Raw genomic sequence first — 141,681 nt, forward strand, 5'->3', positions numbered from 1 at the left:
GGTTTAAGTTTATTAGATTGATCAGTATTGCTGAACTATGAAACATTTTTTTTTTTGCATACAGGTATAACAGAATAGCTTTAGTGTAGTTGTTGTTTTAAACTTGAGTATGAACTTATACAAAATGCAGCAAGATATTTAAAAAACAGTTGTGTTGATTAAAAAACACTGTATTGGATTCAGCGGAGCACCCAGTTATTAGTGTTGGGGGCAGTTAGCTTCACAGCGCTGTGTATTTACACTCTGTGGATGGAGCAGCTCGTTAAGATGGCAGCAGGTTTAAGCCTTGGGTGAGCTGCAGAAGCTTTTTAGATTTAAAATGAGGCCGTGTCATCCGTAACTTCTCAGGATCGACCCGGTGACCCATCGATGGCGAGGGTTTGGGGGCGGGGCGCGCACCTTTCTACAGGTTTATCTGTTTAAAAACACCGAGCTAAGAAACATTTCACGAGAATATCAGAATAAATGTATCAGACCTACTTTGAACTGTAACAGTTTCTAGTTTCTGTGAGTTTTACTTCATGTTGTGACGCGTCACATCTTAGATTGTGTTTCTTTGTGTTGTGTAGTGAGTCAGCCTTGTTTAGTATTGTGGTCAGATTTGTGTTTTCCTGTTGTGAGTTCAGGTTTTGTAAATGTTTCAAGAAAGAAATCAAATATTTAACTTCCTGCATCGGCCCCTTCGCTCATCCTCACCTCTTCATCATGTCCTTGTCTCCTCCTCCTCCACAGTTCTCCCTGACGTGCAGGGCGTCGTAGGTGAGCGTGTACTCGGTCTCGTCATTGTAGTCGGGTCCCAGCAGCGTTCGCGCCCAGATGCCCATATCGTACGGCGGCAGCGTCCCACCAAACTCGGACGGCAAACACTCGGGATGGATGAGCTGGTGGAGCGAGTTCAGGTTGTTGCCGTGGAGGAAGATCTGAGGACAGTGAGCGAGAAGGTTAACCTCGTAACGTCTGACATTAGTGCCAGAATAACAGGCGCAGGAACTCCAGCTCACCCTCTTCCTGGTCTTGTCTTTGAGGAACGGCTTGATGATGGTGTACATGGCGTGAATGTACCAGGGCTGATTCACAAAATGGATTCCTCCGAAGCGAGCCGGGAAACTGTCCTGAGGAAAGGAGAGCAGAGCAGGTCGTTTCACATCGTCTTCAATGTGAACCTCGCAGACAGAGAAGAGGATGGGGGGCGGGGCTACCTGGAGGCCTTCTATGGCCAGTTTGAGGATGTTGGGCGTGAGCTTGGACGCCTGTTTGAAGGAGAAGTTGCTCCAGTCGATGATGAGGATGAAGCCATTGATCTGGAGCTCCGGGTTTTCTATCAGGACCTCCAGAGAGAGCAGGATGGCCCGCAGGATGTCAGTGAAGGAGTTCCTGTCAGAGGGAGGCGTGGGTGTTAATCAGCAGCTGATCGATGGCTGCGGAGAGCGTGACGGCCCTTTAACCACAGCTCCGAGCTCTATTTTAGTCGGAGCAGTGACTCATGATTCGCCTCTTTGTGTTTTGGATCAATGCGGTGACGGCTGAGCGCGTGTGGGTGCGCACGTACATCACGGCGAGTCTGGGCCTCGCTTTGAAGCAAAGATTTACAGTCTGAAGTCACTGCTTTTATTTTGAAAACCAAAACGGTCTACCTGCAGAGAGAGGCTGCAGACGTGAGCTTTTTTCATCGCGTTTGCACCTTCGAAACAAAACTTTGACATCAGCTTCTGTCAGGTTTGACGGTCAGTGTGAAGCTGTGTTTCATTTCGATTCAGTTTCAGCGCCGGCGTGCTGAGCACGGTCGGATCTTTACCTCATACTGCAGAGCACTTCACGCTGCACCGAAGGTAAAGCCCAACATTCAACAATCAGGTGATTTATACAAATCGATGTAATGAATATTTAATGCAGTGCTGGAACGGCGCTGTCCGTCACTTTGTACCTGACGGCTACTCGCTACCAAGTCACATGTCAACAGCATGCTGCTCTCTCATTGGTGGTTGCTTCAATTGCTCTCTTGGAAGCTGGCAAAAGCTTCTCTACAGGTCGCTGGTGTTTTTCCAAATGTGTTTGAAAAGAATATATTTATCAATGTGTGTGTGTGTGTGTGTGTGTGTGAGTGTGTGAGTGTGTGTGTGAGTGTGTGTGTGTGTGTGTGTGTGAGTGTGTGTGTGAGTGTGTGTGTGTGTGTGTGTGTGTGTGTGTGTGTGTGTGTGTGTGTGTGTTTCACCTGCTCTGGTCCCAGTTGGAAGCAAACAGGATGAGGATTTTCCGGCCGTGCTGATCCGGAGTCTCCAGCACGCCCGGGAATCCGTCCGTCAGCGCTCGCTTAATGCCCGGGTCATCCACCTGACAACAAACGCGCACACGTGTTAGAGCAGCCAAGCGTCGGTGTTTCACTTCAGCAACATTCCCATCGTACATATCACAGACCAAAGCAGCCCCCACATGCTGGGAATCGGCTCCCTTATTCTTTTTTACAGTTAGGAGTTAGGAGCAGCTGCTGCAGACTTCCTGGTGTCACAAACTGTTTCAACTGCAGGAATAAGACCAAGAACGCCTCTCTCAGCTCATCAGCGTGTGAATATTTCTCTGTGGACATGAGGAGTGACCGTCAGAGATGTGGGAAGGATGCAACACGGAATATTTCCCTGAACAGCACCAACGCATCCAAACCAAAGGACACCGATTCCTCTGCAGGGGTTACAGTTTCCCCCGGTCAGGGACAACACAGCAGACACGACTCCTGAAAAAGACAGTTGATGGCTTGTTGTTGAAAACACAGAATCGGACCTTGAAGCTCTGGAACATGTCGAGGTTCTGCTGTCTGAACTGGAAGTACTGGGCCAGCAGCCTGAAGGTTTCCATCTGGTCGAACTTTCTGGCTCGGAGGAAGCGAAGGATGAAGTCGTCGTCCGTCCGCAGGAAACCGATGTCTGGCCTCGTCACGATCATGTCCCGAACCTTTAGACAGGAAGTCAGACAAACATCACAAAAGACGGGTTTAATAAAACAGACTCGTTACGCATCCATAAAAGGCAGCAGAGACACTGATCACATGACTTAAAGGACGTTTGTTTATGTCAGTGAATTATATTCATTCATCGTCGTCATGCTTCATTCATCCTTTGACTTGTTTTTGGTCACAAAGTGTCAAACTTCAGTCATAAATTTGACGTTTTTTAAGTCCTCATAAAACGTCTTGAGCTTAGAAACATTTGAATTTCCTCTAATCTGATTCATCAGGTAAAATCAGAACAAAATTAGATGTTGAACTGTTTGAATCGTGGTGGGATAAAGTGAATCTCATCACGCGTTCAAGTACACCGTGTGCTACAGCTTATGCAGTTTAAGGTAATAAACGTTTATCTAAAGTTTTCTTCAGTTATAGACCGATGGACAGATGTCACACCTCCTCCTGCAACCTAAGCCGTGTGTTTTTCTTCTGTCCAAGTTTGAACACATTGTGATTTCTTTTCCGTACTTTCAGGGTTTTTGGAATTCAGATCCAAGAAGACCCTCTGACTGCCATATTTGGAGTTCCACAGACCCTCTTAATATGACTCCCCAGCAAACTGAGATCTTGGCTTGGCTGTATTTGACTTCTTTGGAAATCGCCTCCATCTGCATCAAAATGCCTTAATGGTGTCCAGACATCCTCGAGGGCGGAGACGATCTCACTCACAGTGACGGGTAGTTCTGCAAAATGCATCCACAAGTGGACACTGTTTGTGGAATATCTCAGATCTTTTCTCTAGTAGTTAGAACGATGCAGTTTACCCACCTGCGACTAGATTGAAAAGAATTTGAAATTTACTCTTTTTTAAGGCACAGGATTTAAGCCCCCCCCTTCTTTTATTTTTATTTATTTATTTATTTATTTATTATTTATTTATTATCATAAAAGGTAGGCACTCATCAACAAATACACGTAGATTACTTAATTTGATAGACTATTCATACAGTAAAAACCTAGAAACTACAATATTCTCTTTAGACGCAGAAAAAGCATTTGACAGAGTTAACTGGAAATTTCTATTTGCAACTTTACACAAATTTGGTTTTGGATCCTCTTTCATAAACTGGTTAAAAATATTATATAATTCCCCAACAGCTTGTGTTAGAACAAATGACCAGACATCCTCCAGCTTCTCTCTCCTGAGGGGCACCAGGCAGGGATGCCCACTCTCCCCTTCACTATTTGCAATTTTTATTGAACCACTAGCAGCAGCAATTAGACAGAATTCAGTAATTAAGGGCATAAAATGCAAGAACGTGGAACATAAAATCAGCCTTTATGCGGATGATGTGTTACTCTTTCTCCAAAATTCACAAACCAATATCTCTGGGGTGATTGAATTGATAAACTCTTTTGCAAGAATATCAGATTACTCAATTAACTGGTCAAAATCTACAGTCCTACCGATTAATTGCTCCCTCCATAATTCCTCTTCTACACCACTGCAATCGGGAAATATAAAATATTTAGGTATTAATGTTTCTCCCAAGCTTGCAGATCTAACTAAATTAAACCATATCCCACTTTTAAAGAAGGTAGAAGATGATCTGGCTAGATGGAAATGTCTACCCATATCACTCATGGGAAGGATTGCCGCTATAAAAATGATGGTCTTACCAAAAATAAATTATTTATTCTCAATGATCCCAACTAAACCGCCACAAGATTGGTTCAGATCTCTAGATTCATGTATGTCCAAATTCCTTTGGAAAAATAAACCCCCACATATAAGCTTAAAAACACTACAAAAGACCAAGGATAAAGGAGGACTAGAACTGCCTAACTTTCAGCACTACTTCTTAGCCAACAGGCTTCAGTTTATCTCAGGATGGCTAAAACATACCCTCTTAGATGAACCTTGGCTAGATGTAGAACAAGCACTCTGCAATAATCTAGAGATCTCAGACCTACCATTTATCAGCTCAAACATCCAACGACATGAATGCTTTAAAAGCATCAACATCAGCTCTTCTCTGACAGCATGGTGGGAGTTTCTGAAATTGACGGCGTCTTCATTAATCCCATGCAAACGTACACCTATCTGGAACAACCCTGACATATTACAAAACAATAATATGATAAACTTTTCAGATTGGAGTGATAAAGGAATCAAATATTTAGAACATATACTAGAAGGAACAGAATTTATTTCATTTGACGGACTAGTTACAAAATATGGGATCAACAAGAAAAGATTTTTAGAATATCAACAAATTAAATCCATAGTAAAAAAGAAATTTAAACCGGGTCAAGTTGAACTACAAACACCACCAAGTGTGGTTCAATTTCTTACTCTTAAAACCCCCAAATTACTATCCAAAATATACAGAATGCTTTCTAAAACAGATGAATCAATATCACTTCCTATTGCAAAATGGGAAGCGGATTTATCAGTTAACTTAGACCTAAACTTCTGGTCTCAGATTTGCTTAAAAACCTTTCATCTAATTAAAAATCCCAGTCTTCAATTAATTCAATACAAAATATTACATAGAGTGCACTGTACAGGTCATCGGATGTTCAAGATGGGCTTTACGTCTACCAACAACTGCTCACACTGCCAAACCAATTCACCGGACAATTATATCCACGCTCTTTGGTTCTGTCCACCAGTGCAAAAGTTTTGGCGCGAGATATGTGAAGACTTATCAAAGTGTCTGAATGTAACATTCCAACTTCCCCCTTAGTGTGTTTGTTGGGCAGCTTAGATAATGTCACTTCAGAAAAGAATATCGCCCATATGGTTTTCACTGCCCTATGCATAGCCAAGAAAACAGTCCTCATGAACTGGAAAAATAAAAATAATCTTAATTCTAACCAATATAGAAATTATCTATTAGATTACATTAGTCTTGATACAGCCTCTGCCACCACATCAGATCAATTGCTCTGGGCTCCTTTGATCAGCTCCATCACCTAGTGGGGGTGGGGGGTCATAGTTTGGTCCCGCCTTCACTGTTGTGATTGGTGTGGGGGTAGGGACAGGCTTAGGGCGTCGGGGGGTTCCCCGGAGGCATCTTCCGTGGGGGGCTCAACCCGGGGTAGCGGTCATGTCCGGTTAGGGGCTCTGTTGGCTCTCAGGTGACTGTTTCCTCGCGGCTGTGTGCAGCGGGGCTAGGGGAGGGTCTGTGCTGACGGACGTGGGTTACTGACCTGGTAGCCTGGCTGCCCCTGGGTGGGTCCGGGATGGGCGTGAGGTTCTGGGGGCGCTCCGTCTCTGGGCTGGGGCCCGGGCCGGGCCTCGGGGGCTTTGGTCCTGGTTGGTGTGTTGCCGGGGTTGTGGGCGGGTGGGTGCATGGGGGCCCACCCCTGGAGCAGGGTGCCGCCGGTGCATCGAGCCACCTGGGGGGCTCTTCAACTGGTGGGGGAGATTGTCACACCTTGCAGGAGCTTTCCTCTCTTCAGGAACTCTCTGCAGGAGGGGGAGATACAGGAGAGGTGGAGCAAGATCTCAGCCTGGGTGTTTATTGTCTTATGTAGTCTGGAAGATGAGTGGATGGTGGGGTGGGTGCAGTTTTCTCTGTGGTGGGGTTGGGTGGACTGTCCCGGGCTCTGTGGGGCCGGGAGGCGCTGCTGCACTGGGCCCCGGTCTGGATGGGCCTGGGCCCCCTTTCCCTGGCGGGTCGCGGAGTGTGGGAGTGCCTACTGGGGTCAGCAGGGGAGCTGGCCCCAGGGAGGGGTCACCTGCCCCTCCCTTCCTTCCCTCCCCATCTCCAGCTGCCTCCCTCTTCCCGCTCCACCACAACCACCCACACATGCAGGGCCTTGGAGTAGGGGTATGTCACCAGGGTGCAGAGGAGGCTACCCCCCCCCCCCCTCTGTCCCCTTCTGGCTGCCTCTGCCTCAATTTTATCCCACAACTTAGACATTCACATTATTCACACTCTCATTACACATACATATAGGATCTTGGGGGTGGGCACGATAACGGAATCCAAAGTACCATCAGGGTGTACACCTCACCCCTGGCATCGTTGCCCACCTCTCAATTTTAAATACACGTAGACATTGAGGGCTAGCAGGAGGGACCATGCGCTTACCTGCTGCTCTCTGGCAGGTAGCTCCATGCCCTCCTGGGTTTTAAATGCACCTTAGAACACACATGCATCAACACTACAATGAGCGGGTGGAGGGAGGTTTGGAGTCTTCTCTCACCCCCGTTCTCTGCGACCTGCTGGAGCGGGGGGGCTAGGAGGAGTTGGCCGTCCGACTGCGGTCTGGAGTGTGGAGCCTTCCTGCTGCTGCGGAGTCGGGGCGGTCTGCCTCTCCCCACCGCAGGGAAAAGGGAAACACCACCTGGGTCTGGGTGCAGTTCCCCCCTCCAGGGGCAAGGGTACCTAGACCCGGTTTGTAGAGTACGCTTGGGGAGTGTGATCGTGTGTACAGCGTCTCTTTATGTCTGTCTCCACGTTGGTTGAGTGTGGAGTAAGTGCATATGAGAGCATGAGGGTGGGAATGGATGTTTGTGTCTGTGTGTGCCTGTATGTCTGTGTCTATATGTCAGGTTGGGTGTCAGACGCCACCTCTCTGGGGACACCTCAGGCCCTCCAAGGTTTGGAGGCCTATCTCCACCCACCACCACTTCCCCTGCCGGTGGCGGACTCCCTCAGGTGTCGGTGCGTTGGTGGTTCTTTGTGTCTGGGGATGGGCGTCCAGGTACACACCGGCTCACTCCTTGGCGGCCGCTTATCGGGGCCTGGAGCCTGGGGCTCGCTCAGGCCACTTCGGAGGTGGGGTGCCCCCGGCCTCTCGGCCTGGGGCTCGGTCACTCAGGCACGGCTGGCTGCCGGCGGAGCTCACGGGCGCGTCACTGCAACTCCCCCTGGCTTCTGCTCCGCGGCTGCTGAGTGAGCCCTCATCTGGGACTCTCCTCAGCTCTTTCTGGGACAGTGGCGCAGCTGCCCCTCTGTTGGTCTTCCTTGGTCTCTTGTGTTCTGGGGGCCTCTGGATGTCTGGAGTTTTGATCTCCTCCATACCTGCTTCATGCCCTGGAGGACGGGGCTGTGGCCCCCCCACACCCTCTAGCAGATTATTACATGAAGGAACCTTTTAAAAAACAAAAAACAAGCGCGTCCATGCTCACAGGTGTACACACGGGTGATCACACCCACAAACTACACCCTTTTTGGCTCCTACCTCAAAGCACACTGTGTTCTGTTGATCTTATGTGCTGCACAATAATGTTTAACATTTAGTATTTACTGTCATATTCCCATATATCATTGTGATGTTGTTTATTCTATTACTCTTGTTCTCTTCTGCTTGTTTTCTTTTTTCTTTCTCAGCAGGTGATCCAGGTGATTGATATATGCATTTTTTTTCTCTGCCCGTTCTGTTGGTTTTTGTCTTTTGCCCTTCTCCCCCGTCCCTCTTCTCAGCTGTTTCTCTTTCCCTCTTTCTTTCTCCCCTTCTTTCCCCCAGTCAAGTCTGTCCCGTATTCAGCAAGTGAAAATAAAATAAACAATAAAAGGTGAATCAAATGGACCATTACGGCAAGGCTGGGATGGTCAGTTTGGTAAAGTAAATCCGTTGGGCATCTTTGTTTGCCTTTAGACAACAATTCTGATGCAAAAGAGCCAAACGGGACAGGCAAAAAAAAAAAAAAAAATTTTTTTTTTTTTTTTATTGTTTAATTTTAATTTTTGTTTTTTGTAATTACATTTTTTTAATTTTAATTTATTTAATTTATTTTTAAAATATTTTTTCTTCATTTTTTTCTTCTCAATTTTCTGTTCGTGTGTTGTTATGATGTTTTTTGTATTTGAATTTGTCTTTTGTTTAACAAGAAAAGGTAAAAATGATTGGGAAAGAAATGTTTGAGAAAGTAAGATGCATACAATGTACACAAGTTTGTAGAATCTCTTGATAAAAAATAATAATTTATCTGTGAAGGAAAACTGAAAGAAAATGAAGTGCAATGTCTGTTTCCATCCATCAGCTAGTTTTACGTGAGTAATAGCAGCTGATGTGTGAAGAGGTGACGGTGCAGATTCTCCCGTCACAGGTTTAGCCTGACGAGAAACATCTGTACTGTCTACTGTCAGCAGTGGCCCCACACCACCGAAGAAGAAGCTATCAGCAGAGTTTAGTTTTGCCTCCCAACCACCGAGTGTTGTTGACACGTCATAAAGTGCAACCAAAGCAATCAGGAGGTTTTGCGTGCAGCGAGAACAGAGAAACCTTGTGCATCTACTTGGAGCTGGTTGGGGAAAACTCTTCCCTAGCAACCAGTGGCTGCTGGGGGTCACCAGCTGGTCTCTACGCCCGTGTGACTGATGGAGGAGTGTGGTGGAAGTGATTTGCAGATACAGCATCACCTGAGCTTCGTCTGACTCTGCAGACCTGCCTGATCTGACTCAGCTGTGTGGTGCAGCCGTGTACCTGCTGGATGTCCTGGTGCAGGGTGTCCGGGTTCTCGTTCAGCTCCAGTCGAGCTTTCTCCGTCGTCTCCGAGCTCAGGCCGGCGTGTAGGTGAGACATCATGGGGTCTCCCTCTGGATCTACTCCCGATGCCCAAAACGGTTTGCCTCCCTCTGACACGGTGTCCGAGCACTTCCTCCAGTCCAGTTTTAAAGAGTAACACCTGCAGGACGGTTAGTTGCCCTTTGTATCAGTAACACAATCGTATTTGCTGTGCGTTTGTGACGCGTGATGTCAGATTTCAGCTAAAGGACGAGGAACTCTTTGATCCTTTCCTGTGAGACAATCATGTGTATGTTGCACAATCTGCTGCTGCAGCTTATAGAGGGACAATCATCACCGCTGTCTTCTTTTACATCGTCGGCTCTCGGGAGGCTGAACGTCCTCAAAGTCCAGAAAGTCCTCTAACCTTTGGGCAGAAAAAGAAAACACCAGCTTTTGGATTTTGCTGCTGTTCCCGTCCTAATTCTCCTTCCTGTCGACATCCCGCCTCCTCCTGCTCTCCATCGTGGCTCTTTCAGGTTTCATCCGGTCATGTCGCTGAATCTCTGCTCTGTCATGGCGAAGCCACTTGCGACGAAAGGTCCTGCTGTTCTGCACTCGGTAAAGATGAACGGGTCAGTCGGGCCTCCTCAGCCTGGGAGAGGGGACAGATGGAGAGGACATGAAATCATCAACGAGTGAAGTCACTGAAGATCAGAGTTCTGCACACAACGAGGGCTTGTTCCTCCACCACCTCCTACACACAGGCGGTGGAGGCTTCAGTGTGTCTAAACTAGAGCTCAGACATAGTGAAAATGGTACCAAACACATGGATGCACAGAGATAAAAAGTCAGGCCAAAGCTGAAAGCTGTATTTCTTCTGGTGGCCAGCAGAGGGCGACTCCTGGATGCAGAGAGACTTGCGGTGCTACAGAAGTCAACGAGGAAACACCCTTCACTGCCTGCTCTGTGAGATCATGGCTCAAGTTTCAGGTCTTACCGGATAAATGTGGGTTTACTGTGGGCTGCAGTGGGCTTACCCACAGATAAGTGTTTGACCAGCCCACACACCCCCACAGTTCACCCATCCCCACCCACTGTGGGCCTGCACGGGCATGTTTGCTGGTCAGAGCTACAGATATGTGAAAGTGGACATGCACAGCTGCTCCTGCTGTTCTATAATCAGTAAAAATATCAGCTACGTTTCTTATTGCAGAAATAAAAATACGGCCCAGGGGCCGTAACCGGGCCACCAAAGGGTCCAACCCGGTCCCCTGTAAGGAGGGAATCCATGCAGGATGTGGAAGAGCTTAAGCTAACTCGACAGGCAAAGACGCCGCCATGATGCGCCGCCATGATGCGCCGTCGCTGCCGAAGGAAAGCTCCTTTTTTAAATTACACATCAAACATGAACTTCCTGTTTGTTCACTGCAGACGAGCCTTTAAAAAACTGAAACAATCAAGAGTTTTATATCAGAGAAATTCAGCATTTTATTGGAAAGATGTAATTTTTCAGCTTTCATTCAGTATTTTATGGGCTCGTTTGTCTCTACTGCAGCATTTATTATTATTATCTGATAATTCTTTGTCTCGATGATTTTTTAATATTTTTACAAAATATGTTTCTGATTTTAATTTTTTTTTATTTTCTTGATTCTTTTGGTGTATTTAGCTTCTATTTTGAATTTCATGCTTTAATATTATTATTATTATTATTACCTCGGACTCAGTTCCTTTAAGTGCAGTTTTTATTTATTTATTACAAGTTTTTATTTTATTTATTTTATTTTTTTAATTCTTATTTTTATTGTAGCGTCTTTATCTCGACATATTTTTTAGATTTTTATTTCATGCAGTTTCTTTGTCTCCAAATGTCTCCACATTTTTGTAAAAATTATTTTTATTATTATTTTTATTACAGTTTGGTTTTCTGTATTTTTTTTTTATCGTCTTAATTTTCTTCTTTTCTCACTGTTTCCTATTTTGCGCCCTGTTCTTTTCGGTGCTCCTCTGTCTTTATTTCTAATTTCACGGAGGGGGTTGCTGCCTGCAGACGACCCTGTGCTCTGGCCCGTAGACCCTCCACCCCCCTCTCCACCCAGCTGTCTCCATCTGCCGCGGCATTAATCGCGTCAGGCGCGCAGTCTGTGGTCCTAGCATGAAGGCAGGAGCTGCCAGAGGCTACTGGAACATCTGGCACATCTGCAGCAGTTTCCTGATGTTTGAGGCTCGTGCTCAGGCTCAAAGTGACCCTCCGCGTGCTCGGGCTGCAGGTGGAAACCTGAAACATCCCAGAGGACGCGCTCACCCGCATTTTAAAGGGAATTACTCACAGAGCTTCCGGCAGAGCTGCTGCTGGTTCAATCCCGGCCGTCCTGACTGGCCCGACGGCCCTCCGGCGGTGGTGCTGATGCTGAGGACGGAGGAGGAGGAGGAGGCCATCGGACAAAAGAGATCTCCGTTAGAGCCCAACCGGAAACAAACCGACATGAAATCAAACGGCTCTGAGAGGATGAAGCGCGTGCTCGTGCATCATGAGGAGGAAGAGGAGTAGGAGGAGGTGCGTTTCCACTTTGTGCTCCGACAGAAGACGTCAGGATGCTCCCACACTGTCACTCCTCAGTCATGAACAGCACCGCTTCCGGTCAGCACTTTCAAAATAAAACTCACTGACCCTGAAGTGAAGCGTTTCAAACCTGCGCTGATGACCTTCATCTGTGAACCCTCTAATCTGGCCCCGCCCCCTAACTCTCAACGTCAGAATATTAGGTTAGGCCAAACTGGCCATTGTGTGCATCATGTGGGCTGACTGACTCCTCAGTGTCACATTTGACATGCGAGTCTTTGGTGTTCGGCTCATTGCTGCAGCCTCTGGTGGACATCACAGGAACTGCAGTTTGTGCTATTTTCCGGTTCCAGAGGAATTAGCTGAAGAGGACCCGTGCTTTGGGCAGTCAGCTTAGCTTAGCATGTTGTTGCTGATGACACCAGCTAAACGGCTTGAACCTTCTTTTTTTCTCTGATTGTGGAGGTGCTTCATTTAGCCGTTGGTTTTGTTTGGCCAATTAGCTCAGCTGGTTAGCGCATCGTGGGTTTAAGCCCCATACTGGCATCAGAGCTTCAAATTCTTCAAAGGTGGAATTACTCACATGAGGGCTTCAGTGCTGCTCTAAACAACTATATTACAGGCATCTGATATATCAAAATGAGTATTATTTGCAGGCAACACAAATAGTTTTTGTTCTGGGGGGATCTAAAGCAGCTGCTGGATACAGTTACTTCAGAAATGTACAAAATTTTAAAAAATGGTTTAACAGGAACAAAATATCTCTAAATCTCAGTAAAACTAAAATCGTCTTATTTGGGAATTCCCTTAGAAATGCACAAGTGCAGATTCATGTAGATGGTGTGGAAATTGAAGGAGTACTTGAACATAAGTTTCTTGGTGTGATTATAGATGATAAATTAAACTGGAAGTCTCATATAAATCATATACATAACAAAATTTCAAGAAGTGTCTCAATCTTGAGTAAAACACATTCTGGACCACAAACACTCCACATTATTGTTCCCTGATTGCACCGTGTTTGCATTACTGTGCAGAGGTTTACTTGTTCGCTATCATCAGTCTTTATATTACAAAGAAGGGCCGTAAGGATAATCCATCAAACTGCTGACAGAGATCATACAAATCCACTATTCTTAAAATCAACAATTCTAACATTCACAGATCTGGTTCATTTTCTCACTGCACACATTATGTATAAAGCAATAAACGACCTGCTTCCTGACAATATTCTAAAACTGTTTTCTAAAAGGGAACGGGGACACAATTTGAGGGGGAATTAAATTTAACATCCTCGTATCCGTACAACTTTAAAAAGTTTCTGCATCTCTGTGTGTGGAGTGAAGCTGTGCAACAGACTAAGTAAAGATATGAAGCAAAGTCCGAGCACGGCGCAGTTTAAACAGCGGTTTAAGGATGTGGTTTTTGCAGCGTACAGGGAGGAGGCGGAGATCTTGTCCAATATTTTCATGTGTGTGCGGGTGCACGGGTATGTTGGTGTGGGTGTATATATCTGTAGGTTGTGTATCCTTTGAGGTTACTGGGGTTACTGAAAATGTGTGTAAGTGTGTATGTGTATATACGTATGTATGGATAGATAGAAAGACAGATACACATATAATTAATACATTTAAAAAAAATACACGTAACATATAATGTGATTGTAAGGAGGTATTTCTGCAGTCTGTTGATTACTAGACAGTGGACAGGGGGTGGGATTAAATAAGCTCGTGCTTCTTCCTGCTGCTTTTTGAACATGAAAGTTATTCGTAGTTGTTTTTGCTCGTTTTCCTTTTGTTTTGCTTTGTTTGTTTGTGTCTTCTTAATTCTATGTTGTTGTACTTTTTCAACGTGTTCAAAATAAAGATTCAATCAATCAATTATCTTTATTGTAGCGCTGTGACTGTTAGAGAATGTATTTGTACACCAGATGTTGAACTTCTATCTGTGTCACTGCGCCCTTTTTATCTCCCCCGTGAGTTTCCACAACTTTTTATAACCGTAGTTTACATTCACCCGAAGGCTCACCCCGCCTCCACTTGCAGCATCATTTCAGACGTAGTGCAGAAGCTGCAGGCGCTTTCTCCTGATGCACCAAACTTTATAATGGGGGACTTTAACCATGTCTCCCTTAAATCAACTTTGGGCAATCTGTATCAATATGTATCCTGTCCTACCAGACGGGATAAAATGTTGGACCTTTGTTACGGATCGGTGAAGAATGCTTATAAATCCCTCCCGCTTCCTCCTCTGGGATCTTCTGACCATAACTGTGCGCATCTTCTGCCCATCTACAAAACTGTCTTAAAACGAGAGAAGACAAAGACTAAGGATGTTGACATATGGTCAGAAGAATCTGTGCTTACCTTGCAGGAATGTTTTAAGTGTACAGATTGGGAAGGTTTTATTCAGTCTTGTGGAGATGATCTTGACGCTTTGGTGGATGTTACTAGCTCTTATGCAGTATTTTGTAAAGACATGATTACACCCCGTAAGCGTGTTAAAGATTTACGCTAACAATAAGCCATGGGTCACTAAAAGTGTCAAATCCTGTTTAAGGAAAAAGAGACAGGCCTTTAAAGAGGGGGCTGTTACTGATTTTCAGACAGCCACCAAGGAAATGAAAATCGAGATCTTGAAAGCAAAACAGACAAAAACCTTCTTGAAAGCAAATTTGCTGCAAAAAATTTTGGGTCTGCCTGGACTTGTATGAAAACCATAGCAGGGTTTCAAAATCCCCAGAGCAGCAGTCAGGTCATTTTAGATGGTTTTAATTCAGACAGAGATTTTGCAAATGCTTTAAACATGTTTTATGCTCGTTTTAGTTCTTCTGATTTCAGCGAGGATATTTCTGAACTGAAACAGAAACTGAGAGATACTCAGCACTTTATCATTGAACTCAGCGATGTTAAAAAGGCCTTTCATACAGTCAATGTGAACAAGAGCCAGGGTCCTGATAATATTAGTGGCCGCCTAATTAAATCTTGTGCTGATGAACTCAGTCCTATATTTCAGGTTATTTTTAACAAATCCTTGCAAACACAACATGTGCCCTCTCTTTGCAAAGAAGCAGTCGTGGTTCCTGTCCCTAAATCTAGTCGTCCAAAAATTCTAAACGACTTCAGGCCTGTTGCCTCACTTCAGTTGTCATGAAAGTCTTTGAAAAAATCATCAGAAATGTGATTATGAAAGAGACTGAAGGTCAGCTGGATCCAATGCAGTTTGCATACAGGCCCAACAGAGGAGGACGCACTTTTGACTAAATCTGATTCTTAAACATGTAGAGAGTAAAGGGACTTTTGCAAGACTTCTTTTCATTGATTTTTCTTCGGCTTTTAATACAACACAGCCCCATATTTTAATTAAAAGACTTTTAGAACAGTTTGAAATCAGGAAAAACCTGGTGGGCTGGATTTTAGATTTTCTAACTGACAGGTCACAAAGAGTGAGAATAAATGGGGTTCTGTCTGACCCAGTGTTCTCCTCCACAGGTTCTCCTCAAGGCTGCGTCTTATCGCCCTTATTATTCACTCTCTATACAAACATGTGTCAGGGCAGACATGAAAACAGGGCCATCATTAAATATGCAGATGACTCTGTTATTGTCAGCTTACTGAAAGAGGGTGAAACCAGCCACGGTCCAGTCATTGATGACTTTGTTCAGTGGTGGGAGGAGTCTTATCTCCAGCTGAACATATCTAAAACAAAAGACATGGTTGTTGATTTTAGGAAACAACAAAATGGGCACGGAGTCACTTTAATTAAAGGTCAGAAAATAGAGCAAGTACAATCATATAAATATCTTGGGACCATAATCAATGAAAAACTGAACTTTGATCAAAATTGCAAATCAGTTTGTAAAAAGTGTCACCAGCACCTTTATTGCCTTAGGAAACTTGTTCATTTCCACATTGACCAAAAAATGTTAACTTTGTTTTATCGTTCTTTTATTGAGTCTGTTTTATCCTTTTGTTTGGTGGCATGGTTCGGTCAGACCTCTGTCACAGAGAAAAACTCTCTGAATCAGATAGTGAGATGGTCCAGTCGTCTGATAGGTGAGCCACAGTCTTGTTTAGCCTCCCTGTACTCTGAGCAGGTACAGAGGATGGCTTTATCAATCCTTAATAATGGTTCCCATCCTCTAAGGGGTGAATTTCAGCTTCTTCCCTCAGGACGGAGGTTTCTATTTCCGAGATGCAGGACAAAGCGTTATAAAAATAGCTTTGTCCCTGTTGCTGTCACTGAATTAAATAAGAACTGTTTTTGATTCGAAATATCAAAACTACTATATATGTGCCACAGTGAGGTTTATATATTTACTAGGTATGTGTGTTTTTAAAGGGATGTCAAATGCTGTCATTTTTCTGTAAAGCAAATTTACCTTGCCTTTGGGTATAAATAAAGTTACCTTGACCTTGACCTTGACCTTCCTGCAACAAATAAAAACGATTATTTTATCCAATTTTCTGATTGTTTCATTTTTTGCTTTTATTTTTAAGTCCCACTTGGGCGGCTTCCGGTTTGGTTAATGTAAACACCGCGTGACTTTACACACCTGTGACAGCGAAGCGCGTTCGCGAGTCAACCTGTGCTGACAGATTGTAGGTCGTGCGCGCAGCCGCACAGTCTGAACGCGCATGCGGAACGCGCAGAGATGATGAAGCTTTCAAATACGTCATTTTTTAAAATTTTATTTCACATCGAAAATTTCACCTTTCACACCACACACGTGCTAATATATCATTTTCAATATAAATATTAATAATCTTTGTAACTGATTTAGCTGCTTGATTGTTAACATGTTTTATTATATTCTAAAAAGTTTCATCTTTAATCGTCTTTTTACTGATTTCTTTTTAATACGCGGTTCATTCAGGGGGCGCTGATGCGTTTCCAGCCCAGCTGAGAGATGGAATCTGTCCAGGGTGTCCCGGGTCTGCTCCGGGCACACGTCCGGGCACCAGTTTACCCAGTTTGCCTGGGACAAGATTACTGGGTTGGATGTGATATCTGCTAGCTGATGGTAAACGGTGGTTACATTTCTGGCTATTGAGGCTAAATCATTTATTTGTCTTTTATTTTATTTTCATATAATAAATGAAAAAGAAAATAACATATTAAAAGTAGAAAATGATACATCACTGGAAAGAAGCTTGATTTGTGTTACTTTTTAAATAAATTGATGCTCATGCGTTTTTTTTTTTTCAGATTTTGTGACTTTTTGACCTCCAGGCGATTTTAAATCAATGGAGTGGAAGAAAACAACTAAACATTGAGATTAAAGATGCAGACATTTGGATTTCAGAAGATTTTAGTTCTGGAAACGTATTAATTTAAAAGTGGGAGGGCTTTTATTGTGAAGGCGGGCAGTAGTGTCTTAGTTGAACAGTGACGTTCTTCCTGTCGTGCTAAGGGTCAACTGTTCTGTGAAGCTCCTCTGTGCGGCCTCTTCTGCCTCCTTACAGCCGTTGGTTTATTAAAAAATCTTCTGTTTCCGGCTCGTAAATTATTTCTGTCGCGGTTCCGGAAGTGTCCAGCACAGTTTGGCTCAGGTGTCACAGCGCGTGGAGGTTTTTATTCACCTTACTTTCTGGAAGTTTCAAAGCTAACGTTAGCTCAGCAGCTAGCCATCATTCACCCCCCGCGGAGAGAATCGATCTATAATCATCATCATCATCATGGATCAATCAGGAGTCACAGCGCAGACACCGAAGGTAGGTCCCTCCTCTGCCCGGCTCTCCTGCCGCGGTTATCGGTTAGACTTCGGGGAGCGGCCGCGGCTGCTGTTAGCCGCTCCCAGTGCTACCATGGCGGCTGTTTCCTTTAAAGGCTCTGGTTGCAGATAACCCGGGAGGCACCGGGTTAGCACCGAGCTGTGTGTTATTTTAGATAACAGCCTGTCAGCTGGTGGTTAAAGCAGGAGATGAGCTCACCGATGCTTCAGCTCAGACCACAGGCTGGCCGGTTTGACCCGGACTGGACCGGGCCAAGACAGCCTCTGTGATGACACACCTCTAGATTCCACCTGTTTATCCCGGAAACGTTTCGTGAGCCAAAGGTTTAGCTTCACATCGAGTCCGGGAGAGTTTCAGCTGTAACATCAGTTTTCCTTCGTCACAGAGAAATCAGCTGCCTGTGGGCTTGAACTATAACAGAAGTGACGCTACAGAGGGAGCTGCGGAGGCGCAGACTGTCCTGTAATCAGAAAACAGTGTTTGTTTTACTGTCAGTAAACAGGAAGTGTAGTTATCGGTCTATAACATAATTACTGTGCTGTAGTGGCTCGTGAGGGGGTCTGAGTCAGTGAGGAAAACGGTGAAACTTCAGGAAATCCAGTTAAAAGTCCTCCATAATTTCCAAAGTCCGGTGGACCAGAGTGGAGCCTCTGCCGGGCCATTTGTGGACTCCGGGCCTTATATTTAACACTCCTGCCCCAGACTGTAAATAATAACCAGCTGTGCTTCAGACATGTCTGAACATGTTCTTCTGTGCCTGGTGACTCAGGCCCACCTGTAGCTCCTGACTCACCTGTTCATGCAGCACCGAGGCTCGACTGAAGGCGGACTGGAGGAAATAAGAAACATCCATCTGTGAAAAACCAACATTTAAAAAACACTAAACTCTCGACTCCGTTTCCACCAGTTTAAACTTCAGCTCATTGGCTAAAATAAGCTCTGACTGCACCAGTATTTGAATTTTATTAGCTGATAATCAAGAAAAAGTTTTTATGATGACAGATTTTTCTTATCTTCTGTTTTTCTTTCTGATAATTTGTCAGTTTGGGGGACGTCCGTAGAGTAAATCAGGACATTTTGGGGGATTTTTGGACTATTTTTTGACCAAATAATCAATAACAAAGATTCCAGAAAACAATCCAGAAACTGTTGGTATCAGGAGAGAAATGATGTCATACAGTCCCGTGTTGGACTGCACACGCTTCACAAAAAGGGAGTGTGATATAAAATAATATATGTATATGATGCAAAAGATAAAAGCTCACCATAAACACATAAAATAATAAAATGTGTAAAACAGAAGTAAAAACAATAAATATCCATTTAAATCTGTGGAACATTAAAGAATGTGTGTGAATATAAACAGTGAATTAGTATAAAACTGAAGATCAAAGAAACCTGAGGTAATCGTAATGTCAGTAACATGATCCAAGTACTCTGATTACTCATGTGGGGCGTTCTCTGGAGGTCCTTCAGTCATTTCATGTGTCTATTCCTTGTCACTGTCAGAGCCCGTGGGGTTCGGCGGCCCCGGCGGCTCCAGCCTGCTCTCTCGCTGAGGTGATGAGCGAACAGCTGGCGAAGCAGCTGGACGAGGAGAATGCCGTCTTCCCGGCGCTCTCTGAGTAAGAGTTCCCGTTGAAGCTTCTGAGGGTTAAAAGTTTCCGTCCTGTTAACGTCAAACGTTCCTGTCGTCAGTAAATCAAGAGCTTTAAAAGGTTCTCAGGTGGTAACGCGTCTGTCTCTCAGTCCTGCAGCCGAGCTGCTGCCCGACGAAGCCCCCGACACCACCAGCGACCTGATGCTCGCCCAGATGCTGCAGATGCAGTTCGACCGCGAGTTCGACGACCAGCTGCGGCGCGAGGAGAAGAAGTTCAACGGGGACAGCAAAGGTGATTCAGAAAGCTTCGGGTTATGTGAAGCAGTTGAAGTTCTGAAGGCGCCACGGTCGGCGTGTCTGTGAACGGCGGTTAATAAAGTTTAATTCAAAGTGTGACACGTTTCTGTTTTAGTGTCCATCTCCTTCGAGAACTACCGCATGGTTCATCCGTACGACGACAGCGACAGCTCCGGGGACGAGGTCGACTGGCAGGACACGAGACACGACCCCTACAGAGCCGGTAGGACGCCTGCAGGGGAGGACAAAATCACAGCAACACGTCAGAGCGCCAAACGGCGGCCTGACGCGTCAGTCGCTGAGCTTCTTTACACTCTGTCTCAACTTCACCATCATCCTTTTCTGTGTGTGTGTGTGTGTGTGTGTGTGTGTGTGTGTGTGTGTGTGTGTGTGTGTGTGTGTGTGTGTGTGTGTGTGTGTGTGTGTCGTCTCAGACAAACCTCAGACCACACCGAGGAAAGGCTTCACGGGGAAGGGGAAGAACATCACCACCAAACATGACGAAGTGACCTGCGGCCGCAAGAACACGGCACGCATGGACAACGTAAGATGGCCGAGCTCGCTTTGCTTAGATATCTGATTTGTAGATCGTTGTCTGAAAACAAAAAGAGTTCTCGTGTCGCTCAGATGAAGCCTGCGCGGCTTTCAAAGCTTCGTTTTGGCCTCAGCAGCACGGCAGGTTGAAGTGGGACGCTGTAGCTGCTGGGCAGCTCCGGGTGGAGCAGGTGGAGAACAGAGTGTGTGCGTCTCTAACACAGCAGGTATCAGCCGCACCGCCGTTTTCATTGCGTGCTGTTCTCCCTCGTCCAGTTTGCCCCGGAGGTCCACGTCGGTGACGGCCTGGGGATGGACCTGAAGCTGTCCAATCAGGTGTTTAACTCCCTGAAGCGGCACTGCTACAGCGAGCAGAGACGCAGCGCCAGGCTGCACGAGAAGAAGGAGCACTCCACCGCCGTACGTATGGAAACGCCCTCCGCCCGCTGCAGGATGCTGAAGCTCTCTGACTCCTCCTCCTCTCTCCTCAGGAGCAAGCCGTGGACCCTCGCACTCGCCTGCTGATGTACAAGATGGTGAACGCCGGCGTGCTGGAAAACATCAACGGCTGCATCAGCACCGGGAAGGAGTCTGTGGTGTTCCACGCCGACGGAGGGAGGTGAGCGGGAAAATCAGCCGCGAGGTTACAAATGCTTTGAGACGGGAAACGCACACCTGCCCACAGGTGGTGTTTGATTTACTGTGTGTGTGTGTGTGCGCGCGCGCGCGTGTGTGTGTGTGCGCGTGTGTGTGCGTGTGTGTGCGTGTGTGTGTGCGTCAGCCTGGAGGAGCAGCCCGTCCCAGACGAGGTGGTGCTGAAGGTGTTTAAAACGACGCTGAACGAGTTCAAGAACAGAGACCGCTACATCAAAGACGACTACCGCTTCAAGGACCGCTTCAGCAAACTGAACCCACGCAAGATCATCCGTCTGTGGGCCGAGAAGGAGATGCACAACCTGGGCAGGTGAGTGGAGTCCACGGGGGGGCGGCGGGAGCCGCTCCGTGACCTAAACCCCGGCTGTGTGCTTTCAGGATGAAGAAGGCCGAGATCCCGTGCCCGGAGGTGGTCCTGCTGAAGAAACACATCCTGGTGATGTCGTTCATCGGCAAAGACCACGTCCCCGCCCCCAAACTCAAAGACGCCATGCTGAACTCAGAGGACCTGAAGAACGCCTACTACCAAGTCCTCCACGTACGTACGCCCACAGGAAGTCCGCTTCTTTGTTTTCATTCCTTTCTCCTGCAGACGTCTCTGTCAGGATTAAATTCAGTTTCATTTTGAGTCTGAGAAGAAGACGTCTGACAGCGGCTTCTCGCCGTCTTCCCGTGCAGGTGATGCAGCAGCTGTATCAGGAGTGCAACCTGGTCCACGCCGACCTCAGCGAATACAACATGCTGTGGCACGAAGGGAAGGTACAGCTCAAAGTCAAAGTCAACTTTATTTGTCGATTCTGCCACATGTACAGGACATACAGAGAATAGAAACGACGTTACTCTCAAACCCTAGATAAATAGCAAATGAACATTTAAATATAAGAGTGATTAAAAAATGCAGGTAAAATAATTAAAAAGTAAAAATTTAAATAAATACAATTTTACATATAACAAGAAAGCTATACAATATAATGGGTAAATGACATTGGGTGTAAACCAGGCAGAGTAGTGCAAATAGGCAAATAGTGCAAATGGAGATTTAGTAATGTACGGTAAGAGAAAGTGTAACAACAGAGTCTTATGAGGTAATGGCAGTCCAATGCTCCACAAAGTGACTGGTAACTGGTGCAGGCCAGTGAGTGAGTCAGAGAGTGTGTGTGTGTGTGTGTGTGTGTGTGTGTGTGTGTGTGTGTGTGTGTGTGTGTGTGTGTGTGACAGAGTTCAGTGAGACCGTGGAGGAGAGAGGGGAGAGGGGGCAGAATCGGGAGGGAGTTAAGCTGCCCTGCTTTTACCTGTCCTCCTCCCCCTCTTACCTTCTGTGATGTCATCAGTCACCCTCGCTCTCATTGCAGGTGTGGCTGATTGACGTGAGTCAGTCCGTGGAGCCCACCCACCCCCACGGTCTGGAGTTCCTCTTCAGAGACTGCAGGAACGTTTCCACGGTAAGCCCGTCTCCTCTCTGCTGGATCAGGAAATTTAAACCTGACTCACGATTTCACTCGTTTTTATTTAAATCGTTTGTCGCTCCAGTTCTTCCAGAAGAGAGGCGTGAGCGAGGCCATGAGCACCTATGACCTTTTCAACGCCGTGACCGGCCTGAACATCCCCGTGGGCGCCGAGGACGAGGCCGAGTTCATGGCAGAGGTAACGCAGATGTTGCAGGTTGATGATCCTCAGTTATCAGGGTTGTCTGATGTTTTGGTGCCGGTTAAATTCTCGTGGGGTCGTTAAATTAGAGAAAAAGTTCAACACTGTGGTTAAGAAGCAGCTGGAGTCACGCGGCGTCTCTCTGCTCGACAGATCGTGGCGCTGGAGAAGAGGAACGAAGACCACATCCAGAAACGAGGCAAGAAAACCTTCCCGGTGACCTCGGAGGACGGCGGCCCCCCTTTAGAGCCCGACGCCGATGACTAACGCCCGCACAGCTCGCAGATTCTTCATGATCCCGCCGTGTTTTTAGACAAATCCGAAAAAGAGATGAACGGAGGACGAGGACGACGCCTCGGCACCTCCAACCCACCACCCTACTCGCTGCTTCCTGTAAACGGGAAGAGTGAGGGGGCGGGGTTAACGTTTAACCACATTGGACGTTAAAGTCAGAGCGTCAGACGATCAGAGGCGGTTTCCTGAGGCTCGGGTCTTCCTGCTAAGATTGTCCCACGCTGCTCGCAGTGTGTGTTTTTGTAAACGCTTCGTAGATTAAAACCCGACTTCAGGGGGAAACGAGCTGCTGCGTCACCGAGGCGCTCTTATTACCATCACGCTGCAGGAAAACAGATTTACCCTCAAAAACTTTAGAAAGAAGTAGAAATCAGCTGAAACCTCACTGTTGTAAAATCAAATGAATTTATTTTTCTTCTAGTAAAAACATTAAAGCTCCTGTTTTCCTGTGTTCAGGAGGCATGGAGGGTTGGGTCAAAGCAGGAAGTTCAAGAGTGAGAATGAAACGTTATGAACAGGTCTGCTGATTTCAGATGTTTACAGTGGAGGAGAGCAGGTGTGCCTGCAGAAAGCCCTGCTGTCTGCTGCTAGCTTCAACAGTAATGTCGGGTTTTCAACAGGATGTTGGTCTCATGGTGCAAATTCAGAATAAAACACAAACATGGAAAATTCTTCTTGTTGGCTTTTATTTTGTAAGAACATAATCCTTATCTGTGAGAACTCAGGAGCTCCAAGGGAAGTAAACACTAACCAGCACATGATCTGTCACATGACTTTGTGTGAGGGGGACTTCCTGTGTAAACTGATGGCCTTCAGAATAAAATGTTTTTTGCCCTCCAGTTTGACCTTACTTTGGAGGGATGCTAATAAATCAAGAACATCCACGTTAACTGTCCTAAAGCAGGACTAGTCCTGTAGTGAACATTAAAAGTGTGACGAAACATAAACGGGCTGATAAGCTGATCACATCTCTCGTAAACAGGTGTTCAACGGGTGCTTTCCTTTTTTATCTGATTATTATGATTCCTGCTCCAAACACGGGATCTTGTTTGGGAGATGGTCAAATATTCCTGCTGGTGTTCCATGTCAGCTGCATCCATCTTCAGGCACCCATCCACATCCAGGAGGAGGCGTCCTGGTCACATGCTGAACCACCTTGGTTTGCACCTTGTAATGTGGAGTACCGTTTCCTGTCTCTCAGGCGGAGTCCACGCACTCTTTGGAAGAAGATCGCTTCTGCTGGTGCCCACAGCTGTTGGTAAGAGATGAGGTCAGGTTGGTAAATCTGCTTCACAGATGCTGCTCCGCTCTCCCCTCACTCGTGCAGAAGACACTGAACAACTTTAACTTTGTGAAAAACGGCCTCAGACATTTCTGATCTTGTCTCTCGCACCCGATTGCTGAGCACCCCTGTGCGAGCTGGGGGAAAGTAATTTCCTTCTTTATGATCCGCTTGTTTGATTTGCCCAAAACTTGGACATCGGATGATGAAGATGAAGCTGTCAGGCAGGAGGAAAACAGGAAGAGGTTCACTGATGTAGAGAAAGAGGACGCACAGAGGGTTGATTCTAGGGAAAGAGTGACACGGAGGCTGATGATCTGCTGTGGTCACTCTTACAGGGAGCAACTGAAAAAAGATGAAGGAGAATAAAAATATCTCCTAACATATAAAGTGATACACTAAAAATAATAAGCACCAGTATTGTTGACTGTGCAGTGACCTGCAAGAGGCAGTAGCTCAACTCCCACAACAACGCCACTGCTGGAAGCCTCCTCCGTTTTATACAGAGCCTCAGAGGATATGAACATCTAACAATAAAACTCCTGCTTTTATTGTGAAGGCTGCAGTGGAAGTCGTGTCTCTGGCCGGTTGCTTCGCTCTTCTTCCGCGATCAGAGGCCGGAGTCTGGAGGCAGAACCGAGCGGAAACCTGCGAAATAAAGCGGCGGCCAGGTGCGAAGGATGGCCGAGGAGCATTACCTGGAGCTGAGCGAGAACCCCGTGCAGTTCGAACATGCCTCGAGCGTCAACAACGTCTTCTTCGACGAGGCCAACAAGCAGGTGAGCTAACGGCTAACAGCTAACAGCTAGCAAAACTTCTGCCGGCGGATTTAAATGAATAAGTTCAAAAGCTGGAACATTTCCGGTAAAATGTGACAGTGGAGTTTATTTAAAACATATTTAATAATTGATTATTTTATTTAGGATGTTAACTGGCTTAAATTAAGCTCTGACTATGAAAAATAAGAAGTAACCCGGAGGACTTCACTCACTGTCAGCTGCTATCAAACTGCGATTAATCTGAACCACGATCAGCTGACGTGAAATTCTCCCAAACATGCTTCATTTTGTTTGGTTCGTTTTTACAGGTGTGGCCTCTTCTTCGCCATATTTGAGTGATAGAGGACATTTTCATCTCTTGTGTCAGTAAAAGTTGCTCAGACTTACACCGCTCTGGTGTTTGCGTGTTATATTAAACACACCTGTGTGCAGCTGTCCGACATCTGTTTTCTTTCTCCAGGTGTTCGCAGTGCGTTCAGGTGGAGCCACCGGGGTGGTGGTTAAAGGTCCTGATGACAAGAGCAGCGTCGCCTTCAGGTTCGTGGATTTAAAGCTAAAGCACGTCCGTGTTTTTAATCTTTATTTGTACCTGTCGCCACATGAGGGTAAACCTTCACAGCTCTGGGTTATTCTTGGTGGTTGAAGCCGGGCCTGGAGATGCTAATGAAGGCGTTGCACACAGCTGGGTATGCTTTGGAAGGTGTTCTTCAACTCAAACCCACGCTTCCCTGTGACCCCCCCCCCTCCTTTATGTGTGCAAGTTCCATCTAAAGTGGGTTTAGGTTATCTCCCCAATGCCTGACGACGCTCTGAAAGTTGAATAACTTGTCCCAGATACTGAAACTCTCGGCTTCATGCTGCTGCTGGGTCTTTAAAGCCTTCAGGTCAGAGGTCAGAGTGACTGGAGAGGCGAAACTGGAGCGATGCGTTCACTGGCAGTGTTTAGATCAGTAAAACGGGAATGCTTATGTAAACTGTGTGTTTGACTCGTCAGGATGGACGATAAAGGAGAAGTAAAATGCATCAAGTTTTCCATCGGTAACAAGATCCTGGCTGTGCAGAGAACCTCCAAGTCTGTGGTGAGTTCAGGGACACTCAGACATGGTCTTAATAGGCGCAGAGGAGCGGCGGGGCTCCTGCCTTATTTCGCCTCATTGTGGTCTCGTTTCTAAAATCCTGCACACTTATTTGATAAAACTGTGCCTCTGCCTCTAGTGGAGAATTTATGATACAAACCTTTTTATTTGTAAATGTTGAATTTTTTTGTTGGAAGTTCAGTTTTTATTGTAAATGTTTGTTATTTTTTTCCTTCTGGTCATGCAGGTCACGCATGCTTGGTTAGCGATGGTTTCAAATGTGACGTTTCTGTTTTGAATGTTTCTGATCCGGGCGAACGCTGTTTTTGTGTTGGCAGGATTTCATCAACTTCATCCCCGACTACCCGCACACAGAGTTCAGTCAGGAGTGTAAGGTACGCTGCAGTTCCTGCTGTTTGCAGGCCGTCTGCTGACGGACGAACTGGGCTCATGATGTTTGTGTCGCTCCGCAGACGAAGAACGCCAGCATTTTAGGTTTCTGTTGGACCAACTGGAACGAGGTCGTCTTCATAACCGACCAGGGAATCGAGTTTTACCAGGTAACCCGAACAGCTCGCCCACAGAGAGCTGTGCTGAGTGTTCGGCTCTGCGTGGTCATGTGACTCAAATCTTCATACAATGTCCTCTGATTGGAGAGTTCAAAGGAACAATTCAGTGTTTGACCTGTTGAAACGTCTCATCTCCATGTGTGCGTTCTACAAGGACAAACAGGAAGTGACATCAGTTTGATGCCTGGCACTTTGGTTCTCGTCATTTAAGACGATAAACGTGAAAAGTGTCTGTGTGTGCCTCAGGCTCACCTGAGCTTTACCTGTTCAGCTGTGATGTCATGACCTCCTGTGTGCTCAGGTGTTTCCAGACAAGCGCAGCCTGAAGCTGCTGAAGAGTCAGAGCATCAACGTGAACTGGTACCAGTACTGCCCCGAGACCGCCGTCATCCTGCTGTCCACCACCGTGCAGGGGAACATCCTGCAGCCCTTCGCCTTCAGGGTGAGGCGGATACTCACGTCGCTATAGCAACACAAAGCTCGTCATTTTGATTTCAGTGTGCGTGCGTTCATTGGTCGGTTTAGAGGCCGTTTCTGTGCAGCAGCACATCCACATCGCTTCATTGTGCATCCTGAATGGATCATTTCTAGAGTGGGCGTGGCTTCACCTGCAGTCGAGGTCAGCTGATGTGAGGAAACTTTGTTTTGCTGTTCCAGAACGGGACCATGTCCAAGATGTCCAAGTTTGAGATCGAGCTGCCGGTTGTCCCCAAACCCGCCAAACTCAGCCTGTCAGAGAGAGACATCGCCATGGCAACCATGTAATTCACAGGCTGGGTTATTTTCTTTTGTTTGTGCTGCACTTAAAAAAACAACAACAATGACTTAACTATGTGTTTGCAGCTATGGTCAGCTGTACGTGATGTACCTGAAGCATCACTCGAGGACGGCCAACAGTCCCAGTGCAGAGGTGGTGCTGTACCACCTGTCCAGGTAAACGCTCTGCAGCGTCTGCTGATTGCTGGCCTGGAGCTTTAAAACGCGCTGACGCTTTAAATCCAGGCTCTCGTGTTCCCTCTGTGTGGCTCAGGGAAGGTTCCTGTAAGAAGAGTCACGTGCTGAAGCTGAACACGACGGGCAAGTTCGCTCTGAACATCGTCGACAACCTGGTGGTGGTTCATCACCAGAGCTCGCAGGTTAGAGCCCCGTCCTTCCTCTGAGGCGCCGGGCACGGTGGAGCTGATGATCTCAGGTGTTTTTGTTAAACCGGCTTCATGCTCTGTCATTCAGACCTCGCTGATCTTCGACATCAAGCTGAAGGAGCCCGACTGTGCCCTGAACATCCACCAGCCCGTCCTGCCCGCCAGGTCCATCCACCCCTACAGGATCCCGCTGTCAGGTACGCACGAAAGCTACCAATGAATCAAGATGTGATCAAACTGCAAACGTTCAGCTTTGAATAGATGAAATGAGTTAGTTGAACAGGAAATATGTGATTAACAGCAGAGGAGTTACAGGCACCCGTGAGAAGAGCACAGAATCGAACCTGCGCCTTTAAGTAGCTGTGAAACAGAAGTGAAGCTGAGAGGAGCAAAGCATCGAAAGCGTGAGGTTGGCACCGACTGCAGACCTCTGCTGTTTATCGACGATGCTGCTTAGTTAGTCGTGAAGGTGACGCGCTGCTGTGAAGCTGTGCTTCTTCTTCACCGTCCTCTCGTCTTCCCCGCAGGGCCGGCGGCCGTTCCTTCGCAGCCTCCGGTGCCGTGTCAGCTCTGTATCCTTTCCTCACAGTAAATGTTTGATTCGCTGCCAGTCTCAGGCGTTTCTTTTCCTCAGCGTCACTCCAGACTCCTCCTCCTGGAGCGTCTTCCAGCCAGACATCATCATCAGCGCCAGCGAAGGTGAGCAAACGCAAACGCACGATGGAGAAAATACACTTAATGCTACGTTCAGGGTGAATCCATGGTGGGGTTGAAGTTCGGTCCAGGCGTCTCCTGCAGTAGAGCAGCCCTGATGGAAATCCTGTTTTATCTGAGCCCGACGTCAGAGACGTTTCATTTTCTCGCACATAAGTCAAACAACAATTCTGTGAACGGACTAAAAATGATTGTTCCACCATCCACAGCATCATTTCTGCTGTTTCAGGTTACCTGTGGTACCTGCAGGTGAAGCTGCCGCCCACAGTCAACCTGCTGCAGGACAAAGGCAAACTGATGGACTTCCTGTTACGGCGCAGAGAGTGCAAGATGGTCATCCTGTCGGTCTGCTCGCAGAGTGTGTATCTAACCGCCGCTCGTCTTTACTCTGATCAGAAATCGAAGCTGATGATGAGACGGCGCTCTGGTTATGAAGAAAACCAGAGCGACTCACCTGAGGATCCAGCTGCTCCTCTGGGTCGACGTTTCTGCTTCGATGCTCCGTAAAACATAAAATAAGCTGTGAGCCAGGACTGAGGGGATGTAGAAACCAGTGAAACCAGTAACACCAGGCACAATCTGAGGCAGCAGCTCGACCTGTAGTTCGCACATTCATGCTGTTATTTCCTCTGAACGGCGAGCTGTGCCACGAGCCAAAGTCCCACTCTTCTGTCTGTGTTGCAGTTCTGGAGGTCGGCGAGAAGGGAAGTCTTCCTGTTGTGGCGACCGTGTTTGACAAACTCAACCAGGTGTACAAAGATTACCTGGAGGCGGAGCAGAGCTACACTCAGGTGAGGCACCCACGGAGCTTCCTGCTCCCTAAAGTCACCTGATCTGATTTCTAACAGGGTTTGTTTTTTTTTTTCCCCGTTTGCAGGCGATGGAGTCCGGACCGAGCCGAGGAAGCGCCGCCCAGAAGCGTCCGGTCAGAACTCAGGCCGTCATCGACCAGTCGGACATGTACACGCACGTCCTGTCCTCGTTCACGGAGAGGAAGGTACGCCGCACGGGCTCCTGTGAGTTTCCACCCAAACGTTTTCAAACCAGGTGATGTGATGAACTTCCTGCTCTGTGCCCGCAGGGCGTCTCCCACAAGTTCATCATCGCCGTGCTGATGGAGTACATCCGCTCTCTGAACCAGTTCCAGATCACCGTCCAGGTAACTCAGCAGAGCCACGCGAGCAGGCTGGGATTGTTACTGGTCCTGGTAACACCTGTAATGGTTTTTTCCAGCATTACCTGTACGAGCTGGTGATCAAGACGCTGGTGCAACACAACCTGTTCTACATGCTGCACCAGTTCCTGCAGTACCACGTCCTCAGCGACTCCAAACCTCTGGTGAGTTCAAACCAGGAGCTCATCCTGAGACGCCGAGTCTGCGGGTCTGTCGACGCCCCTCATCTCCCGTTGAGCCCGAGCAGAGCTCGTCTTCCTCGACGTGCTGGTTACGTCCATCGTTTCAGTGTCTCATTGTTGAATTGTGTCCTCTCAGGCGTGTTTGCTGCTGTCTCTGGAGAGCACGTACCCACCCGCACACCAGCTGTCCCTGGACATGCTGAAGGTACCAAACAAGCTTAAAAACCTTCACGTGGTCATTTCATTGGTTCATCGCTGTAAACTTCCTGTTTGCGTTCACAGCGTCTGTCCACGGCCAACGACGAGATCATCGAGGTTCTGCTGTCGAAGCAGCAGGTTCTGGGCGCGCTCAGATTCATCCGCAGCGTCGGTGCGTTGATCCTGAGGCGTTTCCTCCCTCACACACACGAATGTGTTTAACGCAAACTCGCCCTGACGTGTTTCTCCCGGCGCAGGTGGCCACGACAACGCGTCTGCGCGGAAGTTCCTGGACGCGGCGCAGCAGACCGGAGACCAGATGCTGTTCTACACGGTGTTTAGGTCGTTCCAGCAGAGAAACCAGCGACTCAGGGGAAGCCCCGCCTTCAACCCAGGTGAGCACTGCGAGGAGCACGTGGCTCACTTCAAGCAGCTGTTTGGGGAGCAGGCGTTGATGAAGCCCTCCACCGTGTGAGCCCGGTCTCCGTGGCGAGGAGACGACTCGACGGGACGCAAATCATCGCGTACGTTCACGTGCACACGAGTGTCCTGCTGCAGGAAACCGTGAGAGTGACGCCACAGAGCATCCTAGCATGCCGCCCCCAGGGTTAAGAAAAGGTGGTGTTACTGTGGCCCGATCCCTGCTGCTCCACCTTAAATGTTAACAGGATGTGTTAATTTATGATGATTGCTTTTGCTAAAATCTTCCTCCTCTGCGGCTCTAACACCTTCATGCGGTCGGGTTTACCTGCACAGGTGATCCTGATATCGCTCTGATATCAGCTGTTGTGGGAGGGGCCAGAGCCTGCACCGCTGTGTGTTTGTGGGGTGAATGTGAGGTGTATATTCTGTAAGATAAAGATGAATTATTGTGCATGAACAGGTTTTAATGTCATGAAATCCAACATGTCTGTGTGCAGCTAATAAAGGTTTAACTGAAAATCCGTTGTCAGTTCCATCCATGTCCTCACACACACCTCAGCCACTGAAGGACTTTTCTCTAACGTTCAGCAGCTTTGGGTTCATGACTGCAGCCTGGAGTCGAACCTCCAACCAGCAGAGCTGCTCTGAGCTACACCTGTCAGCACGAGGATCACACAGCGTCCCGGTTTCCATTTTCAGTTCTTGTACCAGAACATTTTTAACTGATAGGCGAAAATTTCAAATGTTTGGCTCCAACCATCGACGTGTATGAAGGAGAGTTTGGGTTTAGTCTGGACATCTCGTTAAAATCTGATGGCATTATGAACAAAGCACCATCAGACTGTCGCGTGCAGTAACATCTGGAAAGAGTCTGATCGTCAGTTCAGTTTTTTTCTTTTGCACTGCAGTCCATCATCAGCCCCCCAGAGCCCGAACCTCAGCGTGACTGAAGCAGTGTGGCGCCATCGACAGACGGCTGAAAGCTAAAGAAAAGCTTTGAATGTCCTTTAAGGCTGGAGAGCTGCTCCTGAAAGAAAGCTGCCTCAGAGTTCAGGCTGCGGACTTCTTGAGAAGTCTCTCTACTCCGTTTTTGTCTCATATGCTGTGGCTTCACGTATGTTTGCAGATGCTTCAGTAAACGGCTCCTTCCATTTCCCAGGCAAAGAAATGTGGCGTGGGCCGAGACCTTCGCCTAAGGTGTGGCTGCATGTGCAAGGAAACTTTAAAAGTTTGTTTCGTCAGATTTGGTCGATGATTCTGTACATGCCAGATTCAGATGTTAAAGTTATTGATCTCTAATCATTCAGATTGACACTTCAGTGTCATCACCCAGATATATCCATAGATTCATGGCAAAACGTGCTTCTACAGGGACTCTGGTCCTTCAAGATGCAGAAAAGAGTACCAACTCTACGTCCTCTGCTGTACTTTTACTCAACACTGAAGTATGTCTATCAGACGACAAATAAAACTTTAGGAATCTGATAGAAACCCTCCTATCCCACAAAAATACTACACTACAGCGTTAAAGAACACAATGCAATGTAGTGTAAATATGAACTGAATAAGATCAGATGTTTTCTACAATAACTAGACTGGAATTTGTTTTTTTTACATAACATTTGCCTCCTAAAACTGTCATTTAAACACTTGTGACAAAAAAGCCGTGGACGGTCTTTGATTCACACACCTTTCCTTGATATATTCTTTATTGCTTTCTCTTATTGGGTTGAATACAGAACAGGTTTACATCTCTTGACTTTGTGAAACACTGTCATGTTTGAGAGGACAGACGAGGAAACCACCACAGAGGAAAAGAAATCAACGTTTTTCAGACGATTGTGTCTTAATGCTTTCTGATTGAGGTCCAGCATTTGTGCGAGTGTGTTTAGAAATCTCCTCTCTGACGTTCCCTTTGACCTCTGACCGGGACGCAACATTACACAGGAGGGCGAAACCGAACCAGAGGAGGACTTCAACCAAATATCTGTGTGTGGAAGGAGGGGGGGGGGTCTGTCTTTTAATCCAACCACACATTTGTTTTTGACGAGTTCACAGTCAAGTGCTAAATGTAGTGATTGACAGTTCTGACTCATTAAAAAGAAAAAAAAAGAGAGACAACGTAATCAGGACAAGTTGCAACTCAGGAAATAAGAACATGAAGCATTTTGAATATGGATTCGTGAAAGACCCTGAGAGCGAGGTTATATATAATTTCATATATGTGTGTGTGTGTGTGTGTGTGTGTGTGTGTGTGTGTGTGTGTGTGTGTGTGTGTAGCACAAGAAGTGATGAGAAAAGAGAAATCATCCATAATTGAACAAATTAGATTAACATGCAAAAAAACAAAAACCTAACCTAAAAGTCACCCTTTAACTGAACACAATGGATTTTCACAGTTTTATACGCATTTATATATCATAGAGAAAAAAATAAGAAACAAAAACTAACAACACAATAAAACCAATAGACCCAAACAATCTGTTCTCAACTCATATACAGGAGATCTACATAAAGCTTTTTGGATTCAGAGGGATTCTTATTGCTAGTCCGATTCGCACCCCGGCCCGCTGCACCTATGGTGAGCCGGTTAGTCCACGACACAAACCATCAGTTTCTCAAAACAGTTCTGCAGCATAAATGTGATACTCTTAATACATGGCTTCTTCTCAAGTCATTGTAGAAACTAAACACACACACACACACACACACACACACACACACTCGCCTGGGCTCCAAATAAATACATTTAAAAACAGTCCACGTGCATTCGAATGGAAGTCCAGTATTCATATGGCCGTGCGCGCACACACACACACGTAATCCAGAGGGAGCACAGAGGGAGCTAACAAAACAGGAAACAGTTCAGAGAGAAAGGGAGGATTTCCTCCCGGCCACGAAACTTATTAACTCAACTGTGATTAACATCATGGTTAACTTTACTCGCTTTGACTAGAGTGGCAAAGTTGCAAAAAAAAAAAAAAAAAATCACCAATCTATCTTAGGAACAAATTCATTTAAAAAACATTACTGAAGTAAATCTATGGAAATGCTGATACATTCTATTAAACTCTGAGGAAATGCTTCAATTATGGAAAATTTTAAGCCGCTGACAAACTATTTAGACGACGCTATCTTTATTTAAAAAAAAAAAAAAAAAGACCGGGTGTTAGCATTTTAGCTAACTTTTAGCTAGTTTCTTCCATAATCTGCTCCATAGTTTGTTTGTTTTTTAAATTTATTAAACATGATTCAAATGCGTTAATCAATCGATGCTGACTAAGCTAAAAATAAACAAGCTAGTAAGCTAGCTAGCATGATGGATTATTGTTAGCCACTAGCCTACAAGCTTTAATAATTTTTTTCAATTTTGAGCAACAACATAACTGCTAAGGCACTAAAACAGGAGGAAAAGCCAAACAAACGCTTTTGATCATCTTCGTATTTTCCAAATCAAAATGATCTAAATGCAAATGTATAAATTTTAGTTGTAGTTTTCACAGCTTTAGATGAGATGTTAGCTGCTGAAAATAACGGAGGAATGAATGCTGTATTGGGACTCGCTCTGCTTTGAAAGAAACTAATATTTAATTTTTATTCATTAACAGCTCAAAAAGGGAAATTCTACATTTTTATCGTACTTTAGCTTTCTAAATTTCATTAAACGTTTGTGAGGCCCAAATGATTTGATGTATTGACAAAAATATAAACATTACAGAATGGAGGAAACTGACTCCCTTTCTCTCTTGATTGTGTTACGACAGTCCATGCTAATATTACTAATAGTATTAATAGTAGTAGTAGTTTTGGAAGTTGTTAGTGCCACTTAACGGCAGCTACAAGTCAGCTCAGTTGTGGTTGTTCAATATATCTCGAGTAAATGGCTGACTGCTGCTGGCCTACAGTTCCGTTATGAGCCGCTGAGGTTTGATTTGCTTATGAGGTTGCTTGATATTTAAAAAAAAAAAAAAAGAAAGAAAAAAGAATCTGTACAAGATTATTAAGTATTATCAATCTTTACATGAAAAAGAAAACATATACATGCTATCAGGATCAATAGCCCTGATGTTATGGGTTCGTTTGGATAGGCTGGTCCAGGGGTGACGTTAGCCCTTTTATTTGTGTGTGTTTGTGCAGCGGGTAATACAGTTCGGGAACACAAAATAGTGTCGTGATTTCACCCCCACTCCAACCGACCCATCCGCCCATCCCTCTCACCCCTTCATTTAGCTCCTCTTTCAACGTACAGCTAAAGGGATCATTTTGAAAATGAACTGATTGTCTATAATGCCAAATTCTTAACCACAAATCCACCTTAGGGCTGGGCGATAAAACAGCAACAGAGGTTATCACAGTATGAAAAATTTAACAAAAGCTCAATAATGGTTTTGCGAATGCTGGAAGGGCAAAGATATCCTCAGAAAGGTAACTCTGCTTCAGTAGTTTGGAAATGACATTTGGCAATTTATAATCTGGAGAATGAACAGATCAGCTAACATCAGGCATTATTTTTTCTTCAAATAGCAGAAAGTAATTACAGTCCCAAACTAGTGTTGTTAGTAGACGCAGACCCTCAATTCCATACGACTTATCCAGCAGCAAACGTCAACATTTTCAAGCACCGGGCCTTTAAACTTCAAATAAATAATGCACTGATTTATATTAAAGTAACTATGTATGGAAGCTTGTTTCCTTCAGGAAAAAAAAAAAATAATAAAATAATAAAACAAAAGTAATCGCCAGGTAAAAGGTGTGTCAAAATTTTAACAGTTCAGTTTAGATATTTCAAAAATTGAATAGTACTATTGAGTATCTTGATTTTTAAGGTTACTGCTCAGTAAAAGCAGAGATATCAAGACATGAAATTTTGAGTTGGTAAGTTTAACTTTCAAGTTACTTTTCAGGATCTTGAAATTTCAAGATACATAACTTGAAACGTCGACCTATGGAAAACAAATACATTTCCCCCCGAATTGCAGGAACAAGCTTTCACAATAACAACTATCAACTGATATTTATTTATTTGTTTTTTAAATTGTGCTCAGATTCTTAGCCTCATCGCCCAGCCCTAACCAACTCTCACTACATAGTTTCCAAAACACAAGCAAAGTACATGTCAAATAGAAACTGAACGTTTTCAGTTGTTCTCTTTGTATCAGCACAGATGAACACAAAAGAGGTACAAGTCCTCATGTACTTTCAGAAGAAAAGGTGGGGGTAAAATGGGACAAGCCGTGCTAAACAAGTCCAGGGCCAACTCAAGAAACACGGATAATACTGTAAGAGGACTAGCTAGGCTGACACTTAGCTAGAAATCCTGCTAACTAGCTTAGTCATGTTTGGTCTTATCTAATCCGGTCAGTTAATATTAGTTAAGATATGTTTTTACCCAGTAGGTAGGTGATGTCCCAGGATCCAATTAGCAAAACCCAACCTTGTAATCAGAGCTAGCTAGAGCTAACTAACCAAACCAAAACATTAACAGAGTAAACACAAGTCTGGGCAGGCTGGTTAATTCTAGCTAGCCTGTAGCATTTTTAGCCTGTGGGCGATATGTTGGAACCCAATAAGAAAACCTAAGCTTATATTAGAGATAAGAAGGGCCAACTAACCATACCAAGTTATTTAACCAAGTTAATCCGTTGCTAGCTTTGTTATAGTCAGTTATTGCCATCTAATACTACCTTTTTACTATTTTGATATCTTAGGGTTTTTATCATCTTGCCTGCTCTGGTCAGTTTTTCCAAACTAACTAACATTTTCTAATGTCTAATTGCTCCCGAAGAAAAGCTGATGCCAATGTAGGTAAAATACCGCTAGCTAGCATCATACCGGTTTTTAACCGTGGTATTAACAAATTCCTTGCCATTTCTATGTTCTACTAAATTAGCTTCTATTTGGGTTAGTGTGCATGCCGTGTTTGAAGCTACACTAATGAGTTAGCCCTGGCTTGCTTTGATTTGGCCCACAGTAGAAACCTGGCCTGCAGAGCATTAGCCCAGCTTAGGAAGACATAGGATTTAAAGGGTTGCCTACAGAGCTGCTCGTCGGTTGCTTTAATGGTTGCAGTTAAAAAGCAGAAGTTGAGGTAAACTGAACCTAAGTCAGGTATTAGCGGCGTTACACATTAGCACGCTGGAGGCCCTGTAATAAACCCTATAAGAATACTAGGGGGTGACGATGAGAGACAGGTGGGAGTCGCGCACACTCACACTCACACCCATACACAAACACAAAACCTTTTGATTTGTTCAGTTACATATATATAAAAAAAATCCACGAAAATGAATTCCCATCCCTACACCTAAATGTCACTGGTAATCGCACACATGCAGAAAAACAGAAAATACTCGAGCATCACGTGCCTCATGTTTAACTCTCTGTACACACATGGAATCAACTGAGAATGATTATGAGTGAGAAATTATGAGCACACACACAGGCCGACTCACAGGGTGGCTTCAGGGATCAATAGTGTGATGGGTTTAAAAAAAACAAAACAGGAAGAAGAAACACGGAGAACACAAACACTATTTTCTGCCCTTTCAAGAGTTCCTCTTCACACAGAAATGCGACTTTGAGAAGTTCGTGAATGTTTTCTTGTGTTTTGCCGAGCCGGCCAAGAGTCGGAACAACGGCGAGGCGTTTTCCAGTTACAAAAACAAAACAGAAAAAAAGCTACCTCGGTCACACGGTGGCAGGCGGCCGCCAGTTGACGGTGGTGGTCTTTGTGGTGAATCTGGGCCGCTTCGGCAGCCGTGCAGCTGTCGCCTCGCTCTTCAGTTTTATCCAAAACATATCAAAAATATCGACTGGTCAAACCGGACAAGCGGTTGGTGAATTTCTAATTTAGGAAATCCGAAACGTTGTGAAAGCATATTGTTCAGACACGTGTGTCGCGACGTCCAGCTCTTAATTTAAATACCGAAGAAGAATGGCAGATGCCATGTCTCAGTCTCTGTCTGTCTCTTGGCGTCTCCAAAGTTGATCATTTCTCTAAGAAAAATCTAGAACAATAATAAATCGTAACTTTATTCTTTTTATTGCTGAAATATAGATTCCCCCGCACAAAAAAATCTTATGTAAATCATTGTCATCATAAAAAGCTATAAAAATTAGATCCATTCTCCGTAATAATGCAGATAAAGATATAGCAAAAACATCTTTTAGGACTAGTAGTAAGGCACTTCAAGAAAACGAGGATTTCGTCTCTCTATCAAAAAGGGTTTCAGGGCTGGTTTTTGCATCGTCATCAAAGGTGTAGCGTCTCTCCGACCGTATGGCACTGCGGTGTTGTGGTTAGGGGTTCGCCCTCACTCCACGCCCACCAGAGGAGGCTCTCCGTTGGGCAGGATGTGTTCCAGAGGGGGCTTGGCGTGGATCTCCAGCAGCCCCTGGATAAAGCCCTGGGTGGGGGTGGCTGCTGCCGCTTCCCCTGGCGGGCAGTTGGTGGAGGAGTGAGAGGGGTCTTTGGAGGCGTTTGGGTCAGATGTCAATTCGGCGCTAGTAGTTGTCTTTGTGTCAGTAGCTTGGCGGCTGGGAGTCGAGTCGACGGCGGTCGCAGGATCCGAGTCCCCACCGGACTCTGTTGGTTTCGAAGGGCTCTGTTCCTCCCCCTCGTCCATCACGTCCTCCTCCTCCAGCTCCTTCATCCCGGCTGCGGCGCTCCCGCACTCACTCTCGTTCTCTGAGGGCGGGCAGGTGGAGGTCGGGGTCGGGGTGCAGGAGTCACCATCCTCGCTGCCGGCGTCGTCGTTGGCGCCAGAGGAGCCGTCAGCACCGCGGGTTTTCAGGTGGATCCTTTGGTGCCGGACCAGGCTGTGCTTCAGGGTGAAGGTCCTCTCACAGGTCTGACACTGATAAGGACGCTCACCTGGAGGCAGGACGAGCGAGGAGTCAGAGCGAGGAAGACAGTACAGGTAACAACAACAAAGACAGTCATAAATGTATAACCACAAAAAGACCACAACATTCACAGCCACAGGTGACCTGTGTGACCTCAGGTGTGTCGTACCTGTGTGTGACCTCAGGTGTGTGACCTCAGGCGTGTCGTACCTGCGTGTGACCTCAGGTGTGTGACCTCAGGTGTGTCGTACCTGTGTGTGACCTCAGGTGTGTCGTACCTGTGTGTGACCTCAGGTGTGTGACCTCAGGTGTGTGACCTCAGGTGTGTGACCTCAGGTGTGTCGTACCTGCGTGTGACCTCAGGTGTGTGACCTCAGGTGTGTTGTACCTGTGTGTGACCTCAGGTGTGTCGTACCTGTGTGTGACCTCAGGTGTGTCGTACCTGTGTGTGACCTCAGGTGTGTGACCTCAGGTGTGTCGTACCTGCGTGTGACCTCAGGTGTGTCGTACCTGTGTGTGACCTCAGGTGTGTCGTACCTGTGTGTGACCTCAGGTGTGTGACCTCAGGTGTGTGACCTCAGGTGTGTCGTACCTGTGTGTGACCTCAGGTGTGTGACCTCAGGTGTGTGGTACCTGTGTGTGACCTCAGGTGTGTGACCTCAGGTGTGTCGTACCTGTGTGTGACCTCATGTGCCGGGTCAGGTCCTGCAGAGACCAGAACCTCTTGGAGCACACGTTGCAGATCTTCTTCCTCTTGTCCACGCGTCCTCCGGATGACTCGCCGCCCTCCAGGCTCTTTGGTTCTGATGCCTCTTCGTCGCTCCTCTCCTCCTTCTCCTTCTCCTCTTCCTCCGACTCGCCACTGTCGCCTCCTTCACTGTCGCCTCCCTTTGCTCCTTCCTCTGTCTCCATCTCTGTCTCCTTCTCCTCATCGCCGGGTTTGCTCTCCGGCGCCGCCTCTTCCTCCTCCTCCTTTGCCGGAGTGGCTTCCTCCGCTGTTGGTAGAGGTGGAGTCGGCGTATCCTCTGAGAGGTGTGCCCTCTCGTGGCGAGCGAGCGTGGTGGCGTAGCGGAAACTCTTCTTGCACACTCGGCAGACATGTTTGTAGTCCGGCTGCTGTTTTGCAGCGAGGCTGTAGGACGAGGAAGACGAGGAGGAAGCGGGCGTGTCCTTCTCCTCTTCTGGGCTCTCGGGCGCTACTTGGGGAGTGGAGGTAGCAGGTCCACATGAAGATGAAGATGAAGATGAAGAGGAGGAGGAGCAGGAGGGCTGAGAGGACTGCTCCTCCTGGGCAGAGCCTGAAGATGACGTGTTGAGTTTGAAGTCAATGAGCTTCTTGCCAAAGTTCAGGTCCAGACTCTTGTTGCTGTGGCAGTCGTCATCGTCGGTGCTCTCCACCTGGAGGAGGGTTTTAACATTTATGACATCATCACATGACATGTGAGGCGTCTTTTTTTTTTTTTATTGACCTTTTTTGAAAAGAACAGGCTGCTGAAGGTGCTGCAGCACCCTCTGGTGGACGGTTGAAGGTTTGAATGACCACAAAAACAAAATTAAATATAGCGTCGATCTTACATCCTGTGAGCCGAATGTGTGTGTAATCTGCAGTTTACGTATATTTTACTCCATAATTTTGCTTTACAGAGAAATACTGTTTGTATCTCAGTGCTGGGCTTTTTAAAGACCTGTTCCCACAGCTATGTTACCTTGCTGCTGTTTGGAGGCTGTTTGCCCTGTGCTGCTCGGGTCTCCTGCGCCCCCTGCTGGTCCGGCTGCTGTGTGGTTTCCGTCTCCTGCTGCTCGGCAGGTCCGGGAGTCGGGCTGAAACCTGCAGCACAAAAACAGCTTCAGGCGATGATTTAAAGGGTGCCTAACATCTTCAGACATCAGCAGACTCCAGGAACAGGGCAGTTCTGCAGTTTGACTCTGGCACTAAGGTGAAGCCCTGGATTACTTCAGCTCCACTTCCTGCCACATGACACCAAATCTTTCCTTCACGACTCGTTATTAAAATGTTACCTTGGCTTGGTTTGTGGGTGGGGCTTTCATGGTTGCCTTCACAGTGGGTGGTGCTATCAGCGGTGGGGGCGGCGCCTGAGTCTGTAGATGAAGCGGTATTGCTGAGGTTTTGTGCTTCTGGTGCCATCTGCTCCGTCTCTGATTGGCTCTCTGTGGGAGACAGTCAACAATCAGTGCTCTGAACTCATCTTGTGTTGGTTGCCGCGGGAGACGCGTCTGTGGATGTAACGGTGATAAAAACTGGTTGTTCTCTGACCGGCGCTCTCATGCGAGCCTTCGTCGCCGCCTTTCTTCACGAGGGCGCCGTTGCGTCGCAGCGTCCTGTGGGTCACGCCGTGCTTCCTCAGCAGGTGGCGCTCACAGTTGGATTTGGTGGAGAAGAAGGCGTCGCAGCGCGGACACGGGAATGGCTTCTGACCTGGGTGAAGACCAAACGAGAACCAGGTTTCCATGGAGTCAGGCACTGGGGCGGTGCTCAACACCAGTTTCGTGTGTGTGTGTCGTGGTCATTACCAGTGTGTGTCAGCATGTGTCTCTGCAGCGAGCTCGCCCACGGGAACACTCGGGGGCAGAAGGGGCAGGTCAGCTTCTGGACAGAGTTGGAGTAAGCGTTCTTCTTTCCTTTGGGCTGATTCACTGCCGCCGGCTTCGCCTCCTCCTTAGCTCCGCCCTCCTTCTCCTCCCCTCCTGTTGCTTTGTCACCATCTGCTCACAGAAAGAGTTTGAATTAAATCAAGGGAAAAATTCAACCTGCTAACAGATACGTTTATTATCGATGACTAAAACAAATGAACATTTAAATATTTTTATTTGGGTTCATTTGTAGTTTTTATTTTTTTGACTGTAAGTTTTGGTTGCAGGAGTTTCCTGGACACAGTTTCCTGCCCCCACCTCTCTTTCCTGCCAGGTCAGCAGCGCCTGTCTGCAGGTAGTTGCTGAACTTGTTGGCGTCTGTGTTGGCGAGCATCTTTTCCACGCTGGCAAACTCGCCGCTCGACTCCAGGTCGATGCCGCCGACGGCCTTCTCCTTCAGGCCGAGGCCGGCTGCCTTCTTCCTGGGCCTCCTCCTGTTGGAGAGAAGGTGGAGTCAGCGGGAGCGCTGAACATAGCAGCAATGTGAATAAAGTTATTTGAAATGGCGCCCACAAACCTGGAGGGTCCGTCGGAGGCGTCGTCGCTCTGTCCCTCCAGGCCGGCCGAGGCTGCGGGGGCGTCTGTGGCGGAATCGGCCTGAGAGGAAGCGACGCCGGCAGCGTCGCGCTTCAGCAGGTCTGGGGCGGCGGACACAGAGCTGATGATCTGAGCGATGGAGGCCAGCGGCGGCAGCTCTTTGAGGGTGCCGGAGGGTGAAGAGGTGGCGGGTTTGGGGAGCAGTGGTTTGAGGCGCTGGGCTCGCGCCGCGTTGGGGAGAGAGGTGGGGGAGGAAGTGGAGCCCGGGGGCAGCTGGTAGCAGCCGAGCTGGGGGTGGGGGTGAAGCGGGGAGGGGCCGCTCGCCATCTTCTCGTCCTTGGACAAAGCCTGCTGCTGCTCGACGATGCTGCTGCCGCTCTGCTCCGTCTTTATCTCCCTCAGCTCGCCGCCGCTCGCCGCCTCCCTTCGCTGTCTCTTGCTGGGGATGGACAGGTCGATAGGCTGGTCCAGGTCGGCGCAGTCGAAGGGGGGGGCGACGCTCTCCAGTTTGACCCCAGGTGACCCCGTCTGGCTGCCAGCGCCAGCGCCGCGGCCCTTGGCGGAGAAGTCGAGCGGCTGGTCCAGTTCTGCAGGATACGTGACGTTCGCCAGTTCCTCCACCTTCACGACCGGGATCGGAGGCTGGCTGATGCCGTTCAGCGCCAACGGTGTGGTGCGGGCAGTGGCGAGGGCGGTGGCGGGCAGCAGGGTGGCGATGTGCTCCTCGATCTCGCGCTCTTGCACCTCAGGGTGCTGCTTCAGCAGGTGGTGGATGCAGTTGCGTTTGGCTAGGAAGGCAGCGCCGCAACGTCGGCACTCGAACGGTTTCCTCTGGCAGCCGTTGTGCGTGCGCAGGTGGATCTGCAGCGCCCGGTACGTTTTCAGGTCCTCGCCGCAGAACCGGCACAAGGTCTCGGCTCCGGTGCAGCCCGTCTCTGCGTCCTGGGTGGAGGTGGTGCCTGTAGTGGTGATGGCGGCTGCGATGTTCGCCGTGGTTGTCGAGGTGACGTACTTGATGTTTTTCTCGATGTCCTTCCTCGAGGTCTTGGCGTGCTTCTTCCTGAGGTGGCGCTCGCAGTTGGCCTTGACAGTGAACGGATAATGGCAGACGCGGCAGACGTAGGGGCGCTCTCCGCTGTGCGTGCGCAGGTGACGGATGAGCGTGGCTTTATCAGGAGCTACATAGTCGCAGATGTTGCACTGGTGGGGCAGGATGCCGAGGTGGAAGCGCATGTGTGCCTGCAGCACGCCGGAGAAAGTGAACACCTGGTCGCAGAAACGGCACGGGAACGAGCCCGAGTTGTTGCCGCCTTTGGTTCCTGGCTTTCTTCCGCTAAGTCCCACCTCCTCGTGTACAGCTGTAGTAGCAGCAGGCGGCGAGTCAGACAGGGGGGTGTGGGCCTCATTCATGCACTCCGCGTCCATCTGCCCGCCGTTCCCGGCTGAGGACGAGGAGGGCGTTTTGAAGAGCGAAGGCGTGGGAGGTGGCAGGCTGGGGCTGATGCAGCCCAGTGAGGCCTGCTGGGAGCTCTGCAGCGGCGGAGGAGTCGTCGTTGTGAGGCTGGAGCGAGGGCTGATGGGAGGTTTGGGTTTCAGTGGCGGCATCGCCTTCTGACCCTGAACTTGACCTGCAGGAGGAGAAACAGTCGGTGAGCGTCGGGATAAATCTACTTTCAGAGGCTTGAGTAATAAACCGGCTCCAGCCAGCACCCACCGTTAGCACCGCTGAATCCTGGAGCTTTGGCCAGAGGTGGGAGTCCTATCTGATTTGGTGTGGTAGTCGCCACTTTCAGGATCTGCTGGATATCTGCCAGCTCCATAATCCCAGTACCGCCTGCCTCTCCGGGCTTGACGCCTGACGAAGCGGCGCTGGCTGCGGTTGCGGTCCCGTCGGGTTGCAGGAGGAAGCCGGTGGGGAAGGGCTGCAGGGACAGCAGGCTGAAGGCGTCTCTCTGGGAGAGGCCCTGCAAGGCCGAACCCGGGGCCTCCAGCAGGGGGATGCTGAGGGCCGTCAGACCGCTCACGCTGAGCCCCAGAGTCAATCCCAGACCTCCAGACAGGTAGCCTGAAGCCGGCTCCTGGGGGAGGCTGGAGGACGGAGGCTCCACGTGTATCACCTTGATGCTGTCCAGGTGGGCCTGATGGATCTCGTCATCCGTGGGACCAGCGTTCACCTGAGGGACACAGAGAGGAAACATGTGCTGGGTTAAAAGATCACACGCACACTTTTTTAAAAATCAGTCTTTTAAAGACCGCAGAACAAAAAAACAAAAACTTCTTTGTAAAAACATTTGTACTAGTTGGGTTAACATTCGTAAAGTTGACGCACAAGTTCAGCCAGGAAGTCATGGCCCTGCTTTCCCACGCTATTAATCTCAACGCTGACATCATCACTCTCGTCCAATCCTCTTCTCCCATCAGCCTCTGCTTGGCGTGGTTCTGCTCTCTGTTTTTCTCCCTTTAAGACTCTTTTGTGGGACCCACCTCATCCAGAGCTCTATTCAAGCCACCGCCAGCATTTGGACTCCTGTTCTAAATCCCATCACATCCTGTCACCAATCCTGATCTGTCTGCATTTTGTTCTTTGGCACTGAAGTATGCTTATTTCAGTTTGTGCTTTTAATTTGAAAGGTCCACGTGTGTGCCATGTTTTTACTTCCAAACATACCTTAGAAACGTGCTGAAGACCCAGCCCTTCCAGGAAGTTGGACTGCTCTGCAGGCAGGGCTTCTTGGTCTGCGTCCTGCTGGTCGTTCTCAACCTCGTTCTCTGCAGAACCTTCTCCTTCCTCCTTCGCCTTCTCTGCGGTATCCTCCGCGCTGGTGGTGGCGCGTTTGTCGGGGTGAGAGTTGGTTTTATGGAGGTCCAGGGCTGAGCGAAGGGGGAACGCCTTGTCGCAGGACTCACAGACGAACCGGTGGAACTTACTGATGCATCGTCTGAGATTCGTCTCACACCAGACCTGGACGGGAAGAAAAACGGCGTTAAAACTCTGAATCCCGACATTTCGATCCAGGAAGCGATCCACGGGAACACGGTGACGGATGAACACCTGTGCAATGTGAGGAAACTTCTTGCAGGAGAAGTCAATGAAGGCCAAGTCATTGAAGCCGGTGGGGATAGAGGGGTTGCTCTGGATGAAAGGGCGGCCGCTGGGGTCCTGGGGGAGGAGCTTATGAACCCCCGCATTGTGACGCAGCAAACCACGGTGGGTTCGGAAAGAAAGGCAGCAGAGATCACACCTGCAAACACAAACACAGAAGAAAATGCTGCCTGAATGTGAGGCAATAATTCAAGACAGACTTGAATCAGAAAAAACTTCAAATAATCCAAAATATTTGGTCACTGAAAAACAAGAAAGCTCCTCCCACACATGTTAGCAGGAATCTGGTTTTTCTCTGTGAACTTCAAACAATCATCAGATTGACTAACGACTGGAAATATCCTGTTAGTCATCCGCTCGGAGGGTTTAAATAGTGAGTTTGTTTGTTTTAAGAAGATGGAGAGGAGAAGTCCTCGATGTTTGCCCAGAAGAAGGAAAAAATGTTTTCATTGTCCTTCATTTTTGCATTTTGAAAAACCTCTGAACTCCCGCCACCAGGAGGCGACATCTCTCCTTTTTGTTTGTGGGGACCAGCAGGCTGACAAAGAGGAGGTGATGACATCATTTCGTGCCTTCCTGACTCTTGTTTTTCCAGTTTGAAGGCGCTCACTCACGAAGCTCGTGCTAAAGTTTGTGTGAAACTTTGAAGCCAGCAGAGAGGATGTGATCTTTGAGCTGATTCGTGCTCGTCCGTCACCTTTTCACGGAGGACTACAGACACAGCTTGATACGTGGAAATCACACCGCTGGTTATTCAGCAGGTTAAAGACACACACGTGCAGGAAGACAAGTGTGTGTGTGTGTGTGTGTGTGTGTGTGTCTGTGTGTGTGTGTGTGTGTGTCTGTGTGTGTGTGTGTGTCTGTGTCTGTGTGTGTGTGATAACCCGGTGTTGGTCCGGCTCTCGTTAAGCGCTGAGAGAACAGCTGCCCAGTGTCTGCCGCAGTCACACACTCTTATCACATCGTGTGTGTGTGTGTGTGTGTGTGTGTGTGTGTGTGTAATCCCCTCAGTTACGCTGTCAGAGGATGGTGGGGGTCTGCACCATATGTGGAGCAGCACTTGTTGAACTCCATCAGTCAGACCTGCACCTCCGCCCTCATCCATCCGAGCGTCTGTGTAACAATCAGCCCACTGGTGAAACATCGATCACTGTGCTGCTGACTGTCATCGTTTTAGTTTTAAGCAAAACAACTCCAGTGTTTCCTGACCCTTCAAAGTAATCACGTAAAAAGTCTTTAGAGGTCTTTATGTTTTTATTACATGAAAACATTGCAGCGCTGAGGTGACGGCGTTCAACAAGCACGAATCATGTTTACGAACTACAGACTGCGTCTCGCTTCGTGTTGTGACAAACCTCCTTTTTTAGAAACTTTAGATGGTTAGTCGTTTCTTCATCGATCGATCGAACAAAGAGACCAAAACCATGGCCTGAAACAGGAAGCTGGAGCAACACGGTGCCTCCTGTGTCTGCGCTTGTGCCTCTACAAGCTCACTTTCATCTGATTGGTCAGCTTGAGGAAGCCTGCTGAGGGGCAGCTGCCACTGCTCGCGTGCTGTGTGAGCATGCCTGAGACGAGGCTGAGAGCGGCCTGAGCGTTCGACCTGACAGCAGTGACTCCCAAATCGAGGGGTGCAGACCCCCAAGTGGGCGGCGGCACTACTGCAGCTACAAACTGATCTTAAACTATTACAGACAAACCGTGTTGTTACTCCTGAACATGATGCAGGAGGCCACGCCTTTGTCACAGACACAGTCTGTAATCACCGACCTGCAGCCGAGGCGGTGATGTGACGGCTGCTCGTCGTCTCGGAGGTTTCACATTCCCTCACGCACTTCAACACCTAAACACCACCTTTTTGTCTTCGTCTGGTTTTAATGTGACCGAACATCCACCCATCATCCTGGGTGAGGTGAATTACGCTCCATCCTCCTCCATCCCTGCAGGGTACTCGATCCTCTTACCGGCTGATTAGGGAGGATTTACAGCTAAATATTCTCCTTCCTCCATAACAAGCTCAGCGCTGCCTGCTCGCCTCCTCCTCTCCCTCATCACAAACATTCTGTGCTTCCTTTCTTGTTTCCTTACAGCTCTCCATCCTTCCTTTAACCTTTCTTTCTGTCTCATATCCATCCTCCTTTCCTTCTCTGCTCCTTTCTTTCCTTTCCTTCCTTTATTCTTCTTTTTCTTCTCTTCATGTCCTGCTTTTATATTTCTTTGTATCCTTCCTTCTCTTTTCCTTGTCTCCTTTCCTACCTATCTGTCTGTCCATCCTTACGTCCTGTTCTTTCTTCCTCTTTTGAACTTTATTAGTATTTTATAGTTTTCCCCATTTCCTACTTCAGTTCTGCCTTTTCCCATAGTTCCTCATCAGCTTTCCTTCCTTCCTTCACTGCGTCCTTCCCTGTCTTTTAGTGCCACTCTTGGATGTTTCTTCTTCTTTACTTTGCTTTTCATCCTTTTTTCATCTCTTTCTTGTCTCCTCGTGTCCTTCACCTTGCTTTATTTCTTTACATTGATTCCTAATTTTCTCTTTCTTCTTTTCCTCCATGTTAAACTTTGTCGCTGTTGTGTTGCCATAGTGACAGATGTTCCTGGTACATCCTCCTTTTTCACTTCTCTCTCTCTTTTCCCCAGTGTTTCTCTGCCTCCCTCGTCCCCTCTCCCAGCCGACCATCGTCCAGATTCATGAACAAACTCTTAATTTGAAAGGTCGGATAAGTACAGAGTGTCTGAGAGTAAAGTTAAAAAGTAACCAAGTAAATGTACTCGATGAAAGGAAATGAGGATAGGACAAAAGGGGAGGAATCAAGGAGAGAAGCCAGAAGGGCAAAACCATTTTAAAAGAGGAGACAAGAAAAGGAAGTAGGAAGAGAGGGGAAGGAGAGGAAACGAGCAGAGGAAAGGTGAAGAAGAAAGATGGAGGGGTTAAGGCGGTACCTGAGGGCGGTGTCAGGGTGGGTGTCCATGTGCGCGTCCAGATCCAGTCTGGAGCTGCAGGTTTTGAAGCAAATGGGACAGGGAAGAAGCTCCTCCTCTGAGCCGCGGCCCGCCACTGCCTCGTCTGCCGTCGCGTCCTCCGCCACCTCGACACACAACAACTTGTTATCTCCCTTAACCGAACAAACCCCACCCCTTCCTGATGGCCGACGCTCCCGTTGGTGTTTTTACCTTCTTGTGGGGCGGCTCCTCTCCGTTCTCCTCCTCGAGGCCCTGCCTCCTCTTCACGGATGGACGGCGGCGTTTGGTGGGAGAGGGGGGGCTGATGGGGAGCAGGCCGCTGGCTGGGTCCTTCTCGTGAATCTTCATGTGTCTGAAACAAGAAACGAAGGTAGGTGGCGTTTACCTGCATGCCATCAAAAGACCTGCGGAGTCATCGTTAATTTAACGAGGAACGCCGGGAATTCTGGGAAAGCCTGACGAGAGCTGATACCAGTCAGTGGTCTGGGAGTGTGTGGGGATACAGGAGGGGGCGGAGCTACAGCAGCCAGCGAGACAGTGCGTGAAAGTGTGCGTGCGTTTGTAAAGGTCATCAAGGTCACAAGATACAGCAGTGAAGAGGTAAGGAGGAGAGGAAAGGAAATGTGAGCAGGAAAGGAAGTAAGGACAGATGAGAGGAAATAAGGAAAAGAAAATAAAGCAGAAAAAAAAGGAAGAAACAGCAGAAAAAATCTTTAGGAAGGAAAGGAGACGAAAGGAGGTGACATCAGGAGGAGACGAGGAGGTGCTGTGAGGTAATGAGTGTTTAGGACACACAGGCAGGTGTGGGGCTGAGGAGCCCGCATCTATAAATAGGTGTCAGGCAGCGAGCTGGACGCCCATAAGAGGTCCTCACACTCAGTCAGCAGATCTGAGAGCAGCTGACAGGAAGCTGCTCATTAACCTATCAGAGGAGAGGAGAGAGGAGGCGGCCAACCAGAGAGCAAAGTCTGCTCAAACCGCACTGTGGCCCTGCAGCCGGCCAATCAGAGCGCAGGAAACCTGCCCAGTCAGCTGACACACAATCCTTATCACCCAGTGTGTGTGTGTGTGTGTGTTGCAAACAGCTGCTGAAGTCCACATATCAACACACACACCAGAAACAGAACAAGGAGAGAAGGAGAGGAAACAAGTAATGAAAGAAGCACCGGGGGAGGAGCAACGGGAGCAAACAAGGAAGGGAAGAAGAGGTGATAACAAGGAATCAAGGAGAAAAGCTAGGAAACAGAAAAGGAGATAAGGAAATGAAACAAGGAAAAAAAAGAGCAAAAACAAGAAAGAAAACAGAAACAGAGGAAACCTGAAAACGAGGAAGGAGGAAACAGGAAAGTAAATAGGAAGAGAGCAAACTCCTCCTCCTCAGGTCGTCTCCCTACAAACTGGAGTGAAGCAGCTTCAGAGACAAAATGGACTCTGTTTCCTCCTCTCTGCTCGTGTGAAGCAGGAAAATCTCTGAGAGGATGCTCCGCTCCTCCTCCTCCTCCTCCGCTCAGTTTGCATTGTAAATCAGCGCCTCATCCGTCTCTCCGCGCTGCTCTTTGTGCTCGCTTTCCCGGGCTCGGAGACTCGACAAACCGGCCCGTCGAGTTTCCGTAAAGGTGGATTTTGTGAGTCATAGAAAACCCCGCGTGCCTGAAGGGAGCACGTGTTTTTGTCTTCTGTTAGACTTCAGGAAACATCGAGTGTGAGCGGTGATGGAGAAACTGGAGCGACAGCTGATTCCTCTCATCGCATTAGTTCAAAACAAAAACACTCAAACAAGAACAAAGTCTGCGCCCGTAAACACTCACACATGACTGCAGCTTTATGCTACAACAAAGCTCTTTCATCCAACTGCTGCCTGTCTGCAGACACGCGCTCCTCCGCCTCAGCTCAGGCGCTTAAAGACATTTCTGCTGCTTTAAAACTCAGAGCAGCTCAAAAACAACGCGAGCACAGGCAGAGCCAGCAAAACTGAAGCAGACATGATGACACAGGGAAAAACGGCTGCGACACCCAGCAGATCTGAGAGCTTCTGTCGGCCTACAGTCATTCCTTCCTGCCCACAGCTCCTCATACCATCGCTGAGAGCGAGGACGCAGAGACAGGCCGACATCTGTCAGGCTCAAAGCAACAGGCTGAACAACAATCCTCCAGCACGCACCGCAGAGCCTCGGCTAACGGCTCAGCGCAGAGCTCCAATTACTCTTCAAAGTCCAAACAACGCGGCTCACATGGAACAAAAGTTGATTCTTTTCAAAGTAAAGTCTGTAAAAACTTACAAAAACTTACTAGGCTGCTTTAAAGGCGCAGCTTTTCAAAATAAAACGCAGTAACAGTGTTCCCATGTAAAACATGTCTAGTTATTGTTATTACAAATTATTATTACAAATCAGCTAATACATGTTCAATGCAGCGTGCCATCCCTGACTTCTCTCTTTCTTGTAAAGTTTCAAAATAAAAGCCCAATCAGGTAAAAATAGCCTCAGCTAGAGGCTAGCTAAAAATAACTCAACAAATATAAGCCTGAAGAACAGGAAGGATGCTTTGGAAAATGTGCGAATGACGATTATTATTAAAAAATAAAAAAGTATCTGAAATACTCCATTTCAAAATAAAATGCACATCGACCTTATAAATATTAGCATCTGCACTTTTACACTTCCTCTTGTAACGTCTGGTTTGGTGTTTGTTCTGATGCAGACTCTGGCTAACGAACACACACACACACACACACACACACACACACACACACACACACACACACACAGACCTACGCCCAGTCATTTATTTATCAGTGATGTCCAGCCTTCACCATCAGACCAAACAACCTAACTGTAGCCTGCGTGTGTGTGTGTGTGTTTATATTGGGGTTGGGTTGTTAAAAGTCATCTTCCAACTTCCTGTGTAACCCCCGCCCCCTCTCCCCCACACACACACACACACACACACACACACACACTAGGAGTTTGGTGGTGTTCTCCCATGACGGTTGGCTGGTGATCATGTTAAACTCCAACTTCCTCCCCCAGAGTTTGTATGGTGTGTGTGTGTGTGTGTTAAGCAGTGACACTGACATAGATTTTTTAAACTCTTAAAGTGTGGGCATATATGAGGTCGATGTAATCCAGATGTTTGCCTCTGCATGTTAACTCGAATGAGGTGCTCGTCTCCGATTGGCTGGCAGGTAGCAGGACGTGTGTGTGTGCGCTCTGATCACCTGTGCATGTTGCCGTTGGTGGTGAAGGTCTGGCCGCAGACGTTGCATTTGTAGGGCCGCTCGCCGCTGTGGACCAGCATGTGTCTGTCGAGCGACGAGGCCGAGCTCAGGCATTTCCCGCAGATGCTGCAGGAGTGATCCGTCGCTCCGGCGTCGGCGTTGTGCTGCGGGACGTAAGGCACGCTCAGAGTTACCTCATTTTTATGAGCGGTCACAGAGCAGACGTGTATAATGTTTGACAGTGTGGACGCGCCCCTTCAAAATAAGAGTCTCATCACACAATAGTGGTACCCCAGTAAAAAACTAAAGTCCTAAAGAATAAAATAATAATAAAACGCACATGTAGACACCGTGTGACCATTTATTTATATAGCAGCTGCTGTTTTGCGTCTGCTGAACTCACCTTCAAAATAAGAGCCTCCTGGCTGTATAGTAGCCTGATTTTCTAATGTCACTAGACATGTGTTGGATTTAAGTAGAAGTAAAATCCTGCAGTAACCTGGTAACAGACTGTTGGCAGGATATTGGCGAGGCCATCAAAGATCTTAAACATGCTATCCTTTCAAAATAAAATACACATCTAGGAATACACGGGAAGCAGACATACTTTATTCTGAAAAGTTATTATTTGGATTTTACTTATTTGGGCTTGGACACATCAGCCTGACTTTAAGGAAAAGAATGCTTTGTAATATGTTGAATTTTCAAGATAAAAGCCCCAAAAGTTACCTGTTTGAAAAGCATAATGCTATTGAGTAAAATAATGCTTTGAAATATGTTCATAACAGAGGCTGCCCTTTCAAAATAAAATTCTAATCTATACCCTGCTTATAAATCGAGCGGCAGCAGCTTTGACACACAGAAGGTTTCTCCTGAACATCTTCAGTTATTTCTTTAGCATCACGTCACAGCGGGGTGTGTTTACCTGTCTAATGTGCATGGTCAGCTGGTGCTGCGTTTGACAGTTCTTGTCACACAGTGGACAACAATAAGATGAGCTGTCGTCTTTGGTGTCCTGAAGGAAAGGAAAACAAAGATCAAAGGTCATCCAATCATGAAGCTACAAACTGTCACATGACCCGCGCAGCACTTAGACTCACACCTGACTGGTTTCTTCTTCTTCTGTTATATTTAAAACATGCTACCACAAAAACCAGGCTGAAATAACCAAATCACAGTGATCACCACAGTCAAAACATTACAGCGCGTGGGTCACATGACGGCGCCGGCTGGACCAGGCTTCACCCCGTGGAGCATGTTTGTGGCTTGACAGCTGTGTCCAGATGTGGGCTGAAGTGGCCCAAGTTTGACCCGATGACCTAATGTCAGCCGATGCCTCACATCCAGCTGCAACACCAACCGAGCGGCTGCAGAGCTGCACACACACAAATCTGTCTTTCTATCATCGTGGGGACCCGTGCTAATATAATGATTTAGGGGGACTCATGTTATCGGGATTCATTCACAGACAGACGGCCCTAAAACAAAAGGCCTTGATGACCTGTTTGAAGGTGCATCAAATTGTGAAGACCCGAGGCAGACGGCTAAATGTCCTCACAGTCAGGCCTCGTCTGCTCATCATTCTGGGAGGAAACGTTGAGAAAACAATCTCTACAAATTACTGCGCGCGCACACACACACACACACACACACACCCTCCACTCAGAGGCAGCGCTTTCCTTTTCCTGCTGAACCACAGGAAGTTCTGACGCGGCGTGGAATGCCAGCGAGCGTGATGGGAGAGGAGAAACAAACCACAGTGACGAGGCAGAAAAACATGAAAAGGAGGGAAGAGGAGAAGCTGCACGTCCTGCTGTGGGCAGCAAAGGCGGAGGCCGGGCCAAAGCGGCGCGGTCGAGGTGTCGCGTACCTGGTTGCGTCGTGCGTTGCGACCGGGAGGGGCTCGCATGGCTGCCGTGAGGGACTTGCTCGGTGAAGGGCTTCAAACGGAGAAGAAGACAAAACATTTCACACATAAATAAAAAGTTTCAAGAGAAACAAAACAGACTCAACAGCTTCCTTTTGAAGAAGGTGTTTGGTTTGTTCCTGCTTTACAAAATGAGTCCCAGAGGAAAGAATTTGGTGAATTATGTGCAGAATCTGTTTAATAAGCAAGCGGCTTCGTTCTGTTTGGTTTCCATCCTGATGGGGTTTATTCCTCCAGAGGAGGTGGGGCTGTTGTCATGTTTCCTGCTGTGCTTCAGTGATTTTAATCCCGCCCGGAGCGTATGCGAGTAATTACACTTACAGCTGAAATGACCTCCTGTTGTTCTGTGAGCTGTCATTTAAATCCTGTTAATTTCTTTACATTTTGTCCCGTTGAAAGCAGCCGAGCTGTCTATCAGCACTTCCTGTTTGTGACGAATCTCTCAGGATTGCAGCGATGCTGAAGGAAACTTTAACAGCTGCGTTTGGCCAAATCTTATTCAATGCCGTTGACTTGTCCTGCAGACGTGTCTGGCAGCATTTCGTCCTCCACCCACAGATGTTAATCTGGAGATGTAGCTCTGTGGACACCGTTTGACTCACACGTGCAGAAATGAATTCAGGTTTGAAGCTAAACATCGACTTCAGCTCATCATCTAAACTTTTAACTTTTCAAAGTTTTTAATCAAGTCTGAAAACTGTCTGTAATCACCTGGGGGAGGGGCCGGCGGAGGAGGAGGCTGAAGGGGCTCCACTCCCACCGTCTCCGCCGTTAATGGTCCCTGTTGCTGACATCACTGCTGACATCATGGCATTAATGGAGGAGAGGTCTTCTCCTCCACCTCCCACGGTTCCTCCACCTTTGTCTCCGTTCTGTAGTTTCGCTCCTCCGCTCGCCACCTCCTTTGCTCCTTCCATCACTCCGTTGATCGCTCCTGAAGAGCAGCATCGCTGACTGTTATTACTCTGTTAGCTAAAACCATTAAATGTTCACCGGGGTTTGGCGCGCACCTTTGAGGGTTTTGTGCGTTTTCTCCTCCTCCTCCGTCAGCTCAGTGTTGGCTCCTCCCCCTTCCTGCCGCTCCTCTGTGGAGTTCTCCATGACTGCTGCAATACAAACACACACTATTAGAGAGTAACCATCCTGTAACCCGTCCCACCAAAGTCCATTTAAAGACGTGTGCGTTTAAAGCTGCGATGCATCAGCGAGCGCGTGCAGACCCGAGCGCCGCAGCACAGTAAACAAAGGCTCGGCTGATTGTTACAAACTCCTCTGTCAGTTGGGGACATGATTTGAGTTGAGTGGTGTGTGAAGGCTGACTGAGATTAGAATAGCACGGGAGCTCAGCAGCGCTGACACATCCAGCTGGAGTTTCTGGTTTCACTGAAGAAAAGCTTTCACAAACCCTGCGAGTGCTGCACAAGTGCTGCACAAGTGCATGCACAGCAAACCTGAGAAAGATCTTTTAAAAAGAAGCAGTCTGGAGAAAGGATTCAGTTAAATGTACGGTTTTAAGCACTGCTGTGTTCCTGAGTTTCTGATTTACTTTGACACTTACAGGCTTCACAAAGAGAGACGGCAGAGGAAGACGCTCCATCTATGAGCAAACAAAAGCAGCTCTGGCCGAGCGCCCACTGGACCAGAGGGGGCCAAACGTGGCTTTGCAGCCCTCACACCTGTTTCTACCAGCCAGAGCGACATATGAGGGAGAGATGGAGGGACGGAGGAGGAGGAGGAGAGAAGGGGCACTTCTGCTTTTTGCAGAGAGGAGAAGACGAAAGCTAATTACAGTTTCCTGTCTGCCCTCAGAGGAAGAAGCGCTCCAGAGCCGGCCACTTCCTCCTGCAGCTCAGAAAGAGGCTGCGCGTGTGCGTGTGTGTGCGTGCGTGTGCGTGTGCGTGCGTGTGTGTGTGTTGGACATTCCTAGTTCAAAAAAGAAGGAAGTGAAAGAAGCAGCGACTCCTAAAAATGATGAAAAAGCCAATGGAGGCCCAGGCTGCAGTCAAACGCCTCCATCAGCCCGACACTAGTTGGCGCGTCGCAGAGTCGCGCCACTTCAGGGTTACCCTCCCGCGGTGGCCATGTTTGTGGCCAGCAGTTGAGTCACGCTGACATCACATCCTCGTCAGCGGCGCTCTTCCTGATTTTGGCACAGCGAGTTGCACCACAGCATTAAACCGTTATTGTAATGTACCTGCAGGGCAGCGCCGTTATTTCCACAAACATTCACAGGCTTTAAACGCAGCAGCTTCTCCACATTTTATCCTGTCCTCGTAAAAAACAGAGTGGGAACAAATGGAAAACAACTACTCTGGTATCTAACGACGACCTTAACAAGGAGTTTAAAAAACAACCATCTTTATGTGGTCGTTAACACAGATCTGACAACGTGAGCGCGATGACTTTACTGCACAGATTTCACGTCTCTGCAAATGAAAACAGCACATGAAGCAAAACCAAAGAAGAAGAAAAGGAGAAGAAAAGAGAAAGGACGAGTGGAACGCGGCGAGAGAGCGCTGACAGCTGGCAGCGAGCGCGCCGTGTTTCCACTGACCTCTGAGTGTATCACCGCTCCTGCATGACACGCTCTTACATGGCCACGGCAGGTGCACGCGCGCACACACACACGCAATCGGACGCTGTGATTGGCTGCCAGAGTGCTCGGCCAGCACTTTTTACAGCCCGCAGAAACGAACGGCAACAGATGGCTGTGAGAGGAGAGGCCAGAGGAAGCTGGGAAAAAAGGATGGAGAAAGATAACCCTCCCAAAATCAACCGTCCTAACCCGGCTGCTCAGAACGCTGCAAACCGAGAGACGGCGCCAACACGTGCAAGTGTCAATGCAACACGTGTCGCAAAGAAAAATAGTAAATAAAAAGGAGTCTGCGCCAAAGTTTTACAAACATCTACGACGATGTTTAAACCAGTTTAAAAGGAACGGTCCCTGAACGCAGCACGAAGTCTGAGCACTGTGTGTGTGTGTGTGTGTGTGTGTGTGTGTGTGTGTGTGTGTGTGTGTGTGTGAGTGTGTGTGTGTGTGTGAGAGAGATGGCTGATGTTACTACATCTGTTCCCAGCCATCATTCTCACACACACACACACACACACACACACACACACAGCTCTGACATCCTGACATTCTTCCACATCCATGCAAAAGCAGAAAAAGGTCACCGTGCTGGAGCCACTGAGCATGAATGTATCTGTACGTGTGTGTGGGTGTGTACTCGTACATCTGTCATTGTAAGGACCATCACCCTCTTTTGACCTTAGGAGGACGCTGTGGCAGTGGCACACTTTCAACTCTTAACTTCAAAGGTGCAGTCACATGACACCTACGCAGTGCACCCCTGATAGGGTACAGCCCTTTCAGTTCATTTCTGTGCTTTTCAAATTTGTTGTGAAAGCAAGAATGTCATAAAGTTTTTACCAATGGAGTAATATTAATTTCTGTCCCTATTTTAGGTATTTAACCAGCAGAATTAGTTAAGTCTAACGTCAGTGATTTCACGTCATGAACCTCCTGCTGTGCACCAACTGTGTGAAGATGTAACCCAGTGACAGACGGTAATTAAAGAGAGAGGGTGGACACAGCACAGGATGGATGTGTGGGGTAGAGAGGTAAAGGATGTAAACGAGGATTAAGAGCATCCTCTCTGTCCTTGTTTCTTTATTCACTTTGAAAACTAGGAAGCAGAAACATGCAAGTTTTATAATTTTACTACAGATAAGTCTGCATGAACTTTATGTTTTAACCTTCTGATATAATCCAGTTTTTACCTTGTGTTAACAGCTAATGTTGGCTAGCATGCCTTAGAGCAGGGGTGTGCGATCTCAGTCCACGAGGGCCGGTGTCCTGCAGGTTTTAGATGTGTCCTCGAACCAACACAGCTGATTTAAATGGCTAAATTAGCTCCTCAACATGTCCTGAAGTTCTCCAGAGGCCTCGTAACGAACTCATCATGTGATTCAGGTGTGTTGACCCAGGTGAGATCTAAAACCTGCAGGACACCGGCCCTCGAGGACTGGGATTGCCCACCCCTGCCTTAGAGGCTCTGGCACTAAAGTTATCATCTAGCATGATAAGAGGCTACTTCACCAGCTTCTTTCTTTTATGATAAATACCTGTCACAAGTTTATGAAGTCTAAGTCATAGATAATCTCCCTCTCTCACACTAGCTATGTTTCATGGGATTAGCCTAGCAGCTGCAATTATTAATCTCAGACAGTAATCCCCACCAACATATGAATTCATTTACTTGTATTTTTTGTAGTATGTATATGCCTAACAGTACTAGTGAGTTAGCTGCTGGTGTGAGCAGCCTCGTCTGTGTTCATTTTCCTGAATTCACTAGGTAAATCAAAACGGCCCAACTGTAAACTGCTGTTAGCAAACATTAGAAACCTTATCTAGCATCAATTAATGGACACAAAGGCAAGAGGAAAGCAGACTGTGCCATGGTCAGCTCTCTCCTCTTCCTCCTTTTTCTAACCTTTTCCATTTGTATTTATACCACTGTGTTTTTGTATCTGTGAGTCGGTGTCAGCTAACAGTCTGTGTTTAGCAGGAGAGATGTGAGCAGAGGGATGGAGGGATGCATGGGCAGATAGAGAAGTGAGAGAGGGGGAGGACAGGAACCAGTCACCATATGTTGGCTATTTATTACACCTCCCTAAACTGTCACTCTCCCTCCATCTATTCATCCATCACCCTCTCGGCCTCATTCAGAACAGCACTGCAACACTGTTTATCTAAACGGAAGCGACTTCGCTTATTTCTAGCAATACATTCTTATTCTGGAACTGCAGTGTTGTATATTTGCACGATTAACAGTTAAAAATAAATATCTTGTGCTGCGGCTTTTATAGCAAGCAAGATCCACAAAGGCTGAAAATGTTCGCTTGAATTAGCCCCAAGTGGACATTAGAGGAACTGCAGCCATTGGTGCATCTGCGTTTGCTTCATTTTCAGCGCACATTAGCACCGGATGCTCGGCAGCGTTAGCGCTGATTATCTAAGAATACCAACGCTGTGATGAAATACGGCGCTGGCTGCAGCGTGGAGCGGTCAGGGCTGCCTCTGTAATGCTGCAAATGTCCTTTTTTCTAAACTCACAACCTTATGATCTAATGCATAATCTACTGGGCAGGTTCCCGACAGGAAATCCTGGGATGATTTCCAACCTTGTGACAGTGATGGAGAGAAGTGCTATTCATGGGAATTCACCAAACTCGTAGGAGAAACTGAAAGAAAGTCAGAGCCTCTTTATCTCTTTCTGTTTCTGCGCTGGTTGACCACAACAGGAAGTTCACACTCACGGGAGTCACAAGAGAGCGTTTTGCTGCTTCCCCATGTGCGCTCGCAAAGAGAGAGATTGATGGGCATTCTCGCTCGCTCTTGATGACCCCCCTCCCCTCCATCTAACACTCAGCTGCCATCACCCATCCTCCACCGCTCCGCCGATCCCGACGTTCCTGTTTCCTCGCTGCAGAACTCTGCCCAAACTTGTTAACGCACACTTGTGAAACTAAAAGCTGAATATCCCAAGGCAGAGATGACTTTCTCTGAGCTGCATGGACAAAAGCATGTCGTGCGTTGCCTTCTTTCTAAAAACATGACCGACTTTCAGTGCAGATGTAGACAGATGTTTATTTGATCTGAGCACAGCCACGCTTCATCAGATCTACACAACTTCAGCCCAAAAAACACTGATTTCAAAATATTGCTCAAGTGTTCACAGAATTTCCAGAAAATTGGCAAAAAAGTTCTAAATTGGACATCAGCGAGCGCCTCCATGCTGCTTACTGCTAATATCAACATTTAAAAGCATCAAAATAAACAGGCGCCAGTTTTTAATGTCAAGGCAGCAACTTTCCCACCTCAACGAAGCACAAAAGCCGTGTTTGTTGAAGAGTTGACTTGAACCCAAAAGCACAGAGGTCTTATTCTTTACACCCAGGCACCACATGCAGCCCCACTTTATGTGAGCGGCCCCTTTTGTAATCGCCACACAGCGAACGGTTGTATCACGGGAGGATTTCAAAGGAGTCATGGAAGCAGGGGCGTATATAAGAGTTTTTAGATGGGGTGGCACACGCCCCGATTTCTAAGGGGGGGGACCCAGAGCTGAGTTTGAAAGCAAAGCAGAGTGACGTCTGGTGAAAATGATTTTAAACCTGCGCTGTAACAAAGTAGCTGCCACACTGAAACTTGACTGAACACTAATATTTACGTCTTTAAATCCGATTATCTTTTATCATTCTGATGAGTTTGTAGCTGTAACAAACACAGCAGCTTCCAGTGCACGTCACTACATTACAGTTTTATAGTTGGACCTGCAGTGATGTCTCGAGAAGAAAAAGGTGACGTGGACCCCCTGACCCCCCCGTATATACGCCCATGCTTGCACTGACATGGCAGCGCAAATCTGGGGTGGCACCAGAGGTGGCCAATCAGATATCAGTAGAGGGGGTGCCATCCCAGGACACCATGTTTATATTTAAAAACATGTCAAACATCCCTAAACACTGACAGCATGTCCACAGCCTTTCAGAGACGTTCTCCATCAGTCTCCACCTCCTCCTCCGTCGGCCTTTTACAAACTGTTTCTAACTCCTCTTCCTCTGCTCATCTCCCCTCTCTGCCTGCTCGCTGCCCTCCAGCTCGGTTACACATTGACTGCTTCCTCTGTGTGTGTGTGTGTGTGTGTGTGTGTGTGTGTGTGTGTGTGTGTGTGTGTGTGTGTGTGGAGTTTAGACCCGGCGTGATAAAGTGTTGAGATAGCATCGACGGTGTGTCGGCTCCACTGTACAGCATACCGCAGCCGGCAGGCAGAGCGGGGGAGGGGAGCGTCTCAGCCAACCACCGAGCACGCTCACAGTGGAAAATGTCTGCAGCTCTCAGCCAATCAGGAAGCAGATTCCTCAACACATCCATCCTCCCGTGTGTGTGTGTGTGCGCTGCCCCATCTTTCCCCTCCTACCAAACACTTCACCCTCTGATGTTTCACTATAAAGATCTTTAACAAATTAAAAAAAAATAAATAAATTTATTTGTTTCTAATGTGATATTTAATGTTTTACTTTGTGTCATTATTATCGTCACGCTTCAAAACCTTTGAAAGCTGTCAAAGATTTAATTTTAAAAAAGAATAACTGTAATATTATGGTAATTAAACTTTAAATGTTAGTTAAAAAAGATTATTTTCTTAAGTACTAATAATACTTTCATAGTTATTGGAAAATAAATGTTTGTGTATTAATACAACATCATTAATTAAATAAAAACACATTTTAGTAAGAATTTATTATCAGAGCATAGAAACTGTTTCCATGTTCTGTTTTTATTCCCTTTTAGACTTGAAGTAAATTAATGTCCTTCATACATGTTTTAAAAGAACAAAACAACATAGATGTAACTGACATGCTTAATTATATATATTTATTTAATATAATAGTTTTTAAAGTACTCGAATCGCTTTCATTTCCATGTTTTTATTCTTTTCTGACTGATGCTTCAATTAAAACTTTCTCTGTGCCACTTCACAACAACAACAACAACAACCAGGTGATGACCCCGTACGAGCAGCACTGTGTGACAGTGGGGAGGAAAAAACCTCCAGCAGAACCAGGCTCAGGGAGGGCGGGGCTATCTGCCCAAACACCAATCACACTGACAGTATCTTATTATGTAATTTCAACTCAGTTTGTTTCCTTTGATGTTTATTTATTGAGTTTTATTTGTGGTTCTAATGTTTGTTTGTAAAGCCTGGTTATCATCACTGTCACAGACATTAAAGGAGCTTCAGGAGCTCGTAGGTTCATAATAAAGTGGTGAAACCAGGCTGGACACAGAGAGAAGACTGAAGAGGCGTTTATGAAAACGTCCAACCTTCCGTCTCCTCGGAAAGCCGGAAAACTCGCTGAAACATTTCCAGGAGCAAACACATCTGGAATCAGGTCTGAGTGCGAAAACGCAAAGCGCTGACAGGGACAGAGACGGCCAAACGCCATGCAAGCTGAAGCAGAAGCCACTGAAACAAAGATGGCGGACTGTGCCACGAGAAACAGGAAGAAACGTTCATTCCCAGAGCTACCAAAGAGGCGGAGCCTGGAAGCGTTTACAGGTGAGCGTTTAACTTCAGGTGGATGAAAGATGGCGAAACAATGAGGAGGAGCAGGAGGAAGGAGGTGAAGGTGGCGGTGGGATGAAGATGAGAAAGGAGGGAGGAGCATATTTACCCGTCTTTTTCGTAAAGCAACGCTCGCTCGAATCTGTCTCGGGGCGGGAGGGGGCGGGGTTTGTTGTGTGTGTGTCTGCAACCACTGCTCACACTGCAGGGAGGAGAGCACAGAGAGACCATCAGTAACACAAACACACGTTTACACACAAATACAGAAACAACAACAGGCAGACAAACTTGTAAAAAACAAACACCAAGTTTGGATGCACCAGCGTGAACGTGTGGACTCGATGTGTTTCCACAATAACACAAATATTCCCCTTTTCACCAGTGCAGCTAAACTGCATTCACTTCTATTATCATTGGATCGTTTTCTGTTTAAAGCTGTAAAACTACGTCTGCAGCAGCTCACAAGCTGCAGTTTGTAGAAACACTGGTTTTATTTGAAGTGTCCACCCTGAGGAAGGCCTTTATCCACACCCACAGTGGGCTGTGTCATTACTGTAATTAGTGTTTTCATTTATCAGGTTTTCACTGTTTAACGTTTTACCGTAAATACTGGAATACAGCAGAGTGCTCACTTAGCATGCTCACATTTTATTAGGCTTTTGTACTGAGCGTACACGGCTCCTGTTGCCGTGACGATAATCACAGATTTCACTACAATAGAAACAGAACTACATCTATTCCCTCGATCATACTGCTGCGGTTTACATCGTGGAATATACATTCTGGCCGAGCTCGAGAGCGCCCCCTGTGGAAGAAGAAACAGCCCCCTGATTTCACCCAAACAATTTAAACAGTGAAAATGTATCCGCCCACAGCGAGCGTTTCCACGGACACGCGCCATGTTTTACTGTTTCGAGACTGTAAACGCTCGCGTCCACATAAACAAAGTAAACGATGCAGAAACAACACACAGAGCTGCAGGGACGCAGAGGTGAGCGGGCTCAGAGTCTGAGTCACACTCGTCATTGCACCGCCTCTGACACACACACACACGCACGCACATGCACGCACATGCACACACACACACGCACGCACACACACACACACACACACACACACACACACACACACACACGCACACGCACACGCACACACACACGCACACACACACACACACACCTTCAGGTCCAGCATTACAAATAAAAAGCGAGTACAGAGGTCAGTGTGCTGCATTATGTGCTGATACAATCACGGCTGCCAGATAACACAAAACACAAACTGAACTGTGGAGGCGCCATCAAGGCCCAGAGTGGCCCGGTGCATTATGGGTAACAGAAAGATACCTGCTATCTGCTGATATCTGCCCGCAGCAGTGACGTTTGTCAGGACATTTTATTTTTTATTTACAGCTTCAGAAATAAAAAAGTGCAGAAGAAGAAACCCAAAGGAAACAGAGGCTTAACTGAGCCGCCCAAAGACGCTAATCTGTCAGACAGGGCGAAGCGAGGCTACGGTAAGGGAGGGCGAGACAAAAAAAAGACAAAAGATATGCTGGAAAGGAGGAAAGATGGAGGGATAAGAGGGATGCAACAGGCTGCACAGCTCAGGGACGTATTTACGGATGGAGGGATGATGGAAGGGGGCAGGAGACAGAGAGAGAGAGATTAAGAGCTTAACAGGGTTGGTAAGACCAATTAGGAGGCAGCTGAGACTGGAGGTGAGGAGGATGAGGGAGGATAGAAAACGTCTGCACCCGCATCACCGACAGAGAGAAGTCTGCGTTTACAGGAAGACGAGGAAGGCGAGGATGCAGAGAGCTAAATACATGTAGAACTAAATATCAGTACAAGATGTCCAAAAATATTTGTTAATGTTAAAGCATCAGTGCTGTGAGCCAAGAATCACCTTGAAACCACGAAAAAATGAACAACAGAGATATTCTGAGTGTGGATTTATTCAGTTTTAGAAAAATAAGTCTGTAACAGATGACTTCCTGAGCCAGCAACGAGCCAAGAATGGTTTTGAAACCAAGGAAAGGTGAAAAATGTGATTATTCACAGGCTGTCCTGTGTGAAGGCTTTGAAAAATAAAGCCGAATTCACCTTTAGCACATCCTGCATCCTGCAAAAGTCATCTCACGTTAATCGGAGAGAGCTGCACGTGTAGGAAGTCCGACCCCGGGCCCATTTTTGTGTGCATGTCTATTTTTTCTTCCACAACACAGAAGCAACAGACAGAAAGGATTAAAGAAAACGAGCATTTCTCTAGCTGCTCACTTTAAAATCAAGCCATCGTGAGCTTCACAAACAGGTTTTCTATCTGCTGCTGAGGGCCTGTCGTCAGTGTTAATGGGCTGAGTATTGTTGCAGATAAAGGAGGTGTAAGCTGATACAGGGAGGTGCCACGGCTCCCACCTAAACTAGGATTTATCACCGTGTTCCCCCACCACCACACAAAGCCCCCGCTAAGCCAGCAGCTAATGAGCTAGCCCCACTAACTCACTTTAGCTTTGTTCTGCTGCAGACACAGCCTGCTGCATTGTTTCTAGCTTTGCAGCACTAAACGGCTCCGCGCGGCTTAAAACTGGAAACCAGAGCTGCCAGCACTGTTAATACCAGCAGGGTCAAAACTTTAGGTTAATAAATATAAAGCACATAACGACTATGAAACGATACACAGGCCCTGATGTGAGCGAGATGCTAGCATCAAGGCAGAAGCTAATCTTCTAAGACAACTCTTTCATACTTTGAAACTTGCCTTTGTATCCTTTTAAAACAAAACACAAGCTCCTAATGATTCATTAACACCCACATTAACTGTACATGCTAGCATCATGCTACATGCTAACAGCAGACAGTTTTCATCATTGAACTATAAAACTGTAATGTAGTGACGTGCACTGGAAGCTAAGTTAAAGAGATCTTAGATTATACATGATTTAACTTTAACCCATGCTAGCCAAAGTTTCTGTTTTTATCTTGTTAGCATCATAAGTAAGATTAATAAACTAAAGGTTAATGTGGTTTTGTAGACAAACTCAAAGTGACATCTTTGTTTTAATGATTACTAATAATAACAATAATTTAAAAAATATCTTTGAAATAAAATACATGATATAAATAAACTACATGCTACTGTGCTAACATGTTAAAGTGCAACAGATGATGCAGTTATGTTAAACAAAGGCGATGTAACGAATTAACAACATTAATGATAGTATTTTTATAAAGCCAAACAGGCACAGGACTACAGAGTAGCATTAGCATCTCGTACTCAGTGTCAGAGATACTTCACATGAACCTCATGCTAGCATGTTTAAATTTGCTTTTTACCTTTACGTAAAAATTAGTCATTAGCGTAAAATGAAGTGACACGTAGCTTTTACATCACGCTAAAAGAGGAAATATGATCTTTTCGCAATATATAAATACCCCTTGGTAGTACCTAAAAAACGTACCCCTTATGAGGTCCTAGAGCCAAAAATCGACCACGCCATAAAAAGTGCTATAAAAAGATTATACATTAATATTTTATTCCACTTTAAATTAGCCAGTCTTTTAGACCTACTTCTCCTTGAAATATTCATGTCAAGTTTTAATTATATTTCGCGGATTTTAACCCTTTATATCCCGGTTTTGTAACATGATCGCACGGCCGTTTTTGGCGAAAAAAATGAAAAAATTAAATATTTTCCATAAAATACATTTGAAAGTTATATTTTATTGTACTTTTAATTAGGCCTTTGGATGGACCAAAGATTGGCACCAACAGTCATTTCGATCGCCTTTTATTTTTTTTGCAGGAGCGCATTTCATAAAATGCACACACTATCGGTCCCAATCGACCACGCCCAAAAAAGTGCTATAAAAAATTTATAAAATAATATTTTATTCCACTTTAAATTAGCCAATCTTTTAGACCTACTTCTCCTTGAAATATTCATGTCAAGTTTTAATTACATTTCGCGGATTTTAACCCTTTATATCCCGGTTTCGTCACATGAGCGCACTGCTTTTTTTGCCCCAAAAAACATAAAACTTGAATATTTTCCAAAAGAAACATTTGAGGTAATATTCAATTGTTATTATAATTAGGCCTTTAGATGGACTAAAGATTGGCACCAACAGTCATTTCGATCGCCTTTTTTTTTTTTTTTCAGGACCAGAAAATGGTCTCCAGGCGGCAAATGCTTCTCCTCTAGGCCGAAATAAGTGCATTCTTGCCGGGGTAAGTCGCGACGATTACCGGGGCACGATCACCGGGGACTCATTTTTGCAGCACACACATCCGATACCACGTGACAACAAATACGTCATTTCCTGTTGACTAAAGAAAAAAAAAAAGCACCCTCATACGTTCCTAGGGGCCGAAAATGGTCCCGCCCGGAAGCCGCTGCTGCACGCCGGAAATGAGGCTTCATTTCCCGCAGGTCTGTCCAAGAAGCCCGGTGGCCAAATAAAAAAATTACAATTCTAAGGTCCTGACTACAGAACAAAAACGAAACTTAAGCCATCGCCACTACGTTAATGGTAATAATTGTGCAGTGAAAAAAAGCGTTTATAATGGGTTTCAATGGGGCGATTTATGGCTTTTGGTACTCATGTGGATGTCGGTTTTTAGCTTAGCCACCTTAAGCTAATCGAATAAACGGAGACGGCAATTCTAAAGAAAAAAAAAAAAAAAAAAAAAAAAAGGGTTGGGAGGTTTGGCTATATTCTATTCAACACAGTGAAAATGGCCTAATATTAAAAAACGCTGTGGATGATAAATGGCCGTAGGTACTACCAAGGGATACAGTGCACCACAGTAGCATTTTTTATGTTAGCATTAACAGCTAGCATGTAAACTTCGGAGGTTGCCATGTTGATGACGCTGATTCTTTTAATAAAGTCTAAATATAAATTGTGAAATTAGCTTCATTTTCAGGTTAGCATTAAGCCTTTGCACTGCTTGGATTTTGATTCGTCAACAGTCATCCATCCATCTTCCAGTTGTGTTTTATGTTTTAGCAGAACTTAACCAATCCAGGGTCTGCAAACAGCATCATGTGATTTTCCTAAAAGTAACAAACTGCCTCCAATTACTCAGCAAGTCTGCATTGAAAATAATCAAGTTAAAGCTGATCAATCAGGCCACGGCACCGGCGTGTTCTGGTTAGAGCGCGTCGCAGAGTAACTGGGTTGACTGGGAACAGAATGTGAGCCGTGACAAACGCACAAACACCCGAGGAGGAGCCTGGTGATGATGCTTTTAACTGTGTGCGAGCAGGCCAGCGGCAGAGCGGGGCCCTGTAATACACTCTGATGGTAAAAATAACTCGCCGAGCGGGACGAGGAATGCGTGCGCTGAAGAATGCCGCTCTGCTGACGGGTGACAGGCATGGACAAGTGCAGAGGGAGGCGAGAGAGGAGGGGAAACACCTGAGAGGCAGAAACCTGTACCAGTTCTCGAGAAAAGGAGGATTAGATAAGAGTGAGAGTGCAGTTAGACGAGAGTCACCGTCAGCCTTTGTGCACGTTTTGGAAAATTAAGCAGAATTTGCTGTTGGCACTTCCTGTTTCAACGAGCTAAAAACTGAATAAATGTGAAGCTAACGTAGAAACGTGACTATTGTCAGGCAGCTTCTGCTGAGACACGTCTCTGCTCCTGCGTCCCCGTAAACCTTTCTGACCTCATGTGTCTGTCCTCACATTTATCTCTTGGAGTTTGTTTTGTGTCATCTTTTGTTTTTAGCGGTTTATGTCTCAGTTGTGTCGTTTTCAGCCTTTAACGTATCCGTTCGGCATCCTGTGTCACGTCTTTGCTGTTATCGTTGAACGCCGGAGGTTCGCTCGTGTTTACTCTGCTGGAAACACGTTCGGTCTGCTGCTGTTTGCTTTGGGACGATGTCCTCGGGTGTCACTCGGGCCTCTGAACGAAGAAACGGGGCGTTTCGTTGAACTATTTCACAACCTGCGCTCGTGTGGCGGGGATGGAGCGGGTCGAGAGAGAGAGAGAGGATCCACAGGGTGTGGAGGAGAAAACAGGAAGTGAGAAAAGAAGAAGAAGAACCCGAGAAAGAAGCGAGCGCCTGAGACAGAGAATCCAGTCAGACCAGACGAGCCGCTGCTCATCCCGCACGGACGCTGTAAACTTTGCTGCGCCCTGATTGGCTGGTGGCCCGCCACCCTCCGCGTAACCTGACGACGGATAGGCTCCCGCTGCCGCCTCAACCTCCACCCTCCTCTCTCCCTCCCTGCATCCTTATCTCCTCGGATGAGTCAGTGCACGCGGTTACTGGTTAACTCTGAGCTTCAACGCTCTGACTGAGAGCGTGATGGAAGCAGCGCTCCAACCGCAGCGCGCGCCGGCGTCTGCCCGTCATGACGCTGCAGTATTACTTCCTGTATCCGAGCGAGAGAAGGCATCAGCTGACTGCTGATGAGGAGTATGAGAGAACGCACGGAGCATCTTTCTCAGCCGGCTGCGATTGTGCGCGAGGAGACGGGCTGTAAATGCGCTGCCGCCCGGCCTCCCACACAAATACCAACACAATAAAACACGCCTCGTTTCAAACGCTCGTCTTTGGTGCTCTTCTTCTTTCCCTGTTTCACGGCTGATCGTTGTAGGTTTACGGCCCAGAAGTTTCTTCATTTGCATCTTAGATTTGTGCTTTTTGGTTTGTAGTGTTTTGCATCGTATGGTTTTTGTTTTATTTCCAATCTTGTGTGATTTTGTTGCCCTCTCTTGTATTTTTAAACCCTTCTGCATGTTCATCGTCCCCGTTGTCACTTTAGCATTTTGCTTTCATTGTTTTTGTCACGTTTTTATGGGTTTGATCTCTTTTTCCATGTTTTGTTTCATTTATAATTTTAGAACTTGTTTGGTCCGATTGTAGTCATTTAGACTGATGATTAAACTACAAACACCAGACTGCCACTGATGCTTCATCCTGTCTAACCTGAACACAAAGACTGGACCCTCCCGGACTGTCCTCCATCTTTCTTCTGTAATTACAGACATGGTGTGTGTGGGGGGGTTGCGTGTTGAGCAGCTGTCTCTCACACACACACACACACACACACACACACACACACTCACACACACACACACACACACACACACACTCACACACACACACACACACACACTCACACACACACACACACACACACTTAAACAGGTGTTGGAGACAGCCAGCGGCCTCTGCTGTGAGAGCTCCATTCATTCACACTAACAGATGCTAACCTGGTCGAGCTACGTGTGTTAGCAGATGCTAACCTGCCAGCTCTGTGCACTTTCAGCCAAACATTTGCGCCGTTAGTGTCTTCAGCGCGACGGCGGCGAGCAGATGTTAGCGTGTCATGCCGACACACAGCTCAGTGTCCAGTTTATTAGGCACAGCGGCGTCTGGTTCAGGTGGAGCTGTGATAGGATGCTTTGTTCAGGTGATTTGAAACATTTAGTTTTTGCATTTTTGTTGTTTTGTATGAAAACTTGTTACTTTTTTTTTTAAATGTAATCATTTTTTTCCACCTAGTTTTGTGTCGTTTTGTTCATTTGTGGTGTCGATTTAAACATTTCTGGTGTTTTTGTTGCTTTGCCTCACTCGTTTGACAAAATTCTCCATCTTTTTTTTTGCTGCACCCTGGAGTCTCCTGGAGTCTCCTGGAGTCCGTCTGCTCCTTATTTTCCGTCTTTTTGCGTCTCCTGGTTGTTGCCGAGCGTCTTGGTCTCATTTACTTAACAGGCTGGAGAACACGAGTCCTTCAGCTGAACTTTGCTCCCGGCTCTCAGTCTTAATGTTCAGCCAAACTGATCTAACCCGTCCTGACACACATTAACGTGTCCTTCCTCACACCCTCTAAACTTTAACTGCACTTTATTCTCCCTCTGAGCCGCCGAGCGTCTCCTCTCAGTCTCTCCTTCTCCCGTCTTTCCATCACTTCAGTCCTCCTCAGTCTCTCCGTCCTCACAGAGACGACTCCTCCAACATCCAGCAGTTGTCTCTCTGCTCAACAAGCAACACATTCATTGCACACACACACACGCGCGCACACACAGCAGCTGGCGTGCACACACACACGCCGCCTGCTCACACAACTGGAAGTGTTACGTCTGCGTGTGAACAACACAAAAATGCACCCACACACACAGCCCACATATTTGCAGGCTGACAGACACTGGTGTGTGTTGGAGTGGGAGGAGGCGCGCGCACACACACACACACACACACACACACACACACACACACACACACACACACACACACACAGCTGGCCACATCCATAACACAGCAGAGGGTCGTGTGCTGCTCTCCCTGCAGAGACGAGCTGGTCTCCCGTTGGTTTACGGATGCCGGTCGAGATGTTCAGCTGATGACAGAAAAGTGAGCAGGTTTCAGCCCGAGCCCAACAAAATCACCGGCCCTCAAATCTTTCTCTAAGTGGACCGAATACTCTGATTACTCTGACTGTCCTGACCCGTTCCACACCTCTTCGTGGCCGGTTACTCTTTGTCGTGCCCGTCGTCCTTCTCGGAGCTCGCCACATCGTTGCATTGTGATGTAAATCCTCTGCAGACGACTCGCCGTCCCAAAAACCAAACTGCTGTTCTGTGGCTGCTTCACGGTTCCATGTCAGAGCTCTCTGCAGTCTCACCGGGCGTTTGCTGCTTCGTGGCAGTTTTGGATCTCACGTCTTCATCTGAAGTTATTTCACATTTTAAAAGCAGTTTTTCTCCTCTTTGGTCTGTTTTCAGTCGTTTGACATTCTTTTTGTAATTTATGGCTCACTGATGATTCAGTTGGTTTGTTGGCCCCTTCGGGTCATTTCAGTTTTCTTTGCAACACTGTCTCAGTGTGTCCTGTGGTCTCTGAGAGCACGACTGTTGGTGCTGTCGTCCATCTAAACTGCTTGTTCTGTGTTCTGTCCTTTGCGGCCCTGACGGGACGCTACCTGAAGTCTGTTTATTCGTCCTAATTTAAATGTGTCCACACCCACTCAGGATAAAGGGGATAAAGGGGCCTGTTCGCTCCTGATAGGCCGTCCTGTCCTGGAAGGGGCCTGAAATGTGTTTACAGAGGCGAAGGTGGAGTGAAAGGCTCGCCGTCAGGCAGGAGTGGCGTCGTTCAAAGAAAGAAAAGAGAACAATGGGAGCAGACAGACGGGAAGGAAGACGCTCTGCTGCACGCAGACAAGCAGACAGACGGGTGAAAACGCCGTTTCTTTGTTTTCTGTGACTTTAACACGAGTAACAAAGGCGTTTGGGTCGTTGTCCCGGTCTACGATTCTGACCAGCTGCACACCTGGGATCTAAACGTTACCTGGAGTTTGCTTCCTGCAGGCCGACAGGGATGAGGAGGAGCCTCGGCGGCGCTCAGGTGTCTGCGGATGCTGGGAAGGATGTAAAACCTATCAGTGACCTGACAGAGGACTCCTGCAGGAGTCGCTCCTCCTCCTCCACATCTCCCTGTGTGCAAACCCTCACAGCTCTTTCATCACCTGAAATACAGGACGAGCCTCTGCTCAATAAGTTCAGAGCTCAAACTGGCTTTAGCTTGTTTGAGCATGCAGCGAGGCCTCAAGGCGACACACACACCAGCCTGCAGAGTGTGTGCGTGTGTTTTCACGTCAAATCATGCGAGCAACTGCAGCTTTTATTCTGCGTTACAAACAGAACGGACGAGTCGATCGAGCTCAAGGTTTTCACAATAAAACCTGTCGACAGATGAAACATTTCACACTCATCCTCACCTCCACTCTACAACTACTCACTGAACACGTTCAGCTTTTGCTCATTTGGAGAAGATTCATTTTATGTCTTTCTGCACGTTTAGGTTGTTCTTCTTGGTGAGGAAACTGGTGAGCATCCAGGCTCCAAGAAAGAGGAATGAAGCAGAAGGAAGAGACGAAGGCGGCGAAGCAAAGGAATGAGGAAGAGAAGCCGCAGGGGGAGGAGAAGAACGAGGAGGGGGGATAGGCCGAAAAATGTGAAGAGCTAAAGATGAAGAAACAGGATGAAGAAGGCAGCAGGAAGAAGACTGAAGATTTCAAAAATAAAAAAGAAGAACACAAAGAAGTCAGAGGTGAAGAATGAGAAGAAGGCAGCGACGGAGAGACGGATGCAAAAAGAAAAGAAGAAGAAAGTCGTTCATTAAACCAGGAGGAGAAAAAAGGAGGTTAGACAAGGAGACAAAGGAGAGACCTGAGGTGATGAGAGAGCAGGAAAAAGGAGACAGGAGAGGAAACAAGGATGAGAAACAGCCGAACGACAAAGAAGAAAAAACGTCATCGTGTGTGTGTGTGTGTGTGTGTGTGTGTGTGTGTGTGTGTGTGTGTGTGTGTGTGTGTGTGTGTGTGCAGGGCGTGGTGCTGATGAAGACCAGGTTTCAGCTGCATGAAAAGACTCAGAGGCCTTTTGTGTGTCTGCCTGAGGGGCAACACACACAAAGCTGTGTGTGTGTGCGTGTGACACCAGCACTTTCCCATGGGAGGGTTTATTGTTATTCTGCTCTGAAAGCTGAATGGAGTCGGGTGGGCACACCTACTGCCACAACCCCCAAGTCACACCTGAGAGCACACACACACACACACACACACACACACACACACAGACCCTGTCCTCCAAATTACTTCATCAACACCAACGTGTGTGTGTGTGTGTGTGTGTGTGTGTGTGTGTGTGTGTGTCATCAGTAACTGTAAATATTGTCACTTCAAAATAAAAGCACAGAAATAAGGAGAAGCAAGATGAAGAATAGCAGCGGAGGCAGGGCTCGCTAGCCCGACGTCTAGCTAGCGATATCTCCGGTCGATAGCCCGACGGGCGGGGCTGAGATAGATTTTGGTCGCCTGATCGGAGATATCGCTAGCCCTGGGACGCCGGGCTAGCGATTTTGTGAGCCCTGGGAGGAGGAGGAGTGATCTGGATGAAGTCTCTCCTCTATTTTAATGTGAAAACTGATGGAAACGATGACTCGATGATGAAAACTGCTCCTTGTTTTTCTAACAACAGGCAGAAACCTGAAAAACCGCCTGTGTCGACTCGGACATTTGACCTGAGACCCAGCTGGGACAGGCTCCGCCCCCTGTGACTGTGGATGGATGATCTGTTTTTCAACATTCAGTTCATTTATTTTTTTTTTAGATGTGTAACTGCCCCAAAACTGGTAACCATGGAAACATAGCAAAACTCGCAGGCTCACTCATCACTCAGTCTGTCTTTTATGTACAGTCTGTAATGATGACATCATCAGGCTTCAGTAACAGTTAAATGAAATTAAATCAGGCGCTGGTTGAACCAAACTTTATCATCTGTGACGGTGGCGTTAAAGACGACGGCAGCAGAGCTCAGGGAAGGATGCAAGGAGAGGAAACAAGACAAAGTGGAGGAGGAGGCAAGGACCTCTCTAACCCTCCTCCTCGATCGCACGTGCAGGTAAACGTGGACGTCACCTGCTCGAGTCCAGAAAAGAAAAAAGTCTGGGGGCATGTCGGTGCTGCAGTTGCCATGGCAACGAGGCGTGTCCTGTGTTTGCAGAACAAACAGCGGTACCTGTTCACAGCAGGGCGGAGCCTGTGTGTGTGTGTGCGTGTGTGAGTCAGATTACAGCTAACAGTCAGATTACCGGGATTATGGAGGACGGCTGTGAAGGCTCCATTCACCGGAACAACAACAACAACGCGCGCGCGCACACACACACACACACACACACACACACTGTGTAAACCGCTGCTTCACCTGACAACATCTGCAGGAGGGCCAAGCACAGGACAACTGACCTGAGGATGCAAGGGGACAGAAAAGGATCAAACTAAGGAAACAAGGAGAGAAAGGCAGAAAGGGGGAGGGGTCAAAAGTAGAAGAGGATGCAAGAAACAGGAAAGAAAAAGGAAAGAGGGTAGGAAATGAGGAAACAAAGGAACCAAGGAGAAGAAGCCAGAAACAAAGTAAGGAAACCAAGAGAGGAAACAAGGTGAGGGTGCATGAAAAAAGGAGACAAACACAGAGAGAACAACACAAGGAGACGTGGACAAGGATGCAAAGAGGCCAAAAAGACAGAACGAGAACAAGAACGAAAGATGGAAAAGAAAACGAGGAGACAAGACTGAGCCACAGAGGAAACACAGAAGGGCCCAAAAAGGAGGAAATGAAACTATGAGAAAAAAACTTGGAGGGCCAACAGAAAGGGGACAGAAACAAGGAGATAAGGAGGCAAACTAAGGAGAGAAAGGCCAATAAAAAGAAGAAGAATCAAGGAAATAACAAGGAGAGAAAAGGAGGAGACAAACAAGGAGGGAAGACGGGGATGCAACAAGGAAACGGGGTATGATAACTGTACTAGGCAGCAAGGACAGGAAATAAGGAGGAATAGGAGTAAAGAAAGAAGAGTGTAAACAAAGGATGGACGTCTTTCCTTAGCTCCTTACTTGAACACGAGCCACCACCCTGAACCCGACCTTCAGGACCTCACTCAGTCTAAATCTAACACCGGTCCCCACAGTGCCAGCTAAACGAGCATTTCTCACACACACACACACACACACACACACACACACACACACACACACACACACACACACACACTCTTTCCTGAAGTGACCGGGGTAGTGATTGCGGTTAAAACTCAATCTACCTTTGTTGATTTAACCGCCACGGTTATTTGCATGCTCGCGCTCTTCCTCCTCCCCCTCCTCCCCCTCCTCCCCAATCCTCAGCAGCAGCCAGCTGACAAAACTGTTTAGTCAGCAAGAAAAGGTGAGCGGGGGGGCGAGCGAGCAGCAGTCAGAGCACAGAGAGAGAGGGGGAAGACTCTGCAGGCTGCATCAGTTAACTCTTTCCTCCATGAGACGGCGAGCTCAGAGATCATCGCCACTCGCACCAACAACAAGGTCAAACATTAAACTCGCTGCTCTGACTTTAACTTTCACAGCATCAACTCTGCCTCCACTGCCAGACTCTACTCAGAAAATGCTCATTTTTAGATACGTGGGACACTTAGAGAGCTTTAAAGCTGCAAATCGTCGCCACCACGACAGCCTCACAGCAACAAATAACAGCTTTGCTGAATGTTTACCACTGTAAGGACTTACAGCCACACAAAGTTAGAAAAACAAGGCTCACGTTTGACAGTATTAAGACACAAAGTTACCTCTCGCTAACACAAAAGTCTCCTACGAAAACGCTCGTTTTTTAACAGTTTAACGGTTTCCTGTCTTTAACTTTTACACCAACAGATGCTGAGATTCAAGCCCAGAGAAGTTTCCAGCACAAAACTCAGTTTAGAAAATGCTCGTTTCTAGGACTGCAGGTCACCTTTATCTTCACAACTTTACACCAACGAAGAAGTCACACGATTAAAGGAACCTTTTCTTCCTTCAATATAAACTTTATTCATGAAACTCTTGTTTTCGGGACTGAAACACGTCATCTTCAGCAACGAGACATTTTTACACCCAAAGAAATGTCAAACAATTTCCTCAAACTCTGACAGCAACAACAGACGCTTGCTTTCCACTACATCACATGACTTCCTCTATAGAAAATGACTTTGATTTTCAGCCTTTACATTCACCAGTTTCAGTTTCATGGTATTTGTGAAGGCTTTCCCTTTTTACTGTTCCCGTCTGTTACCTGACACTTAAATATAAGAGGTAAAACAGGACGGCCTCTGATACAAGACCGTCTGCTTTAAAGATGTCCAATGACTTTCTCTGAGTTTTATTTTGAAGAGGAGCGAGTCCTTCCTGTTTTCTCAGATTGTTTTATCGAGCTCATGTTTGTGAAGAAAAATGTGTTTGGATGCTCTGCTGAACGCGCTGCAGGGTGGAGCTGCCTCACAGTGAAGAGGAGCTGATGGATGGATAGATGGCTGGAGGAGGGGTGGAGGACAGACCTGTTGTATGGGATGCCAGCAGTTCTGAGTGTGTGTGTGTGTGGGTGTGTGTGTGTGTGTGTGTGGGTGTGTGGGTGTGGTGAGAGCGTCTTGCTGATAAGCAGCTTGTGAAGCTAACTACCACTGCAGCGCGTGTGTGATGGCTGATACACACACACACACACACACACACACACACACACACGCACACACACACACACACCTTCACCCTGTTCACAGCAAATAAAGCCGTATTTACTGCGAGTACAAAGTCCGAGCGCCTCGACTGTGAAAGAATGTCACGGCGGATGGAGGGAGGAGGGCGAGGAGGACGTTTAGAGGAGGGTGGGGGCCGAGCAGATGAAAGGCGCGAGGTGGAGGAGGAGGATGCTTGGAGCAGCTTATCTGCACTTTTATGATTTTATGCCTCAAAGACTGACGGGCCACTCGCGGTTTGAAGCACCAAAGTTTCTGCGCGCACACGTGAAGCACACAGAGACGGGCGAGCGCTGTCTGAGGACACGCCGTCCTCACGTCCATGAAGCTGCTTAGTAAGGAAGAAAAGTGCCAATTATAACTGAAGAAGCGCAATAATTACAACATCCACGAGTCTAGCAGGAGCTGCTAACGGCTAATTCAGCTGTCTTTAATAGGGAACAGTTAGCTAAACAGCCTTTAAACTGGGTTATACATCCGAGTTTAACAAGCAGTTAGAACCATAAAATATCGATATTTAATTAAAAACTACAAAAAGCCCCAAATGTTCATATTTACAGAGCCAAACATGCAAAACTAGCCTGATACAAATAACAGTTTAAGGATGTCTTCAAACAGGAGCTGCTGAAGTGTAATCTGGATACTTTTAATGGCAAAAAACTGCCTGAATTAGCAGAACTACAGAGTGAATGCTCAGGACATCGACATGCCTCACACCACGCCAGGCTAACTGGGTTTTTAGCTGTTAGACGCTCGTGGCAAAAGCATTTATACAATCTCTACACATCTGTGACTTTTACACTAATTACCAGCTCAGATCAGGAGAGCATCTGATAATTATTGTCAATAATTAACTTGGTTCATAGAACAAACAATCCTAATTCCCTTTAATACCAACAACACCAGCAGAGAAGCTAACCTGCAACCTAAAAACAACGTTTTCTGAATGCAGTTTTGCATTAGAGCAAGATGACGCCAGTTAAAAGTTTTTAGATGCTAACCCACATTAAACATCCCTCGAAGAGGAAGAGGAGAAAGACGAGAAGAGAAGGGGTTAACAGGAAGTGGAGCAGCCTCTCATCAGGAGAGCAGAGGAGGAGAGGGAGGAAGTGGAGAAACAATAGCTCCCCTCTTTCTGTGTGTGCGAGTCGGTGAAGCCTTTATTATCAGAGAGGCAGCGTTACGTAACGTCAGAGATGTTGTTCATCTTCTGCTGAGCTTCCAGGAAACTTTCACCAAAAACACACAGATGATAGTCGAGGAGGGAAAAGTCCTTCAGCACGAGCAGAGAGGATGCTGCTGCAGGGAAAACTGCTTCATGCTGCACAGTCCGACTCCTTTTATGACAACTATTCACACATCTGCTCGCAGAAAGGTCGGCTTAAAGAAAACGGCTTCACCGGGAGAGTTAAAAACCTGCACAGGTGACTAAAAACAACAGTTTGAGGGGGGTTAGGAACACCAAACAAGCAGAGTTACGCAAACGCACCTCTGCAACAGCTCATCAGGTCAAGAAACGCAGCGGCTGAAACAAACACCAGTTTCTGCTGATTCAACGTTTATATCCTCAGGCCTGCTCCTCTGCTGACGCCCGGCAGAAAGTCAGGCTCTCCTAAAAACGTGGAACTAAAGTTTACTACAACAAACTAACACGTTTCCACGTTTTCACTAGATGTGAAGTCTTAGATCAGGAGAGAAAGTCCAACACGACAATGATGCTTTCTGCTCCTTTGTTGGGTCCTGTTAAAACTTTCACAGATTTCTTTTACTACCTTTAACCTCTTTGTGTAGGAAATTAATCAATACTTGAAACTTTCCCTCTGACTTTTCACTCATTAAACAACACTGAGTAAACTCTCAGAGCAGGAACGTTGTGTACTTTGAAAACTTGATCACAAATGATGGTTTACTGTAAATGTCTCTAAATGAGCCAAACAGACTTTACTTAAACACTGATGTGAACAACAATCAGTCTTGTGAAGCATCTGACAGCAGAGCAGCTAAACACAGACCACTGTAATATTGACTCAGGCTAACTTTAGTGCGTTCACCGCTATATAAAGACGGTGGTCTGTGTGAGTGGGCCATGGTGAGCGGAGACACACCTTCAGAGGCTGTTTGAGGGTTCAGACGAGATGTCCTGACTTTATCTTACAATCAGATTCATGTTTAAAAACACATTAAAATAGGGGTCCTGGATTACAAAGGCATTAACTGCACGTCCCCACAAAGACAGGTGTACAAATATGTGTGTGTGTAGGGTAGCTGCAGCTCACCTAAATTTAAACCCAGTTTAGTGTGTCATTTGATGGCCTCCTCCCATCAGTGTGTGTGTGTGTGTGTGTGTGTGTGTGTGAGAGAGAGTGTGTGTGTGTCCTACTTTAGTGCTATTCATCCCACATCTCGAATGACACCCATCCTCTCCTCGTCTCAGTGTTCAGGCCTCACAGAGCAGCTCATCAGTTTGTCGTCCAATGACGGCGCTTCTTCATCAGCTATGATGATTTTTTACATGAAGTCTTGTTTTAGAGGCAGAAGGTTCCCTGCTGTGTAGTTTCCTTTGTCTCGGTAAAATGTGGCGAACTCCAAAGGAAGGACGTTCAACACACTTCCAACCGATATCAAACTGATCACAGACATTAGATCCTTTACACTGAAGGTTAAAGGGAAACCAAAGTTGTAGTCATTTTATCTGATGATTTTAATTTTGTCTATCAATTGTAATTGTATTTGATGTAATTTGGTTTCATGAAAAAGTTTTATTGTAATATGGATTTATTTAGATTGTGAGCCCAACAAGGGACAATTGTTGAAAATTAGCAGCAGCTCTAAACCTGTGCGGCACATCAGTCTCATGTCTTGCACTTGAACTATGTTTAACTGCACTGTCCCTTTTAAATAAATAGATTCAAATAGATTCAAACTCAAGTCAGCGTTCTTTATGGTTTCTTCATGACATTCTGCATTATTGTGGAAAAACCTAACCGAGATGCGGGCGTATGAATGACTCCTCCTCTGGCAGGTTCACCTTAAACAAGGCTGTATGAAAGCAGCAGGTAAGCAGGTGTAACACATAAATGACACGAGGTGGATTTATTATTTATACGTGTCATAGTTAAGTGCAGGTAAAAAGTGGCCCGGGTGAACCACGACCTGACCTGGGTGGAAATCAGACAGTGGAGCCTTCAGACCTGAGCATGTGTCAGAGGCATGAAGCTCCCTGCCGACGGCTCAGGTCAAGCTAATGAAAGAGCTTTGCCTTTAAAGCAGCCAGCTTCAACAAAAGGCTGGCATATTGAACTGGTCCTGCGCCGCATTCCCAGGAATCAAACCTCCAAAAGCCAACGAGCGCAGGCCCGCCGGGGTGGGGGAGCGGTGTCAATTTAATCTGCTGGTATTAATGCATCAAAGATCTCCGTCACCTCCTTACGGAGTCTGGGTGACCCGCAGAGATCTACGTCACATTTTATGACGACGGCAAAACCAAACCACTCCAGACAACTAGAACTGCAACGTATATAAACACAAACACAGGAAGTGAGACGCCAGAGGAATAGAGCTGATGCAAAATCACCAATGAGACGGGAACGCCAAAGTACCGCCACGTTACAGGGACACCCAGATCTGACTTTTTGCATCATGTCCTACGTCGGCTGTGTTCTCGTGAAGGGTTTGGTTTGTGTTCTCGGGCGCTCAGACGGGTGTGTTTGTATTCACGTGAACATCATTAAAGTTTCTTCTGTGTAAATGTCACCATCAGCTGCCCACAGACCCTCGGGTGGACTCGGGCTGTTGGACTGCAGCTGCTGATGTCATCGTTCTCGTCCGGATTAAGAAAGGAAATCAAATAAAACGTGAGGCGGCTTCTCTCTGTGCTGTGAACAACAAACTGCTGAAAATCAGGTTTTTGTTCCTTTTTCATTCGAAAGCAGAAAAGAAGAGAAGACACTTTTAAACAGCCTCGCCTCTTCCTCCACGTGTAGTCTTCACCGTCTGCTGCGGCTCGGTTTTATCAGCCAAGCTTACAACTTTGAACTCATAAAGACAGGAAGTGTGAACCTATCAAAATAAAAAGATTTTAACAGTGAAGCCGGTCACTTTAGAGGGCGTTTCAGGTTTGGGTGAAGGAGCAGGGGGAGGTGAGCCATTTGGTCCACCCAGAGGTGTAAGAGTCTGCCTCCCCCACCCTTCCCTCCCCTCCACACCTCTCTGTCTGCATACAAACAGTCACAAACCTCCCCCACTCTGATGTCACCCCGATGAAGACTCAGAGAGAGCCCACAGGAAGCTCAGAGTCGTCACTGCGACTGACCACACTTCCTGTTTAATGTGGACAAACTGAGCATCTTTGGAGGTGGGATCTAAAACTTTAGCACGATCAGCTTCACGCACAGAAACGAGTCCTTTCACTGTCATCTGCTGACAGACTTTCCACCAACTCCATGCAGAAACGTCCTGCTGCTGCAGGTTGTCACAGGCTCAACAAAGCGAAGCACCGACAGCTGAGTGTTTTCTGAGTCACATAAACTGGACTTCGTCTGGTCCTCAGAAGTTTTACTGGATGAATCTCTGACTAAACTGATTCAACGTCTTCATCAGTTTCAAATAACCAAGAAAAAGTCTGCAGATGCAGTTTTCCTGAGTATTCTCGGGACAAGTGATCGATCAGGTCATCAGCAGCTGATTGATAACTGAAGGCGTTTAAAGCTGCAGTTTCGAGGTGATGAAACCTTGAAGATATCCTCTACTTTTCCTGTACAGGGACTAACTGCGTCAGTCAGCTGATCAACCAATCAATCGATCGGAGCGGCTCGCTGACGAATCAAAGGGAACAAAGGAAACGAGCCGAGAAGCAAACGTTACCGGCTGATTGGTTCAAACGGCGATGATGTGACTAACTGATGACTCGCTGTTAAACTAATCAAAGAGACCGTAAAGGTGTAGAACAGGAGCAGATAGCAGGTCCAGTTTCAGAGTGAACTTTGACCCCAAACTCACTGCTCCTCCTCCTCCTGCTGCTGCAGGTCAGGAAACATAATCTTATCTAAAAAAGGCGAGTCCATAAATAGAGGCGGAGACACCGAGGAGAGGGAAAGAAAAGAGGTGTAGTAACATCCTCCCCCTCCTCCCCCCGCTGCGTGTGGAGGTGCTGCATTCACTCATCTAGCAGCTGCGCTCTGATTGGCTGAGACGCAGCATCAACAAGTTGGAAACATTGTGACAAATCCACGCAATTATCACGAGACAGAAACACAGGAAATCAATAGACTGTGTGTGTGTGTGTGTGTGTGTGTGTGTGTGTGTGTGTGTGTGTGTGTGTGTGTGTGTGTGTGTGTGTGTGTGTGTGTGTGTGTGGGGATAATGGCGTCTCAGAGGGAGGACGACAGCTATTAATTAGCTGCTTCACTTTTGTCCCTGTGAACACAAAAGTCCCTCTGAAACTCCCCATTAGCTCTCTCACACACACACACACACACACACACACACACACACACACACACACGACGGCAGCACAGAGGACGTTTGAAACCTTTTTCCATGTAAAACTTCATCACACATATTCTTGAAATAAATGCCAAACGTGTAATAAACACTGTGTCACTTTTATTTAATAGATTTCTAAAAATTAAATCTAAAAACATTTTTATTCACTAAAATAAATAAATAAACTGAATCACGTGTATTTTGTAGTGAACGACATTACTGTGTTTGAGTTCAATTTAACACAATCAGGATAAACACACAAACATTTATTATTCAAAATAAACAATTAAAGATTTGAGCTTTAATTATAAACTTTCTATAATTATAAAGTGAATAAAGAGGTTTGCTCACAGTCACACCGAGCTGTGACTGAGCTGTGACTGAGCTGTGACTGAGCTGCTGCAATAATAAATCCTGACGAGGGTTCAGAGATGCTGCTGCTCGTGTCATTTATCAGACAGAGCTTCCAGAGGAGGTGAAACTGCAGATCAGAGCACAGGGAGGTGATGAGGAGGAGATAAAGAGGAGTCACAGTCAGTTGGTTTCACTCCTCCTCCTTCATGCTGCATCATGTCTTTACATGAACACAGGCTGAGTGTGTGTGTGTAGCAATAACCACTCACAATGGAGCATACCGTCACACACCAACACAAGAAACTCTTTGTGTGTGTGTGTGTGCGTGCGCGTGTGTGTGTGCGCGCGTGTGCGTGTGTGTGTGCGTGTGTGTGTGTGTGCGCGCGTGTGCGTGTGTGTGTGTGTGTGCGCGCGTGTGCGTGTGTGTGCGCGTGTGTGTGTGTGTGCGCGCGTGTGCGTGTGTGCGTGCGTGTGAGAGTGGGATACATCATCGACTACATCATCACTTGTCAGCATTTTAAACGTTTGCCACAGAAGAAGAAAAGGAGGATGAGGAGTGTGCAGTGAAGAGCCTCAGGGTGGATTTATTATTGCTGTGATACAGACGTGTGAGATTGTTGTGTAGATAATAAACACCAAGATTTGTGACTTTTTTACTGTTGTTGCGAGGACACAAAGAAGGAGCAGCCGCCGGGCTGCTGTGATGACCTCAGCCTGTTGGACGCTCTGCCCCAATAACAGGATCCAACGTTACCAAACAAACATCTGCTCGCGCTGCCACATGAACCGTGTTAAAGCTAGACTCAGGCTGCAGACACTTTTTCCCCTCTTGGAGCTGATGATGTCACAGAGAGAGGATGTCCCTAATATGGTCGTCTCAGACACCCGAGTAAAAGCCAAAGAAACCGAGCTGTTAACCCAGGACAGAGTGACATCATCAGCCTCGTGAAGCCTGGGCGTCTGTTCAACATGGCCGCTGGTTTTCTGCCCCGCCTGGAGCACCAGACCGGCGACCCTTCAAGGTAACAGGCTGAGGCGGGACAGACCAGGCCATGACGTCAGGATGAGCGTGCGTAGGTATTTCTACAGGTGACACGGCGACCATCGTGAACAGCACGCAGTAACACGAACCAGCAGAAGATGCGCTTCTTTGATGTCCCCGCTCGCGCTCAGAGTTTGTAAAGCGCTGAACTCTCAGCCACTCAGTCGAACATCAGCAGCACAACAACAGATGATGGATCCATCGGGCAGCTGCAGGAATCAGACCCACAGAGGAAAGTTTTCAGCACCGCAGCTCCCGCTTTCATGTTTGACTGACCCTCCCCGCCTCCCTCCCAGCGTTACATCTCCATCTGAAAAACACCGCCGCCTCTGCTGCTGCCGCTGCTCCGTGAAGCTGGGAGGTAACATTTCCCCCTCAGCAAGAAGAGCCAGTCCGTGAGAGAAACAGAGAGAGATCAGCGCCTGTCGCCGAGGCCCAGCTCGGCCTCAGTGTTGAATTTCGTAATGGAATGCTAACTGCTCATCCGGATCCTTCCTCCTCCTCACAGCAGAGGAGGAGAGGAGGACCAAACGCAGCGGGAATATTCGGCTCTTCGTTGCAGGAAACCTTCCACTCGTTACACATGATCTACCACGAAGCTGCCGTCAGCTCAGCACCGACGATCCACCATAAAAGATGTCCATAAACTAGGTCAAAGTCTGTTTGAACTCGTGCATCGATCACAGATCCAAACAGCCTCTGCTGACACCTACAAATGCATTATACACATGTGTGCAAGAAACCCAACAGATGCACTAAAGTGACCCCACAGGGGCAAAAGCTGCCATAAAACACAATAAATGTACAACACACACGTCTGAGTCGCACAAATATGATTCTTCCTGCAGCGCGGGGCTGACAGATGTTTCCATGAAAGAGTCAAAAGCAATTAAAACAAAAACTTTAAATGAAGCTACAGTGAGAAACTGCAGAAAATAATGCTCCAAATCTCCACTCTTCAGCAGATCGAACACAGTTTAAGAGCATTTCAGGAACATCACAGGGTTTAAAAACTCCACAAACACTCTGTGGAAGTGTGAGCATGTAGGGAACAAATGCATTTCTATAGATAAAACAAAGAGAAATTTAACTTTCTGCAAAAAATTTGAAAAAAAAACAAACCGATTGTGGGTAAAAGTGTTACAAAATCACCATAATTTCCTTTTAGAGAGCTACCAGAGCACTAAAGATTGTAATTATAGAAGTAAAGTCACAATCATCTTGCCAAAACTCAGTAATAGTTACTGCTTGACAAATATGGAAACAGAGCATCGCTAACTGCCATTGAAAGAAGCCAAAGTCACTAATGAAACCCATAAATCCACTTTAAAGTGCGTCTGTGTAAGCGGAGCTGAGCTGCAGCAACAAACAGACGTTACAGGAGTGCGTTAGACAGCAAAATGTTTGAAGAAAAGTGACAAAATGAAGCAGTGATACCTGCGTGGAGATCGCTAACATTAGCCAAACAAGCTACCGGTCAATCCAGACCACATGAAGGGAGGGGGGACTAAAAGTTAGCTTGAAAGTCCTCCAGGAAGTGATAAGGTCACCAAAGACTCGCTGTTCCTCAACTTAAGATGGATTTGTTTAAAAAAAACTGCAGCTGAGAAAGACTATGGAAGAAAAAAAATAGCTAAACTTACAGAAAACCCCACAGGAGCACCCATAAACCCACTTTAAGTGAATCATGGCCTTAATTACCGATGATGGGATTATGTTAAAGCCAAAACATACTAACAAAAGTCAATAAATAGGTTCAAGTAAAGTGGGACACCACCCAAATTCCCCTGAGGATGCTGAACTAAAGGAGGACGTATTTCTTATTAATCACTCACAAGTTACGACACATTGCCAAAAAGTCTGTACTGTTTAAGTAATTAGAGTAAAAGCACGTTTTGTATTCTTACGAAACTTAACAATTTACACCCAACACTGAACCATAAAATGGGTCCATTTTGTTCAGTGTAATTGGAGAAAACGTTAAACAGAAGGAAAATTAAAAGGATTTATTCTCCAGAAACTAAAGTACCAAAAACAAGCCCACTCACATGAATATAAACCCACTTTAAAGCGACTTTATTCAACTTTTAATGAACTGTGGACACAAATAACTACTGTTGGACTGTGCTCCAAAACATACAAGCCAAAACTATTTAAAGGGAGTAAAAGTTACAGTTAACGCCATAAAGTCACCACAGAGTCGCTGTACTTAATGTAATTAGAGTAAAAGTCCATTTATTGTGTATAAAAGTGTGTTGTATCTGAGAGCCGCGATGGCCTCCGTGCTTTAAACAATGACAGACTGCTCTTACAGTGAGGTTAAAGTTCCTCAGCAGGGAGGTGCAGAGGTAGAGAGACACTGGGCCAACATGGAGAGAGAGAGAAAATCCCTAGCAACCATTATCTAACCAATCCAGCCTGAGACCGAGAAAAACGCCATCGGTCCATCTCCTCTCCCTCCTCGAACTCCGCGGCCATCAATCATTGACCCGGACACCGATAACAGCGCCTCTTTGACACAGTAAACCGCGTTATGGGAGTTATTTAACAGCCCGGCCAGCATCCTCCGTCGTGTACCAACGCGGAAAAAAGGAAAAAAAAAACACGACGACGAGGCTAACGGCTAACAGCGCCGCGAAAAAGTTCTCCAAGTCGACGGTTTGGGGCTGGGGGCGGTTGAAACCGGGGGGGGGGGGCGCCCGGTGGTTACCGTTTAAAATGGAAGTTAGAACCGAGGACGATGTCGAAAGACAGAAAAGACGGAGCTCGAGGACGGGGGAGGAGGAGGAGGAGAAGGTGGATGCAACAGGCGTCACGTCGATGCTGCTGCTGCGCGTAACCACAGACTGTGGAAAAGTGTCGGGAACGCGGCGAAAAGTCGCCCAACTACCGCAAAAACTGGCGCAGGCGGAGCGGGACGGCGGGTTCGGCCGCCTCGCCGCCGTGTTGGGCCGGTTCGTGAATGAACGGGGGTCCCTTTCTGCCTAAATATGTCTGGGCAAGGTCATCGCGCTGGCGTCGAGCTCGCTGCCATTAGCGGAAGTCGAGCCACCAAAATAAAAGCTATATTTTCTTTTATTGAGCCTACAGATTTAAACCCACATCCACACGTTTGCGGATGTGTGTACATTATACTAAATAAAGGAGGCTTTTGTGACTTCTTTCGCACATAAAAGAGTTAAATATAGAAGCAATGTGATGGGATTTTCACAATAAAATGAACAACTTTACCATTTAACCTGCTTTAGATGTATTTGCACCTATCAGACCTCCACAAGCACGTAAAGAGCACGTAGAGCCACACGGCACGGTGAGAAAACCATCATTTACAAAGAGAAGCATCAGCAAACTCAGTTAAAACTATTAGCCTCAAAGATGAAGTCTGAATCGCTTTCAGGCCAGAGCGCTTTCTAACACAAAACGCGAGGTAACCCCTACGGTTCTCCGTGTGCAACAGGTTGTTTTACTTTGAAGAAGTCTCTCTGAGGAAGTACTCCGTCGGTTGCCGTTCGCTTGAGCGCTTAGTTTTACACATGGCCACTAGCCCCGAGGCTTCGACCAAAGTGCATCCGAGATATGGATGCTCGACTCCGGCTGCGAGCTGCAGACTTTGACCTCCCCCCCACCTCCTAACACCCTCCCCGCGAGGCAAAAACCGCCGAATAACTGCCCTAAACGTGCACACGGGGCGATAAAGTTGCACCAAAAGTCGAAAAACAACAAGTTGCTGAATGAGGAAGAGACACACACACGGCTGAATTCCACCGCTTGGATGCGCATCAAACTAGGAAGCAGCCCAGAGAGGAGAGAAAAGTAGTAACGCCACCCTTACCGTCTCCACATCTCCGCTCAAACTTCACCCCTGGCAGCACAAACAGGCGCAAAGTTCTCCCCGAGAGGCGCAAACAGCGCGGGGAGCCTGCGCAGACACTCGCACAGCACCAAAACTCAGCGATGGAGACGAAAAGGACACTTACGCTTCACTTTGTTGGGGTTGGGCTGCTTGCGCCGAGACATCGTGGCGAGGATGATGGTGGTGGTGGTGATGGATGGGGGGGCTGATGATGATGATGGTAGATGAACGGCGGTGATCGGGGATGATGAAGGTGATGAAAAAAAAGAAAGGGTGCGAGAGGCAGCAAAGTTGCTCCGCAGAGGAGAGAACTCAAAATGGCGTATTCCGAATGGATGAGCAAACTTGGACAAACTTTACTCCGGCTTCTCCTCCTCCTCCTTTTCTCCCCTCCCCTCCCCTCCTCCACCTCCTCCTCCCGTGCTGCTGCTGCTTGTCTTCCTCTCTTCCCTCCCGAGGAGGAAAGAAAAAAGTCGACTGGTGTTGAGGAAAATGTCGCTCTGGAGATGTTTTATACTTTAAACTCCTTTAACTCCCAGCTCCCTCCTCCTCTTCCTCCCTCTCTCGGTAGCTCTCGCGCACACTCTCTCGCTAAACCTGATAAGTAAAGCTCATCACGTGTTGTCTCCAGTTTCCAAGGGGACGTGGCCACCAAGCATCTCAGTCAGTACGCACAGACACACGGACAGCCGTTACTGGATTACTTATTCCAGCCGTGATGGAGCAGGAAACGATCCCACCTGAGAGCTCCGAAACCAAAAATATAAACTTCAAAAGTCCGCAGAGGCCTCGCGGCGCGCAATTTAACTCGCGTGCGCCGCAGATTTCTGCTTTAATGCGCAAAAATATTCACTTTTAGGCAACTTTCGTTCCCAAAGTATTGACATTTTCACCCAGCGTGTCCTCTCACAGTCAGAAAGTCCCTGCGTTTCCTGCCTCGCTTCAGATTCTCTCAAAGAAACCCGCTTTCACGCCGCTCCTTTATCGTTTGCGCGGAGTTTCGGGGGCTAAAAAGATAAGAAACCGTCCACTTAAACCCACACACGCTACACGCGCAGCTGCTTCATCTATCGCGAGAGCTCTGCACGCGATTTCAAAGAGGGAGGATGCATAGGGTCAGCCAGAAGCTGGGGAGGTGGCTGTGGAAGACTGTGCTACCGTTTCCAGGGAGGTGTTGCTGAAGTAGTCACTTTGTTTTCGGGGATGAAGCGAAGAAAAGCGCGTGGGGGAGAAACTCAAAAGTTCACATAAAGACGTCAAAGTCGTACTAAATCACGTGCAGGTACCTCTGTGCTCCATCCAGGGCCATGCAGCAGCAGTCATGTGACCCGCGATAGTGGGTGATTAGCTCAAGCTCAAATAATCCCACGTTTTATTTTCACCATTGGGTAAAGTTTAACATGTACATGTTTTAGTTTGGACAAACCTGGACAGGATTATGTGAAATTACAAACTAAAACATTTTCACTTCACATTAAAGTTCATTTCAAAGAACTCCAATCTACTGAGTCGTACTGATTATGAGTTCAGTGCTTCTTTTTTCTATTTTTTAAGGATTGTAAACTTAAATCTGATTTCTCTGTGGATGCTGTGTGTCAACTTTCCATGAAAATCTAAAGGATGTGACGTTTATGTGAGCTCCCAAGTGCCTCGAGACCCCACTACATCCTCACACACGAGTAACCTGGAGCGAAATAAGCATCAGGCAGCCCAAAACAGGAATAAACGCTGAGGGTACAGAGCTCAACAGGGAGGCTCTGGAAGTGAAATCCTTCAAAAAGTCCTGACATCCGAAGTGTAACCCTAAAATGAAGCCAACTAGCCACAAGGTGAATCATGAACACAAAAAATTAGATTTGGATCAAAAAAGAGTAACAAAAAGAGGCAAAGTTACAAGTCTGTGTACATGAACTACTCCCCCCACAATGCAGTGCAACTCTCACGTTCACCTTGGCACTTTTAATCCTCTTCATTATTTGTTGTGTATGTTGTTTGTAGGCTAGTTACCAGTATTGGGCTGACATATTACTTTTTAAAAGTAGTGCATAATGTTACTTAATGACTTCCTGGAGAAAGTAACCCTTTCCACTACTCGTTACTTTGGTGTGACTCTGTAACATGGCCTGAAATGCATTGCTACAGCTACCTTATAAACCTGAGGCTCGCTCACACAGACCCCTGTCCTAATGAGGACACACATAAGACGTGTAACTGTCAACACAACACTCACAACATAAAGAAAAAAGATGTAAACCAGCCCAAAGATACTTTAAAGCCATCACCATGGTGATTTAAGAAAATGAGGAGACCTGAATGTAGTACAGTTACATGTTACATTACTGTTACTGAAAAAATGTCATGTAACTTCAGTAATGTGTCATATTAGCTGTGTCCCAAAACGTCGGCTGCATCCTTCGGAGGCCGCATTTGAAGGCTGATTACGTCACAGCCAGGCGACGAAGGCTGTCCCAATTCGTCGACTCCTTCAAATGCGTCCTTCATTTCCCCGAATTCAAAGGATGGGTCGGGTGTGTCCTTCGTGGCCCACCATATCCCAGAATTCATAGCGCGGCCCAGCCAATTCTGGTTTCCAACAATGGCGGCAGATGCTTATTTTTATTATTACTCTTATTAATCTTTCTGGGTCACAAAATAAACTTTTAACATATTTTCAGGTGAGAAAGTAGTTGTGTAAACTTCAAATATCTGCTCAGTTTATCAAGACATCACATATTTGCAAAAGTGCTTCGACGTTTTCGGAGACGTCTGTTACCCACCCGCTCAATAGCTAGCCGGGGGGTTCAATGGTCACTCGAGCCAGCGAGAGCAGCGGACTCCCGGCTTCATCGTTTTCAGACCCCCGCTGTCTTTTGTTACTCAGGTTAAACATGATATATAGGTCACTCGGATAACTTAAAATGTAATTGTTTGGCTTTTTTCGGTGTTTTATTTGTTCCAGAGTAAATCGATTTGGCTGAGATCAAAGTTATTAGATTAGATTAGATTAAATAAAACTTTATTAATCCATCGGGTGGGTTCCTCCGGGGCTTTCACACAGCTGAATAAACGTCAAATAGAAAACTGATTAAACAGAAGTGTGAGACGGTCAAGAGTTTACGGCAGGTCCTGTTATAATTTAGATAGCAAGGAGCAGACGGCTGAGTTTATTAAACTCTACTAAGACAGCGGTGACGCTAATCTGAAGGCTAGACCGTCACATTTCACAGCCGTTTACTTCCAGCTTTCTCGGTCTTCGAAGGACCCGGCCCACCTAGACCACGAAGTCCGGGTCCTCCGAAGGATGTGGCCTACCTTTGGGGACACAGCTAGTGATAGCACTGCTAGCTATCATTATAGCACGGTGCTTTATTCTTGGCTGTAATCATTGCCTGGGCTGCTTCTAAAGTTTCACGGTCACAAAGCAAACAGAAGTTCAGGGGTTTAAAAGTTTTCATGGCAAGAGTGATTTAGGATTATGGGTAGAGTACTTGTTTTTCACAGTAAAACATGTTTTGTTCAAATAAGCTCAATTTCACACAGATGTGAAGTTCAGAGTGTCGTAGCTCATCTTGAATCTACTTTGGATAGTTACAACTTCATGGCTCATAATCAAAATCCCTGTAGAGAATATCATAGTAGCACTTTTTAATCCTAGAAGCTTACTGTTTCGTGAGGACTCAAACTTAACTTAACTTAAGCTTGCTAGCTGCTACATGGGTTAGCAAGCTGTCCGGTGTAACAGATATGCTAACATTAGCCAGAATAAAGCTAGTTTTATACAAATGCTGAAAAAGGGCCAAAGTTTCTTATTACTGCTAGCTAACACTAGCTTGTCTGCTAACATGGACCAATAACAAGCTATGCAGAACAGCAAAACTATACACCTGAAACCAAATTCTTTAAATTTGTGTTTACTTTGACTATTACGATAGTTCTGTTATATGCGTTCTACCTTATGAGCTACATGCCATTCTACTTATTAAGGATTTTTGTAGTCTTTAGCTTTAAATCTAACCATGTAAACAAACTTATTTTTTGAAGATGGAATAAATAAAACTTATCTTATGGCAACATATCTTACCTTAATTAATCCAAACTACTGGGGCTGATGCGGCTAGTAGGTTAGCTTGAGATTTTCGAGCTAATGGAGATTTATGTAATATAACTTAACAAATGTAGCTAATGAACCATAGCTTCTTTGCTTCCTAATAAAAGTAATGCACATGAATGGAAATGTTATTTGCGGGTATCTGTGTCAGCGTAATATAAACATGCACTTTATGGCTAAAGCTAGCTAACAAAGCTAGCTAGCATTAGCTAATGACTCACAGTCCATTATTTTTCCAAATATGCTCATTCCGGCTCCAAGAAAACAATATACCAACTAGAGCCATTGTAAAATATAAAAATAGTTATAGTGTCACCCACTGACTTCATAAAGTCCCATTTTGAAGGCTTGAGCCATCTTGGTAGGAAAATTCCAGATGTGATGAGGAAGATTAGGTTAATGACTTATGATTGACAATTCATCAGCCAATGAGCTTGCAGTTTCGTGGAAAAAGACAATCATCCATTTGAAAACATGGTATGATTTAGATTTATGAAACAGGCTTAGTGATTTATTCAATATAACACAAAGTGAGTGGCTCAGCAAAAAAACAGTGTATTTCCATAAACTTGTAAAGGACTGGAAAGCTTCTTGAAACTACAGCTATGGCTATCTGGAGGCTCTCTGACAGAATGCGGGTTTTTAGGCACTTCCACATTGGTTATGTCCACGATTTACACCGTCTATGGCACCGTCACAAACTCTGAGGCTTCAAAACGTAGCCTCCAAAATCAGTGGTTGACATTACGTTCGATACATACAATGTGTGGAGCATCGCGCTTCATGCCAAGCTAAAGGTCATAAAACACGAGCGATCTCCGACACTCAGAGTCAAACCATCACAGAGCCTGAACTTTACGAGGCTGAAACTCTTCACTACAGAAACTTGCTCCGCATTTTCAAGGCGGCACTGACCCTTGTGCAAATCACTCCACTGTTAAGGACCTCAGAAAACAATGTACCTCCTCTGGGGTATGTTGGGTGGGGCTGATGGATTAAAGCAGTGGCCCTTAAACTGTTGTGACATGATGGCACTGGAGGTGGGGCAGCGGGACAATAAGTGTAATGAGTATCATTTTCTAAGGAAAGCAAACAAGAGTTTACCTGTGCTATGGGGCTAGCTCTTATTTTGCTAACATCCAGCTTGTCCCATTTTTTTATTTACAGTAATTAATAGAAGACCGAACACTAAGAATGGATCCAAGAACCTTCTTTTGTTTTAAAAGAAAACCCCATAAATGCTGCGTTAGAATAAAGGTCATCAGAGAAAAGTAGAAATTGAAAAGCTTTTTGATATTTCTGGTTTTGCTGGTAGGCTGGGCTCATTTAGTTTCCCTCTCAGGACATCAGGGGGCAGTTTTAGAGCCTCCTCTCAAACATCAACACCAACAGGTTTAAGTTGGACAGAATCTCCTGGACCTCAGCAGATGCTGATTCATCACCTGAACCAGATTCCCAGAGGAAACGAGCATGGCTTTTCCTTTCAGCAGGAGTTTTTCTCCTCACTGCACAGAGCTGCCCACCCTTCCCCCTTCTGGGCTCCAGGTCCACTCGCTCGTCCACAGGAGAGTGCACACAGGAAAAAGTCCTCGAACTTCTTTTTGAACTCACATTTTCACATGAATCACTTATTCCTGATAAAGTGATTCACCCAGAAACGAGAGTAGGGAAACACCCAAAGTCTTGTCTGTCATCATCATCGGTAGCAGGCTGAACTAGCCCGATACCGTCAGAGAGGCTCTTCTTGCTCGGCTGCAGGGGAGAAAAAGGAGGAGGGGTGTGATGGGAGGAGAGATGGCTGTGTGCTCCTCTCTCCTGCAGGGGATGATGGGAGGAGGAGGAGGAGGGGTCTGTCTGTATCTAGAGATGGAGGGCTGGCAGGAATGCAGCGAGAGAGCGAGCAAGAAGTCGAGCTGCTCGCACTAAATTTAACCATGAGGGTTTAAATTTAGTCCGAGTTCGGTCCGCTGCTGCTGCTGTTTTCTATTTATCACACAGATACAAAGAGAGAGCACAGCCTCATCTCTGCACACAATTATCAACAAGTGCTAGTTTGTTCAGAGGGAATGCGCAGGAAGTGCATCAGCTTTACTCGTGTGAAGAGGAAACACGAGGAAATCAACACGTTTTCATCCGTCACTGAGACAGAGGAATGGCAGCTGTATGGTTTTTAATGAAATCAGCTGTTTAGATCATCTTAAAGGTGGAAGAAATGTCTGACTGTAGGGAGACACACATCCACGTGTCTGCAAACTGCTCAGCGAGTGGTCGCCAAACTTGAAAAGCTTGGTTTTCTGCTGCAACCAAGACTTTCAAAGCAGACTGAGCTCTCTTACTGCAAGGGTCCTTCACACACTCACAGAATGGGGGCAACTCGGGATTCAGTATTTCGCCTAAGGATACGTCAGGGGATCGAACTACTGACTTTCCAGTTAGCAGGTGACCTGCTCTACCTCCTGAGCAGGAGCTGCCACCGGTACATGCACCACCGTCAGTGCCTCATGTAATCCTGCATGTGGTTCTGTTGTTATGTGACTGACGGTGCTCGAGTGCGATGTGTCTGATAGAGAAGCAGAAAGAGGTCAGTGCTGTGTTGACAGCTGAAACAAGCACAGGAGCAGCAGGAGCCTCTGCTTCATTTCATTAAGGGCTCACAGCACTCGCATCACTTCACAGGACACGTTCACTCACATTACTCCCTGAAGACAAATGACAAGTTTACCTTATCAGGACAGAGAGGAAGTCGAGTCCATGTGATGTGACTGTGTGTACAGCTGTATGCCCCCCCCCCACACACACACACAGAGCCTTGAAAGCAGATAATGACATTACATCACTAATCCAATCACTGCTTTTCACCTCAACTGGGCACTTTTCAATTCAAATTAATCTGCTGACATACACAAACCCATTCCTCTCATGCACACACACACACACACACACACACACACACACACACACACACACACACATTGAACTATGCACAGATTTCCATAATAAACTTTATCATTTTGGTTTAAAATGAGCTTCCCACATGCCTTCAACTTTCTGAGTGTTTAGCCCTGGGCCTGATTATCAAAGAGAGAGAGATTGTTAGCAGGATAATAATTACACCTGGGGCCATTTTACCAGATTTACTGGCAGACAAACTGGTTTTTTCATAATTGTATTTTCACTTAGTTTAAAGTGTGATCGCAGGGTTATTTCTAAACACAGAAGTTTTTATTATCGGTAGATGAACAAAAACAGATTCAGCAGACTAAGCTAATGTAAGCAACAACTAGCTAGCTTAGTTAGCAGGGTGCGATCATTTGATAGTCGGGATGCAACTTTGTCAAGTGAAAAAACAGCTGGGTGAGCCTCAGAGTCACCTTGTTTTTATTTATCAGTCAGTCAATGTCTCCTTTCTACTGTTTTTAGTATTGTTGATTAAACATTTGCTAGCTAACATGCTAAAGTCAAATACCAAGTGAGCATGCTAACTGATACAGCTGGGGCAGTTTATCTTGTAAAGGAAGTTAACATGGGCTAGCTGTTAAATGATTTTATTTAATTTTGTGTTTGAGAGTTGTATCTCTGCACATGTTAAAGATACAGCACATTAAGCTAGCCTGGTTAGATAGATGCAGCCATTATTCATGTGATAGTTACGAGATAGTTTAGTGGGTTTTTTTTTTTTTTAGCACAAGCAGATACTGAACCAGATGAAACTGGACCCACCCAAAGGAGCCACACTTTGATTACGCTAGCAAAAACAAAGCTTTTATTTAAAGCTAATTTGACTACATTTAACATTAATATCAGACATTTAACAAACTGTATTAACAGAAGAACCTGAACCGCCGACTGCCTCTGTTGTTATGCATTTAGTGCTGATTAACAGATGTTTGTAAGCTAACATGTTAAAGTGGGATACTGAACAGGGGAACCATTGCTTCCCTTCAGTGGAAGACCAACATTATCTTGTAGTTGTCATTTTAACTTTAAGCACACTGTCTATTGAATAAAAACAGTATGTGAAGAACCACCAGTGAAAACATTTTGGGCCAAAAATTGATTGTAAAGAGCTTTTGTTCCCCTGGAAGTTAAACTTTAACTGCGTAGCTGCTGATGAACCCGGTCAGGATCCTACGGTGCTTCGGCTCGCTGTCTTCATCTCTGCTTTAATTTGCATCACGTTTGTCCAGATTTGCTGCCAACTTTGTAAAAATATCAAGGCTTCTGAATGAGTTAAATTTCCCCTCAGGTTTCATCAAATAAGAGAAACATTGAATCACTTTTGTTCTTTAACTGTTTTTTGTAGGATGAAAATAAAAGAAGAACAAAGTTGAACTCTGCTTCTGCATCCCGGCCTGAAATGCAGGGACGCAGACGAGGACTGTGATGTTATTTATTGGACTGTAACCATGGAGCTGTTGCCAAGGAACGAACCATCGCCAACAAAAGGCTGGATTCATCCATTCATCCAGCGGAGCGCGAGAGGAGGAGGAGGAGAGGCATCCCTGCTCGACCGAGCAGCCGGAGAGAGGAGATCTGAGCTGCACAGCCACTGCGAGCTGACACAGTTGTTGTTGATGAAACTTTACACACTCCTCTTCCTCCTCCTCCTCCTCTTTCTTCATTGGAGCGTTGTCCGGACAGGCAGGCTGGCAGTCACATGAAGCCAACACCTGTTGGCAGTGTGGGGGGATGACAAGCACATGCTGCTCCGTCTCACACTGTTTCCCAACCGGCTGCGCAACAAACACATGTCGCACACGCTCACTTCGCAGCAGAGAAACGACTGCAGACGCAAAGAAACTCCAACAACATGAAGCTCAGACATGTGGTCTGCAGTCGGAGAGGGAGAGAGGGAGGAGGTGTGGAGGGGAGAAAGCAGGGAGCGAGGAGGGAGGAGGGGGTGAAAAACCGGTTTCCAATAGTGACGGATGATTTGTAGGTAACAGTTGTTTGCCTTGCAGCTCGAGGCCTGCCCTGCTCTGCCGCAGAGAGTCTACTGCGTGCATCTCCGGCAGACTGACAAACTCATTTCTCTTAAAAGCATCACATCACCTGTGAAAGCACAGCAGCCACCCACACAAACACAAAACACACCCAAATATACTTTATAAATATGGAAATACATATAAATATTCACCCATTGATTCTGCTTTTGTCCTGAGCTCTCATGTTACCTGAGTTTTCTGCAGGATGCCGGCACCAACAGTTTGTTTACATGTGAAACAAGCGGCTCAATGACCCAATCTACAGTCTGTGTCATGCAAATGTAGCTATTAGCACCTTAAAAGCTGCAAACCCAGGATTACAAGCTGCTGTTGCTCTATAACTCTTAACTCACCACTGTGGCCTGTTTGGGCCTCTGTGCAATCAGTCTATGTAAGCCTGAGAGGCTGATTTCACCATGATGATTATTTAATCCTGAAGTGATCACATTTGGATCTAAGCTAGCAACAGTATGTAAAACAAGGATGTGGCTACCAATGTTCCCTCTAATGTTTCATGTGTCTGAGCGAACACACAAACTCCCTGAGCGAACCCTTGGACACTGTGAGCGACATTAGACGTGTGCACTGTGGTCACGCCAGCGTTGAATCATCCAAGTTACATGTTTATTAAAATAATCAAATTACAGCATTTACATTTCTGTTAGACTAAGTTTAATGAGCTGCTTTAGCCCACTTACAATGAAAATCTTTAAAAAAATCTTGTTCATGACCTGTGTAGTATGTTAACACTATTGGAAGTAAAAATAACTTGAACTCCAAAATCCGTTACTTAACAACTAAATGCCATGTTTTGATTGGTTGACATGGTACATTTTCGACCAATGGGAAAGGGTGGGGAGTGTTTTGGCTTCGTCTCTGCTCACAGGCTTTCGAGCGTTTTCCTTATAAAACACAGTTTTTACCGTTTCTTCCCGCAGTAAATATAAACAACGACAGTATTCAGGAAGAAAACCAAATATTGCAGATTTTTTTATCATAACTCTGGTTTTACGTGGCCGATCAACACAATTTAAAAACTGATATAAAGTCCACACTATTTCCATTAATTCTTCCGTCTGTCCTGCTCACATCTCCAATGGTTGTACACGTTGTCATTAACGTGGCTTCACTCCACATCGGCCACGCTGCTTTGCTCGCTAAAACAGCGGTGTCGGCACATATTTACTTTAATCTCAATTCAGGTTAGAATTTTTTTTGTGTGCGCAACGCAGATTTTCTCTGCGCAGAGACCATGCCAACAGTGCGCAATTGCGCAGCTTAGAGGGAACATTGGTGGCTACTGTTAGCTCAACAAATCCATTTTAAACTTCAAGTTTAGCAATTAGCCATCACTGTTTTGTACTTTACAGTTAGAGAAGCAAGAGCACCACAGCTAATGACAACTAGCTTGGTTAGCAACATAGATAGGTGCTAAGAACTGCAGGGAAACAGATTAATTACACCAAAACTGGGATGGACAAAGCCAACCATCCCAGAGAATTAGTTAGTGGACCAACACTGGAAGCACTTTTAATGTTAAACTTACTAGACCATGAAAGGAAAGTTAAAGTCTGTACTAACTGTTGCTGTGAATGGGAAAACTAGCTGTAAACACCAACTGACTGCTCAAACACCATTTTGTGTTAGCATTAGCCTGGCATTTTCAGCAATGTCAGCATGCACGTTTGAAACCTGGACAACACCTCATGCTAAGTTAGTTAGCATGAGGTGATAGTTTGCAGTGATAGATTAGAGATTAGATTAGATGAAACTTGGGTTCCTCTGGGAAATTCAGTTTAGCATGAGGTGATAGCTTGCAGTGATAGTTAGCATGAGGTGATTACTTAGTTAGCATAAATGACTATTAAAGGGTGTAAATATGATCATTTCTGCATTAAATGTAGACATTTAAACAGGAGAGTCTATACAGATTGATTCGCTTTTGAAGCCTTGCGTGGGCACAAGAGGGACTATAATACTTGGTTCTTCTGTATTAATAATACTTTCTTCAGTCTCCTTTAACCTCTCATTTTAGATAAAATCATTCATTGTACGACAGTGTAAAAACTTTACACTGGCCTGCACACTAGATTAGAGAGATTAGATAAAACTTTATTAATCCCTCGGGTGGGTTCCTCTGGGAAATTCGGTAAAAGAGAGAAGAACACTAGAGAGAAGCTAAAGGGTTAAATTTCAAAGTCAGTTTTGGCTTCAGGTTGGGAAATGTAACTGTGACAGTGTCAAGTCCTCTAAAGTATAGATGAACCAACGTGTGTGTTTGTGTGTCAGCCTGATCTGGACCAACCAGTTTTGTGATGCTGATACTTTAGATACAGTTACTATGACGACTGCTCACCTGTTGCTGTCAGAGTTGGGGGTAGGGTGTGTCACGACCTGTGTTTACATGACTTAAAAGTACAATGGCCTACATTCATCACTAGCACTGAAGCTAAAACAAACAAACAAACGTTTTCAGGAGTAATGTGTGATGTGTAAAGATTTTCAGGTCCTCCACAAACACCAGAACTCACTTGTGTTTATATCACTACATGAGATACAGCATATCGCATGTCGTCATGTTAGATTAAAAAACCATCTCAGATCAATAATCAGAGGACACACGCATTCATTTGTAGCTCTCTAAACTTAAATGATGTCTTGAACTTAACTAGTGATGAAAAGTCTTCTCACACACACACACACACACATCATGGTTACACAATTCATTTATAGCTGATTTAAAACTGATAAAGATTTTCTGCAAACTTCTTATAGCCATGAACATGTCTTCATCTTCCATCCATCCATCCACTTCCACTTATCCTTTTCAGGGTCGCAGGGGGCACTGGAGCCTATCCCAGCTGTCATAGGGCGAGGGGCGGGGTACACCCTGGACAGGTCGCCAGTCTGTCGCAGGGCCAACACACAGGGACAGACAACCATTCACACTCACATTCACACCTAGTGGCAATTTGGATTATCCAATTAACCTATCCCCACAAGCTGCATGTCTTTGGACGGTGGGAGGAAGCCGGAGTACCCGGAGGGAACCCACGCAAACACGGGGAGAACATGCAAACTCCACACAGAAAGACCCCGGCCTGGTGGTGGAATTGAACTCAGGACCTTCTTGCTGTGCGGCAACAGTGCTAACCACCGTGCCACCGTCTTCATCTTGATTAGTGATTTCTGTTATGTGGCCGCAGAGTGAAACTCTATATACACACAGTCATGTTTATATGACATTAGAACATTAACTTAGCAAGCAAGCTAAAATTTACTGTCTAGCTGCTACGTTTGGTGTCAAGCAATTTGTAACTAGGCTAACATTAGGTAATGTTTGTCAGAAGAAGGTTACATTTGTTTCACAAAGCCCATCTGTTTAGCCAGCTAGCTGTTATGTTAGATGCCAAGTAATGTTTCACCAACTAAAGTTGCCTTTAGCTAAAATTAGCCAAAGGTAAAGGTTCGTTTTATGAAGTGCACCAAGCAGAACGAAATTAAACGAGTAACAGATTCATGCAGCATAGCTAATTTACAGCTACCTGGTTAACTGTATTTTGGTTGCTACTTTAATTGCTATTCAAAATGCTAGTTGGCTAGCATAATTTCCTCACCAGCCGTGGTGATTTTAAGGACGCTAACTTTAATTTAATGTCCAAATATATTGATTTATCCATTAGTAAATAAGGTAATGATACAAAACTAATTGTATTGAAGTGTTTTCAGACACACTGCCACTAATCGCCAGATGTTAACGCATTCACAATTTTGGATACGTGAAAATCATGGTGTCAAAGTAGGATCACCTGATAACCTCCACACAGGCCTGAAGACTGGTGTGAAACAATCAGACTACTGCTGGTTGCACTGGGAAAAGAAGAGTATTCCTCGAGTGGCTGACAAAAACTTCCTTGTTTTTACTTTAGTAGCTAGCCTACTGCTGCAGTCCCTGCTTGAATGGAATTGCCAGACCTTTCTACAAACACTGTCCCGTCACCCTCTGACAGTAAGGGAAGTGAAAGTTATGCCTGAGGGCTGCATCCAAAATGATTCCGATTTTAATTTGAAGGCAAACCTCCTTTATTTTCCCTTTGTTTCACACGTTTTCCACTTCTAATACTGCTCAGCTAAAAGTTAGCGAGTATTTGCAGACAAACATGAAAAACTACAGGCAGCTTTGTTAATCTGGTACCAACCAAAGCTTTTCTGCATGCTTCAGGGACCACTGCCAACCATTTGGGACACAGTTCTTTTCTTTAGCAACTGATGGCTGTCTCAGAAGTTTGGAAAGAAACGTGTCTGGATTTCTTTACTTTTCTTGAAGACGTTTCGCCTCTCATCCAAGAAGCTTCTCTTTAGTTTTAAGAGCGATTGGTGGAGAGTCCCACACTTTTAAGCTCTACTGGGAGTGTCCCTACGAGGGTCGTGGACCCCGTATTGATCCTTTGCCTAATCACACCAGCGAAGGTGCCTATATCATCCCCAGCTAGCTGTAAGACCCACAGAGGTTAGGAAAGAAGGACATAACTGCTGCGACGATACCTGGTGGTTTATACCACAGGTAATCCTCTTTTTGACACGTGGCATACCCAAAATGTATAAACTAGATTTAAGTTTTTATTTAGTGTGACCCAAAATGAGTTAGTGAGTGCACACACTGAGCAGGAAACCGTTCACAGAGGTGAAGATGTAGGCTTCTTCCAGGTCAGAAGTGCTTCTATAACCACAGCTTTTGCCATCTGGTGGCAAATGCAGGTTTAAGCACTTCTGCACAGGACACAGGGATGATTTGCACTGTCAGTATTTTGCTGACACTTCACGTGAGCTTTGTTATCATCATGCTGATATGCAGCGTATACACTGCTCTCTGAGCTGTTACACACATGACATACAGAAAATACAGCAGAACATCACAGGGACAGTCTGTATGTCTTATCACTGATGAGGCTGATGTGAGCTGACACAGCAGCAGTGGACGTCTTCATTTGCAGCGGGTTTCTGGAAGTTCAGCAGAAGTTCTTTATAAACCCACGCAGATCAATAACACGCCATCGAACCACTTCTCATTTTGTCAGTATAACAAAGCTCAAAGCAGCTGCTAGAAAACGTCCTTATAACAACAACAACACGGATGCAAGGATGAAGAAATATTGCTTCCTTTTTTTCTTACAGAAAGAGGCCACTGAATGATACAGGTGAACGGCATGTGCTGGTTTGTGGACCAGGGGGCCAAACGAAGAGCCAACAGCTCCTTCTAGTGGTGTGTCTGCTGTACTACACACCTGTAGTTACATAACAAACAAGAGCAGCAGCTATAATGAGGCCAGTGTTTGTCCAAAGGGCAGATTTCCTGTCTGTGTTAAGTGTTTAATGTTTATCTGGAGACATGACCTGATGATGGTTTCTCAGAGGCCACGCAGATCTTTATCTAACATCTTCTACCTAAAACTTGCTGCTTTTGCTAAGAATAAACAGCAGAGTCTGTAAAGAAACTGGATTATATTTTCACAGCACAGATAGGACAATGATTAAGTGTTTGCTGTGTGAGAGGACACACACGTGAGTGAAGTCATGAAACCAGAAAAAGCTGCTAAAGTTAAACGAGCGGTTCCTTTCCTGTGGTCTCATTTCAGTTTATTTCCAGTGAACAAAGATCTTAATGGACAACTTGAATGGGTTTGAATGTGCTTTTATTGTTAGTATTCAGCATCCGCATTGTTAAAAGGCATTCAAAGCACAAAGCAAAGAGTCAAATCACTGGTTTTCAATCAGGAGGGTAAAAAAACAGACGAGGTTACAGAGTTTCCCTGTGTCAGAGTGCAGGTTTGGGAGAAATTCATCACCTGAAAACGATCATTTTAGTGGTGACTGGGCACTGCAGTGAGTTTGGTTTTTCATTTGTGTCATTAATGATAAAGCTCAAAACCTTATTCTTCCTTTAAATATTATTGAAGCTTCAAACTTGTTTTGTTTGTTCAAAAAGTTCATAACAAGACAGAAAATCATTTGTGAACAATCGGCGACTAATTTTACAAACTCGGGGATTTTTCTGATGAAGTTTAAATGTCCACTGACAGAAAATGACACAAACTTCAAACACATTATGAAGGTAATGAAATGAGGTCCAAACATCTCGTTTAACCATGAAGCTCATATTGAACTCCATTTTGTAGGTTTTATGTAATAAATCTCTTTTAATGGATATTTTCTGAATCTAAAATATTTTTAGATATTTTACGTTTCATTGATTTGTAAAATCTGTTCTCAAATATGCCAAATGAAGTGCGACTGAAAACTCCGATTCTTATTTGTTATGTTATTTTCATAAAGTGTAGTTTATTCTAGCCATCCAGAGGAGGCGGAGTTATAGATGGTAAGAAATAAAGCTGCTTCAATATCAGAGAAGTGGAAAAACTCTGATCTTAAAAAGTTGCATAAACCTCTGTGAAATCTGTGGAATTAAAAAAAGTTACATTTGTACTTCAAAACTGATTTGTAAACGCGATCATTAAAGCGGTAACTTGTGCTCTTTCTTGGCTCCGCCCACTCATCCAGAAGTGGTGCTGATTGGTGGAAATGGTGATTACTTTGCAGGGTAAGGGATGTTGACCTCAACAAATCCAGACACCTGAGTAAAGACAAACAGATCAGCTCGTCATGAAAACAGTCGTTACAAACTTTCACACTTCCATGATATCAAACACCACGAGGCAGGATATCCAAAAAATAATGAAATAGACTCAATACTTGAAATGTGCAATTCACTTGTATTTTTATTTTTATTCCTATTTATTCTATTTATCCCCTTCGTATATTTTATTTATATTGTCTCTGTATTTATATGTGTGTGTGTGTGTGTGTGTGTGTATATATATATAACATTCTGTAACTGTAACTTCTGTCGGTGCTGTGCTTTTTTGGAAACCGAATGTCCCAGAGGAACCCACCCGAGGGATTAATAAAGTTCTATCTTATCTTATCTTAAATATAATCAAAACCTAACAAAATGCTAAATAATATGAGTTCACTATGATTCTAACATCTAAGATTGAGTTTTTTGCATTGTTTTACTTTGAGCGGCTGTTTATAAGTTTGTAGTCTGTAGTTTTACTGTAGCTGTTTGAATCCTGCTTATAATTATAGTTTGTTGATAATATTTTAAATAAAAAACAAATAAACTGCGTTCAGATGCCTAATAAGATTAATTGCTAAATAAAAAATGAAAGAATTATGGTAAATAAAATCCCAGTGGCATGGTTTAACTAACATCTGTCGTCTCAAGTGCTTATCCGACCAATCAGCACGCAGTAGCAGAGTGCTTGTGTTTGATGGTCCAAATCAGTCTTTTATGTGTTGAACCAAAATAAAACACTGCGTCTCGGCGCCCTCTGGAGGCTCTGAGAGGATATTCTGAGGACACCAACCTGTAACCACACTTAACAATTTCAAGGAAGTAAGAGGGCGGGTGGAGGAAACTGGAGCCGTTCTGGTTTTAATGGCGAGAATCTACAGGTCAGGTTGTGCTGGTTACCTGACGGACTTCCTGGCAGTCCATCAACGCCGTGATCCGACGCAGTCCAGGCAGCCAAGGGATGAATGTCTCCTGCCAGGTGATGGTAGCCTGAGGAGGAATCTCTCTGAAAATCACACAGAGTAAAGTGTTCAACACACAGAACATCCCGCCGTCAGTGCACACAGCATCCGAGGCGTGTTTACCTGTAGTATTTAGACTTTGGACCTATGAGCCCAGCTCCCTCGAGGGATAGATTGACGCCACGCAGAGGAAAGCCGAAGTTGTTGGTGAACTCAACTTTGACACCCATCTCCTGGTTCAGCAGAGGCTCCCCGTTCAACTAGAGGAAGAGTCCAAAGTTACAGTCACTGTACAAAGTGTGTCCAGCACAGTCTGTCACAGAAAAACATACAAATATAAGCGGACCCCTTCTGCTAATTTCCAGATCCACATTCTCATTCCTGGACTCTACTAGAGCAGCTTTACATGCATCACAGTTCAAAATAATGCTTCTTTGTCTTATCACGGGCCTCGCTGCAGCCCTTCAGTACATCCTTTTAGCTCCTCCCCCTTTTAAAGCCAACTTTCTGGTCGCTTTGCTGGAGATATTTAACAGTTCTAAATAATTGACTGATGAAAGAAACCTCGCCATGTATTAGGCCTTTGTGAGCCTTACCGTCACTTTGAGGTCCGGGGTCTGCAGCTCCAGCACCTTTAAGTCAAGCACATGTAGGTTATCAGACTGTCCGCTCACAATGAAGCGCAGGCAGGTCTGAGAGCTCAGCTGGGTCTGGTACTCATAAGCTGGGATCTTAAACGGCACACTATAACCTGTAAAACAGAGAGAAATGCTAAAACCTTCATCACCAAATCTTCAGACTTTAAAACAACAAGATTCTGGTGGAGCTCACTCTGGTAGGGCAGCACAGTCACATCGAAGGTGATGTCTTTGAAGTGACTGGCCACAACTCCAGTGTAGAAGATGATGTCACAGTCCAGGTGAGCCGTCACGTTTCTGAGGACTTTACCCTGGTTCTTGAAGGTCGCTACCAGCTGCACATCCTGACCTATAACACACTGCAGATGAAGAGAGAGCCAAGTGAGCCACATGCGTTCTGGGTCTCCTCAGGACTTCTATGCTTTTAAATGCCTCGATTTTGGCTCAGGCTGAAAGGATTTATTTAAGACTAAACAAGACAAAGTAAAGCAGAATGTGGAGATCCTTCCTTGGTAGAAAGGCTCCTCATTCACGTGGCATGCACTGTCATCGTACTTAAATGGTCTCCACAGTAAACAGATGTGTAACGGAGCAATTTTGGGATGTATCAGACGTGCTGCAACTGTGTGATGGGCCACCTTTCCAGCACCTTGCATGAATAATTAGAGGCTCTGAGGGCAAACAGGGTCCCACCCAATATTAGCGGGGTGTTCCTAATAAAGTGAACTGTGCTCTACAAGTGCACAATTTGAATGTGAAGGTAGCAGACAGGTGTGTTACCGGCTCCACGATGAGGGTGACAGACAGGTCATCCTCAGGCACATCACTGTGATCCCTCTCACAGCCGAACCCCTCCGCCCGGGCCATGGTCGCCTCATCTTCTGCACTTCCTGTAATAAAAAAGCACAAACATCAAAGCTGATTCAGTTTATTAATAAACTGAAAAGTTTATTTATAATTGTGTTTGCTTGTTGGGTTTGATGCCCTGTGATTGTTACCTTCAGGGTACTTGTAGGTGTTTGTGATGTTGTTCTGTTGTTGTGAGCCCACAGCTTTGGTTAAAATTTTCTCTCCAACGTACGTCTTGTCCACTCTGAAGGGAGTCAGATTCCCGTACTTATCTCTCTTCAGGAAGACCACGTCACTGTTCACCTGGAGGAAACGATTTCAAGATATTGTGAAACTCTGTGCTGATCAGATATTGTCCCATTGGTTTTTATGCTTCGCTAACCTCAGCGAACACAAAGCCGCAGTCAAACGGGTAACACACGTGACCCTCCTTAATGGCAATGACCGGTGCTGGACCACAGCGGAAAAAGCCTACGAACAAGCACAGACCTGTTAGCTCTCTGTTTAACTGTTGTTTCTTAATCTGTGCGCTCATCTGTTTGTCTCACCGTCACTGGTCTCCTGAGGCGTGGAGTCAACCACCTGCCATCCTTCCAGCCCGGGCGGCAAATCAGGACGCTTAATCATCACCTCGTTCCAGCAGTGGTAGTTCCTGCAGAGAGAGGCAGTGTAGCTAGTGCACTCCCAACGCTGGTCTCGAGTTCAAACACATGGGAAAAGGTGTCCAGCACTGAAGTCTTTCCCAAACCAAGCTCACAGGAACATTGTAATTATGATACAGTACCAGATGGAGTCCCTGGTGTTGCGTCTGTCTGGGGTGCCATCAGCATTGAAGATGAGTTCAGTCTTCAGGTTGCCCGTGTTGTCATGAGCTGAATTGTAGTTGGTGATGACCCTTGCTGGGATGCCAAGGCATCTGAGGACTGCAAGGATGTGAAATATATAAAAGCTACATTGTTTATTCAGGTTTTTGTTCCTGCAGAATTTCAATCAGTGCCTTGAATGAGCCACAGCCTAATTTGATCTGTGGTGCAGACTAATAAAATGGTTGCATAATCAATATCTTTGTACAGTAGATCAGTACAAGTAAACTCTAAAATGTAATGAGCCAAACACTTATGAAAATAAATCATCATCAGCATGTGTAATTACACATGCATGACAGTTCACTTAGTTTGAGTCTTTTTATGAAGGTGTTATGTGGTCACTGTAGTCATGTTGGGTCTCTCTGAGAGTTTTTGTTGCTGTTGTCATTGTTTTAGATCTTTTTGATGGATGGCTAAACAGCAGGGATATTAAATGTGAATGTGAAAAAGTTGCAGACCGACCCCTCATATCAACAGATGTTTTTTTTTCTTTTTCGTACCAATACTTTTGTAATTTTTTAATAAAGCCATACAGTTTAACCTTCATTCTATGAATATTTTCTGAGTTACACAATTCTTACTTTTGTCCAACATTTCTGATTCCTCACAACTTCAAGTACAGGAGAGATCCAGGTGAAATTTCGGGGAGGAATCATAGCAAGAGGAGGAGCCTTCTGTCAATATTTAGGTTTAAAGAAAACCTTCCAAATAACTTTTCTGAGATGGGCAAACAGCTGCCCATCTCATATGATGAAAACATTTAAAAGGTAGAGCGTGTAAAAATTTTCACTGCTGCATATCGGTACGCTGAGTTTGGTTTTCTTACTCCTCACAAAAGAAGTGTGTAATCCAAGCAACAGTTGCTGCTATAGGACAAACATGTTTTAGTCAGCCAGGAGCAACCAAAAACATCACAATTAGACTGTTCCCCAGAGTGTTTCTACTATTGTTTGAACTGGATCCGCCCTGGAGTTTTTCCCAATCTGTGGAAGGCTGTAGGTCCAGTATTAACCTCAGTCACTGAATCTCACTGACAGATGACAAGAATAGTGAGGTGAGTTGTTGGTAAGCGCCACCATTTTTGGCACTGTTAGCCTCTGTTAGCCTCTGTTAGCTCCTGTTAGTCAAACTTTAATTAAACTTCGTTTGAAGTGGATGCAAATTTGTTGGACTCCAATACTTAGTGAATAAACTCTCATAAAAACTGTTAATGTTATCAAACTGTTTATCGAAGGAAAGTGTGATTGTTAGGATGCTTGAGCCTAACGCTAGCTAGCATAATTTTAGCTTATAGCTAGCTGTAGTTGTTTAGCCGGCACTTGTCAGCTATCTGGAGACGGGAGGGTCACATGTTCAATTTTGTGATAATTGTGATAATATCAGGAATAAATGAGCATGTTTATGCATGTTTTTGTTTTTAGAGCCCTGACTTCAGTCGAAGAAATGAATGAAATTTCATTGCGATGTCGGTGGCGTTGTTCTCGTCATTTGCAATTTTGCTTCTTTGATAAACGGGACTCTCAGATGATGTGAACAACTTCACCTCTCCTCTGCCTTTGGCACACTATATATATGTAAAGTCAGAAGGGAGATGTTCTCCTCGGCTCCTCTATTTAAATATGATGGAGTAACTTGTTCCTATATATTTTTAAAATATTGCTTATCAGTTCATAAGAATGCATATTTAGCTTCCTCTAAGAATCATTTTCTTATTAAATTACATTAAAAAATTACTGAGTGTTCCTCTAATGTTTATTGTCTTTCTTTTAAAAATCGTTTTCTTGGAGCAATTGTAAAATTGATTTGCTTGCATTTTTTAATAGTATTTAAATGTGTTTTTCAGCCCTGAAATGTAACGTTTGAAAGCTCCTGAACCTATGAAGTTATGAAGCTTATAAAATTACTGGAAAAGTAAGTAAAAAGTACCCAATATGTTCCTAACCCTATGTAGTTTGAGGGCCTGTAAGTCTGAAAGTACTCACAGAATGAAGGTAACATTTTATGCTGAAGTTACTGCAGTTAAAAGTCAGCTGATTCTGAGGAGGTGAGGCGGGATGAAGTAAACAGAGCACATGCTTACAGGTGTTGAAGACTCCAGCGTACACCCAGCACTGAGCGAAACAGACTGGGACTCCGGTGTTGGCGTACTGCAGCAGGATTTTGGTGCTGCCAGTCCAAGACGTCGGGGGTTTGCCCATGGAATAGTCATTGCTCCAGTTCCCAACCATCACACCGTTATCATCCTGAGAGTTCATCTGCAGGAGCGGGCAGGTCAAAGGTCAGCAAAAAATAACTGACTTCTCTTTTTTAAGGAATTCAACCTCTCATCTCTGGTGTGGTACCCCACAAGGTCCTGCTGCTGCACCTTTCATTGAGCGGTTGTACCCTACAGCAGCCGGTCTTGTACAATCTATCACGTTCACCAGTGACTTCTTTAGGTTCAGTTCTGTTTATGTTGGGCCAAAACAAAAGGAACCGACCTGATTTGAAAGCATGTGGTGAAAATCCCACCTGACCTGCCTAAACCCATTTGTTCTTCTTGACCTTGTGCAGTTTAAGAGCTTAATGTACTGGTATGAGACTGGAGCAGGGGACCCAGAGAAAACCCACCAGGCAAGGGGAAAACAAAACCCCGTTGAAACCCAGAACCTGCTTGCATCAAGGCAACGACAAAGTCTTAAAATCAAGACATTAGATTGAATATTTCACCCTATTTCTTTTAGTGTTTGGTCAAACATTGACTTATTTGTCCTGTAAGTGCACCTTAAATCTAGAAGATAGGGTGAAACTGCATTTTGATCTTTGAAAAAGTGCAAATAGCTAACTTGAGGTCGTTTTCCCATTGCTATGACTGTGGTGACACAGTTAATCAGTACTCAGGCTCTGTATTCTCACCATGGCAGATCCCACCCTGACCAGCTTGACAACGTTGCCCCGGTCGTAGATTGGCATCTGAGACGCATCCAGGACGAAGATACAGGCGTCCAAAATGCCGCGCTCAAACTGCAAAGAGTGCATTTTAATTAATTATAAGCTGATAAATTAATCAATAAATTACTTTATTGTTTTTATGTGATCAAGTATTTGTACTTACCTGCCCAAATGTCCATGGACGGTCTACCACAGAGCTAGATGAACCCTGGTAGATCATCCCTTCATCATTCAGGACGTACTCCTGTCTTTCTGCTTCATTAGGAAGAAACACGTGATCGTCTGCAAACAGAAACGCTTTGCTGTAAGAACTTTCATTTGGCTACAAAGGCATCGTGATATCCATTTGTAAATGTCAGTCAAACACAGAGACCTAGAGTTCATTATCATCTAGATCCACAGAAAAATACAACGGTGTGTCATCTGCATAACTATAGTAACAAATGCTGAGCTGTCTTATAAGGTTTCTGAGCAGCGGCATGGATAAGAAGAAATGTACCAGATCAAGACGCCTGCTTTGTGGAACTCCACAGAAACCTCACTGATCCCCAATCTCCACAGATGATCAACAACCCACTGTTCCTGCTGGTGAATGTGGATTTTATGATCTGTCGTATTGAAGGCCTCATTCAGTCTCTAAAATGTTCTATAACCAGACTGTACTTACCACTGTTTCCATCTTTCTTTAAGAAACCACTACATTTGTACAAATATTACGGGAGGTTGGATATTTGTCTGTAATCAGTATATTTGTGGTTTAACTAAAGGGCATTTTAAAGCAGAGGGAGAGTTTGCTTTCTCAAGTAATGGATCAGTGATCATCGTGACAGGCTTGACGATAAATTATAAATGTAAACAAGGTCATCAGTGCGAACAGTGGGATCTGAGATATGTTTTTGCCTGATGAGGTGAATCAATTGGTTGAAAACGTTGACACATTTGTCAGAGGTATGATGGACGTCTGACAAACTCTGGAAGAGCTATGACAGATATTTCACACCTTTGATATTATTATAAAGGGTCACTTTTGTGTAACTATGAGATGTATGAAAAATTATGCAATGAAAAATGTATGTCATTTATCTTTGGCAGACTGAGGTGCAGATGAAGCTGCACTGATTCTGATCATGATTTTACTTTTACTCTACCAGCAGGGGGCAGTAAGCACAGAGGAAATGGTACCTGGACACCAGGCGTTGAAGAGCAGGTACAGGTCAGTGGTGGGGTCCCTCTTTGAGCGCTGCATGCCCATGCCAGTGGAGATGGCCACGTACACCTGAAACTTCCCCACAATGGCGGCGGCATCTGGTGTGATGCCGAACATCACAGATGTACCCTGAGATTGCAGAATCCGGCCTGACCACGAACTGCTGCCACGGTTACCGAAGGTCACCATCACCAGGGAGCCCTTATTGGGCGAAGGATCGGAGCCTGATGGAAGAGTTATTTTTTAATTCTTTATTTATCCAGGTGAAAAAATCATTTCCAAAGAGAGGCGTGGCATCATTTCTCATTGTAATAAGAAAAATGCAATGGGATGTTTTTACGTTACAACGTTGGGGCGATCGTGGCTCAAGAGTTGGGAGTTCGTCTTGTAATCGGAAGGTTGCCGGTTCGAGTCCCGGCTCAGACAGTCTCGGTCGTTGTGTCCTTGGGCAAGACACTTCACCTACCGCCTACTGGTGTTGGCCAGAGGGGCCGATGGCGCGATATGGCAGCCTCGCTTCTGTCAGTCTGCCCCAGGGCAGCTGTGGCTACAACCGTAGCTGCCTCCACCAGTGTGTGAATGTGAGAGTGAATGAATAGTGGAATTGTAAAGCGCTTTGAGGGGTCCCGAAAAGCGCTATATAAATGCAATCCATTATTAAAAACACATTTTTAGGAGTTGGTTATTTCTACCTTACATCAATAAAAATAAACACATAAAAATACATAAAATCCTGGTCAAACAGGTTACATTTTTATATTTTAAAGACTTCAGTTCGTGTATTTGAGGCCAGATGTGTGTGAACATCTGTCAGCTCTGCAGTTGTGTGTTTAACATGGAGTGTTTCCTAATGGCCGGGCCGTGGGGAGAGCTGTGTACTAATTAAGCAGCCAAACGAATGTGAAGCTGCTTAATGAACTGACGGCCGTCTGATTGCTCAGTGGGCGACTGTTAACGAGCGTCTCTTCATCAGCTAATTGCTTAATGAGGGAGCACCCCCCCCCCCCCCCCCCCCGACACACACACACATGTGTCAGTTTAGAGGAAAATGTTAATTAGCAACACTCAGACCAGGCAGAGGAACAAAATGAGAAAAAATGACCTGAGATACTAAAAACTGTGTGTGAACAAAATCCCTCGATTGGACTGATCTGCAGGTGTCCGGGTTACAAGTTCCTGATCGCTGTTAATGCTCAGGTAGGTAGAGCAGGTGGGGAGGAAACCTTAAACAGTTCACTGTTCACCAAACTGGAAAAGGACGGATAAGCTGCCATCATACAGTTTAAGGCAAACTATAATCCCAACAATACCAAAACCAAAGCCACACTGGTCTTTGAGGATTCTCTGAAATATGGCAGGGGGGTCTCACAACAAGCATACGAATCATGCAAGCGTAAAAAGACACCAAATGTTTAAAAATTAAGGGAATTTTAAACTGCATCAGTAGCCTCTTGCAAACATTTGTTTCAATTTCGTTATTTTACTCTATGAAAAATACCAACGATAACAGAGTTTGATGTTAAATAGTATTTTTGCACCAACGAGGTGACTTCCAGTGAAAACATTGCATATCTCAGCGTGGTGTGCAGCGTGTCCTTAAAAACATCTGAGAGCACTGGACAGACGAAGTTTGAGGCCTTAAAAGCTCTACGGCACATGAAGAGTATCGAAGCCCAGAGTTCAAACTCACCAATCGTAAACTCGATGTGGAAGTCGTCCTCCGGAGCCAGCGGGCGGTTGAAGGTCACCTGCATGACGAACTCCTGACCACGGCGCACCACCAGGTTCTGCATGTAGTAGTCGGTGGTGTAGTGCTTCGGCTTGTTGACGTCCTGACACATGTTGATTTTCAGTGCCTCCAGCAACACTGAGGGGGCGGGGACAAAGCAGAGGACGCTGGTCATCGACTGGCAGCCATGACAGCTCCTCGCTTCAGAGTGTTGCAGAGTACTCAACAACAAGACAATGCAAGGCCCGCCACACGATAAAGGAGGTGCTAACATAAAACAACAGGGCTGGAAATGAGCAGGTGCGCTGTAAGACAGGTGACGCAAGCGGGTCTCACCTCCACCAGGTGCAAACGCTCTGGGCGTGACCTCAGATTCAGCAACGCCTTCAAAAGGTTCAAATTCTGGAACAACATCTGAATATGACAGGTTGGAGGTCGGCAGCTGGAGGAAAAAAAGTCAGGCAATCACTCGTTTTCGGTTAAATTCAAAATGAACTGTTAATTTTGTTGTGAGGCTACCGGCTTGGCGTAGCGCCCCTTCTGGGTTTCAGCGGTTGGACCAGTCATGGTTGTCAAAGGTCAAAGGTTACACTGGGGTGATTGGTCAAAGAAAAAGAGAGCAAAAGTGCAGGAAAGAAATAAACACGGAGTTTATAGCATCGTATTGTTTAATATATTCTTATGTATCTTTCTGTTACTTAAAATGAAAGACGACAATTATTTACAATGTAAATAGAAAAACTAATAATAACAATATAATGTAAGAATGATTTCCAATGTAAAATATGAATAATTATTATTTACACTGTAAGTAAATAAGTCAGTGCAGCGGGAGCAGGTACAACCTCTGCTCGAGCTTCACTCACCGCTCTGATGAAGAGGAGCTCGTCCTGCTGCGTCTCTGATCAGGTGCTGATCGAGTCGACTTCAGCATCACTTTATAGCCACACACACTTCCTCTTTTCACTCACACACACTGGGTTTCCCGTCACTTCTGAGGACTCGCACTGAACAGCTCATGACCCAGTAGGTGGCCTTGACCCACCCGATCATGTCGTAGCACCCACAGTGGGCGGAGGTCACGCTGACCTCTGGCTCCATTCAAAACTTCCATTAGAAATTCTCAGATTTTAGTTGCAGCACAAACTGAATTAACCATCTTAAACCCAACAGAAACAAAACTGCTAACGTGATTGAATCCTATGGTTAAAGTATATGAAATCAATAAAATTCTAGTTCAATTTTTTCTTTGTTTTCTGGTCGAGTCTTCACGGCGTTGCTTCACCTCGTTGAGGTTTGCAGCGTTCGTGCTGCTGCGCTCGGACCTTCGTGCTGCTGACTGGTCCGAGCTTCAGCTGTGGGACACAGACGAGCTGGTGTGCGCTCAGATCATCCTCCCTCCAGCGTGCTGAAGCTGTTTGAGGTGTTTGTGCCGCGTTTGGTCTCGTTTGAAGGACGTTGTTCTTATTTCGTTCAGATGCAGCTTTGCAAACCTAAGCCATGCTGCCATGTTCTTGTTAGAGAGAGGAAGCTTCTAATTGTGCTGTCATGAACTTTAACCTTTAACATGCTGACTGGGACCGTTTGGGTTGTTTGGGGCTTCTCTGAGCGTTCCACAGTCTGATGTTCGCTCCTGGGAGGACTGACGCCGTCTTTAATGTTTTCCAAATAAAAGATCTTTCTCAGGTTAGGATGACAGACCTGAAAGCTCCACACATACACACTGTGAAAACATCTGCTTTTACTGAGATGCTCACACTGATGATGATCAAGTGCATTCGAACACCAGCACTTGGGTGATACTTCATTCCTGTTGAAGCAGTAAGGATGGTTTTCACAGGCTGCAGTGTTTGTTAAATGATAAACACACGGTGCAATAATCTGAGGCTGTATTTATGTGAAAGTAAGATCTGCTGCAGTGACCATAGTACAGGTACAATGATGTCAGTACTTGGGTTCTGGAGGTTCTTCGGTCATCTGCACTTTCACGTCGGCCCCTGGGCTACAGTCTGGGCTAGCATGCTAAGGCAAAGCTAGCCCAGACTGAGCTTCAAACGCAGTGACGAGCAGCCTCCATTTCTGAAGTAGACTCGCTTTAAAGTCTCTTCGGGCAGGTTTTCATCTTTTCTCTGTGTAGTTGTACAAACACTAACACAAAGATCGCGTGTGCCTCAGGTTTATACTGTTAACTGTTAATTATGTGACAAACGTAATGTAGCGAGTTACTGTCTGCAGGGAGTGACCCTCAACATAATGTAATACACTGCACCATGAGGACAGAGGTTTATGTTCACATTGGTGACTTTTGTTGGTCGCTGTGTGGCTCAGACGTGAACTTTGAGTTTGTGTCTTTATTTCTTGCTGTTTTAAATGTTTGTTTTAAAAAATCCGCCTGTTTTAAAATTTGTTGTGTGTAATGTGCAACAGTCAGTGTGATGCTGCTGAACACTGCTGACCAGCCATCAGCTGGTTTCAGCACCTTAACCAACAAACCCTGCTCTGCACTCATGTTGCAGCCGTTCCCACCGTGCTGCAGACGTTTATGCTCTAATGTTAAAAACAGAAAGTCATGCAGCTTCCATAAATCTGTTTCCTCTGACTCTGATCAGGTCGCCCTGACATGACACGCTGCTCCTGATTGGTCTAATCAGCCACTTCCTGTTTGGTGCCTGACACTAGAATAAGCAGAAAAGCTCAGATATGATTAACTCTGAGTTTAAACCTCCTGTTTAAAATAAAATAAGCTCCCAAAAACATCATTTTTAAAACCTGTCAGGCAGATTCAGTTCGGATGTCTGCAGATGTTCATAAACACAGAAGCTCAGATTTTGTGGAGGCCGATGAAAATCAGGAAAATCTTTATGTTATGATACAGGATGAAACCTTACAGCAGGCCGCCGTCGAATGTGACCAAGCTTTTTGTTTATACAGCACCAAATAACAACAACATATTGTACAGTAGGTCGTACAATAACACACAGAGAAAAACCCAACAATCATATGACCCTCTGTGAGCACTTTGGCCACAGTGGGAAGGAAAAACTCCCTTTTAACAGGAAGAAACCTCCTGCAGAACCAGGACATGCTGTGGAAGATGTCACAGCATGTAGGTGGAGCAGCGTGGTGGCATCGTCCTCACTCGCTCCACCAGCTACACCCTGCTAGCACCGGCTCGGACCCTCTGCTCTTTCTCTGGTTTAGTTTGTTGTCTCTGAGATTCACAAAGTTGCTGAGCAGAGATTTTGTTTTGGTCCACACTGATGTGACAGCATCACTAAGTTCCTGCAGATTTGCTGGAAAATGGGACGATAACATGATCTTCAATAAGCTGGACATGATGTGCTGGTTATATGGACCAGAACGAATTTACTTTAAGACGTAAACGTGACACTGATCTGAGAAAAAAGCTTTCCAAACTAAGTCCAGTTGTGATATTTTAGGGTCGGCAGAACTTGTAATGTTGTAAATATTATGAGGTAATAGGTGCAGAAATGTTTGACACAAAGCTATGAAACAGGATGAAAAGAACAGAAATAAAGAAATATTCTTTGATGAAGAGACAAAAAAATCAAGAACATTAAAAACTGGACATCAAAGGATCAAATACACTGCAAACAAAAGTGCATTTTATTGTTGTCATGTAGCTTGTAGCTCACAAACTACGGCCACCAGATAAACCTGAAGTATTTTATTTATTACTTTACAGATATAATCGTTTTATGTGATGTGTAATCAGTCACCAGATGAAATGATGACACATGATTTTTGATTGGAGGCCCGTTTGTCTCCCAGAGGACAGTCACCGTCTCTCACCCCGTCTGAGTCATCACGACTAGCTCAGGGTTTTATTGTCTGTCAGCAGATCTGAAATCTGAGGGAAAAAAGAGACAAACAGAAGGACAAACAGGCAGAAAGCAGAACAAAGGCAGATAAAAACAAGGACAGAAGACGACAATGAACTGTCAAGAAGATAAATGCTGTTTAGAGGAGCTGTTTGAGGTCGACTGGTGTCTGAAAGAGAGGAAGAAGGAGGAAAAGAGGAAGTGAGAGCAGGAGGTCACACAGCTCCTCTGACATGTCGACTACATTATCAATAAAGTCAACAGATACAAGCTGAAACTCACCAGTCAGCAGATGTTCACCACAGAAACTTCCACAGATACCTAGCTTTAGTATATATGTGTGTGTGTGTGTGTGTGTGTGTGTGTGTGTGTGTGTGTGTGTGTGTGTGTGTGTGTGTGTGTGTGTGTGTGTGCGAGAAAACAAACAGACAAAAGTAAAATTTAGAAAAGGTTGTAAAAGTTACAAGATTTGGCAAATGATTATTATACAGATTTGAATATTATAAAAAGGACCAGACAACCAATCAAACAAACACAAAACTAACTAATAAACTAACAAAGAACCAACCAATCAAGTTTTTGAGATTAACAATCAGATTTGTCGTTTTTAATATTCCATCATTTTAATGGGTGACTTCAACATTTTAACTTTAGAGGAGTAAAAATCAGAAACAGGATCTCAGAATGACCGAGAAAACCGTTAACGAGCAGCAGGCCGTCAAGGGTCAAAGGTCACCTCACAGCTGTAAGCAAACATGATGCAGACAAAAGAAGAAGAACTCGCACCACTTAATAACAAACAGCGTGAAAAACTTAGAGCTGAACTCTTCAGGTGAACCTTTAATCAGTTTATGGCTGCTGACAAAAAGGATAAAATTATTATTAAAATTATTACATAAAAATATTGAAACATTACAGGAAATAAGCTCTAAAAAATATGAGACAGTAAAATAAAAAATGCTGATTAATGAAAAGGTGACAGTAACTCTGGACGAGCGACGCAGTGACAAATATGTGGCCTGAAAGCCAAAAACAAAACTATGAAACAAAAGTAGGAACCATCACTGATCTGCTGCAGTCAGAGATGACTCGTCAGGTTTCTCACTTTGTGTCTCACTGTCTAAACAAGCTGCTCTTTACATGCAGACGTGATGAACGATGCAGGCCTCAGCGTCAGTAATAAATACATATTTTATAATAATTTCAAATAGAAGAAGTTATTTTAAATATTTATATTTAAAATAAATTAAAGTACAAATATTTAAAATATTTAAAATATTGAAGTATTTGTACACATGTGGAATAAACTTGTTACATAAGAGTCCAGGAAAAGGAAATGAGAGGATTTAAAAAAAAGAAAGACTGTGCAGCAGGATAAAAACATGAAAAGTTAAAACGTGTCAAATAAAAACAAACGTGTGATATAAAGTAAGAAATGTGAAAGAAAAGGAAAAAACATCAAATATAAAAGCAGAAATACATGAAGAACATGTGAGTTGGTTACTTTGAACTGGGGAGCGGCTTCACTTACTTAAAGAGCACAAAGGTTGCTGGTTCAGTTCCAGCCAGAGACAAAACCTCCTCTGCGGGGTTACATCACGAAGCTGAATAAATATGCGAGCCCACCTGAAAGCATCGTTTTATTGGAACTCTGACTTGCAGTTATGTGTTTCTGCCAGCAGATGGCGCAGCTCACTGAGAAAACAAACGGAGGCAGAGGGGGTGATGACGATGATGCCACAGCCTTTTCTTACAGGGCCAGATTCACCTGCTGAGCACACGCAGACAGCAGAACACCTGAAACACATCTCATCATGCTTACCTGTGGAGGTGAGGCCCCTCCCCCTGCTGGTTCAGAGAGAAGAAGAAGAATCAACACTACGTGTTCGTTCTGGGAGGTATGATGCGGTTTCCTGTGGTCACCAGCAGGGGGCGCTGATGACTCTTACAGAGTCAGAAGTGGGGCAGGAGGTGAGGAAGCAGAGTCCAGCTCTGTGCCCGCTGCGGATTGGACGGCAGCATTTGAAGGTCAAAGTCAAGGAACAAGGTCAAACACACACACAAATTTGACATCCCTCAAAGGAGATCACATTGATTTAAAAAATTGATGTGTGTGTGTGTGTGTGTGTGTGTGTGTGTGTGTGTGTGTGTGTGTGTGTGTGTGTGTGTGTGTGTGTGTGCTGCAGAGCCTCGGGGAAACATCTGTGTTAAAATGCAGCAACGAAGTTGGTTTCACATCCAGCTGACGTCAGCAGGAGGAGGAGATATGATCCCCACCATGTGTGTTTCATTCACACACACACACACACACACACACACACACACACACACACACACACACACACACACACACACACACACACACACACAGTCAGCCAGGGGACGTCTACTGCTGGTATCCATCAGTTTCATTCCTGGACTCAGCTTTGCTTGATTCGCAGCTCAGAATAATCCTTCTTTATCTGGTCCAGCCTGTCAGTTCATCCTCTGCCTGAAACAGGCTGTTTACAGCTTCCTCGTAGACATAAGACAGCGATCATCAGTGTTTATGGAGGACCAGTGATCAGGTCTGTCATGAGCTGAAGACCCCAATGAAAAAGCTTTAAACAGAAAAACAATGATCGTAAAAATGACTCCGACTCTAAAGAGGAAAGAATAGCCACAAGTGACCAAATAGATCCAAAAGAAAAACAAGCAGAAACAACAAAGACCAACAAACAAGAGACTCACAGCTTAAACTGTCACAAAGAGACACAAACTGAGCAAGAAGAGGATAAAGAGACTGAAATAAGTGCAGGAAATGACCAACAAGAGACAGAAAGAGACACCAAGAACACAAAGAGGCACAAAATGACACAAAGAAACTTAATCCTACAAAAAAACAAGAACATGCCAAAAACACCCAAAAACAGCCAGAATGGTGGAAAACAGGCACAAAACAGCCAGAAATGCAGTAAAAAGATGCAAAAGAGCCAAAAGATCAGGAAGAGAAGCAAAACTGCTCGTCTACAACCGCTCAGTGTCATGTGGATGTGGGCGGAGCCAGTCGGCAGGTCGGTCACATGTGATGAGGGACCGAACGTGTTCACCTGAGCTTCCTGAGACCGCCCCCTGAGGGCTCCACGCTCAGGACGCCGGCCTCTGTTCGGGCCTTTTGGCGGCTGTTTCGTGATCGTTCGTCTTTTGATCCTCGATGATGCTTTTTGGCTCTTTTTGGTTATTTGTGTTTTTTTTGTGCAGTTTTATATTTGTTTGCTGTTTTCTGGCTGTTTTTGGTGCTTTTCCTGTGATTTTGTGGTCCTTTTATGGCCGTCAGTTTTTATTTTGTGGCTGTTTGTTTAATCATCGTTTGTGTCTTTGTGATGCTGGTTTCTGCGTGTGGTGATGTTCTGTTGTTCTATTTGTTGTTATTTTGTGTCTGTTGTTATTGTTTTGTGTCTTTGTGATCATTTCTATGTTTTTGGTCGTTGTGTATTTTTTTTGGTCAGATATTACGTTTGTAAAGATGCCCCGCCCCCTCCGTAAATATGACCGGCCCACGCAACATCAGTGATCAACAGTAATGTTATGATGTTGAGTATGATGCTGTGTTATTCTCATCGTCTGCAACATCAAAGTGACGGCAGAATGAATGAATGTGTGATATCAGTGTGAACGACTTCAGCTCCTTTTGGCCTCTTTGACGCTCACACTTTGACCTGGAGTGTAAATTCTTATCTGAGGCCTTTAAATATATGTTTAATAATAATAAAATAATATAAATATAAAATAAAAGTTAATTAATAATTAATTAATAGTTAATAGAAGAATTCACATTATTTTCATAACAAATTAAATAATTCTCAGTGCAGTACCAGAAATGACCACCAGGAGGAAACTGAACAGAAACACACCTGTGAAGATTCGGCCTCAGGCGTTTGAGGGGAGGAGCTTAACTTCAAACACAAAAGGTCCAACTAAAGAAATAAAAATAAATCCAGTTTATTAATAAGAGAAGGGGGCGTGTCCAGCCAATCAGAGCGCATGTCCCATAATAACCCAAACACAGTAGGAGAACTATTTTCCTATAAAGGCCGGTGTAGGTATTTTATATTTTTATTTTTTAATATTATGATTTTTAAATGCAGCATTTTTGTGCTATAAACTGGACCTATTTCGATATTTAAATGTTTTAATGTGTTTATGTGAATTAATGCTGAAGCTTAAAGTCTGCTCAGGTTTAAACCCAGTGCGCATGACAGTGCGAAGCTGTACAATTTATTTTTATTTTTATTCTGAAATATTAAAAATGGTTTATTTAGCTCTTGTTCATCTCGGTGGATAAAGAGCCCGTGAATAATTTTCGCTTTATTGGGAGGAAAAAGGCCTTTCAGACGTTTCAAAGGCATAAAAAAAATCTTGTCACAGAATCATAAAAGAAGGATAAATAATATTAATGAGGGAGGAGAGGAGGAGGAGAGGAGGAGGGGCTTTCTCTCTCTCTTTTCTTTTTTCTCTCCGGACGCGTAAAAACGAGCAGGAAGCGCCGCGCGCACAGAGGACGGAGAGCCGCGCGGAGGGAGCAGCTTCACACTAAAAGAGCAGAAGAAGAAGAAGAGAAAAGAGGAGGAGAAGAAGCGGGGGAGCAGGCGGAGGACTCTGCTGGATGTAGCTGTTTGCGGCTGTTTTGCGGGGAATGTGCGGCTCCTCCGCAGCTGCTCTCCAACTTTGCGAGTCTCTGCTCTCATGCCGAGAGGCGGACGCAGAGGATGGGAGTTACCTGGTCCTCCAGATGCCTCGCGCTCTTCCTGGCTCTGCACATAGGTGAGCGCAGAAAGTCACGCTTTGCGGGTTTTTCTCTGTAATTGCACCAAATTCCAGGATGAAAGCTGCGCTTTTAGACGTGTTTGCAGATGATGAGGAGCTTGTTTCACGTTTGTTATCATGAAAGAATTTTTCTTCTTCTTTTGTGACCTTTAAAGTGTCTCTGTCGCCGCTTTTCAGTCACTTCTCATTTTTATTTCATCGCCTGCAGAAATAAAAGAAAAACGCGAGTTTCGGGTGAAATGTTCTGCTCCTTTGAGTTGTTCTGAGTCTGCGCAGAGCCGAGGCCGTCCGTGGGGCAGATGGAGTGTTTTTTCTGAATCGTGTCGGTGCTGCTGTCCGGACTTTTCTTGTCCCGATGAAGCCGCGCAGACATGTGAGCGGCGGTGGGCTCCACTTCACATTCGGCGCGTGCGCGTGTGCGTGCATGTGTGCGCTAACAAGGGGAATGCCCCCCTCCCTCCGCCTCCTCCCCCTCCCCTCCTCGGTGTCCCACGCTGGACGCGTTTTTATTTGATTTGAATCATTTTTAATTCAAAATGTGAGAAAAATAAAAACACGTTTTGTTTTATTTCGCTCTGATTTTTACGGCCCTTCGTGATTTTTAGTTTCGAGTGTTTGAAGCTTCACAAAAGAGAAAAAGGCCTGAAAAAAAAAGATCACAGAAATGTCGGAGCGGATCCGCAGTGCGCGTGAAACCCGGAGGATGGAGACGGCACGAGCCCGCGTTTAACCCCTGCAGCTGCAAAAAATGAAATGAAATAAAAATAAATTAAATTGAATAAAATATAATATAATACAATAAAATGAGCCGATACATTTCTTGTGGGCAGCCGGGCTCGTGCACGCAGGAACAGCACGTTTGATTTCAGCTTTCACGTAAAAATAAATCAGGTGTTTCCGCGGGATCCGTCTAATAACTGGAAGGAAGGAAATTAAAAATTTCCACGAGCAGAGACGCGGAGATGATTTCTGTTTTTCTGCTGTTGCATAACGACGCTGTGGAGGATGGCTCAGTGTGTGTGTGTGTGTGTGTGTGCGTGTGTGTGTGTGTGTGTGTGTGTGTGTGTGTGTGCGTGTGTGTGTGTGTGTGTGTGTGTGTGCAGAGGGATGCTGAATTATTCAGGACGCAGAGTCCTCGGTGCTGATGTTAGTCAGAGCTCCGAGCAGGAGGTGAAGGAAGATGAGGAATCAAGAGAAAATCCACGCGCGCGCTTTCACGTCCTTCACGCACAGCGGTGACCATCAGAACCGAGCGAGGCCAAAATGCGTGGAATGATTCCACGCAGGTGATTTTTCCCTGCAGGGAAACGTCTCCTCCTCCTTCTTCTTTCACTCACAGAGAATCTGATCTTCGTCCCGTTTTCATGTTTCCGCCGTGAATCTTTCGGCGTCTCCGAAATGCTGCAGTCTGATTGGTCCGAGGTTTGGCGCGCCGCTGCAGCACAATCCTCAAAATCAGTTGAACAATAAATTTATGACATGCACATCGAAAACACGGCTCATGTTCACGTGTTTGGCTGTTTGTGAAACTCACACGTGGGCATCAAATTCAGAGTAAAGATCAGAATCGAAACTGTGGAGATTTTGTGGATTTTTAGGGTTAAAATTTCCGTTTTTGGCGCATTTTTACGCACGAAAATGGCCTCGTGTGTAAAGGAGGTGGGTGTGTCCGCCGCGTGAAGCTACAGCACGCTGCTTTTGGCATGACACACTGCAGGCAACAGTGTGTGTGTGTGTGTGTGTGTGTGTGTGTGTGTGTGTGTGTGTGTGTGTGTGTGTGGACGTGGGGTGAATGAGTGCACGCGTGCTTGATGGGAGGCGTGAACGAAAAAGAGGGAAATTAATTAATGTGCACGACAGCGGGTTCAATCGAACAGGAGTAATAAAAAATAGCAGATAATTATAATAAAATAAAATAATAAATAAATATCATGTGTGTGCGTGGGGGGGGGGTGCATTCTTTTTTTAATGGATCAGAAATAAAAGCATCTTTGGAGATGAGAAAACAGAAATTTCACGCGACAAAAACGAGTCGAAGCGACTGAAATGTGTAAGAAAGAGAAAGAAAACGGGGAAAATATAAAGAATAAAACAAACGCGCGCAGCGGGTTTTTTAAGGCGCAAACCAGAAATAAAAACGCAACTTTTGCGCAAGAAAAATGCTGCAAAAAGCCCCAAATTTACCCCCAAACTGTCGCAAAGCTCCGTTTGGATTTCTTTGATTCTTTATTAAAAATAAATTCCCGATAAAAACGTTAAAAAACTCAAATTTGAGCTTTTGTGAAGCCGAGACTGGGGAGGGCGCGTTTTTCTTTTTTATACACTTAGTTGTTGCAGCCATATCATGCAGCCTATTAGAGATGATGTAATGCTCCAACATACAGCGGGAGAGAGACAATGGAGAGTGAGGGGGAGGAGGGGAGGAGGTGCGCTTTCATTCATTTATTTATTCAGATTAAATTTCGGGAGCAACAGGAAGCAGAAACGTGAAACCCGCAGTGACAAAAATCACGTTAAGTTCAAAATGTTTCCAGAAAGTCGCTGAAGATTAAACATGAGGCAGAATTTAAAAACGCGATTTAGATTTTACTCAAATCAAAGATTCAAAAAAGAAAAAACAGGAATTCGATCTAAAAAATGCAGAATCAGGGTCATCAAAGAAATGCTGTCACGTGCTGCATCCTGACAGGAAGTGGGACAGAATGGGGTTCTTTTAACGGTGCCTCACGCGCATCCTCACGCGCTCGTGTTTCGTCCTCAAACTCTTTAAAGCCAAACACGGATCTTATTGAATCTGCGACCTCCAATAAAGAAAATTCAGCTTTAAAAAAAAGATCTTTTTGTTTCATTGTTGAAAAATAAAAAACATTTTTTCCTTCATCTGACAAACAGCTGCTCGGCTGCTTTTTCTACTGGATCACGTGGTCTGTGGTGCCTCTGCTGGTCATAAGTAATGATTTAATGCTGTTCACTCATTAAACACAGCTGTATAATATTACATTTTTATAAGAAAATGTGTCCGAGGAGGATAAATAAATAACATTTCGTATTATTTTAAATGAAAACATTATTTTATGGAGATTTCTGTGACAATAATTTCATTTAATTTAAACAAATAAAAAGAAATGAAGAGATATTATGGGGACACATGGGAATATTAAATAAATAAACATGTTATAATATTAAAAAGATAAAAACCTTAAAATAAATCCTCCTAAAGCTGATTACAAAAAGTCAAAAATTCAAAAAGATTCTGAAATAAATCCCAGATAAAAAAAAAAGAAATCAATAAAAATTCCAGATGAACAGAGACGAGATGAATCACACTGGATACAAATAGTTTGCTGAATTAATCTGTTGGATTAAAAAAAGATCATCTTAATATTTTGGGGTTATTTTAAAACTAAACACAAAATGTTGTTTAATGAATGAATAAAACAAATTAATACATTTTTATTCTGAAAACATTTAAAACCTTTTAAATAAAAATGATTTTTAAATATTTCAGGTCAAACCGTCAGTACGTTACAATAACAGTAATTTAAATAAGGCTCATCATTAATGCTAATCTGTGTCAGTGTCATCAGAGTATATTTATACATCGATTAGAATAAAAGACATAATAAAATCACAGGTTCACTATCAGCTGATGTGCGGCGTTCAAACCCAGCTCGTTAAACGTAGCTCTGTGCAGATTTAATGAATCAGAAATACGAAGACGCAGAAACATGGAAACAATCAGGAGTTTCATTTTTCAGAGGCAGGTGTGGTTTCTGTCCTAGCACGCCTTCACTGCGACACACGTCACTGGATTTATTGTTTCAGACTAGTGCAACGAAAACGTTTGATCTTATGATCTTATCACTCGAGCTAGCACCCACGCTCTCTAATTATGAAGTAATCAGCTGGAGACAACTGAAGGCCGACAGAGACTGAAATGAGCACAAAGACAAAGTTTGATCGATGGTTGAGCAGAGATCTGAGGTCAGGCTGTAGTTAGTGTAGCTTAGCATGAAGCCTGGAGGATCAGCGAGCCTGGCTTTGACCAAACTCCAGAAATGCATCTTCCAGTTCGCACCTCCAAATCTTCTCTCTGGTTGCACAAAGTAAAATTTAGTCGAGTGAAATGTGCTCGCTGTCTGGCTTTTATTCAGATTACAGAAAGTTCACAAAAGGAGGATGTGCAGTTTGTGTTTGTGACCACAAGGAGGCGTCAGGAACACAAATGTTGTTATTTAAACAGAAACCATTTAAAGGCCAAAAACCTTTAAATGAAGATCTTTGTTAAATTGTTCTTTTATTTTGAAAAACCGCCTGTTTAACCACATGCTTATCCACCTGATTGTAAATATAAAACAAATGAAAGGATTTTAATTATGCAATAACATAAATACAGACTGCTGGTACATTTTCTCCGTGTTGGTAACAGGAAACAAGCTTTTATCTCCAGGTTTTGGTCATCTGCCTCTGAAAGCTGCATTATTGAAGCACTATTATGCTAACAGGAAGGGAACAGAGGGCTTTTAAAGGCTTTTACTCTGAAAATAATGATAGAAAACTGCTGGGAGAGAGCGCAGAGTGAACCAGGCCACTAAAAAGTTCTTTCCTGTTGTTGATCCTCCATAAAGAGGATCCTGTAGTGACCCTAGCTCATCGTGGACATGTGTGGAAACAGGTAGATCCTACGTGGGTGATCAGTCTCCCCCTCGTCCTCTAACAGCCGCGTCTCGTCCTACACGTCACGCCGTGTTAGCCCACGGTTTGATGGAGCGGAACCGGACAGCAGCACCCAAACCAATCAATCAGCCCGATCCCCTGCTTAACGAACCACACGCACGCAGTCACAGAGGTCGTGTAAAGGGGTGTGTGTGTGACTGCATGGGTGTAGGAGGCGTGTCACATTTGGCAGCTTCATAGAGGCGTTTCCCTGTCATGTATGTTAGTTTGCTCTGATGTGTTTCTAATGAGCAGAAGGAATAAAACCAACACAAACTGGAGCTGCGTGATCGTAGCACTGAACTAAGACTCCAGCTCCACATTATAACAGCTTTAAGTCTGTTAGCGCTCCCTGATACACCTGTGAGAACATTTGTAGATTCCACTTCTGTAAAATAATATTAGAAATTTTGCTCTTTTATTCTCAGATTTCACTCTCAGCTGATCTGATCACTCGTGCACTGTGCGGCCATGTTTTCATCTGTTTGTCTTCTATGATCTCCTCTTTGAAAACACGCTGCTCTTTGACAAACATGCTTAAGACCAACGAGTTCGTCTGAAAGGATGTTTGGCTCGCTCCGTTTGCTGATGACTCCGTGTTTTATACGTGATTTGATTTCTGCTCAGTCGGCTGCAGAACGAAGCTGGGAGGGAGACTGTTAACATCTGGACTCGTTCCTTTGATAAAAGAACAGTTTCTATGTGAATGTTTTTAGTTTCTGGTACACAGAGCTGACCCAGTGTATTTAAGACTACATATAGACTGAACAGAAAAGTCTTTCAGGTATTTTTGTCCACCATCATGAGCAGGCGAAGTCTCAAACTAACCGTGAACCAAATTAAATCAGTACAAATGTGGAGTTTCACTGTGAAAGCTGAAAAAAGGTTTAAACTGGGACAAAAAAGATATTTAAGGTTTAGAACAAGATGCAACAGATCTAAAACCTTTGTGCTGTAAGCTCCCACAGTTTGCTTTGATGTAAACGTCTCCATTGTTTCTCACCACTCTTCGTCCTCCTCTTCCTCCCCTGCAGTCTCCGTGTTGCAGACGGTGCTGGTCAGTGCTGGTCAATGTGACTCGGTGTTCAAGGGTTTCTCAGACTGCCTCATTCAGCTGGGAGACAACATGGCCAACTATCCCCAGGACCTGGACGACAGGCAGAACCTGCACCAGATCTGCACGTACGTTTACCACAAACACACACAAACACACACAAACACAACATCGCATCAGCGGGGGCGGGGCTTATAGCATTGATGCAATTTATTTAAAAAAGTAAAAAAATTCTAAGCAGTTTTCTTACAACGGTTGAAGGTATTTGTTTTTTCCCTCTGGATCTTTGTTCCAATAAACGAGTTTGTTTAATTAAATATGTTCAAATATGTCATTTAAAGTCCAATAATGCGCAATCACATAGCAACAATAATTATAGTGCTAAGCTAGGCTACTAAAGGACATCAATCCACGTCTAACAAACCTCTCTGGTCCAAATTATTTCACCCCGTTAATCAATAAAGTGAAAAATATTAAGCTGATGTAAAAGTCAAATCAGTGTGTATAAACAGCAATGAGTCCATAAGAGGTCACAATGAGACGAGAGGTCGTTTCATAGTCTGCGATCAGACTCGCAGAGAAAACACTGCATTCACATAACACAGGAAATGCTGTTAGAGCGATCCTCGCTGCAGTTATTGATTTTATAGTTTCCGTCCTTTTCAAAACTACATGTGACAGTAATGAGTCAGAGGACAGAGATCTGCTCTCGTGTGCCGACAAACTGGAGCTTAGCTGCAGTGGTTTGGTTTTACGGGGCCGTGTGAACTGGTCTGTCTCTAATGCCGAGCCCCATCTGTGACGCCGTGAAGAGTCTGCCACTCTGATCTCACAGAAACCAGTAAGAGTGATTTAACCGCTAACCCTGAGGGGGAAACGGGTGTAGTCAGTGGGGGAGTGCGCATATGTGCAGCCCAGATGACACCCACCATCTTCCCTTTAATCCATCCCACCACCCAAACCGGGTGGGCACCAGATGGCACGCTGCAGCAAGGAGCCCCCACCCCTCCCCGCACACACATGACTTTTTAATTCAGTGACAGCTCCATCACAGCGGTGTTGAGGCGTGGCAGGAGGTGCGCGTTAATACGCCTCCTCACACACACACACACACACACACACACACACACACACACACACACACACACACACACACAGGCGTTAATTGCTCAGAGATGTAGCATCGACACGGCTCAGTTCAAGAGGTCAACATCAATAATAGCAGATTGGAAGATTGGATTAGATATGCTGTGTGTGTGTGTGTGTGTGTGTGTGTGTGTGTGTGTGTGTGTGTGCTGAAGCATGTGTCGCCACATTAACTTGGAGGGGGATGGAAAAAAACTGATGGGACAGATGAGAGAGAAGGACAAAGAAATAAAGAAGAAAACAAGCAGAGAGGAAGAGGAGGAGAAATCAGGCCAAGTGAGCACAGGAGGGAAAAGCATGAGTATTAATATTTTATCAAACTAAGAGAGTGAAGAGGGGAAGACGAGCAGAGGGGGGGCTGTAGTAAAGGAAGGAGACAGCTGACGAGTCATTACCTGCGACGCCCTCCACACATTTTATTCTGTGAAGCTTTAATGCATGACTGTAGTCTCCAAGTGTTAGACTGTAAAAGTTCTACACTCATAACATGAAATAAAGGCCTGTAGATTCCCACAGTGGGGCCTTCAGCTGGATCACAACATGTGTGATCATAAATTCTTATCATTTAAAAACAGCTTCTAAACTTACATGATAAGGTTTCAGGATGAGATGCAAGTCTTTATAATCTTAAAAAGATTTCTTTGGACTGGATCCAGAAACAGATACATACAATAAAAAGGACTTTTTCAGCTTTTGATGCTGAACGTGTCTCAATGTTTACTGCATCATTATCAGTATTACTCAGTATCGTTGCTACAGGTGGACGAGGAGGCGCCCAGTCTAACAGCATCACGTGTAGTGGAGCTTTCCTATAGAACATCGTCTATAAACACGCATGTTTTCTATACAAACATTCATTTGCAAAGTGCCACATGAATTCAAATCGGATAAAAGTGGAACACGTGTGTTTTTACAGCAGGAGCAGAAAACCTACAAACTCAAGCAGGACTTTAACACTTTAAGTAAACATGTAGTTCCTGAATTTGAATTTAGTTTGCAGGAGGCATGACCAGCTGACTCTGTGAGGACGCGGTGTGCAGGCAGTTTCCACCCATGTCGCTGTGGCCACGCCTCTTTCAAACAGATAATTATGGATTCGTGGAGAATAAAAATATGCGGCTGCAGATTTGGGAACATTAAAAACAAAAAATAAATTGCGACCAGTTGGAAGAAACAAAGCTTTAGTTGTATGTGGAGTAAAAACATTAGAATCAGTAAAGCAGCTTCTATTGTAGGCGTGCTCCTGTGTGGAAGCCGCTAAAGGCAGCCAGTGTTTTGCCTTCAATATTGAAGTGTTTTGCTGGGTAATGATGGAGACGGCGGCGCTGTAATGGGCGCAGGCTGCAGCTCTCGAGCTCCAGCTTTGTTTTACTGGAATATAAAAACTAGATGAAGTTCACCGGCTGGATCTTCATAAGCTTTTTCCTCTCTGTGAGTTCAGTGCTGCCAGATTCTGGGATGGTTTCCACTCTTGGCTCTGCTCCTCAGTGTAGCTGATGCAGTCAGTTTAAAAACCAGCCTCCCACTGCAGTCAAAAGCTTGTGGCGTTAATGCTTGCTGTGTTTTCTCCTGCCAGTTACTGGGATAACTTCCACTCCTGTGCCACGACGGCGCTGGCGGACTGCCAGGAGGGAGCGACGGACCTCTGGGATAAACTGAAAAAGGAGTCCCGAAACCTGAATTTCCGCGGGAGTTTGTTTGAACTCTGTGGCGGTGGCAACGGAGCCCCCAGATCTGCCAACGCCAGGGGCCTCGCCTTGGTCCTAACCACACTGCCCACCATACTGACTTGGCTGGCGTTTTAACAGAAATGAGGAAAAACATGGAAGCACAAAGCGAAAAGAAGTAAAAAAAGAAAATAAAGGAAAAATCCAACTGAAAAAAGAAAATAGGACAAGAGTGATAGCTGCTCTTCCAAAATACTTCAAAGTTTGAACTCATCACAAGAAAATACTCCCCGAATGGATTTTTACTGCTAGGTCACCGTACGGCGGCCCAGGTCGCCTTCCTGGGACATCTGCAGGCCGCCGTCCTCCCGGAGCGTTCATCCAATCACACGCAGACGCGACCCAGAGGCCGATAACATGAAATATTCAACACGCCTTTGAAACGATGACAATGATGAAAATCTGATGGATTCCCGTCCGCTTACAACCGTGGAATTACACAGTATTAAAGTCAACCATGAATTATTGATGTTTAGTAGGCTCGGCCTAGACAGCGCTGTGTGACTGCAGGGCGCTGACACTGTATCAGGCTATATATTAGAGTCCCCATGTAGCCCATGGTACATATTCATGTGTAACGCGAGGCCACAAAATCAATAAGACGAGCCAAGGCCTCGAGCCGATTCAGACCTGACGCCTCATTTTCACCACGGACAGATTCTCCTTTTTCTTTTTTTATTACGCCAAGTAGACTCTGTGGTATATTTGATGGACTGAATGCTTCGTGTAATATTTGTACTCGTATTGGCTGTTTGTTGTTTTCAGGCCACGGTCACACCAGCGCTAAATGCAGTCGTAATAACTGGCAGCAAAGACAGCTTACCAAAATTACACATTTTACAGGCAGAAAAACTGCAATGACACTACTGACCTTTGACCCCTACAGCATGGCTCTCAATCAACAGTATTCTTACATTCATAGTGTTGTATTTGGTTGTGGAGCTGGCCGGGTTGCTGCCATGCCACGTTTCTGGTGTGACCGTAGACTTGTTTTTCTTGACCAAACTCTGAGGTGCAGAGATGTGGTGGAGTATCAAGCCTGCTTGCCCTTAAAGAACAGTTTATACTGTTGTTAACGTGCATGATATCAGTTCAGAGACTCTCAAAACATTTCAGGAAATGGGCACAAAAACATTAAATGTTTTATAAGACGTTGTCAGGTTCAAGTTAGTTTTTGCTTCTGTTGGAAGGACACTTGTATTATCTCGATGTTTCATTTCTGTATTATTAGAATTGTTCATTTTGTTACTGCTTTTTGGTGGTAATATAAACTCAACACTTCCTGTAAGAGTTTCAAATTAAAAGCCCTTAAGAAACAATCACAACAAAGAACAACAAAAAGTGAAAATGGCACAGTTACATTTAAGCAACAGCTGATGACAGGTGACTATATATTGTGAATAATAAGGACATACAGCTGACTTTTAACCAAGCATTGCATTATAAATATTATGGACAGCATTAATTTTAAACTCTTTTATTTACAAGTGCATAAAGCACTCAAAAAGCTTAAATTCAAAGTAATAAGCCCTCCTGGGCACCAGCACATAGTGCCAGGTAGTTACTATGCAACATACTAGATGTTTTAATTTTAGCTTTTTAAAAAAGAAATAAAAGATTAATTGCCATTATTTAAGCATTTGTTTATTTATATGCTGGAATTTATTGTGCAACCACTTAAACTCTGTCCATGGTCAGAAAACAATAGTCAAGAAGCAAGCTAATGTTAGCCAGCTAGCTGTAACTTGGCACCTCTGTTTAAAGTTTTCGTAACGTAAACGTATAAAATAATGAACACATGATAAGCTAACAAACTTTGTAATCCAGATCAACCCTACGAGTTTTGATGTGACCGCTAGAGTACTTTACTATGTTGGTTAGCTAACAAGCCAGCATTAGCTAACATTAGCAAGCGGTAAGCTAGCTTGAAGGGACTATTTGGATTCCCACAACTAAAGAAATTTCCTAGACTGAATCTAACTCACTGTTTTGGCCCCACTAGATTAAACGGGCTTTATTCTCGCTAATGTTTGCTAACTTGTTTGTAATCATGTAAAGGTACTTTACCGCAGTTAACAGTTAGAAGAATGACATGATTTAGGATATGCCCAGTTAAACTAAGTAATTATATTATAACAGCAGAAATGTACGTCATATGTAAGAGACATGCATAGCTTATGTCTTACATTTGTTTTCCCAGGTTGTATTTGGAGACAGACTTTATTTATTTATATCAACTGTGCTTCCTGCGATGATCAGAGAGCTACCGTTTAATTAAAAACTACAAAATTCTGTTTGAGAATATAAGCTAGCTGTAACCATATTGTGTCCACACCTCCAAATCTAGCATGACTCAGTGAAGCAGGCTATGCCCAAAGTCGATCAACGTGTAATAACTTAGCAGTATGGCAGTAGTTCAGCTAAGACATGACATTTAAAGAGATTAGAGTAGCTAGCTGGTTGGAGGCTAAAGCAGATAGTATTTGTGTTAGCAAGTAAATTGGATTGCCATGGGTTAGTGACTAAAACATATTACATCAGGTTAGCTAACAGTTTGTATTTGCAGCTAAACCAAACACTGTTTAGCTTTAGCTTCTCCTTCATGAATTACCCTTCAGGTAGAACATTTCCTCACAGAGATGATGATGAATGTCTTAAATCACTGTAGCCAAAACCTTTCTGGTTTATAGCTCGAGAAAGTTGTTACGACGTGCTCATTTCCTGAAATCCCACGAGACCAAGGACTCCGACTGATGGAAACTTGTTTTGGATGTGAAAGTAGCAACACATTGAAATTAACTTTAGTTCCTGTTGGTGGGTGACATCCGCCATCTTTCATATCAGCACAACCACGTGTTAGAAATGAATGACTTTGAGAGCTAAACGGTTACTGCGAGGAGAAGCTGAGAGCAATACGAAGACGCGACTTCATGGCCAGTGTAGCTGAAAAAAAAAAAGAAATCACGAAAAAATGATGATTAAAAAAATCAAACCGTGGCTGAAGAGTGATATGACTGTTGCCATTAAGCACATCCCCCCTTTTCATACCAGTGATCCATACTAGATGACCTTAGCGGTGATATATTTTAGGTCTGTATGTTAGATTAAAAGCAGAGTCCCAACAGTATAGTAGCATCATGAACTACATAAATACAGTAAATGAATTTGAGGAGGGAGTTTATTTCTTTGCCGAGGCACCGACAATGTTTCCACTGCCTTCTGATGAAAAGATGTGTACTTCTGTTTGTTTGTTTGTTGGTTTGTCTCTTTGTTTGTTTATGGGGATGTTGCAAAAAGAGTTTAAAAAAAAATCTTACGAAAATCATCTAAGAAGAGAAAATGTATATGAAAAAGGATTTTAAGAAAATAAAAACTCTATTATAGATAATCTATCCCAGACTTTACAGATTATAGGCCTACTGAGATATTAAAAGATGAATAAATAAATAAAAGATTGCTAAAATGATGAAGAGTATTAAATAAAACGACAACTGTTTGAAAATGATTGTGTGCTGTGGTTTTAATCTGGTTTGCTGAGTTTGAGATGATGGAGCTGGGTTTGGAGTCTTTTCATTATTAATGAAGGAGAGTCCCTGAGCTGCCACATGTCTCAGCTCTCAGTTTATATTGACTGAGACAAAGAGGTTCAGGAGGAAGAGGAAGGGGGAGGAGGAAGAAGGTTGACTGCGTATCCTGCTGAAGACATCATTTGGATAATTCATGCTGCCAAAACCCTCAAACCGACCTGGATTTGATTTTATATGGACCGTTAAGTCTTTAAAATATCTGATGAACATCACAGGATGAAATAAATCTGGTTTTCATGCGTCAGGCGGACAAATTAAAGGAATATTCTCATTAATTTCCTTTTGTTTAACTGTTAAGCAGCATTCAGCATAAGACCTTCAGATCTTCTGATACTTTAATGACAGAACTGTAAAATATTCTTGCTGATGAATGACAACATCAGCAACCTTTTTCCATCTGGGAAATATCAATAGTTGCCCGGTGGATGGACTGAATTTATTTGCTGATTGGAAGCAGTTGCAGTGACCAACTGGTCATCCAAAAGTTGAGCAATAAACGTAACCAATAGGCGACCACGTTCGATTGAAAGGCGATTGCACAGGCCGTCTGGTGGGAGGCAACCTGTCTCCAAACATTCAGTGAACTCTGACTGCTGGCAGTGACTTTTAGATAAACAATTGCCGACTAATTTCCAAACAGATTGCCAACATGTTGCAATCAGTCTGAGTCTGAGCTGATGAGCTCCTGACGTGTTTCACGTGGTTGTATTCTGGTTATATTTCTGTATAAAAGCCAGGATTGTTGCCACATGTGTAAGTTAGAAATTAAATTGTCGCAGACATGATCCACATCTTTGAAGAAACCATTTCAAAGGCAACAGAATCGCAGGTTCATTACATGCAGGTGCAATAATGTAGGTCATGTCTCCCACCACTCTTTCCCCTCGTGTGTCTGCAGGATTTGGACCCTTTCAGCAGCAGTTTTGGGCCAATTCTGCCTAATTTTACCAGCTGCTACGTGATGCATTTAAACAAAACTGTGGTTTGTTGTTCAAATGAAAGGAGACACGAGCTCCATTAAAATGTAAAAATAGAAATATTAACGTTTTTGAATGTACGTATGAATATGGGATATTATACATGAAAATGTTCTTGTTTATGAGTGCGCAAAAAGTCAAATTCAACAATGGAATTAACTTTCTTCAGATGTCTGTTACTTTACTCCAGCATAGTAAAGAAATATTAAAAACTACAATAATAATAAGCTTCAAAATTTAGATTTTTATCTTGGAGGCAAAATTACACAAAAAAGTTTTTCTTAGATTTGAACCAAGTATAGACTCTGACATTTGCAAATGGTGGAAAAAGGTAAAAATAAAAATAATTAGGTTTAAATGAACAGATGGAGAAATCTGAAAGATGAATCCAGTTTATAGGAACCAAAAGCTGCAGTTCCTCTAATGTGCAGCAGAAGCTCCCGATCGATCACCCAGCCCAGCACACGACACCAAACCAGACTCAGTATCAGAATAAGCTGTTTGACAAGTTCTTCATGGCTGCAACCCACAAATGCATCACTCATTACTAAACTGACCACAGCAGAGGCGGTAGGTCATTGGCTGGAAACGAGGGTCGCGGGAGCCCGCCACAGCTGCCATAGGGCGAGTGGTGGGAGCACACCTGGGCAGGTCTTTTGCACGGCGACAGCGCTAACCGCTGCACCACCGCACCGCCCACAGTCTGGAAACCAGTTTCAGGTTTTCCAGCCACTTCACTGACCCAGCGTGCGCTCACAAACACTAAAAACCAGAAATCCCAACATCACAAACTGAGATCAGGATGAAACCAAATATGTGGAGTACCAGAGGCTGTTGGGACAAAACGGCCGATACCACACTGATGTCAGGGTTTAATTTCAATGACGTGTCGGGACTGCAGTCATGAACAGTGTTGGTCAAGTTACTTGAAAAAAGTAATCAGTTACTAATTACTGATTACTTCCCCAAAAAAGTAATCCCATTACTTTACCGATTACTTATTTTCAAAAGTAATTAATTACTTAGTTACTTAGTTACTTTTAAAAACACGATTTACACCCTGAAGAGGTGATAAAGTGATAGATCTCTCAGCCCAATTCTACTTTCTCTGCATAATCCATCATACAAAATGTAATCAAATGGAAAAGTCTCTTTTTAAAACTTGTTTTATTAGTTTTAATCTTTTAACTTTATGCATCAAGCAAACATTTAATTATCTGCAACATTCTCTGACTGGAAGAAATTAGTTTAACATTTAAACCTATTTTCTGCACATTCCAGCACATAAAATAAAATATTTTTTGTGTTTACACTCAGTCTTTCAAATAGATGCAAGTAAAACACAGCAGAAAATAAATAAAATCAAAGACTCAGCGGTCCTGTTGCTCTATTTTCACCTGTAAAGCAGGAGTGGGGCAGGCGGAGGTTTACCCTGGTGCAGGTGTGCCGCGGTCAGTGGAAGAATCCGCGAGTTTCTCTGTGAGTTTCCCATTACGTCGTAGCTACTCGGTGCTTGTTGGAAGTTTAGGGGTTTTTTCGCTGTAAAAAGAAGTTTTCTTCTCACGCACAGCGGACACTAATGTTTTTGTCACTTTTTATGGAACCAAACTCAAAGTAAGGTCAGTACTTCCACGCTTTAAACGCTGCACGCTCATACTCTCTCCTGCACTCGATATGTGATCCATTGTTGATCTGCACACAGCTGTTGTCACGAACGGCGCACTTGCTTACGTCACTGTCGTGAGACATTCTCGCAAAAAAATCACGGTTTTAGTAACGCAGTAACGCAGCGTTCCTACGGGAAAGTAACGGTAATCTAATTACCGTTTTGCAATAGTAATCCCTTACTTTACTCGTTACTTGAAAAAAGTAATCGGATTACAGTAACGCGTTACTTGTAATTCTTTCTAATTCTTTAAGGTTTAATGAAGCTGCAGTACGCGTGCTGCGGGCTGCTGCGGGGATGCGCATGCGCGCCGTGTTTCTGCATTAATATGGATGTGATTGGGAGGGAAGCGAGGACCAGGCAGATCCTCACAGAACATGGAGCAAAGGTCCTCCACTTCCACTCAGCGATATTTTAACTCCTCCTCACGGAGAAGCTCCAAACACCTGCAGACCTGCTCAGGAAAAAGAGGAGATGTTTCATCAGGATTTTGTGTTAAATCCAATATCTTCCTTCTTCTATAAGAAAACAATAAAAGGAGTCCAATATGAAAAAAACAGGATCAGTTTTAAAGGCTCCAAATATTCAAGTCCTCTCACGTTAATTTAAATATCTAAAAAAGACAAATGTGTTCATCTCCAGATGTTACAACACAAAGAGAAGCTCACCTGTGTCTAACATTAAAAAACCTGAAACCAGACAATCAGCGAAACGAGACAAGAAAAAAACCCTGGAAATAAAACCCTGAGCTGCAGTAATTGCCTGAAGAAACAAGAGCAGGCGCGATTTGAGGCGAGCTGCTCATTAAACATGTATGGAGGGAAGCCTGCAGGATGGAGGGAGTCCCGCGGGATCCGCAGGCTTCTAATAGTCTGACGCCGTTTCTTTCAGCCTGCATCTTTTCTGAAAGAACACCGTGAACAGGAGCTCACACCGACTCGGCCTCGTTTGTGTTTGCAGCACAAGCGTGATATAATATGATAGAAGACAGGCTGGACTCACACGTCAGGTAGTCTGCTTCAGAGTCGGTGGGGGGCACAAAAAGAAACAAAATAAACACCAAATAATGAAATATGTGCAAGAAAAACATAAAGTCACAAAAATGAGAAACAAAATGGCCTTAAAATAACGAAAAGGTCAAATTTCCCCAAAGAATGAAAAATGATATAAAACGAAATCAAAATGAGACGCACAAAGATCCAGAACATGACACAAAAGCAGAGACACACAATCACCCAAAACAGAGCAAGTGCAAAGAAAAGAGAAAGAAACAAAAAATGAACACAAAAGGTTTCTGCACATTTCTAAAGCTGACACAAAATGAAAAAACTAAAAATGACAATAAATTTAACACAGAGAGAAACAAAACCACCAAAATTACTAAACAAATATGAATATAAACACACAAAAACCTAAAAAAAGACACAAAATATAAAGACAAATAAAAATCACACAAATTCACCAAAACTGACCAAAAACCTCCAAAAGACACGAAATAACAAAAAAGTGAACAAAATGACAAAGAAGACAAAATCAGAGAAAAGAAACACACAGACACACACACACACACACAGACACAGACACACACACAGACACACACACACAGAGACACAGACACACAGAGACACACACAGACACACACACACACAGACACACACACACACAGACACACACACACACACACACACACACACACACACACACAGACACACACACACACAGACACACACAGACACACACACACACAGACACACACAGACACACACACACACACACACACAGACACACACAGACACAGACACACACACACACACACACACACACAGAGACACACAGACACACACACACACACACAGACACACACAGACACACACACACACACACACACAGACACACACAGACACACACAGACACACACACACACACACACACAGACACACACAGACACAGACACACACACACACACACACACAGAGACACAGACACACACACACAGACACACACACACAGACCCACACACCGCTGAACTGTGTGACAGGCTCCAGAGAGGCCACGCCCACAGCGGTCTCATTCACACGTGTGCCGAGGCTGCGGTCACACAGATCCTCCTCTCACAGACGATGGCTTCAGCTTCAGGATGAGGACAAGGCTCTGAAAACAACTGTTAGCACAGAGGGGGCGGGTCAGACACCCCTAACCTCCGCTGGAAACAGGAACCCGCCCCCTCCTGATTTCCCTCCTGAGGTCACGCCTGAGGCAGGGAGCTCCTGAAAGGTGAGAGCAGGGATCACGTTCATTCAGAGGTGCTGATTTTAGACTAATTCTACATTTATACACAGAAAGCGATGATGCTGTTCACCCACAGCCACAAACATGCAGTTTGCAAACGCCTCTGGACCGCGTTAACGACATCATGTGACCAATAACACGGCTGCTGTGAGGTCACTGCACCAGCAGAGAGGTGTGGTGGATTCAAACACACCTGCAGGTAGAACAGGACTGCAGTGCAGCATCACTCAGACCTAGAATAACATGTTTATTACCAGGGGCACGATGTGAGCGGCCTGACGGCGGCGATGGAATCAGGATGGCGGTCTGCGGAGAATCACTCTGAGACTTTGTAAAAACAGACATTTAATCTGTGAAATTCAAAGCAGGCCGGCAGCTCGGCCTCTGTGAAGCCGGAGGACCAAAATAACCTCCTCGCTCTTCTTTGGGATTTCAGCTGGTGGTGTAAATGGGGCGGATATCGGCCCGGTCCCCCCGGAGCAGCACGCCGACTCCAGAAGACTATTATGTGGGAATCAGCAGGGACCTGAATCGAGGTTGTGAGCCGTGGCTGTTGGGCAGAAAAGGCCAACCGACGTAAACGCGTCCGGCCGCTCGTCACAGCAGACCAGGCTAAAACTGAGTTTGCTGCTGTTTAAATGGGTCGCCGGCTTTTACTTTGGCCACACTTCGTCCCGAGGACGAGCTGCAGAAGTGGATTAGTGGGTTGGTGGAGAGTTTCTGACAGCAGAGTCATACGAACTGTTCACGGCGACTTTTAGGAACAAAACAAGTCCTCGGGTCAGCTTGACGAAGCCTTTAAGTTTGTTCCAAAGAGATCAAAACCAAGGAGGCTGCTGATGGACGAACCCTGGATCAACACCGGGGGCATGTTCAGGCTTCAACGAGCTGTACAGTCATACTGATTGTTCGATTAACTCATGGAGCTGTAGTGAAGGAGCACTGCTGCAACCAACACATTTCAAAGGTGCAGATTTTAAAGTGAGGGTGAACGGTCTCAGTTTGTGGTCTGTCGCACTTTCCACACCTTAGAGGAGGGCCGGTGTCCTGCAGGTTTTAGACGTGTCCTTGATCCAACACAGCTGATTCGAATGCTAAATGACCTCCTCAGCATGCTTGCAGCTCTCCAGAGGCCTGGTAACGAACTAATCATGTGATTCAGGTGAGTTGACCCAGGGTGAGATGTAAAACCTGCAGGACACCCGCCCTCGAGGCCTGAAGTTGCCCCGCCCCCTGCTTTAGAGCATCATGAAAGCTTTGTCCGACTCCGTAAACTCTGTGTTATCGGTTTCTTGGTTTGGAGGGAAAGTTTCAGCTCTACAAGCTCAGGTAACTCTACAGCTTTGTGCCATCCTCTCTTCTCCTCGAGAAAACCTTAGAACTATAGAAAGTCTTCCTCCTCGCACCTCAGCGATTTTCACCTCAGGAGCTCTTTAAAGATCAAGCTGCTTTGGGATTACATGTGATCTTTGCTCATCATGTAACTGTAGCTGTAAAAGGTCCTGCGGGTTCCTACCTGTGGCTGTTTAGAGTGCAGTGGAGCACCTGAGAAAGTAAAGAAACCATTCATCCACAGAGAATTCGTACAGAACTTCAGAATTTTGAGATTTTGCCTCTAATCTCATGGCTAGAAGCTGCTTTTAATGCTGGGAGTCTTTGTGAATGCCGGCCCAGGAAGCTGCTGGTCCCAGCCCGAGAACAAACAGAATACGAGTCTCTGCCCCAAACGTCAGACTCTTCCTTTAAACTCCAGATTACTGAAACCTGCACGGAGCAGACAGCCGACACATGACAGCCGCCTCCTCCGACGTGACGTGTCAGACTCTGACAGGAAGAAGAACGTGTGGAATAAAACCAGACGACGTTTCCGCTTCTGCTGCTTCCATGTCAAGTCCGTCATCCGTCTGACAGTCCCGCGGGACGATAAATCTGCAGACGACTCCTTAAATCGTGATGATTGGGATCCGTTTAGGCGTCAGACCGCAGAGGAAACAGAAGCTCCGTCTGATTACACTGATCTGCTCCCTGGTCCAGCAGGAACCAGCGCTCGCCCCTGCCAGCACCCTGTAGAACTGGGTCATTGCTAAATATATTAGCGCTCCAGCCGCCTGCAGCTCGGGGCGCCACTTTGAATGCAGAGCATAAACACACGGGCCGGGCCGGCTCTACGGGACCGCTGCAGCATCTCGGTTCCTCTCCAGCATCCCCACGTGAGCCGCACGACCCGTCACGTGACGTCTATTGATAGAACTGCAGAGAGCAAAAAATAATCTGGGCCGCAAACAAAGCAGACGTCCAAAAATCAGGCAGCCAGCTGGCAGGAAGGAGAAGCTTCACTGCGTCCCCTCGAAAAGAAACCAACCAAGACGCTCAGGCTTCCCCGGTTTACTTCGTGCTGCGGGATTTCTGCCTTAGAAGAACTACGACTGCACCCTCTGCAGCTGCCAGCACTTCAACTCAAACATTCCAGCCATAGATTTAGGAATAAAATGATTTCCAGATTCAAACCCAGCAGAAGCAGCCACGCGAGCAGCACCTCCTTTTAGCCGACTCGCCAGGTTGTGCTGACAGATGGGTTCAGATTATGTAGTGTATGGACTGTGTGTAGGTTTCTGCTTCGTGCAACTTGGGCAACATCAAGTTTGCACAAAAAGTTTGAGCGGTGAAGACAGATGGTGTTAAAGTGGCTGAGGAAACTGGAGGAACAGGAGTGCTGGCAGGTAAGGAGGTGCTCGTCCTCGGACAAAAAGTGACGAATAACAGCAGGTACGGGTTTGCACTCCTCTACACCGACTGTGCAGTTGTGCCTGCAGCTCATGTGCATGTTGCTGAGAGTCTGCAATGAGGATGCACTGAGCTGGCAGCCAACACCTAACCAGCAGTCCTCACCAACCAAGCCTAACTAAGCAGTTTGTGGAGTCTGAAACTCTGAGCTGGTTGGGGAACACCAAACCTTCGGGCAGGTCGGGATGCACCAATGAAGGCATGGCGTGACGTCATTAGAACAGGCTCTGGGTCTGATGTTTGACACACACCCAGTTTTTTCATTCTGACCTGAAACTGGACAGAAATGAGGGCACAGAGTTAAAGTCGTTCTACATGCATCAAAAGCGATTTCTATCCAGAGACTCTTTGCTTTTCTCTAAATCACAGCGTCTTCCTACCTGAGCACTTTACACAACATCACATTCACTCTTTTGTTCAATCGAACAGTTGGACTCCTGTGAACCCACCAGGAGCAACTTTGCCATACAGACTGGAGCAGATGGGGATGAACCACCAACGTCCCAGTCAGTAGATGATCTGCTCTACAGCCGCAACCAAAAAACCAAACAACCTCTAACCAGGTAGTTTTAATGTCATTTTGTAACTTTTGTGATCTTTTTAGACGTTCTGTCATTTTTATGATCTGTTGAAAACTTTATTGGTGGTCTTGAACCTTTTATGTGTTATTTTCTGATTGTTTATATGGTTGTTTGTGTGACTCTCAGTTTTAACTCTCTTTTCTAAATTCAGCCCAAACCCGTGAGGCAGACGCAGTTACATACATTACTCATCATTGCTCAGCTGCATCCACGTGATCCTTCTCCCGCGGACTGAATCTGCTCCACATTAACGGTCGGGGGACTTCGTTTGAATCTAACTTCCTACACTGTTGAAGCCCTGTTGGACCTCAGACTCATAAAAACTTTGGCTGTGACGCGACGACCAGCTGAGTTCAGTCAAAGAAAACAGGAAGACGCAGCGAGTCGCCCCGGAGAGAAGGAAACCGCCATTAATCAGCTGACAGAGACGGTGAGAGATGAAGCCGGACACCGTAGGTCATATAGGACCACACACACACACACACACGCACACACACACACACACACACACACACACACACACTGTGCTAATGAGTTATCACATTCTGCCCTCAGACAATAAATGAAGCAATCAATCACAGGGGGAACATCTGTGGAGCTCCTCTTAATTGCACAACAGCCTCATCAGCACTTTAACATAGCGAAGAGGAGGAGGAGGAAGAGGAGGAGGAGGCAACATTTGTACTCCATGACTAAAAGACAAGACAGAGGAAACGAATGGCTGCTCGATTTTCACACATTTTCACAGAGGAGGAGGGGTGGTGTTAGAGATGGAGGCAACATCTGTGGAACATTTTAATCGCACAGCAGCTTCATCAGCACTCGAGGAAGAGGAGGAGGAATAATATTAGAGAATATGTATTGCACCTCTGTAAGGCTGCAAACACAAGTCGTTAGGGCTCCAACACATGATGAAGAGGACGAGGAAACATCTGTACAACACTGTCCTAATCCTCCAGCAGGCCTGGCAGGCCTGAGGAGGAGGAGGAGGTGTGATAGAGACATCAGGTCACAGAGTCGGGGACGAGGAGGGGGCAGAGTGATGAACAATGTGAGGTGATGGTGGGAGCAGAGACTTCGTGGTGCTCAGTCTATGTGAGCCTCCACGTTCTCCCTGAAATGAGTAAAAATCCACCCGTGACCTCCGACTGGAGCCACAATTAGCGCCTCCGAGTGTGAGGCTGTGAAAGTGAGGAGGATACTTTCCTGCTCTGTTATGGGAAAGAAAGCGATGGCGAGCATGATGATCTGCGTTCCCACACTCACCTGGGAACACCTCGGGGTCCTCCCAGTAGAGCTGGAGACGGTTGGCGGGGAGCTGGAGGTCTGAGACCAGATGCATGGATGTGAACCGTGGTACTGCTGTCCCAAGTTTTCTCCAGAAGAGAGGGATCACGAGTGAGACGCGGCGGCGTCAGTTTGTGTGATCGTGGAGTCTGGAACTGTGCCGGAGCCCTGCTGGACATCAGAGGAACTGCAGCTTTTAGCGCTTCCACACTTCATGTTTCGCACAAACTGTTGTGGACACTGAATAAGTCAGACAAGATTGTTTTCATGAATCTGTCCTAACTGAAGTCCTGATGAGTCTGCAGGCTTCAGCTCCTCATCTTCCTCGCCCCAGCTCTCACGTCTGATTTGCACATGTGTTCCACACGGCTCTGAGTCATACATGATATTTCCCTGTTCACACACTTAAGGTGCTCACGGTACACGCGGTCCACCTCCTCATCGCGTGTTATTGGGTTACAGCGGCGCTAACCGAGTTAGGGGCGGTCTGTACGGCGCTCGTCCCTGCAGCTGCGCCAAACTGAGTTTAGGAGTATCTAAGAGTGCAGTGATATCTCAGGAAGCATCTGCCTTTATGCACACATCAGTGAGGCCATAAACGAGTTAGGATCTCTGTCTTATGCTGCAGTTTTGTTTCCAATCGAGTTAGGGAGCGTCCACTCCCGTACAGCACATTAACGAGGAGATAAATGGCTTAGGAGGTGGTGACAACGGAGCAAAGAAAGGGAAAAAGGTCCCCTTGAATGCTTCTACGTGCAGGAATTTTATAAGTATAAAGATTATTTTGGCTGAGTCTGCTGGAGGGTTGGATCTGCTGTGGTCCTGGAGCCTACGTGTGAATAAAGTTGCTAGTTAACAGTAAA

General features: G+C 45.3%; 6 protein-coding genes and 1 long non-coding RNA gene across 10 annotated transcripts in view; 4 read left to right on the forward strand and 3 right to left on the reverse strand.

The window, feature by feature from the left end:
- Positions 1 to 12,048, reverse strand: part of LOC146702369 (clavesin-1-like) — a 14,524-nt gene extending 2,476 nt beyond the window's left edge. The window contains exons 1-7 of the mRNA XM_085468848.1: positions 11,737 to 12,048; positions 9,383 to 10,058; positions 2,776 to 2,946; positions 2,213 to 2,331; positions 1,200 to 1,374; positions 1,002 to 1,112; positions 697 to 920 (exon numbers count right to left, since the gene is read on the reverse strand). Coding sequence (XP_085324974.1) covers positions 697 to 920; positions 1,002 to 1,112; positions 1,200 to 1,374; positions 2,213 to 2,331; positions 2,776 to 2,946; positions 9,383 to 9,484 — 902 coding nt within the window. The 5' untranslated portion in view covers positions 9,485 to 10,058; positions 11,737 to 12,048. The remainder of the gene's footprint in view (positions 1 to 696; positions 921 to 1,001; positions 1,113 to 1,199; positions 1,375 to 2,212; positions 2,332 to 2,775; positions 2,947 to 9,382; positions 10,059 to 11,736) is intronic.
- A 5,292-nt stretch (positions 12,049 to 17,340) lies between these two features.
- On the forward strand, positions 17,341 to 23,418 carry riok3 (RIO kinase 3 (yeast)). Its single transcript, XM_085468854.1, has 13 exons — positions 17,341 to 17,683; positions 19,214 to 19,329; positions 19,454 to 19,596; positions 19,717 to 19,824; positions 20,036 to 20,145; positions 20,412 to 20,555; positions 20,627 to 20,754; positions 20,917 to 21,099; positions 21,168 to 21,327; positions 21,468 to 21,548; positions 22,142 to 22,231; positions 22,320 to 22,433; positions 22,590 to 23,418. Exons 1-13 carry the CDS (start codon positions 17,648 to 17,650, stop codon positions 22,701 to 22,703), a joined length of 1,527 nt encoding a protein of 508 aa, XP_085324980.1. The 5' UTR covers positions 17,341 to 17,647; the 3' UTR covers positions 22,704 to 23,418.
- Positions 23,419 to 24,552: 1,134 nt separating this feature from the next.
- rmc1 (regulator of MON1-CCZ1) lies at positions 24,553 to 30,788 on the forward strand. Of its 2 annotated transcripts, XM_085468853.1 has the most exons (21): positions 24,817 to 24,876; positions 25,100 to 25,153; positions 25,252 to 25,328; positions 25,786 to 25,870; positions 26,206 to 26,262; positions 26,341 to 26,427; positions 26,738 to 26,878; positions 27,094 to 27,197; positions 27,280 to 27,369; positions 27,467 to 27,572; positions 27,667 to 27,775; positions 28,106 to 28,150; positions 28,224 to 28,277; positions 28,522 to 28,650; positions 28,977 to 29,083; positions 29,170 to 29,289; positions 29,374 to 29,451; positions 29,526 to 29,630; positions 29,785 to 29,853; positions 29,931 to 30,018; positions 30,104 to 30,788. In XM_085468853.1, exons 4-21 carry the CDS (start codon positions 25,787 to 25,789, stop codon positions 30,319 to 30,321), a joined length of 1,791 nt encoding a protein of 596 aa, XP_085324979.1. In that variant the 5' UTR covers positions 24,817 to 24,876; positions 25,100 to 25,153; positions 25,252 to 25,328; position 25,786; the 3' UTR covers positions 30,322 to 30,788. The 2 variants fall into 2 exon arrangements, with proteins under 2 accessions (XP_085324978.1, XP_085324979.1); XM_085468852.1 differs by lacking the exons at positions 24,817 to 24,876; positions 25,100 to 25,153 and adding an exon at positions 24,553 to 24,791.
- Positions 30,789 to 32,659: 1,871 nt separating this feature from the next.
- On the reverse strand, positions 32,660 to 85,840 carry rreb1a (ras responsive element binding protein 1a). 3 transcript variants are annotated; one of them, XM_085468850.1, is made up of 20 exons: positions 85,572 to 85,840; positions 60,753 to 60,845; positions 53,522 to 53,617; positions 53,223 to 53,445; positions 52,455 to 52,524; positions 51,510 to 51,599; positions 50,585 to 50,748; positions 47,578 to 47,719; positions 47,347 to 47,492; positions 44,356 to 44,545; positions 43,972 to 44,265; positions 43,018 to 43,477; positions 41,284 to 42,931; positions 41,025 to 41,200; positions 40,647 to 40,838; positions 40,390 to 40,551; positions 40,134 to 40,283; positions 39,821 to 39,942; positions 38,789 to 39,512; positions 32,660 to 38,142 (listed from the first exon to the last, which is right to left on the reverse strand). In XM_085468850.1, exons 3-20 carry the CDS (start codon positions 53,610 to 53,612, stop codon positions 37,583 to 37,585), a joined length of 5,604 nt encoding a protein of 1,867 aa, XP_085324976.1. In that variant the 5' UTR covers positions 53,613 to 53,617; positions 60,753 to 60,845; positions 85,572 to 85,840; the 3' UTR covers positions 32,660 to 37,582. The 3 variants fall into 3 exon arrangements, with proteins under 3 accessions (XP_085324976.1, XP_085324977.1, XP_085324975.1); XM_085468851.1 differs by lacking the exon at positions 85,572 to 85,840 and adding an exon at positions 85,427 to 85,534; XM_085468849.1 differs by lacking the exon at positions 60,753 to 60,845.
- Positions 85,841 to 100,272: 14,432 nt separating this feature from the next.
- Positions 100,273 to 110,923, reverse strand: LOC146702373 (coagulation factor XIII A chain-like). The gene is made up of 17 exons (XM_085469251.1): positions 110,876 to 110,923; positions 110,693 to 110,798; positions 110,318 to 110,494; positions 108,603 to 108,851; positions 107,584 to 107,702; positions 107,385 to 107,492; positions 106,570 to 106,744; positions 104,408 to 104,546; positions 104,172 to 104,275; positions 104,006 to 104,094; positions 103,773 to 103,926; positions 103,555 to 103,664; positions 102,968 to 103,133; positions 102,733 to 102,887; positions 102,260 to 102,396; positions 102,075 to 102,180; positions 100,273 to 101,171 (listed from the first exon to the last, which is right to left on the reverse strand). Exons 1-17 carry the CDS (start codon positions 110,921 to 110,923, stop codon positions 101,127 to 101,129), a joined length of 2,187 nt encoding a protein of 728 aa, XP_085325377.1. The 3' UTR covers positions 100,273 to 101,126.
- Positions 105,277 to 108,707, forward strand: LOC146702374 (uncharacterized). Its single transcript, XR_014922405.1, has 4 exons — positions 105,277 to 105,543; positions 106,333 to 106,400; positions 106,572 to 106,767; positions 108,572 to 108,707. It is a non-coding gene; the product is annotated as an uncharacterized LOC146702374 (long non-coding RNA).
- Positions 110,924 to 118,709: 7,786 nt separating the features above from the next.
- nrn1a (neuritin 1a) lies at positions 118,710 to 131,149 on the forward strand. The gene is made up of 3 exons (XM_085468855.1): positions 118,710 to 119,001; positions 124,755 to 124,902; positions 127,497 to 131,149. The coding sequence occupies exons 1-3, from the start codon at positions 118,947 to 118,949 to the stop codon at positions 127,723 to 127,725; spliced, it is 432 nt and encodes a 143-aa protein (XP_085324981.1). The 5' UTR covers positions 118,710 to 118,946; the 3' UTR covers positions 127,726 to 131,149.
- Positions 131,150 to 141,681: the final 10,532 nt, after the last annotated feature.

The sequence above is a fragment of the Copadichromis virginalis genome, linkage group LG9 (genome assembly GCF_057382275.1).
Source record: "Copadichromis virginalis isolate Kocher_CV1m ecotype Utaka linkage group LG9, C_Virginalis_male_GT1.1, whole genome shotgun sequence".
Classification (NCBI taxonomy): Eukaryota; Metazoa; Chordata; class Actinopteri; order Cichliformes; family Cichlidae; genus Copadichromis; species Copadichromis virginalis.

Bases quoted from the DNA above. Each gene is read 5' to 3' on its own strand.
- rreb1a (XM_085468849.1), bottom strand. From the start codon at position 85,611: ATGTCTCGGCGCAAGCAGCCCAACCCCAACAAAGTGAAGC. The intron at 53,618-85,571 runs GTAAGTGTCCTT...TTTGTATTGCAG, and splicing joins CAACCCCAACAAAGTGAAGC to CAGTCATGGAGAACTCCACA. The intron at 40,552-40,646 runs GTAATGACCACG...GTCTTCACCCAG, and splicing joins ACACATGCTGACACACACTG to GTCAGAAGCCATTCCCGTGT.
- rmc1 (XM_085468852.1), top strand. From the start codon at position 24,693: ATGGCCGAGGAGCATTACCTGGAGCTGAGCGAGAACCCCGTGCAGTTC. The intron at 24,792-25,251 runs GTGAGCTAACGG...TTCTTTCTCCAG, and splicing joins TCGACGAGGCCAACAAGCAG to GTGTTCGCAGTGCGTTCAGG. The intron at 29,084-29,169 runs GTGAGGCACCCA...CCCCGTTTGCAG, and splicing joins CGGAGCAGAGCTACACTCAG to GCGATGGAGTCCGGACCGAG.
- nrn1a (XM_085468855.1), top strand. From the start codon at position 118,947: ATGGGAGTTACCTGGTCCTCCAGATGCCTCGCGCTCTTCCTGGCTCTG. The intron at 119,002-124,754 runs GTGAGCGCAGAA...CCTCCCCTGCAG, and splicing joins CTTCCTGGCTCTGCACATAG to TCTCCGTGTTGCAGACGGTG. The intron at 124,903-127,496 runs GTACGTTTACCA...TTCTCCTGCCAG, and splicing joins AACCTGCACCAGATCTGCAC to TTACTGGGATAACTTCCACT.
- LOC146702373 (XM_085469251.1), bottom strand. From the start codon at position 110,923: ATGACTGGTCCAACCGCTGAAACCCAGAAGGGGCGCTACGCCAAGCCG. The intron at 104,547-106,569 runs GTAAGCATGTGC...ACATCCTTGCAG, and splicing joins CGCTGGAGTCTTCAACACCT to TCCTCAGATGCCTTGGCATC. The intron at 102,888-102,967 runs GTGAGCTCCACC...TCTGTTTTACAG, and splicing joins GACTGTGCTGCCCTACCAGA to GTTATAGTGTGCCGTTTAAG.
- riok3 (XM_085468854.1), top strand. From the start codon at position 17,648: ATGGATCAATCAGGAGTCACAGCGCAGACACCGAAG. The intron at 19,330-19,453 runs GTAAGAGTTCCC...TCTGTCTCTCAG, and splicing joins GTCTTCCCGGCGCTCTCTGA to TCCTGCAGCCGAGCTGCTGC. The intron at 22,434-22,589 runs GTAACGCAGATG...TCTGCTCGACAG, and splicing joins AGGCCGAGTTCATGGCAGAG to ATCGTGGCGCTGGAGAAGAG.